The 123,153-nt window shown below is 40.7% G+C and overlaps 3 protein-coding genes across 5 annotated transcripts; 2 read left to right on the top strand and 1 right to left on the bottom strand.

The window, feature by feature from the left end:
• Positions 1-15,495: 15,495 nt before the first annotated feature.
• Positions 15,496-103,821, top strand: RAI14 (retinoic acid induced 14). Of its 3 annotated transcripts, XM_017811322.1 has the most exons (18): positions 15,496-15,604; positions 26,135-26,226; positions 64,040-64,170; positions 84,890-84,978; positions 86,804-86,868; positions 89,178-89,235; positions 89,440-89,510; positions 90,951-91,057; positions 93,247-93,425; positions 94,099-94,127; positions 95,065-95,151; positions 95,795-95,881; positions 96,571-96,628; positions 96,970-97,088; positions 97,593-99,104; positions 99,883-100,032; positions 101,514-101,579; positions 101,831-103,821. In XM_017811322.1, exons 2-18 carry the CDS (start codon positions 26,191-26,193, stop codon positions 101,906-101,908), a joined length of 2,922 nt encoding a protein of 973 aa, XP_017666811.1. In that variant the 5' UTR covers positions 15,496-15,604; positions 26,135-26,190; the 3' UTR covers positions 101,909-103,821. The 3 variants fall into 3 exon arrangements, with proteins under 3 accessions (XP_017666811.1, XP_017666812.1, XP_017666813.1); XM_017811323.1 differs by lacking the exon at positions 95,065-95,151; XM_017811324.1 differs by lacking the exons at positions 15,496-15,604; positions 26,135-26,226; positions 64,040-64,170 and adding an exon at positions 81,135-81,290.
• Positions 103,822-111,616: 7,795 nt separating this feature from the next.
• Positions 111,617-116,542, bottom strand: RAD1 (RAD1 checkpoint DNA exonuclease). Its single transcript, XM_017811336.1, has 5 exons — positions 116,333-116,542; positions 114,683-114,791; positions 113,784-114,042; positions 113,352-113,450; positions 111,617-113,037 (listed from the first exon to the last, which is right to left on the bottom strand). The coding sequence occupies exons 1-5, from the start codon at positions 116,525-116,527 to the stop codon at positions 112,854-112,856; spliced, it is 846 nt and encodes a 281-aa protein (XP_017666825.1). The 5' UTR covers positions 116,528-116,542; the 3' UTR covers positions 111,617-112,853.
• An 81-nt stretch (positions 116,543-116,623) lies between these two features.
• BRIX1 (BRX1, biogenesis of ribosomes) lies at positions 116,624-121,269 on the top strand. Its single transcript, XM_017811337.1, has 10 exons — positions 116,624-116,791; positions 117,502-117,613; positions 117,999-118,042; positions 118,661-118,731; positions 119,107-119,156; positions 119,252-119,325; positions 119,424-119,474; positions 119,772-119,873; positions 120,418-120,546; positions 120,867-121,269. Exons 1-10 carry the CDS (start codon positions 116,651-116,653, stop codon positions 121,134-121,136), a joined length of 1,044 nt encoding a protein of 347 aa, XP_017666826.1. The 5' UTR covers positions 116,624-116,650; the 3' UTR covers positions 121,137-121,269.
• Positions 121,270-123,153: the final 1,884 nt, after the last annotated feature.

The following is a 123,153-nucleotide window of genomic DNA, read 5'->3' on the forward strand; positions in this document are numbered from 1 at the left end:
CCTTTTTTATGCCACTATCTCCAGTAGAGATGCTGTGTCAAGTGTTTTATTTAATCTTTGAATTATGTTTTCTCCTTTCCATTTGTCAGTTCTGGATGCATATTATCATAGTATCACAGAAAGGTTTGGGTTGGAAGGGACCTTAAAGATCATCTAGTTCCAATCCCACTACCATGGGCAGGGACACCTTTCACTACACCAGTTGTTGAAGACTTGTGAAAAGTCCCTCTCCAACCTGTGTTTATGCTTGGGACTGCCCCCACCCATGTGCAGGACCTTGCACTTGGCCTTGATGAACTTCAGGAGGTTTGTACAGTCCTGCCTCTGAAGCCTGTCCAGGTCCCTCTGGATGGCATCCCTTCCCTCCAGTGGGTTGACCGCACCACACACCTTGGTGTCATCAGCAAACCCGCTGAGGGTGCTCCTGATCCCACTGTCCATGTCACCAACAAAGATGCTAAAGACTGCTGGCCCCAGTACTGACTCCTGAGGAACCACTTGTCACTGGTCTCCACGTGGATGTCAAACCATTGATTGCAACACTTGGAGCATGCTCCTCCAGCCAATTCCTTATCCACTGTGTGGTCTGTCCATGAAATCCATGTCTCTCCAGTTTAGAGGCAAGGATATTGCCTGGGACAGTGTCAAATGCTTTGCCCAGATCCAGGCAGATGATATCAGTCGTTCTTCCCTCATCCACCAACACTGTAACACTGTTGTAGAAGGCCACCAGAATTGCCAGGAACATTTTGCTCTCAGTGAAGCCATATTGGCTGTCACCAATCACCTTCTTATTTCCCACGTGCCTTAACATAGTTTGCAGAAGAATCTGCTCCATGATCTTGCTAGGCACTGAGGTGAGACAGGCCTGTAGTTCCCCAGTTCTTCCTTATTTCCCTTTTTAAGAAAATGGGAGTTATCCTTCCCCTTTTCCAGTCAGTGGGAATTTCACAGGATTTCCATGATTTCTCAGATATGATGGTTAATGACTTAGTTCATCTGCCGGTTCCCTCAGGACCTGCAGGTGCATCTCATCAGGCCCCATGGACTTGAGCACCTTCAGGTTCCTTAGATATTCTTGAACCTGATCTTCTACAGCAGGTCATTCTTCATTCTCCTAGTCCATGGATTTGCCTTCTGTGATTCAGGCATTGGGGCTGGAGCACTTGCTGGTGAAGACTGAGGCAAAAAAGTCGAGTACCTCAGCCTTCTCTATATCCCAGGTAACCAGGTCTCCTGTTTTCTAGCGGAGAGGGTCCACATTTTCCCTAGTCTTCCTTTCATCACTGATGTACCTGTAGAAGCTTTTCTTTTTGCACTTGACAACCCTGGCCAGATTTAATTCCTTCAGGGCTTTAGTTTCACTAGCCCAATCTCTGGCTGCTTGGACAATATCTGTGTATTCCTGCCAGGCTAGGTGAGTTTTCATTTAAACGTCAGATTGATTATGCTCTGTACCTAAACCAAATATACCCACAGCTCAAAAATACACACACAGCTCAATTTTCAGGGCAGAATTACAGATCTTTCTTGCTTTTCCTTGGTAGCAAGGCCAGCATAAAGAGTCCTCACTCTGTTGGGACGTGAGCTCATGGCTTCCCCAGCTGACCTGACAGAATTGTTTGGGAGGCCATGTTGTACATATTTTTGCAGCATTTAGGGGAATTATCTAGGTAAAATCTTCCCTGATTTTTGAAATCAGAACACTTTTCCAGTCCAACATGGAAATTTTAGTGGAGTATGACCTTTGTGCTTTTATAGTTGATCCAGATCAGGGTTATTGTTAGCTTAAGAGTTTCCAAACATACTCTCCCAACCTCTTCTCCTCCTCCGAGGCTAGTAACAGTCTGCAAAACCTTGTAACAGACACAGAGGGATCTTTGACTTGACACTGTGTGAGAGAATTTGCTGATGCAGCCCCTAGCTAGTAGCATACCCATTCTGCTTATCTATCCAGGATGAAAACTATAGGAAATCCCAGTCTAGACCTAAGTTCCTAAGGAACTTATTTTGGTTGACAGAAAAAGAAACTACATTTGAGTGACATCTTTAGAACAATAAGAGAGATTCTCCAGTGTTGTCTGTTGTTACTATCACACTTCTATTATTGCTTTTCAAAACATTTATAGAACATTTGGACCTAATCACAGTTATCAAGCATTCCTCTCTCCCATATTGTTACTCCTCAGAGTCAGAGGAGGCTGGGATGGACTGATGGAGGCAGATCTCAGCCTATTGGAAAGGACCAGAAGTTGTTCCTCACAGAACTAAGTTAATCAGAGCACCTGAACTATAATGATTTTTATCAGCAACCAGGTATGTAAGTTCCTATTCGAAAATGTTCTTTAGAAACATTAGAGTTTATAAAGAGAAAACAAGGCCATGATGATCAGATAGACATTTTTGTTAAAAAGCTTATTTGTGATTTTCCATATGAATCCTGTTCAAAGGTAAAAGACAAATCAGGAAAAGAATATTGCTGTATCTTTATTCTCCTACAGTTGCAACGCTATAACTTCTAGAGCTGTTTGCAAACAAACAAAAAAACAAAGGATAAAAAATCTGCAGAAAAAAAAAAAAGATGGATAGATTTTTATGGTTACAAGTGACCACTGTGAACATTCAATCTCATCACAGGTGTAGCCTGTATCACAGAATTTCTCTCAGTTAATCTTTTATCCAGTCCAGTAACGTGCAAGATCTAATGTTCATCTCTTGGAAAGACATCCATCCGCCTTGAAGATTTCTTTCTGGATTTGTGCCAAATGCCAGGGGACAGCAACCACTTTCCTCTAATGCCTCATAGTGTCAGTTTCAGATATTAAAGTAATTTACACATACTCAGAGATCCCCTTTCATTGGCAAAGCCATGTAAATAAGGTTTTATATGAATGCAACTGAGTTCCAAATGCATAAATAACTGAAAATGCAAGTATGCATGAGGTCAGCTATTACTTGATGAGCTAGTGGAGAAGCCCAGTAGCAGACTGTGTTCTGTTCCATCATTAAAGTTGTGACTACTCTGGCCTGATAGATACTGGGAATTTATCATCAGCTGTAGTATCTTGTTCACCTTCCTTTGACCTTCAAGACTTAATCAAGTGCTCTTTGTGAGGTAATTAATGGGGGAAGCAAGGAGATCTGGGCACAAGGAAGGTATTATGCTCTGGGAAGGTAGTACATTTTGAGCAGTGATAGCCTGGATGATTACTCAGAATAATTGATAAACATAAGCTTTCTTTTTTTTCCAGTTGTCTGCTCTGCAATGTAATGATTCTCATTGTAGAGGTACTCAGGCTTGGGTATAAATCTAGATATATTAATTAAAACATAATCTTTAAAAAGATCAGTTCATGATCAGCAGCCTTAGAAAAACTGAACCTCATCATGAAGGCTGCCCTCTCTGCCACAGCACCTGGTGAAGAGAATGGATGGAAGGAGAGACAATGGGGGAGGAGTGTTAAAACAAGAGTGGGAGAAACAGAGCTAAACAGAGGGGAGCAAAGCACACAGGGAAAAGAAAACACAGATCATGGAAGAGGGCAAAGGGATGACGGGGAGGTGTAAAGGAAAAAATCTAGACAAAGAGAGAGCAACGTGCTGGAGACTGCAAGACAAAAGGTGTGGGGGAGGGTGAAGAGAGAGGAGGAACTAGAGGAACCTACTTCATCAGTTATTGTCATTACTAATGGAAATGTTTTAAAAAACCTGGTGGATGCAGGGTCCTCTCAAAAACATACACATGTAGCCTGGGAGGGTTTTGAATTTACTTAGATGAATGGTTATGAAACCCAAATTGTTCTCTGATCAGTGAAGACAACTGTCAGCATAAAGGATGTTTAATGGCTGGTCTTCAGACTACTAAGGATTTCCTGCACACCTGATTTATAGCCCCGAGGAAATAGACTTAGAAAGAATCTTATACACTGAATTTCCAGTTTAATAGAGATGATCCATATATCCAACAGAAGCATTTAATATTCTTCATATATTTTTTGTTATGGATTTTATATCATCTCAGAGCAATAAAATCATAGGATATGTTCCTACTGATTAAAATTTAAATTAAATATAAATTGGTCTTATTGATTAGCTATCAATAGTCTCAACCTGCCACTACCTGGAGATATGATGAGAAGCACACACTCTCTTCTGCCCATCTTCAGAGCACTTTCATATTAGGGAAAGAAAAAGCTTAGAATTATGCATTTTTATTAAATAAAAAGATTGAAGAATCTAACTGTGTGTTGTAATGCTTTCAAATAGACATAATGCACACACCACTATAGGTTTTAGATCATTTTCTGACATTTATGCATCCCATTCTTATATCTATAATCTGTTCTGTTTTAGTAGAACTGTTTCCGTGAGAAGAAGTTATCTAAGCAAATGGAAATTCCAGGATTGGTTCTTAACTGCTTTTAGTACCATTATTAGTTCTGGCCATCTGTGTTTTTTCTTTTTAATTCTGTAAATGAAAGCTTGCCTTTGAGAATTTCAAAGACCAGAAAGTAGCAATGACCCTCTTCTGCAGTTCCAGACTGAATACTCTAACAATTATTAGATGATGGGATATGCACTAAAAAGAATTCTTATTGACAGTGCAATTCATAAGGATAGTTTCCTTTCACTAACAAGTATTATAACATTTCTGTGCAAAGATGTGGCTGGATTAGCTGTGTGCTTAGCCAGTTTTGAGCTGGTCTTTTGTGATGCAACCTAACCCAAAGAGCAAGTACATCATCAGATAAGTAGCTCTGTGTTAATGGTACATCATGATTTTGGATTATTAGGGTTTCCACTTAATTTATTTTGTTTTGAAGATCATAGATTCCAAGTTGGTAAGTAAGGAGAATTAAAAACCCGCAACCAATGAAAAGGAGCATTCAAATCTTCCATCTATACTGGTATGGCTGGAATGCTAGTGAAGGATATAGCCATGAACTTGGGATTCAGTGTTTACTCAGCTTTTGTTAACATTCCAATAATTAGTTTTAATAATGATATAATACCTAAAGATCCAGTCTCTATATGGTTTAATGTTACTGGGAGTTGTAACCTTGTAAACAGAAGCAGGTCTGGCTCTCTAAACAAAAACCTATCAAATATTAGCTGAGGGAAATAATGAAGCACATGGATAGGTTCTTATGTACACCAAGGCAAGAAAACAGTGAAAATATAATTGGATCCAACTTTAAAGGAACTTTAAATGTAACATCCAAAATAATCCATGTAAATGAGAAGATAATCTATTGTATTAGATTAAATTGGCACAAAATTAAGATATTTGTAAATTTTTGTGATTTTTTTCACAAAGTTCTTGATTAAAAAAATATTCTCAGGAAATAAAAGTGTTGATGTTAAATGCAATCCCACATACAGCATGAAGCCCATAAAGCAGAACTCTATGTTCATCTTCTTACCCTGAGACTGATCATCACAAATGAACAAAAAACATAAGGGAAGAGACTGTTCTTTAACCATCCTAGAGAGGAAGAAATGGGAGGAAAAGAACCAAAACCCAAACCAAATCAAAACCACAAAAAATCCCAAACCAAACCAAGAGCATAAATAGTGATAAATTGCATCATTTTTCAAACTGATTTCAGGTATTAATTGCCACATAATTAAGGATTTTTTAAAACAAATTATCCTCTTAGTTCAGTTACTCCTTTTACAAGGAACATCACATTCTAGAGTAACGTGCAGGACTAGTGAAGCACAAAACCTTTCCTGATGGACAAATGCTTCTTTGGATACCAATTGTATAAGGCAATACCTGCTACTTTGTAGATTGAATTCTGCTAGATACTGATGGTAATCTCACTCCATCATGAACTGAACTGAGACTTAAAGGCCGACTGGTGTGATATGTATTCAATTTAATTTAATAGAGCTTTCATACATGGATACATATCTTGCAATCCTATCTCCTCACAAGCAGAGAGAGGATTTGGACAGGTATTTGCTGTAGTGTAGCAAGATAAAGGACTGTCCTGGTTCTGGTTTCTAAACTGAATTAAAGTAATCATATTTAGAATAAGCCAGGAAGCTTGCACTGTGTCTACATCAACATTTTGATTCGGCGTGGCTAGAGGGTTAATCTCCCATCATGTTGGTTTAACTTGCAGAGCAACTTTGGTGCATATGATTTAGATTCAGAAGAAGATCCATCTCGGAGGCCTGTTAAACACGCTCCACCTCCTTGGAGGGTGTGCCTAGAGGGGTGGAGTATAGGGATCTAAATCAACGATTTGCACTTTGGCTGTGATTTGCACTTTGGCTGTGCTGGGGAGATTTTGTTCAGAGAACAAGGCCAAAAGTTGTCCGAAGGAAAAATTCCCAAGCAGGGTAGTGTAAACATGAGGGCCTAAACTCCAAATGGTTTGCTAAAGCAGGCACAGTCCATAATGGTTCTCACTTAGAAGATGTATCTCACTGAGCTCTGCTATTCACTGGTATTAGATTCATTCATCATCGAGGGGAAAAAAGGCCTTATTTGACGTATTCTGAAGGATGGCATGTGGGACAGTCAGGTTCCTGAAACTGAGAGCAGTGTCTTGGAAAGGTATGATGCTGAGAAAGTGAGTTGAAGTTCAAAAGCTGCATGAAAGCTCTGTCAGAAATAAAAGCGAAAATGAAATTCAAAGGCGAGACTGCCATTCCCAAGGGAATTTCTCATTCCATGAATTACATTTATCAAGACTTTCAGGGCAAATGGATCTACTTACTTTCTTCAGAAAACAGAGTAATTCAAACCATTGTCTCACAGCACTGACTGCGTTGAAGGATGAAGCTGGTGTCAGGGACTGTGTTCTTCACCAATCAGCACCTCATTGCTATCAGCTACCATCTCATTGCAACCTTTGAAGAATACATTATCCAGATATAATAATGGTGAATGCAATTACAATTTCATTCTGCACACAACTTCATATACAAACTGGACTTAAACATGCAGAGGGGCAAAGCAAAACACGTGCAGGCTTCTGGAATAAATAACAAGGCTGAATTTAAGAGTAATTTAATGAGGTTGTGACGTTTCGAGCTGAATTGAAACTTGTTGGATATTTAATGAGACAAAGAAAGGTTTATAAAACTTATTCCAAAAGTCAGAATAGCGGAGGCTAAGACTTCTGCCCAGCAAGAATCAAATTCTGGATAGAAATCAGATATGGGCCCAACTAATGACAGAAAATAGAAGTATATTCAAACACGGAGATTTTAGCATCTTCATTTAAAATACTTGCAATTAATAACTTTAATATACCATTTAGCAACCTGGTTCAAGTATGGTTCCCTCAGCTCCATAGAGAGAATTATGTTGTGGGGTTTGGAAGGAAAAATCTGCCTCATTTGATAAAAGCGGAAGGTGACCTACCTTTTTTTTTTAATAAAATGACAGAAAATTATAATTTACAAACCATTCTGTAAGCTTTCATATGCACAAACGTTCTCATGACTCTTCCTATTTTTGAATTTTCTAAACAAAATCCTCTTAGTTCTGCATATGGTTGCAGAAACAAATGCTGAGAAAAGGCAATAAAAATTATTTTAAGGTACTTGGTATTTACTTCATTCCAACAATCACCAACTATCTAATGTTCATAGAAAAAAAGTTTGCTCTATCCATCTGTCTCCACTCTTCAGCATCCAATTGCAGCTATAATTTTGTTATTTGACTACTTAAAATGGAATTGACAACATCCTTACAGCTAACATGTATACACTGTTCATTTACAGAGATTGTATTTTAAAATTGCAGAGCAAAATAAAATGGCAAGCAAGTACCCAAGCAAACAATTCTATCTTAATTACTTTTTGTGCTTTATTATTACATTTTATGGTAAATCATTCCATTCCTTCCAGTAATAATTTAAAACTGAGGCTATAGTTTCTTGGCTTTTATTTTTAAATCTATTAAAAAGTTGATTAATAAACTGTATCCATATCTCCTACTAGTCACATTGTTATTCAAAGCAACAGAAGCAAGGCAGATGACTAGAAGCAAATGTTCTTTTTTTGTGTTTAATAATTTTTATTAAACCTGAAGGCTAAAGGAAATGAAAGCAGCACCAGACTGTCATCTGGGCTCTCGCTGTCACAACCTGCAAGAACAGACTTCAGTGCCCAGGGCAAAAGCTAACAGGTTCCAGAGTCAGGCTCCATATTTCCTTAGAGGTCAGTACCACCAGACCTGTTTCTAAGACCAGATCTTTTGCATAAGCTGGCACTCTCGCAAATAAAAAAATACTTTATTCTCATTTCTTAGGCAGCAGTTCAAACTCAATAAAAAGTTCTTTCTTCATAAAGAACTGGTCTGAGCAAACTGAAATCTGTGCCTCCTGTTTATTGGAAGACAACATAAGATACTCGAAGATGTTGTGGATCCCAATTAGGTGTTGAATTTAAGAGTATTAACTTCCAGGAACTCTGCATACCCTCAGTTATAACAGCCCATTGTTTCAAGGTAATTGTTGCTGGATTTGGGCATATCTAGGCACCTCTCAGCACAAATATCATCTTGAATCTAGCAGGTCTAACCTGGTGTCAGATCAGTAAAGCTACCACACGGTGTTTACACTGATGTGCACAAGGAACCTAATGATTCCTAGAAAATAAAGGCTCATGGTATGTTTGGTGTAATTGGAAAGCAGCAGATGGGTTTGTGGTGAGAGCATGTTGGGATTTGTGCTGTATGTGTTTCTCTGAGTGGGAGAGAAGGGTAAGATTTGGCTGAGACTCAGTCACAGACACATGACTCCCCAGCTGGTCATGAAGGATGGATGAGTGTGTGGGAAGGAGAAGGGGGGAATCACTCTGCTGGTAACCTCTAACTTTTGACACAACTCTCACACAGGATGGTGTGATCCTATGGGTCATTCCAGGGCAGGAAAATTATTTCTTCCCTCAAGGCCAGAAGAACCCTGCTAAACAGATGGATTGAAGCTATTTTGGTGGTAGGCAGTGAAGTGCCTGAGACTGAATTTTCAAGCAAAAGAGCAAGAGCACAGTGTAAAACTGCGAGAATAGAGGACATTTAAGCAATGTATTGTACAGATGCATGATATTTCATGTGAAAAAAGCTCTACTGGACAGAAGAAATCACTCTGATGACATCAATTCAAGAAGGTATGAGTGATTTCTATTGAGACGACTGAATTTATACTCTGGATAATGTGGCTTTGGCTTTTTTTAGCTTTAATAGTGCCAAACCCAGACCTCATCAATTCATGAAACTCTGCCGTTGGATCCATATTTGTAAACTTCTAAGTACAATCGTACTCCTCTGTGATGTTTTGGTTTGTCAAATCTGTAAGAAGTGGTACAGCATATCAAAGATTTACTCTCACTCCTCTGTTTGCTACATATTTGGTGGTAATTAGGTGCTTCATTTGTAGAAGTCCTTATGCAAAGCCTCTCTGCTGGAGCAGGATTACCTAAGATTTATATCTGTCCTTGTGCAAAGTGCAGAAATCTCCAATGTCTCCACACTAAATTGCAGTCTTAAACTTGGATCCCATCCCACTTTCCAACCCTTTGATATTTTTTCTTGTGATCCAGGATAAATGCTGTAGCCATCTCTGAGAAATAAAAAAAAAATGTCTGACACTCTTTTACACCAACCTCAGCAGAGGCAGGGGACTTCACATGCAAATATGAATTAGACCCAAAGTTCAATTAACTTGATACAGTGAAAAGAAACCTTGGATTTTGTTTTCTCTTTTTCTTCTTAAACAAGTTTTGACTTATACACACAAAAGTAAGATCTTAAAGCCACAAAATAAACGAAGACTCATAGAAATAAAAATACGGTCTGAAAGTTTCTGCATCAGAGGAAGCATTTGAAAAAATAAAACTATTGATTGACAAAGTGAGGTTTGGTTCCTCTGGGGATGTAAGGAAACTTCTTTTCCAAAACCTGAAAGAGTGTCAACAGAGATAGAATGTGTATGGGATTTTGCACCTAAGTACATTAAGAAATCCTGTAAGGATCAAAGACAAAAAAATAAGCAGTTTGAAATGCCATTTGCAAGGTGCCTGGTTTCTCTGTACTGCAAATAGTCATATAAAATATGCAGGAATGTGTTTTTCTCAGGTTTGAATGGGAAGAGGAAATTGATTTACAAATTCTGAATGGAATAGAATCTTTGGAGCACGACAAAGCAACTCACTGCACTCCTATGTGGAGTGTACATGACACGGAGCTGCCTCTTCCTGTGGGAACTGCTTTGACTTTTGTGCAATTACAACATAATCAAGGTGATCACCAGTGTAATTAAATACTAGGGATTTTGGTCTTTAATGATGCTCAGATTAGTATAATCTTCTTGGTTGTTCTTGGGCAACTGGCCTTTCAGGATTTTCAGTGGTGTGCCTTCAAAGAGCCCTTTATATTTGTGGAAGGGTGTAGTCAGCCCTCCACAAGGTATGTTCTCCCTGGTCTGTGGTAGTCTGGTGGCTTCACATAGATGTTCCCATCAGGCTTTTGGGAAATCTCAGGCTTGCAGGGAAGCCTCTAGGTTGCCCAGAGTCTGGGAAGCAGGGGATTTTTTCATAAGTGATCTAGGTTCCCATCTGTATTTGTGTGGCAAATCAGAGAGAAAAATCTTCCTCTTGCTTGTAGAAGAATGGAGAAAACTTGAGCAAGCCCAAATGCACAGGATTTCCATGGCCCCGTGCAAAGGAGAAGGAAGCACTCTTGGCAGAAAAGACAAAGCAGAGGATGCTACACATAAACAGTATTCATGGTATTGAACCTGAAATACGCCCTGTTGATTCTGGGATGGGCTTTTAACAAAGCTTTGTCCTTGACCTCCAAAGGTCTTGTTGCCTGTTTGGACAATTGTCGTTCTACTCAATGAGCTTTTCTATAAGAAGAAATTAAACACTTTTCCCTTTTTAAATTATTCACATAGATGCTCTGACATTTCAAGCTCAATCTGCTTGTGTAAGGAGTGTGTAATCCTCTTTTTTTTGTTTCCATGGACTTGTGCTTTTAAAGTAATTTCAGAATTAAATATGATATGGAGTAATTCTTCGGCTCTGTGGGAAAGTGCATTAGATCATCAAGCCCACTTCCACGCTGAGTTTGTCCCTACAGAGAAGATATAAAAGATAAACTTATTTTACACTGAATGATAGTGAAAAGGCCAAGAAACTATTTTTCTCCTAGTTAAACCTGCAAAAAGCACTTTCATATCAAAGGCACTAACATGCAAGCACGGATTTCCATAATAATGTGAGAAAAAGAAAGGAAAAAGTAAGACAATTTTTACTCTTTGTACTTAAGAAGGATTGCATTAATCCCTTTTGTATATTTCAGCAGCTACAAACTGAAATGAAAACTATATCCAGAGGCAGATAATGTCCTTCTCACAGGCAGAGAAGAGTAAGCTACATTTTTGGAGGATTGTTCTTTTTCCTAACTGGAACATCTATTCAGTCCCAGCCAGGTAAGGCTGCTGTTTAAGGCCAGTTCCCCAGCTGATCTCTGTGGCAAAACACTGAAGGACTTAGCAACAGAGACACAGACAGCCCGGCCTCCTCCTTTGGCTCCTGATTTCTGCTCCTTTTTTGGAGAGGAATATTCAGATTTGCAGGGCAGTCCAGCCTCATGGTTCCACTTGTGGCCATGGCAAAGCAGGGTCCTCCTTTGCAGGAAGAATCACAAAGGCAAAACAACTTGAATTTCTCTGGAGCTCTCCTAGAAATGTCACCTGGGACCCTGAAGAGGTCAAATTATAAACTAGCACTCCATGCAGAAAGGTGCAAGAAGCAGAGTGCAGATGTAAAAACCATGAGAAAGAAGGAAGGTTGGTGGAGGCAGAGGAAATACCCATCTTTCAAATGAATTGAAATAATCTAGATAATTCCCTGCAAGTACTACTGGATTTTTGCTTAACTCTTTGAAAGTTCAGTTCAAAGTAAAAGAAGTTCCTAGGTAGGCTTTCCTCTCTCAGAAGATTCTGTCTCAGTTAAGAGCTCAGTCTGAGCAGCTCCAGTTGTGAGTTTCTTAAATTTCTAGTGTTTCCCCTGTGTTGACCCTCTCAGGCCCATTGTAGTTGCCATATCGAGAGCACAGAAACAGTAAAGGCAAAAAATTCTCAACCAAGTTTTCTGAAACATACCATATTGTGAAGAGGCATCAAGCACCTCCTTTCTGTGCTAACAAGTTATTAAAAAAAGAAAGTGCTCTGGTGGGAGCAGATAAAAATGACACTTTTTAACTCTCCTGCTTGTTACCACAGAGATTCCTGCATTTAAGGGGGACATCTGTTACAAAGGATGAAAAAAATATTTTGCTGTAAGCAAAGAACAGTCTGGGAAAAAACTATGTCTCAAAATCTAAACCCAAACTTTATTTAAATTGTACCTCACCAAAAAATAACAGCCAGTATTAGTAAAACAAATTAGATTCCAATTGAAAATAATTAGATCAGAACAAGTCCAACAAGGGAAGTAAAAAATGCAGCATTTACAGCTGATAGAACAGGTTTAAGCTGCTTGAAGGAAGCAGGGAAATGATCAGCCAGCTTGGGAATATGATTTCCTTTGCAAATAATTTCTAGGCTGAGATGTGACCAGTGCTTTGTGTTCTGCCAAAGGCAGTAGCCAGAGGCAGCAGAAAAAATTTTAACAACTAGCCAGGAGCAGAATAAAAAAAAATTAACAAGTAAGCTAATTAGCAGATGCTATCAAGACAGAGTGAGAAGATGTGATTAAAGACATCTTTAAGCCACTTCCAGGCCTCTCCCTTCTGGAGTAGTGGTGAGGAATGCATGGGTGGTTTCATTATGTCCTCACCATGGGCAGCCAACTCCCAGTCAAAACTGACTTCAAACCCTCACATTTTCCAGGAGTCTGAGCAGATGAGGATGTTCTTTTCCTCTCCCATCCTCGCCTCATGCCTGCTCTACAAAGGAACAGAGAGGCTTGTGAAGGCTGTGACACAGCCGACATGCTAATACTTAGATTTTGAGAGAAGCTGCTTGTGTAGTATGTACTTTACCTTCTGTCTCTTGCAGATTACATTCTCTTTGTCTTGCTAACAATTTCTGTTAGCTTATGCTGAGCATTCAATGAAACTCTCAGAAAATTGCGTATGTCCCATAGTAGAAGCACAGGTGGAAAAACATGACTATATCAGAGTCCTACAGCACACTGAGGGCAAAATTTGAAATAGAGCTGAGCTCACCCAGCTCCCAGCCTTGTCCTCTGACTGCAGAGGCTTCAGCCCCAAAATTACATAGGCGTGTTTTGAATGAGAGGCAACGCCTGACCCTTGGAGGGAAACCCAAAAGGGGGCTCAGAAAGAAAAGTTTAAGGAACAGTATTCCATGCAAGGAGACTTAACCTAGAGGGCAGTCAGATTCTGTCAGACAGATCAGTTTGGTTTAATGCATTTAAGCTTGCTGTCACAACAAAGCCCAAAGCCTTTATCCTAGTCCACAGTTTATAAGATGATGAACAATCCTTCTCTGGGAACCAGTAAATATGGTATTTCCCAGTTCTCAAGAACTGAGCATTTTATAATACTGTAGACAGAAGGTAGTATCTATTATTCATGTGTCATTTTATATGTGAGCATCCCATGCAAACATATCCAAACTCCTTCTTTATTACGTGCTGGCATTGAAAATGGAAATAAAAATGCTACCTGGTCAAACTATTCAAATGCAAGAAATAGTGACTAACTAACATTTTCATGTTAGAAACACATGATCATGCAGAATTTTGCTGCTGTTGGTACAAGTACTTAGGAGACTTTCTAACCATACTGTACACATATATTAGGCTTTTAAAAATAACAGTAATTAAAAATAATTCAATAATAAATGTGACGTTTTGTAGCTGATGAGCTAGCATTGCAGGGAAATGTTTTTTCCTGTTTTTTCTATTTCATGTGAATTAAATTCTCATTGTTAACTATATTAGATTAACATTTTGGGGTGTGTCTTTTTTATTAGAAAAAAGAGAGGAAACAGTGCTGGCACAATGATGGCTATCCTCGGAGGTAAAACACATGCAGAACAAACTGACCAAGGTAAGAACTGCAGATTAGCAGAGGAAAGTGTGCTTCTGGTGATAATCAAGTGTATTTGTTTAATAACAATACTTGCCACTATTACAATAAAGATCTGAAGTTTTGAAGTGCTCATTTCCTCCCTGTACTGTTTGCCACTTTAGAAGGTGTGGATACTGTCGAGAACAAAGAAGATAAGAGTGATCACAGAGATTGAAGGAGAACTTCTCAGGCAGGGAACCCAGTTGCGGTGAGTGGGACCAGTAGATGAGCAGGACACCATGGGAAGCAGCTCTGGGAGGACATGATAGGCAGCAGCACTGGTAGGACTTTTGTGGTGAGATTACAGGCAGAGGCTCACCAACTCACTTAACAGGTTAATTTGTTGACACATTGCCCAAGGTGTTGCATAGGTGATCTTTTTGGTGAGATATCAAGGTGGTTTTCCATCAGCTTGCCAGAATACTCAAGAAAGGGCACTCTGGAGATTCAGCTTTAAGAAGAAGGGTTTGACCTACACAGAAAAGAGACTTCTGAAGCACATCCAGTGAATCAGAACCTTGGTACACCTATAAAACCCACTCGTGATTCTCTGACCTCTAGCTACTATGTAACCAAGCACTACAATAGTCATAGAGCACTTTCTTTCTTCTGAAGCAATTCTTCCTACCTAGGAGTCTGAAAAAGAGGAATTTGATGCACAGAGAAGCTTTAGAGAGAACCAAAGTTCAGGACTTCCTGCATGTGCTGAGGCACTTGTGCTTCTTGAAGAATTTGACGCACATTTGCCTCCCACCCCCAGCTTTCTCCTGGGGAGACCTGAAGGCATCCAGAAGTGGCAGCAACTTGTCACCCACCTTCAGCCTGGACAAGAGAAGACTGAGGGAAAACCACATCACAGTCTACAACTTCCTCATGAGGAGGGGCAGGCACTGATCCCTTTTTTCTGGTGACCAGTGACAGGACTTCAGGGTATGGTGGGAGGCTGAGTCTGAGGGAGGTTTAGGTTGGATATCAGGAAAAGGTTCTTCACTCAGAGGGTAGTTGGGCACTGGAAAAGACTCCCCAGCACCAAGCATGATAGAGTCCAAGAAGCACTTGGACAGTGCTCTCAGGCACATGGTGTGATTCCTGGGGTTGTTCCATGCAGGGCCTGGAGCAGGACTTTGATGATTCCCGTGGGGTCCCTTCCAGCCCGGGATACTCCGTGATTCCACACACACCCTTCCCACACATACCCCCGCTCCAGCCCTGAGCCAGCAGGGTGGTCTCCCTGAAGCGACCCCCACAAGCCCCCCCAGAGGACCCTTTCCCCTCAGCAGCCCCTCCTCCGGGCAGGGGCACAGAGATAGACCTGCGCCCCTTCTCCGCCCCCCTCCCCGCGGGGGGCCGGAGCCCCCGCGGTCACGTGGCCGCGCGGTGATGTTCCGCCCCCTCCCATCCCGCCCCATCCCGCCCCATCCCGCCCCCGAGTGTCCCGGGGCGCCGCCGCTCCGCCCTTCGGCAGCGCCCGGATCGCTCCGTGCGCGGCTCCCGGGACACTCGCGCGGGCGTAGCGGAACGTGGCTGCTCCATGAGGTGAGAGCGCGGCTCGGCGGGAGGCGGCGGCGGGAAGAGGAGGAGGAGGAGGAGGAGGAGGGTCCGTGCGCGCTCGGCAGCGGCGGGCGCTGTGAATGGGGCTTTGTGTGCGGCGCCCACCTGCTCCCGCCTCCGCCGCCCGGCGCGGGGGCTCCGCGGCCGCGGGGCGCTTCCCCGCGAGGAGCCCGAGCGGGGGAACCCCCCGCAGGGTGCAACAGGAGGGAACTTCTCCCTTCTCCCTGCCGGAGAGCCCCGTTTGGCCGGTGCGGGGGGAGCGGAGAGCAGCGCGGGGACGCAGCCCGTGAGTCACCGGCGCTTGGCTATTTCTTTTTATTTACTTCGTGGTTTTATGTTTTGTCTGTTTTTTTTTCCTTTCCTCTCAAGATGCGTGGCCGGCAGTGACAACTGCCCTCGGGGCTGAGCGGTGGCACCGCCGGTCCCCCGCCCTGCACCCCTGCCCGCCTCTCGGGGGTCTCCGCGGGTCCCTGAGCCCCGGGCGGAGCCGCCCCCGCCGCCCAGGGACGGGGGTCGCCGGTCCCTGACAGCCGGGTCCGGCCGAGCCCCGGCAGTGCCGCTCCCGGGGCGCCCTGATAGGATTAAATACGCTCCTGGAGGGACTCTCAAATTGTTCGGTCCGGTCGGAAAGGGTGTCTCGGTGCTCTCCCCGGGGGCTTGGGGGGAGCCCGGGGAAGGGCTCCCCGCACCCCTCTGCCACCCCCGGCTCCTCGCACCCCACGGGCACACGGAGGGGCTGCGCCTTCCCCTGGCAGCGCGGGCTTAAAGGATCCAGATTTTTCTGTAGCTGCTAAAAAAAATTTAGGTGGTCTGCTTAAGGAATCGTATCGAGTTTAACCAGGAACCTGTGCTTCTAACTTCCCACAAGGCACGGGAAAGATTTTTCTCTAGCACAGCGTTTGGCAGCACGAGCCATCTACAGTCTGCTGTCGCCACTTGTGACATTCTTGACTTTATCCGTATGAAGAGAGTCATTAAATTCTGCCTTAACAACGTTTCAGGATCTCTGAAAAATTTTCCCGTTTGTTTCTATAGTGAATATAAATGTGCTTATTACAGAACTGATACAAAACACTTCCACTCTAGTGCTACTTTGGTAGAAATTGTAGTCTCTTCTTTCCTTTTTCTCCCTTCTCCTTTACTCCAGCGTGTTGAAGATTAGTGTGCCTTATCTAAAAAAAAAAATCAAACACTAAAAACTACATATACACCATTTTAGAAAGGTCTTGTGATGTCTGGGATTAACTAGGTGTAACTGAATTTAGTAAATATCTGTCAATGACCTGCTTGGCTCTTGTCTTGGGCCACTCATGCAAAGCTGTCAGTGAGATTTTATTTACTGATAGAAGAATCCCATAACAGCCGTATGAACCAGAGTGAAAGAGCATGTGAGTAGGACGACACTTGGTATGATCTCAGGGTTCTCGAGTTGGAGCCAAGCTCAGTGCCAAGAAGTCACTATGCAGTAGCAGACATCCATCCTTCCAGTCTCTAAAAATATTGGCCCTCTGCTATTCTCTTCCCTCTTCCATGAGTGTGTCCGCTAGCAAAGCAATAAAATGCTGCCTCCTCCCCTCTGCTTCCATGAACCAAGAGACAGATAGATAACATCAAGTGGAGAGAAGACTAGGCAGGAGGCTGCTCATCTCATGAAGCGATGTAAGCATTTCACAAGAGGGTACACTGACTTGCCTCATCTCCTTCTCTCTTTGTTTGTGCACTTTTCTGCTGAGGACTTTGTGTCTTTTTTTGAGGGAGAAGCTGTGATTGGAGAAACATAAAAGCTAGTTCTTGTGTAAGATGTTGGTACTTTCTAAATCCTGCAACAATACCCTAATCACATTCCTTTTGGGAGCTGATTGTGGGCTAGTTCTTTTTGCACAGGGGTAATGCTTGGAATAACTACAGAGAAAAAACCAAGGAAAACTAGAACAAATAAATTCAGAGCTTTGGTGTCTTACTTAATGGCAGACATAGTAGACTACTGAAAATTCCAAGGTGGAAGCATAGCAATCTGTATCATTTTCTGGGGTTATAGATTTGAGTGGTTGGCTCTCATGCTGGGTATATACTTCTTGCATGTCTGAGAAGCCTGTTCACTTGCCAGCATTTTTTGGAGTTGCTTTCTAGGTGCATGTGAATGTGTGCAGGTGAAAGCTCTGCATTTGAGGTAGCTTGAGCCTTGTTTTCAGAATTGTCAATCCTAGCTGTCATTTGGAGTCTCATTTGGAGAGTCATCTAATCATGCACTTTCAGGATACAGAGGAAGTAGTGCAAATAGCTGCAATTCAGGTAATATATTAGAACAGAGCTTGTCACAGTCAAACTCTCAGAGACATAAGGAAGTTTGGCAAATTGTGGGAGCAACTAAAGCTCCCCTCTGGCACTTAGGACTAGCCACCAGCCCAGGTACTTGCCAAGGACTGCTGGAGTGGAAGGACACAGCAGTGAAAGAAAGCATCCTTCCCTTTTGTTGAGGTCCAGGACAGGATGGCTGGTAATGCCTGGAAGGTGATGGTGGTAGTCAGTGTGCTGAACTTGAGGTGATCACCTCTGAAGGAGAGACTCGTGGTTAGTGTATCTTCCTGGGAAGTTTTAGGTCTTGACTCAAGTCTTTCCTCTGCAGGCAGATCTTGCATTTAAGATGAATGCTGTAATAACTTGTATATATTTTCTGAAGCTGTCATAGCCATCCCTTGGTTTTGTGCCTGGAAGCCATTGCTAGTACTCAAAATATTGTAAACCAAGATGTGGTTTTTTTGGTCAGTTGGTTTTTCTATATATAGGGGAAGTGGGTAAAGTGGAGGAAGAGCCAAGTTTGTTCAGTCATTGCAATAGAAAAAATAATTAGTATGCTGGTCTGCTTGTGACTCTGTAACTTTGGTAGTTGAGGATGTTCCATTTCTTTACTCATAATTGCTGAGAGGCAGGGAACTACAGCTGGTTATTGCAGATGTCTGACTTCCCAAAGGCGCTTTGGAGCACCCTGAAATATCTCTGTGGAGTTTTGACACTCAAGTGCTTCCTGAGGACCTTTTTTACAGTGACTTACCTGAATAACTCAAAAGGAGATCTGAAGATTCATAAGTCTGTGAAGGCTAGGAGAAGTATCTTAAACACTACATCTTCCCCAATATTTGTGCAGCACCTAGTGCAGCTGCTATTAAATATGTTTCTAGAACCTGAAGAAAATGAGACAGACATCACTTGATTATCACTAATATCACGGAATAGCTGGGGTTGGAAGAGACCTCTGGAGATCATCTAGTCCAGCCACCCTGCTAAAGCAGGGTCAGCTAGAGCAGGTTGCACAGGATCATGACCAGACAGATTTTTAATATCTCCAGAAAAGGAGATTCCAAAGCCTCTTTGGGCAGCCAGTGCTCCGTCACCTTCAAAGTAAAGTAGTAAAGAAGGTCTTCCTCATATTCAGATGGAACTTCCTGTGTTTCATTATGTGCTTGTTGCCCCTTGTCCTTCACTGGATACCTCTGAAAAGAGTCTGGCCCCCTCTTCTTGACATCCATCCTTAAGGTATTTATAAGCATTGATAAGATCCTCTCTCAGTTGTCTCTTCTCAGGCTAAACAAGCTGAACTCTCTCAGCCTCTCCTCTGAGAAGAGGTGCTCCAGCCCCTTACGTATCTGTAGCCTTCTGTTGGACCCTCTCCAGTAGTTCCTTGTCTTTTTTGCACTAGGAAGCCGAGAGTTGGACACAGCACTCCAGATATGGCCTGAGCAGAGGAGGCGGATAATTTCCTTCAGTGTGCTGGCCACACTGTTCCTAATGCACCCCAGGATACCACCGGACTTCTTGTCCACAAGGACACACTGCTGGCTCATTGTTAACCTGTCTGCCAGGACTCCCAGGTCCTTCTCAGCCAAGCTGCTTTTCAGCAGGCAAACCCTTAACCTGTACTGGTCCATGAAGTTATTCCTCATAAGCTGCAGGAATTCTAGTTCTACACTTGCCTCTGTAGAACTTCACGAGGTTCCTCTCTGCCCCACTCTCTAGCCTGGACAGATCTTGTTGAATAGCAGCAGAGGTACCATTCCACAGATACTATCTACCAAGATGCCAGTGTTCATCTTGCTGATGTCCTGCTAGTTCATAGCATTGATAGTCTTCCAGAACAGAAAATATTTGAATTTCTAGTGCTTTTTATTGAAGGATGGAAACACATGCAGCTCTCCATTTTAAAGAAGTGTAAAAAAAAAAAATACTCCGTTTTCATCAGCTAAAATATCTTCCCTGCCCAAGAACTTGATAGCTGAATAGGGGAGCTGTGTTATCAACACAGTCCCTGAAGGTATTTCTGGACTACTTTCAGTAGAATACTCTTCCAAGGCACTTATGGGAGTGGGGCTTGTCAAGTGTCTTATTTAAATTGCTTTGATGTTCCTGTCTTTCTATCTCCAACCCTAATAGATGACTGCTCTGCCTTAGGCTATTTCAGAATATTAATCTATAAAGTCATAGATATGTCTCTCCATAGAATTAACACTGCAACTGTACAGTTTGTTGTGCTTGTAGATTCTGAAGAACATGAAGTTGGATGGTTTATAACAGAATATTAGGAAAGGAGTAAGTATAAACAAGTGCTAGCTGCTGTTACCTATGTGGGTTTCTCGTTGAAGAACTGACATTTCACTAGTGTGATTTTGCAGTGATTTTTCTTTTTTCTAGTTGTAGCTGGATGCTTCATTTTGAGTCTCTTCCTGTTGAAGTAAGCATTGAACATGGAAAAGTCTTCAGGACTGCAGCCTGTCTTATGTGTGACCAAACTAAAGGAGATGTCTCAAAATTGAGGGGCGTGCAAGAGGGGGCCTTTTTGTTTTAGAGACAGGGAAATTGAAAGCAGAGAAAGACAGTGGTATGTTCCAGTTCATGCAAGTCTTGTCTCTTTTGCTGTGCTCTTCATTGAGCTGGGTGTGTGTTGACAGACATTTCCAGACAAAAGAACTGGAGTGAGAACAGAGCAAAGTTGTATGTAATGAGTGAATGACAAATTTGCCTGGACTTCGTTTGAGCTAGAATTTTGCCCAAAGTCTTGTCTAATATGCCAAGTAAACAGATCAGGGCAGTGTCACATTTTGATTTTTCTCAAACCTTCTCCTGTAATTCGCTGTGTCTAAGGCCTTCTTGTTGCAAGCTTTCTTCTCGCTGTCAAGAAATGCATTTGAATACACTGTTTAACAAACTGCACATACCCCCCACATCCACAGTCTTCCTTGTTGTCTGGGTTTGTGTTGGCTGTATGAAATCCACAGAGGCTGATACTGCTTCAGCTGAATCCATTAAAATCCATTAAAATGAAATTTAACATTTGAAAATTCTGAATATCAAAAGGAAGTGTAAGGGTAGAGTTGCTGCAAAGCCTTCTGCAGGGAGGAGCAATAGCCGTAGATTTGTTAGTGTTGCAATATCTATGGAGCTCTAACTTTTGGGCTCAAATGCTTAAATTTGTACAGTTCAGCACATCCTTGCCAGTGATTTGTGAGCAGATAGTGGGATTGTACTAAGTTACCCAAGGCCCTTGCTATCTCTGATGTCTGATTCTATTTAGAGTGGGATTAACTGTATATAAATCACTCCCACTCTTGTGTAGTGTTTGGGCTTCTCAGTGCATTTTTCAGTGTGTTTTCATTAGTAAGTAATAGTGGATTAACCAAGCCAAGAATTATTTGTCTTTATAGGTGACATTGAGTTTAAAAAATTCTGTTCTATTTGACTATTCCTATGGTAGGGTGGGTTACTCAAGATGGAAAAACCGAGCTGTGCTGATAAAGAGTGGGGAAATGTTCCTGTTGCTTTTGGTCACATCATACATGCTTTTCTAATTTGGCCTGAGAAGTGGAAGAATATGCTCAGCTGGATGGAAATAGGAAGGTAGTCAGAGGTGAAGTGTTCAGTGGTTATTTTTTTAGGACAGTGGGGTTGCTGCCTTCCTGTGGAAATCGAAGAGGCTGGGCAATGGCTAATGCCTCCAGGCAGTACTGTGGCTTTGGTAGTGCTAAGAGCTTAGGTTGGAGGATGTTCATAGCATTGAATGGTAGGTCAGGGGAGCTCAGGCACGTGAAGCATTTGCAAAGTGGGGTAGTGAAGGTGAGCAGCAGAAGGGATACATCAGTGTTGATGCCTCTGGCTGCACTGCAGTGCTGGCTGCTGCTAGGCTTGTGTTTCCGGGTGGAGCAGGGCTTGTGATTTACAAAGTGATCATCCAGAGAATAATGATGATGCTGTTCTTTGGGGGAAGACGCTTCTGGGGCCCTTTATTTTTCCCTGTGACTAGGTGTATTCACACAAGTGAATCCTGTCAAGCATCAACAGGACTCTTTTGCATTCCAAACCCTTTTTTCATTTCCCCTTCCCCCCATGTATGTTGCCAGATCTGACGTGGAGTCTGTAAATATTGTCTGTAACCTCTCATGGTTAAAAAAGTTTTTTGAAGTATTTTTGGGAGGGGAAGGGGAAATTAGTCGACAACATGAGTTGCACTTTGCTCTGGAATTGCTTTGTGTGAGAAGGAGGATTCTCAGGGTGTTCTGAAAGAGATGCAAGATTTTTGACACCTAAATTAATTGAATTCAACACTTATCAATCAGTAAAGAGTGACTCTCATTAGCATGACTCTCATTAATGGGATTTATATATGGTTGTACTGTAAACTTGTAGTTTTACTTAGTGAAACTATGGCTTTTCACTGTTGCATCACTGGATCTTTGGCTGTTCAAGGAGTTAATTGTAACATTGTTTGAAAGGCCTTACTCTGATTTTAATGCAATTTCATGAAAGGGAAAAAATATCAGTATTATTGGTTACTGTGGTTTCCACAAATCTCGCTGTAAATCAGTGGGGAAGATTATCCTAATCTGTTTCCTACGTTTAAACCTAAAGATTGTATTGTGTATTAAAATACAGTCACAGTGAAATTATTGGGGCCAAAGATTACCACCACTTCAATGTCTCTTGTTTGAACTAGATAGGTTTACCACCAACCTAAAGATGTTATTGTGGCTTGTATTCCTCAAGGCCATTTCTTAGCATTAAGCTAAAGGCAGATGAGATGGAGGACTAGATATTTAATTTTGGATCTAATGGTTAAAAGCACATGATCGGCATTAGCTGTTGAGTATCCCTGGAGTTAAGCACTTTTCTGCTACTAACTTGCTGCAGCTATAAAAGGGCAGCTCTCGGTATTTATTACCACATTTGTTCTGAAAGCAGAGAAATGCCACTATTAGTAGAGAATGCTTCTTGTTAGTACCTGTGATTCATTGCAGAAATACTGTTTTGAAGTGTCTTCATGCTCCCTAGTGAATTTCTAGTAGTCACTTCCTATCAAGAGTATTAATGGCGCTTCCTTTTATCCCCCCTCTGGCAAATGAACAGTTGTCATAAAGCTCTGCTGAATCAGGATGCTGACCTCTTTTTGCATAAATTCCAATAATTACACCCTGTGAGAGGTGACTTCCTCCTTTAAACAGTGCCAAGAAAAGATAGCCCTCTCCGTGCATTTCTGTCTCTACAGTTGAAGGATTATGGGCATTATAATGCTTAAACTGTAATATTAATATTTGTGCTTACTTTTTCTTATGGGATAAGCGCAGATGTGACACATACTAAGCTTGGGAATGCTGGTTTTGTGTGCTTGTTCATGCTTTTTTAATTATGCTGAGGATTTGAGTTTCACATTCAATGTATAAAATGCATTTAGGCAAAAGGTGAAGTATCCTGTGGGAAAAACAAGTTGTATTCTGATAGAAACACTTCTTCCTTCCTCAAAGGGGGAAAACTAACATCTTGGGAGTGCTTGCAGATCTTGTTAGTTAGACTCTATTACCGGTTCCTCAGAGAAGAGAGCCCAGCTTTGCAGCTGTTCTGTGTGTATTCCTACAAGGAGTTGTCATCTCTCCCCTAGCCTTGTAGTTGGGTATTTTGTTCTCCTTGGGAGTGATAACAAATTTTGTCATCCATAGGAGACAAAAATGGTGAGGGAGTAGGAAGGAGAAAATCTACAGCAGACAATTCTTTGGCAATCTGTATGTGAGGAAAGATTTCTTGTTTTCAATTGCCCACGCATAGGATTTCTTTATATTTTATTAACTGGTCTGACTAAACAATTCACTTATTTTAGTCAAATATATTTCAGTTTTAAAATAAAAAGTCCTGTTAAATTTTGGATTTCATGGGATATTACATAATGTTTCACATCTTTAAAGTTCCTTTATATTGTCAGGGGTTTTTGTTTTTCGCAAAAGTTTTAAAAACAGCTTGGGGTTTTGTCCTACGTTTTCTCTCTGTTTTTCTTTTTTTTTTTCATGTTGTATGTAAAGAAATCCAGATAAGTAATGGTATTTGTCTTGTCTGTACCCTGGCATTTCTGGTCTTTGCAGTTTTCATCATCCTTAGTGTTACTAGAGGATGATTTAGGAGATTATTAGTCTCTTGCTGAGGTTCAGGCTCCTTTCCAGTGCAGGTTGTGACAGCTGTTGTGCAATTTAAACACTTCCTCCAAAGTTTGAGTAGGTGTAGCAGAAATAAAGCAATATGCTTCTCTGAAGGCAACATGAAATAATTCCTTCTTTTTGATTGTTGCAATTTTTTTTGTTACAAACCAAAAGATTATTACTGTTTTACAAATACACCACTCAGCCCAAAAAGGAGCTAAGAAATTGTCAGTTAAGTCACGGAGTGAAAAGTTGCAAAATCTATTTTCCTTTTTTCCTTTTGCATAATAAAGAATTAAACAAAATGCCACGAGCCCATTCTCCTTGTGATTAAATGCGAGAACTTTGGATGAAACCCCTCTTCATATGCCTGGAATCAGTCAGGAATCTGACATGACTTCAAAATGACTGCTTAATTAGACTTACAGTAATTTAATTAGATTTAATGATATTTAACAACTTACAGAATTACCCCATCCACATTACCTATTGTTACCTGTTGGAGGGGTGTGGCCTGTGGGAAATGTGTTTGTGTGTACGTACTATATGGGATTTTTTGTTTGTTTGGGGTTTTTTTGAAGAAAGGTGCTTGAGTTTGTCCTAACTGGTTATCAGATAAATATGGGGTTGAACTAAATGACGTGTTTACTTAGTACTAATTGCTATTCCTGACTGGTACTTAGCTTTGTATTTTGTAGAAGCATTCATATATATTCTACTAAGAGTATACTGCATAGTTGGAATTTTAAAACTCGTAGTAGAGTGATGATGATTACATAGCAGCTTGCCTCACAATAATGAGATGTACTTTTATGAAACAATTGAGTCTCACTTTGCTTATCAAACTGTAATCAACTCTTTCTGAAGAGTAACGTGAAACATAGTGACCCTGCGTGACCTATTTGAATTTATGCTCCAGTCCTCATTTCAGTTATTTATTTATCTGACTAGATTTGTAAAACTTCTTCTACTTTCCTTCTAGGGTGGAGGGAGGAAGTTTATACAGCTGAACATCCTTTACTTTAAACTGTTCTTTCAGAAAGAATTTGTATAGCAGCTAGAACTTGCAGATGAAAGTTACTAATTATTTTCAGTAAGCATACTGTAAGACAAGAAATGTGGAACATTTTTACATGGGTGGATTTGCCAATCCAGATGTACGTTGCTCCTTCATTAAGTTTTTCTGCTGTTCTGTAGGAAAAAGCACATTGCCATGCTGCTTTAGCATGCTCTTCACTGTTAGGTTTGTCCTGGGTTGGCAATATGTGGTGTAATTGAAGATTTCTGTAGAAAACTTTGCTCTAGACGCTGGCACCCCATTCCTCTGTGAGAGTTTGCAGCTTGTCTGTTGCACTAGTTTTATATGTTTGTTCAACTGCTGGTTTTCTCTGCATGAAAGGGAGGAAGGGGGAAACACGACTGTGATAGTGCACTGCCAAGTTATAAGCAGCTATGACTCTAAGAATACAGATAAAAATTCTTATGAGGAAGAATCTAAAACAATTCTTCCAGGAGTAACCTCTCTCTTGCTCAGATGATTCTATCTGCTATGTTGTGTTGAGCTATCCTAGTGTGTGTCATGCATGGTTTAAGTATAATTTTGAATTTGGTCAGTGGTTAGGCTTGTGCATACAATAGTGGCGGTACTTCCGTTACCCAGTGCAGACCCATGGCGAAAGGATAGTGAAGTTTTAATGAGTGACTTTACTTTTGCCACTTCACAAATGGCTACCCTGGTGATAAGGTTAAAATAAGCACTGGGCAGAGAAGTCTGCTTGTACATGAACATGTTGGTGATCTAATTATGTAGAGACGTAGCTAGTATAATGTGATACATACTTGAGCTTTTGGTAAAGGTTTGTTCTGTTCTTCAGTGGTCAGACTTAGGCTTGCTTTTAAGTCTGGAGAAACAGAACGTTTCCTTAGCTAGCTGTTAATCTTTCTTAGAGCTTGAGGGCTAAATCCTCAAAGGGTGATATAGGTATGCAAATTCAATTCAGACTTGGCTGCCAGTGAACTGAATGGTATCGAGTTGGAATCTTATTTTTCTTTCTTTTTTGTTTAGATATTGAAGAAGGATAAAAAGCTCCTCAAAGGTTTGGAAGGTTGAATGTGATCAGCATGAAGAGCTTAAAAGCAAAGTTCAGGAAGAGTGACGTAAGTATTTCTGCTCAGTTTGACTGCTGGTTTCCATGCTGGAAGTAAGTTCTTCACTCCTACCTTGATAAGCTTGTAGGTTAATGAATTACAGAGAAGAAAATCTTTTTCCAAGCACAAAGGCAACACCTGAGTACAGTATGGAGTAGGCTGTTTCTATTTGTAGGGCCCTTCCCTATTGTGTTAATTAACAGTATTTCACTACCCTGGTCCCCATAACTGAATCATACATATGTATGTAGGGTCTGCAGAACTTCAGTTATGTTGTGCTGGTGCCCAGACTGAAACTTTGTTCCAGGTTTAGGATTAAGCCTAGTAAGGACTTTACTACCCAATCATACTTCTGTCTAAGCATAATACTGCTCTTATCAGTGTGGTGTTTGAGCACTTAACGAAATGTCTCAGACTGTGGCAGGGTTTCTTTGTCAGCAAGAATACAGGAACCCACTCAGCAATTAGGGCAGCTGTGATTTATCAGCTCTAGTGTGATAGGAGGGGTGGATATGAGGCTGGAGCAGTGAGGAAGACAGACATAAATATGGAGGTCCTCAGGACCATTTTCCAAATGGCATTAGGAGAGACATTAGGCTGTACATCATGTTTAGCCTCTTGCTAGTAGTAGTAGTATCAGTGGAGATTTCTACTTGTATGGTAAGCATACTTCCCCTGGAGCTGTGGAACTGCTGTATCCAGTCCTGTTCTTGTCCTTCTGTTTCTACGCCTACTCATTCTAGGTTTTTGTGCTGCTAGTAAGCAGTCAGTGAAATAGGTGACTTTGTGCTTAATTGACTTTCCAGATATTGCGTGGAATTTGTAACAAAACTCCATGATCTGTGAAGAATGTAACATTTCATTATTCACCTAAATTTTTGTTCTGCTCTGAGAGATGTGTTTCTTGTCATGGCCAGATTTGCATGGGGTCCTGAAGCAGCCATGTAGGATAAAGATGCTGAAGACGCTTAGGTTCGAAAATAGAGCTTCTTAAGAAGTTTTCATGTTCAGGAATAAAATTACACAGTGCACTCAGTGCATGCTTTGATGTAAAGATGGTCTCATGGCACGCCGTCAGAGTGGTGTGTCTTTAGCCAGCCTGTAATGCCCATCAGTAACAGTGAAGAAGGTAGAGTTACTGTTGCAGTGTACCCTGCAGATGTGCTGGTTACTGTTTAGAGTCTTTTGAGCTACAGATTAGCATTTGTTGTAACTGCTGAATTGGTTTCCTAGCAGCAGCGCTGCTGGATGCTCTACTACTACAGTTTAGAAAGAGGTGTTTCTTGAAAGACCACCTCTATAAACAAGCTAAATATGTCAACCACCCTTTGTTTTCTAGAATATCTAGAGTATTCTAGAAATATTCTGGTTTTGGATGCAGGGCAAAACACTTTTAGCTACTTAAGCAGTGTTTGGCTTTTGCTAGTCACCAGAGTGAATCAACCAGTGGCACAGTGTCCTGTGCCACTTCACAACAAATAAAAATAATATCACAAATCTCTGGTATCTCATCTAACTGAACATGCCTTTCAGTTCAGAACTGCTATAGTTTTGTGGTCAGACATTGTTGCTCCTGTTGTAACAAGTGGCAGCAATTGCTATTTTGAGTTCACCTACACCAGTAAAACTTTTAATAGGCATCTGCTTGGGTAATAGGAACAGTCCATTGGCTAATATATGATCGCACTTGGAGGTTAGGTGTGCCCATTTGTTAGGATGACTTCATTCACACTTTTATGCTAGTTAGCTGGGCTGCTTCTCTAGTGCAAAGGCTAAGTGACATGCATGATGAAACCAGATCTTGCTGTAGCTAGTCCAGCCACTATTATAAATCGCACTGGTTCACTTATTCCTTACTTATCTATCTTTGGTAATGTGTGTGCGCCTCTCCCCAAAATCAAGCAGCATCTGAAAGTAATTGCTGGTTTGATACTGCTGCTGTCTACTGGCTGGAGACAAAGCTGACCACAAAGGATTTTTCAGATACCTAAAATTTAGATATACTGCTCTAAGAGCACAACAGTCTAAATCTGTGACAATCTGGTTTCCTCTGTTTTGAAGCCAAACCTTAAGGGCATAATTCAAAACAACCAACAGGAGCTGTTCTATATTTTGTGCAAGATAAGCAAGGAAAATTATCCTTCTCTTCACTTTCTAGAAGCTGCCCTTAGCTATAATTTTTGAGGAGAAAACAGAGGTCTTTTTAATTGGAATTCGTTGTATTTGTATCTCAATTTATAAGATATGGTAACCACTCTTGGACTGGAGATAAGGGTAAAATCAGCAGGGATCAGATGGACTATTTTTCTCATTCCTTTCTAGAAGAATTCTTTATTGTATAATTTTTTAGAACTGAAAGTGTCTTGGGGTAAGGAACAGTACCCTTCTCTGTAAGCTCACTGTTAGCATAAAAGAAATAAGGAGTGGGAGGAGTAGGAAATAAGTCTTCAAGATGTGTATGAGAAACAGGAATTACACACACACTTCTCCAGCAGTGAGGTTGAATGAAGACCACGAAGGAAATTTCACTGATATATTAAAGCTCTCTAGGCTTCTCTGGAGTGGCTGAATTCAAAGTGAGCATAACTGCTGATATTCAAGCATATGTCTTGGTGTCCAGGCATTGCTTTGGTGTGTAGTGATACCAGTCTTGCAGCTTGTGAAAAAGACTTTCCTGCTGCCTCTTTTTTCATATCTGCTCTTCTCATTTTGAGGGTATTTGACCCTGTAGTGAGCCAGTTCAGGGAAAAAGTGATGAAAAATTACTTTGTAGGGTGAATATCAAATGGATAACTCTCTGCTCTATCTTACTGTAGGGTCAACCCTGAGAAGAATGGTGAAAGTAGGGGGGAACAGCAGGACATCCCTTTCTGCAGTTGTTGCTCGGCTTAGCACTTGAGATTATTGGCCCAAAAAGCATAACAGTGGACATGCCAGCAAAGGGGTTGCAGGAACACACAAGGGAATAAGGCTTCTAATTCAGATATTTAGCAAAATTGATATAGTCCACAGCTGAGAGGTGAGAGTATCATTCTTAAATAGAAGAGTGACTCTTCACTTCATGCTTTTACTCTATCTCTATATCTTAACTGATTTACTGTGTGTGAAGCCAGCTCCATTAACTGGAGAATCTTTTGTCCTTGACACACTTAATGGCTGTGGAATCTTTCCTGGGGGTGACTGTTGCCATGTGAACATGTGTATTTGGAGAGAAGGAATGAGATTTATCGCTCTGTCACAAATGACTATTGTCAAAGTGATATGTAGTCACAGGAGGATGCTTGTAGACTAGGAATCTGTGAAGAGGATGCCTAGGTGGGAGCAAAGCAGTGGACTGGAAGCTAAGCAGTGATGTGCAGACTTGAAGAATGTGTAGACAACAGAAATTGCACTCATGTCTTCACAAAGCAACAAGTCTCTTCTGCCCGAAAAGCTGTATTTTCTCCACTCTCCCCAATCTCTTTTTTCTCATTATCAGACTCAAAACCTACCACCTTCTAAACATCTGAAAGCTGATCACCTAAAAGGATGACCACTTTAATTGTTGCAAGCAACTATTACATGTAACACTTGAAAAAGTTGGTATAGTAATACCAGGAACTATCACTTGAAAGCTGAAATTGTAGTTTATTCACACAATGCAGAATGAATGTCTTTACCCAGTAAGACATAAGTTCTTCACTGTTTCTGCTTGGAAAAGCAGATTTTGAAATAATCCAATTAAAACAAAAACAGAGCTGCTGATGTCTTATTAGGCCCCTTATTAATATTTGATATTGGAGTGTGTTCTGAAGTGACTAGTCAGTTTGTGGCCTGCCTTCAAAAACATCTAAAATCTTAAACAGGCAGATGATGGCAAAGTGGATTTTCAAATGTGCGAAGATTAAGCTTGCCTAAACATGTTTTGCCTGCTTCTTAAATATTACAAGATGCTCATCAACATTTTTAGGCACCTACACACATTTAAATATCTAGCTCTATGACACTAAGATGAGGTAGGAACGTAAGTGATCTGTTTAGGTAGATTGGATTTTAACTGGTTTTTGTTACTCTAGAAAAGGCATATTATGTGAGGGCTGTGATGGTTTGGATTGTTTTCACTCTCATAAATTTGTAAGTGAAAACTGAAAAATTTTAGAACCATTTTCTGGAGTACCAAAGATGATCTGAAAAACACATATTGCAATTTGTCAGTGGACCGATTTTCTTCTAATTACTACAATTGTTGACTGGACAAGAAGAAGATTAGAACTGGGATTTTTTTCCAAATATCTTCAATACTGAATAATTAAAACAGCAGACTGTCTTTTAAAATGGAAAGTTGACTGTGCAGTTCAGCAGAAAATGTAGCTGTTGTCAGAGGCAGAGCCAAGATAGGCTGGGATTTCCCAATACTAATTGCCAGCTCTAACTTCTGGTATTTCTGGAAATGCTTATTTGTTGTACTATCATGCGGGGGTTGAGAAATTTGCAGTTCTAATTAAAATGTCTTCTTTTTGGATTTTGGTGTAGTCATTGTTCCATACAGCTCGAAATGATGAGATAGCTAGATATGTTGTAGTGTAAAATCTCAGTCTTAATCTAGACACTGTGCTAATTAAGGCTTGGTACCTCTTTTTAATGCCAAATGTTCTAAGCAGTTGGCATCCATTTAACAGTTTTTAAAGTACAAAAGGCTATGTGAGGGTCTGGAATGGAAAGATTGTTGGGATACATTATATTGAAATCTCTGTGTTCTCATGTGCTCTGACTGAATGTGTGGGAGAACAAAACTTGGGTGGGGCAACTTGAAAAGTAATAATGCGTGATCTCCTTTAAACAGCTCTTAATTTGTTTTATCCACTGAAAACTACAATTAACCAAAAAAGGAGCATGGGAATGAAAATTGCAGTATCCACTCTGTGTGCATGTACTACTTACTTTCAGGGTAATTGTGACAAGAAACTCACGTACAAAGTTCACTCTGGCAAAAAAAAGTGAAATGACAATGTTGTCTGACCACTGTACACAATTATGTAGAAAATGAACTTTTGAAACTTGCTTTTCAGTGTCCTGCTTTTATTGGGTGTTGGATTAAATTAGCCTGACACACATCATCATGACTGTAGCTTCAACTCATTTATTTTGTTCAGTAGTAATCTTTGATTCCACTATTCAGCGTGTAGGGGAAGACTTGATCTCCAGAGTTTGTAGATTGTCCTCAAGCACCTCTTCTTGAGAATGGAAAATTTAACCTTCTCTTCCTCTTGAAACAAGCGATGTGGCTCCTGATTCTCCCTCTCTCTCAGGAGTCAAAGATTCTACCTTCCACCCCATTTTCTGCTCCTGAGCTATTTAGCTTCATGTCTCCAGTTCTGGACAGCATAAGGTTGTGCTCTAGTCACCTTGCTCTCTCAGCCAAAGCTTAAATGCTTTATGCAGGAAAGAAATTACACATGTTCTGAGTGTATTAGAGTAAGACCTGCTGCCAGTTCTGGTCAGTCCAACGTGAACCTCCTGCCATCAAGTAGTGTATTTTCTTTATTATTGACAATAGGAATGTACTTGGAGCACTCCTAAAATTACCTTATTCAGGTGAACTGTAATTCTGGTGTGCCTGAACCCTCTGTGAAGGGGGGCCAATGTCAGCCCATAAGTTATGTAGCATCTCTTTTAGTGGTGGAAAGAAAATGTAATGGAGAAAGCAAGCAAAGACTGACTGATAAGGGTATGGGAAAACAGAAGGGAAGGAAAAAGGTCTGAAAGGGGGGAGAAAGGAGGGACAGTTGAAGCTGTAGGGTCAGAGTTACTATTTTGGTAACTGTTCTGTGAGAAGAAGCAACTGGGTTCTTGTGGATTGCCTGCTGATCATCTGTCTCTGGATGGGAAAGTACAAAGACTGAGGCTGATATTTGAGGTAGATATTCTATAAACAACCTGCAGCATCTCCAAATTGTTGAGACAGGAAGGAAAGGGAATTGGTAAATGAGAACTGTGCTGTGCGGTTTGGAATTGCAATAGGCGAACCTGGGTTGGAGTTAGCTTACTTTGAATAAACACATGGTTATTTCCCTAAACAGGATTATGAAATGGGAGGGAGTAGGAAGAAGAAAGGCAAATTGACATATGCAAACTGGAAAAAAACTAGTATTTTAAAATATATTGGTAACAAGAAAGGGATCTTTGTTGTGTAGAGACATTTCTTTTGTGTCCTTTTAAAAAGTTCAAAGGCCTGAGTTTGGAATAGTTGGAAAAAAGAAATTGTAGTTTTTTCATTTGTTTGTTTATCTTTAATAAGATGTAAATGTAAAGTAAAATAAATTTTAAAATTATAAATGAGCAGTCTGTGTGTTCTTACTGTGGTACACTATATCCTCTCTTCCTTTTTGGCACTACTCGTGCCTAATCTGATTTGTCCAGCTGTTGAAGTTGTCAGCTAAAACTCACGTGAGGGAGAGGATTTAAGGAATGGTCCAGTCTTTGTGTTTGAAGGTTGTTGTCTTGTTTTTTGTTGTTAGTAAAGAATATCTCCTTTAATATGATCTAAGTAATATAACACCCATATGTTTTATTTTAGCAGAGATTTGAGCCTTTTTATCCTATGCTTATATTTTGGGAGTCTAAGAATGATGTAAGTAGACAACAAAAGCTAAGGAGTTAATCAGGCTAAAAGTGATGTATTATTTGTCTTATTCCAGCAATATTTTCTAGTCCTGTTCTTCAAGAAGCTGTTCTGATTGTTTCAAGCCCTTTTTTGCTTCCTTGCACATTGTCACACTTGTGTCTCATTGAAGTGTTCTGAATATGTCTCATGCATGTTCTGAATGTCTGTGAAGCTTAAGTGTAGATGAGAGTCAGGATGTCAGTGGCTATTCTTTCCAGGAAATGGGAAGCGTGGACTTGTGTTGTTATTCTGACATGTGAAAAGCTATTTAATGAGCTATTTTTTCTACTTCTAGACCTAAACAATCTAGACATAGCTGCAGCCTTAAGCTTTTAAAAATACTGCTAACACTGTGCTGGCAAAAGCCATCATGGTTGAATATCTTTTAACTACAGCTTTGAGATATCTTATTTCTTAGACTCACAGCTTCTGTCCATATTTATTGGTACCACAGGTATTATCTCTTCCTGTATTTAGGTTGTTATGTGGACTCCATACTTTACATTGATGTATTTTGAGGTAGAAAACTTCTTAAATGTTGTTCTTGTTTCACCTGACACTAGTGCTACTTTATACTGTTTGGATTTCGAGAGGTGACTAGCAAAGCATAATCTGAAACTCAAGCTAAATTTACTCCTCTACAGCTGTCTGAGAAGTCTCATTCCCCAGCTATGCTGCATGTGTGTATCTCAGATGAAATACACAGCTAGTTGTCCACAACACTTGCACTGACTTGATTACGATGATAGAAGCAAAGGTGTTTTAATAACTTTGCAAATGATGTGGTTACCAATGCATATGTATGTGTCTGACATACCTGTGTGGCTTGGTTCATGGGTGCATACCTGTTTTCTTTCATCTTTGTTTCTTTGCTGTGTATGATCCTCTTATGAATCTTGTAAACTTGGGAAACCTGTCTGCTTATCCAGAGCCTGAAACAGTGCCCTTTGAAGTCAGAAGAAAGAGTTCAGTCTGCTTGGCTGAGCATTGAATCAAGAGTGAAACCCAAAATTCTGGGTCCATGGATGCCTATGGTGGGGTTCCAGTGAGGCACGGATTTCCCCTGAATCTAGCATAGAAATACACATGGCTTTTGAGAATGCTCAGATTGGTGGCTTGTCCAACAGTGCCTTCTTTTTGGTGTTTAAAGTAGCTTGAGTTTTTGTTGTATTCCCCCTTGCTTTTTTTGTTTGTTTGTTTGTTTCGCAGGTCATTGCTTATGATATGATGTGATTCTCTTCAACAGGATTAATGGCAGCCCCTCAGTGACCTTGCCCTTCAGGTCTGTATTTCAGACGTATAATCCATAGGTATATAGGAAGTTTAACTCAGAGGCACTACTTGAGATGTAGATGAGCTCTGGAATCTTCCAGGAAGGAAGGAACAGCATGAGGGTACAGAGTGTTAGTTGATGTATTGTTTGTGAGCAATTTTGCTGCACACCCCAGCTGCAGACAGATTGCTGCATTTCGAAACAGAGGGAGCTTCATCATGCACAAGCACTTTATTAATCATTAAGAAAAGCCATAGCGTGCTGTCAGATTCATGTCTTCAGTTGTTTTCCTCTATTGCTTCTTGTCAACAGGCACAAAATGCGTAAAGACTTTGTGTATTAATGAAATCAGATTTGAAACTATGAGTCTCTATACAACCCTTTTAATGGTGTATGAGGGGATTTGGTTGAAGGCAGTACTTTGTGAATACAGGTGTAGAAGCTGTTTTATCTGTAAATGTGTACTTGCCTTGGAGACTGATTCTTAAAGGCCTTAGGTCAGAATCATAGAATGGTTTGGGTTGGAAAGGACATTTAAATGTCATCTAGTCCAACCCCCTCCTGTGACTGGGGACATCTACAATTAAATCAGGTAGCTCCAAACCTGGTCCAACTTGACCTTGGATGTTTCTAAGGATGAGGCAATCTACAGCCACTCTGGGCAACCTGCTCCAGTGTTTTACCCCCCTCATTGTAAAACATTTCTTCCTTTACATCTGGTTTCAGTCTACCTTCTTTTAGTTTCAAACCATTATCCCTTGTCCTATTGCAGCAGGCCCTGCTAAAAAGTCCCTCTCCATCTTTCTTTACAAGCACCCTTTAAGTATCAAAAGGCTGCAATAAGATCTCCTGACGCCTTCTCTTCTCTGGGCTGAGCAACCCCAACTCTCTCAGCCTGTCCTCAGAGGAGAGGTGCTCCAGCCCTTTGGTATCTGATGGGTCTATGTCTTTCCTATGCTGAGGACCCCAGAGCTAATTGCTCCAGGTAGGGTCTCGTGAGAGCAGAACAGAGGGGCAGAATCCCCTCCCTCACCTGCTGCCCACCCTGCTTTGGGTGCAGCCCAGAACACATTTGGCTTTCTGGGCTGTGAATGCACATGGCCAGGTCATGCCCAACTTTTCATCCACTGGTACCCCCAAGTCCTTCTCCACAGGCCTGCTCTCAACCCCTTCATCCCCCAGCCTGTGTTGATGCCCTGGCCCATGAGCAGAACCTTGCACCTGGTCTTGTTGAACCTCATGATGTTCCCATGGGCCCACTCTTTGAGCTTGTCCAGGTCCCTCTGGATGGCATCCTGTCCTTCAGATGTGTCAAATGCACTACTCAGCTTGGTGTCGTCTGCAAACTCGCTGAGGGTGCACTTGCTCTCACTGTCTGTGTCCCATATGAAAACATTAAGCAGTACTGGTCCCAATACAGACCTCTGATCGCTGACCTCCATCTCTGATGAGGTTAATTTACTGATTGCTGACCTCCTCATCGCTGATCTCCATCTGGACATGGAGCTGTTGACAGATACCTTCTGGATGCAGCCAACCAGCCAATTCCTTGTCCACCAAACAGTCTATCAAATCCATGTCTTCAATCTAGAGGGAAGAATATTGAGGGAGGCCATATGTTGACCACATTATTTCTATGTGCTTATAAGGGGAAGAAGCAGGACAATTTTCTTTAATTCCTTTAGCTGTGGCTAAGGGAACCTGAACAGCTTATTTTGTGCTTATGCCTTATGTTGTCGATGGAGGAGGACTGCAAATTCAAGCTGTCTTGGAGTGTATTGCTGGCACAGTAATGGCATACATAAGGGTGGGATTTTTCTGGATTACTTTTTGACCACCCAATTGTGTTCCTGTCCCACTTGGTACAGACAGCCTGTTGCTGTCTAATTTTGCTGGATTTGTCTCACAACTGTCTCCTGTCGTGTTAGAGCGTGATAAGTACAACAGGCAGCAGGTGTGTGTCCGTCCCTGTGGCTCTCTTGCAATAGGTGTTGCAAACAGGGCTCTGTGTGTGAAGCACTGTACAGCAAGAAGCTGCCCTAGGCTTCATTTTGGGCAGCAGTTTTTTTATCCAGTAGTGAATACCACTTCTTAATGCATGTGTTGTTTGCTTGTAAACTCAAGAGTTGCTCAGTGTGTTTTGGTTTTGTTGTTCTTAGTGTAGGATCCTTGTGTGCAAGCCAGGTCTCGCTTCAGCTGGATTGCTGTGCTGGTTATTTAGCGTGTTGTGCTCTTGAGAGGAAGGTTGTGTTATCCATGTGTTTGTGAGGAACATTAGCACAGATTAGTGTCACAGCTAAAAAGTCTTGAAACTTTCCTGTGGTGGTGCACTGCAGCTATCTCCGTTTACTCAGATGATGGTAAGATGCATGAGGTCAGATGTAGGCTGTTGGGTTTTTATGTTTGTGAGTAATTTTGCTTTTCTGAGAGGGTCATTTGAGAGAAAAAGTAATTCATATTAATTGATATTGCTTGCTAAACTCTGATATAGTGAATGGGACGGGGCAAACATAAGCGGGGTGTGGGGAAAATGGCTACAGGTAAGTTTCTTCTGCTGAAGGCTGACCATTGGTTTCTGTTATATTGCCTAGGATTTTGGAATAATGTATGATATGTTTTTCACATTTTTCAGTGTGGATACTTGGTCAGTCATTACACATTAGGTGATAAATGCTACAGGTTTTTTATTATTTTCTTCTTTTAATTTAGGCTAGCTGGAGAAAGATGGGACCCTCCTCTGGCCATAGAAGCTTGTGTTGAAACTCATTCACTGTATCTTTGCACAGTTTTGGGCAAATGAGCAACTCTGGCTGCTGTTTCACCTTGTAAAATACATAGTATCTACTTCATTTAGCTTTGCAGTGTTGAAGGGAAGGCACCAGGTCCGATATGAGAGTTTCTGATACAAAATAGAAGAACATTAAACGAGTGTTCTTCAGACACCAGGAAGGTGAGTTTAGTAAATTAACTTGTAGGTGAAATGTGCTTGGCATTTTTTCTTCTGCTAACGTAAGAATGTAATTGTTATGCCATTGTGTATTTTTCCCAATCCATGCAAGTGAGTTTCCATGCCTGGAATTTAGATTTATAATCTGCTTCCCCTCCCTCCCAGCACCAGTGTATCATGATACTTTTAGATGGAGGTCAAGTCACTTTATAATTTATTCTTGAAATGCTAAGTTGCCTCTTTGCTGTGGTGGTGGCTCTGGTTGTGTCTGTCTATAAGCTAACAGGAAAAAAGTCTGCTATCTAGAAATTATACCTAAATATTACTTAATGACAGATTTCTTCCTTCTCTTTGGCAGCAGCAATTCTTGCACTCATTCTCCCCTCCTGTCTCCCGGGTAACTCCCATGGGTTTAATAACTCTGGTTGGGACAAAAATTTAATTTTCTTAAATTTATGTTTCTGTTTTTAACACTAATAGGTTTTTTGTTGTTTGAGTCCCGTCCCCCCCCCCGCCCTACTGGTCTCTAAATTACCTCTGTAGTGCTTAGTATCTTCAGTTTTATGAATGTAGGATTGCTTTGGCTCTGTACATACAGCAAACACAATTAGAAAATTACATTCTTTGACATCAGAAAAACAAATTAAGCATTTTCAAGTAGCTCATACATAGTACATGCACTGAAGGCGGCTGAAAACAAACTTAGTACAATCTGATTTAGAGGGAGGAGAACAGCTACTGTTAATCTTGCCATTGGAATTGACTTAAGCTCCTAGTTGAGAGCTTAAACTCCCAGTATGAGAACTGCCAACATACTGCAGTAAAGGAAGGAATGGTTAGAAGATTGGAAGAAGGACTCAGTCCTTCATCTTTCAACAGCAGCCTTGTGCAGGGTCTTGTTAGCCCACTTTCAATCATTAAAAATAAGGGAGAGGTGTGTAAAAAATATTTAAATGAGGTAGTTGGTATGGATAGGAAAGTGATTCTGCAGTACTCAGATACTGTGGAAATATGAGGACTGTGTAAATTCTCTTAGAGACAAGCAGCTTTTACCATGCCCAGACTAACTTCTTTCTCAGCTCTGCATGGCTTGAGACTCCTCAGACTGTTCTGACCTTGGTGTGTCTGCTGGCTGTTGTTGTAAACTTTCGTCTCTTGAGTTTCCCCCTGTTTAAAATCTCTGGGTAGTTTGTGGAAGTGCTGCTGTTGCACACTGCTGGAAATCTGACCTTTGCAGGGCACTGGAGTTTGTCCCAAATGTGTGTAACAGGACTGCATGAGGGTTGCATGGACACTTCCATCAGTAAGAGTTAGAGGGGTGATTTTTAAATATGGATCAATTAATGGCCCTGAAATTGGTCTCCTTTAATGATCTTTCCTGAAAAGTTGAGACCTGTGTTTGTGGTGACAAGGTGCTCAGAACTTTGTAGGACCACATCTTTTACATTTAAGTAGTTCAGTTGTAGGATTACTCCCAGTTTTTCTCAATGTATGACCATGCTCTGACCTAGAACATGTCTCCTCCTCTTGTTTTCAGTGCGTGGGGGGATTCTGGATGAATTGTCAGTTTTCACACACAGCTGAAATGCATCTTCTTTTCAAGTATGTTTTGAATAATCCATAGTGATTAAGCAAAACAAGTAGGAAAGAATGTGATCTTGCTATATGCCATTGTAATGACCCCCTCTTTGAAATAAATCAGTTGTTTGTCAGAAGACTCATGTCTGCATAAGCACACGACATTGCTGCAGACAGGAAGTGCCCTAGTCTGTTGACCTCGTCTCCCAGGGAAAATCAAAGTTCTCATTAAATTAAGAAAAAACAACAAAAAAGCCCCCAACTTGTCTTAGTGGAAGACAAAGGCAATAATATGTATAACTTCTTTTTTTGTTGTTGTTTATGAATGTGCAATTTGATACTTAAATTGCTTTTAAAACCTTTGTAATGCAGCTGAAAAGAGTGAGGTCAGATGTATTTTCTTAGGGTTATATTACACTGCACAAGGGTGAACAGGAAATGGTTTAAAGGAATGCCAAGAAGCCCCTATTCCCTAACCAATTGCCTTGTCTTCTTTTTAACCAGCTTTATTTCACATTGCATGCTTCAGCTGCTATAAGCATTTCTGGGTTAAGAATAGGGGAAAGTTTCAGTGTGTTTTTAAGTTACATCATCCAAGCTCCTTTGCTTGCAATTTAATGAAGAAAACTGTCTGGATTTTAAATACAACTGTATACAGACCAAGTGTAGTGAAACAGATCTTGCTGTATGCATTTCTCATCTGTTAGAAGAGGTATGCTACCTTATTAACACTAGAAATGATGGTAGATTAATGTGAGAAGAATATTCATCAAAATTTCCAATAATTAACACTGTTTTGCAGGAATTTATGCAACACATTCCCCATTTATTGACTTTATTTCGTGAATTCTAATTTGTCTGTTTGGAGATAGATTTTTTTTTTTTCTTTGAAAGCAGCCTTTTTTTTGGTCTTCAAGTCTAAGTCTAGAAGCGTTGCCAAATCTGTGCTCTTAAAAACTATTAAAATCAAATAATCAAAGAAAAAAGAAACTGAAACCCGAAACTCAAACTCAGATTTAAGTCCTTCTGTACCATACACTCCCTGAAATGTTTAAGACTGTTTATATCTCTTTGGTCGCTTTGCTTATCACCTGGAATATCCAGTTAAGTAACATGAAGGAACATCTTGTAGAAAAGAAAATTTGGAAGTAGGTGTTTCAAAGAGCTGCAGGGGAAATAGCTTGTTTTCTGGAGATGCAGTGATCTGTACACAGCATGATTCTTGGGCTTCCTGCTATTCATAGGTGAGGTAAGTCCCTTCCTCTATGGGGAAGGTTCTTTGCTACGGCAAGTCACCTCTTTCTGAGGCTTTGATCAGATGTGATGAATGCTCTCCTAACACCTAGCTTTTAATCTAAAAGCTCATAAATTTTTTCATACCTGATCTGGCTGATTCTAGGGGTGTATTTGGTGGTTGTACCTATTGGCTGGTTAGAAGGGCAAATCTTGCAAATATTAGCAATGTTTGCCAGAGCGCTGCTAAACTGAACATGCAATGCTAAACCAGAAATGTACTAAATTCCTTCACAGAGTGTGTGTGATGTGAATTTTTTATAGTCTTGTCTCTTCATGACTCATTTTAAACACATACACATAAGCATAAGTTCCAAAAGTAACCTACTGCTTATCTTAAAATATCCTTAAATAGTCACACTAGGCATTATCCTGTGCTGTCGCAAACTTGGATATCAACTCAAGATGTCTAAAGTATGACAAAACTAGATAAGCTGACCAGTAGTGTTGGTACACATTCAGGAGTTTAAACTTACAAATGTCCGGCTCCTGTCTCACTCAGAAGATGAGGTTGTAACTTCTTCTGAAGCTTCTGAACACAGTGATTCGGCTTTCCAGAATTCAGCAGCTTTGCTTGCCACCTAGCATAGGTGATCTCTAGTAACAGTGTTTACAGAAGTCTGAAATATTTGCACAACAGTAATTATTAAAGAGGACTAGGAGCTCTGGTTATGAAATCCATCACCTATAACAATAATTAACAACGAGTGGTTGTGTAGAAGGCATGTAGTATGCTAAGAATCTACAGTTGCAGCTGAGTGCCTGCTACATGGCATCAAAACCTTGGTGGTTGTATACTGTAACTCTTTAGACATGGGGGCAGGACCTAATAATGAAATTAGAGAGTCTTCTTCAGCCTTTCTGACATTTGTAACTCTAGACTTAATTGGTTTTCTGTGCAATTAATCCTTATCAAATGCGTGATTTGTTGCAGCTTTAGGTTTTAAGGGAAGACTCAATTATAGAACTACTGGTATTACACCCCTCCCTTCCCCTGCATTTTTGGTCAGTTTTCCGGGTTTTTCCTGTGTTGTTTTGGTAGGAGAAGACGTTAACAGAGAAGACAGCCTACCATCTTGTCTTCTGCTTCAGGACTACTCTGGCAAAATCAGCTTGAGACCTTTACTGGATCTTCAACACTGCTTTCCCCCCTGCAGAGGTGGGGAGGTCACTTCAGTCTCCCTTTGTGGGAAAAGGGTTAGGACATTTGAGATGGCCTGCCACTTCTGAGCCCTGGAGAAAAGTTCTTGGTTGGAAGCAAAACAAACAAAAAAACTGAAGGAAATGTGTCTACTGACATGAAGTCTGAGCTTTCTTTGAAACAGAAAAATAGGAGCTTGCACTGACATGAATCATCATCATCCATGTTCTGTTCCTTGTTTTCTCTTCAGCTGATAGTGGGTGGAGTTCAAAAGTATTTCAAGCTAAACTAACTTCAGAAGACACTAACTTGGGAGTGAGTTAGCATCAGCCTGGGCCTCTATTGTCCTACTGCAGCTTTGAGAATCTTTTTGGCACGTCTTCATGTGGCTTTTTCACGCTGCCCTTGAGGCATTGTGCTTACCAATAGATCTTAGTTGTTGTTGCTGCTATAATGAAAAGCATCACGGCTAAGCCGTGCCTCCTTCTCTCTTTCAATATCCCTTTGCTGTTCCCTGCAAGCTTATTGTGTGTCTGTCTGTACCGCAGAAAGCTTGTGCTGGGCCAGGATCTTGCTATACTTAGTGCTGTTATTTTTATCTCCTCGTCTTACCCTTGCAGTTTGAGGGGTTCTTCTCTTATAAAGTTTCATTCTAAAATGAAAGCCACATTCCTCTCCTATAAAGTACCAAATGCAGATTATCTTACCTAAAAGAGACGCCGTGCTTGTTTGTGGAGCAGCGGGTAAACATAATTTGTGCTATGCAGATTTACCGAACATTAATAAATTCCAATCACCCAAGCTGATGAAAGACACACATTATCTGTTTCTGGCAAGAATTATATTGCATCTAATTAGGCCCAACTTTAGAACATTGCATTTCATGAGCAAAGTTAATTACAATGTTCTTAGCCTTTGTTACAAGAAAGCCTAGTGGTGGGGAAAATCAGCAGTTGACGTTAATTTGTGTTCTCTTACTTAATGCTTAACTGTCTCAGTCTTTTAGTATGTAAGCTTGCCAGTCCTGCCATGCACTGCAATTTCTGGGGACAACGTAATTTCAGCTGATGAGAATGACAGGGAGAGAATATTATTTCTAGTCATGGAAAGCAGTGTAGTGTTCATGCAGTTCTCCCTCCTCAGTGGCTCAAGAGAGTGTATTTTTAAGGGAGTTAATCAACTGGTTTGGCTTTTTTTTTTGTGTATGAGGCAATAGGGTAGAGTTGCTGTCTTGATGTTGAAAGTATTAAATACATTCTCTTTGTGATCTCCCTTACCTTCCTACTCAATCCCCCAACTTAAACCTCCTTTCCTAGCAAAAAAGTCTACCTGATTTATGTTGTAAATATGACTACATACCCTGCAAAAGTTGTAAGAAAGTTAAGTGACCTTTTTAGAAAACATCATAAGAGCATTTGCAATGTTTCTTGAGATTGGGCAGAATCAGTCTTAGATTTCTTAGATTTCACAAGGTCCTTTATGAGAAGCAGAACTAGCAAAGCCTAGCCTCCCTGCTTTGTTTTGCACTCCTCCATCACAGTACCTGTGGTTCTCACATTCTGGCCTTCAGTGTCTGCCTTTTCTGCTTTTTCTCTGGCATATGTGTAGAGACAATTCTCTCCCATGTCCCCTATGTGCCTGCCAGGCATCAGACAGTGTCTGCTGGGGCTCTTCCAAATTGCTTAAGGAGTAGTGCAGGTAGCTGTTTGGCATTTGACAGATCAAACGAAACAGCCAAAGCTCACACTGCAGTCTTTGGTAGAAGCACTGTATTATTCTTGTCAACATAATCACAGGTTTTCGTGAAACTTGCATGAGCTTATTTGTCTTGGAGACTGCTTCCTAGCTTTCAGTAATCTTGGAGCAGGCGTACTGGTATAGAATGATCGCATAAACCTCCTGGAGGGTTGGAGGGAGAGAAGGGACTGACACCAAATTAAATTTTATTTCTAAAGAAATAATTCTGGAACGAGAACGGGATCCTCTAAGTTGTATGGCTGAGTTTGCTAAAGCTGCCTTTATCAAGGGCTGAAGGTTTCTCTTGGTCGCAAAGTAGTGCTAACAGAAAGCTACCAGCTGGGACCAGTTTTTAAAGCTGACAATTTATGTTCGAGAATAGAGATGTGGTTTCTGCCTATGCTAAATAAACTTGTTAGGAGATCCAATTCCACTCTGTAAAATAGATGCAATTATAAAAGTAGTGTCACATTGAACTTGTTTAATAAAGCTACTTAACATGGCTGTTCTGAGACTGTCTTTGTTTCTGCAGGCATCTGGCTACACTTGCAATTTGAGAATAATCAAGGGTAGATTTTTTTTTTTCTCTGGTGCTTTGTGCAACAGGACTTTCAGCCATGATTGAAATGTTAGGGTAAATTGAACTCTGACACACATCTGCCTGCACTGTTTCTAGTAAAATAAGTAGACTCCATCCTTTTGCTATATTGAATTTTTTTTTTCTTTCTACCGGATGTCTTGAATGTTATGTGGATCGGCACAACCTCTGGTCAAACAATGGTCGTACTCTGTCACTGTCATTGTGTGAGAACTTTAATGATACAACTTGCATCCTATTTCTTGCTATTCTACACTGTGGATGCAGACAAGAAATGAAAGAGAATAGGACATTTTGTCATTATCATAATCATGCTTTGTTGTATGGTGTAAATTTTCCAGCTTCACTCTGAAGAGATGGAGGTTATTGACTCTTGCACGTCTAAAGATGCATGTGCAGGAATGCTGTCTGTCTAGTGGCTACTCTGTCCAGGTTGCTGCCTCCTTCAACCTGTCAGGGCAGCAGAAGTTTTGCCTAAAAACTGGCAGTGATTAGATAGTTTATATGCAAAACATGTATCTTCTGTAGGGGAGATATGTATATCATTCTTACTGGTTTTCTCAGGAGCCTTTCCCACGAGCCTGTTACCTGGACAAGGTGCTGTAATCTAGTGAACGTTCAAGATGTATTACACTAAGAGCAAATCTGTCTGACAGATTCTTGCATCTCAGGCAAATACAAGTCAGGGATGGACAAATTCTGCAACACAAATTCTGTGGAATAGCTTGGGAGATGCTCTGTCTGTGAGAATGAACTCTTCACGGTCTTGTTTGCCATCCCTTGGCTTCCCATATATCTTCTGGGAAGACCAGTAAGCAAGATGCTTCACTGTAGGGAATTGACGTTGATATTGTACAGATGTAGTGGCTTCCATAATCTTTTTCTCTTAAGCTCACACATGAATCTGAGTGCAAAAAAAAGGACTGTTTAGAGTAGGTGAACTAAAACAGTTGCGGGATTTGAGTTTTGAGACAAAGAGATTTTGCCCTCTTCTCTGGAGAGGTGTTGGAACTTGTAGCAAAATGCATCAAACCACAGTCTGCGTAGCTTTGAGGAATATAATACATCGTAGTGATACCATCTCATTTGAGTTGTACTGTTTCTACTCGTGGTGTTTCAATAGTGCAGTTGTTTGCTGAGCCTGGGATGCTCTCTGGAATGATACAGACCAAGGGATTGCCCATTGAGTCATCTGTGGCAGAGCAAAGACTGCAGTAGGAAAGTATGTTCTAAAAGCAAATCTTGCATTCAGTCATAAAAACAGGACTTTGTAATGCTGCCCTTTGTAAAACCCAAGCAATCAGTGACCTCTTCATTAGGACACTTAAATGCCTGACACTACAAAGACCTTACTACACAGACTTCTTTTTCCTTCACTGCTTGCAAGCTGAGTTGCGTTTGCAAGAAAAAGCTCTGGTTCCCATTTTCATCTGAAATATGAACTCTGCTTTACATTCCTGACCTGTAACAGAGCTATTCCAAAAACATGCTTTTTCTCCTTCAAAACAGCATGTGTTGAATTATAATGGCCCATCCTGCAATGCAGACATTTTAATTTTCAACAGGCATGAACGTCTGCAAGGAGGTGAAAGTTCGGGGTGAGGGGGGAAGGCTAACTCAGAAAATATGAACAGAAATATGTTCCATTCCCAACCCCCTGTTCTTTAGAGCATTCTCTCCAAAAGAAATTAAAACCAGAAAGAATTTTAGAATTATTTTTATCTTGAGAAGAACTTGATGCCTGTTTGAGATTTTGGAATGTAAGTTATGAGTAAAAAAGCAGTCTTGTGTTTGTGTACAACTTCACAGTATTTAGATGGTGGGGGGAAAATACACCTTTGAGGTCGAAAAATAGAACTATAATTATGTAAAATATGCAAAGGTAACTGACTGTCTTGCTAGCCTTGTCATTTTGGCCTAGAGGAAGGGGAGCCCTTCTGCAACCAGTGTTTCCCATTGAAAACACTGAAATTCTTCATGCCTTGTAGAGCATGTTGTCTGCAAGTTGTGTGCATGTTGTTGAGCTGTTTAATTTTGGCTCCTGATGTATCTGTTGCTCACTACTCACCTGGCTTCGTTCCAAGCAGAAGATGAGCTGTTTGCCTAATGGGAGATGGAAGTTCTTGCTGTTGCGGTGCAGTCGCAGCTCTCGGTAGCTCAGGGACTGAGCAGCATAGGAGGCGGCTGCAGTGGCAATAAGGGTATGAATTTTGCTGTTCTTCTGATAAAATGGGGAGTCTGAGAGGGAAGTTGGGTGCAAGTAGCTAAAGAGCTTAAATTGTGGTGATGGCTTGGCTGTCACAGAGTGCTGGGAATGTCTGCTCGACACCCCCCCCCCCAGACGAATGTCAACTCAGTTTTTTGTAAAAGCATATCCACCTTGACATACATGTTACTGGAATAATGCTATGTGTCATTGGAGCAGTAGAGATGTCACGTATCACTTGTACATCCTTAGGCAGTCTTATGAAGCAGGAGGGTGTTACATGTGCTAACATAATAGGGAACACATCTCTGTTGAAAGGATCTAGAAGTCCTGTTTGACAACACTGTATACAGAATTAAACTGAGGCAGTGGAACCACCTGTTTTCCTAGAGCCTGATTTATGCAAGAATTCACTTCTGACAATTTGGTGATAAACATTCCTTTGCTTTAAAAAAAAGTGCAATTACTGCATGTGTTTTGATTTATGAAAAGGTGAGCTGCACAGATGCAGTAAGAAAAAGCAGAAACTTAAATTTGGATTCATGTGTCTGTTCAGAAGAAATGCTGAAATAGGAAGAAATTGTAAAATCATTGCAATGAATTCTAAGTAAATGATGTTTTCCTTGTCTGGGCCAGCCTGTAGCTTTTGTTGACCATGTTATTCTGGCTTATTGATAATCCCTGAGATGTACACAGATCCATGTGCCTTAATAATGGGTGACATTTGTGTTCAGTCTCCCTGTGGCAGTTTTAAAATATATACATGAAAGTGTGTGCCTTTTTCTTTTTAACTGTGTGGTTATAAATTTTCCTTTTCTCTTACCTATGCTCATAGAGTGACTGTGAAGTGAATGCTTTGCAAAGAGTTAATCCTTTTGCCTTTTTGAAGACTGCCTGCAGCTGACCCAGCTGTGTGGAAAATAGGTAAATACAGAACATACAGCTAAGTCTAGCTGACTGTGGAAAAGGTCACTGTGATAACATGCTTCATTTTCCCACCTAAACAGTTAAGGAAACTGGAATGCTTAACCATGCAAATCAGATACAATTGTACTATTTGAATGGATTCTTTGCCCTTTTTTTTTCAGCTGTTGGTGCAAGAAATACCCTTTTGTGCTGTCTTCAGAAACAGAACAAATGTATTCTTGAATACTATGCATCATTGTAGTTGTGTTCAACTCCTGTTTTCATAGCTCTTTCCAGTTCTTATGTGATTGTGTGTATTGCAGGACTCTGTGGTTTATTTCCCAGACACAAATGATTTTAGGCTCAGTTTAGAAGGGGCGATTTCCAGATGAATCTGCTGTTCTGTTATTTTAAAAGTAAACATGATTGTTTATTCCAGCACGTGTCCCTAAATACCGACTCTCTGTCCTAGAGATTGTATTAAACCAATGAAATAATTGGTATATTTTCTACATTTGGTGGGGAGAAAGCCTACTTTGGTGAATCAATTTGGTATGATATGTTATGTTATATGTTTTGGTATGACTTCTTATCTGCAGAGTCCCTAACAAAAGCAAACAAATGAAAAAAAAGTAGGTGTACAGAAGCCTTCTATCACACCACATAATACTCGCATATATAGTAGGATCTGAGCACAGTTATTTTCTCCTTTGTGTTGAAATTCTAGCTATGCTGGGAAGGTAGTTTAAGTATGATCTGATTTGATGGTTCTTTTCTTTTATGTCCTTGTGATCTGCTCAAGCACATAGAAATTGACTGACAGTATGCAAGAGAGAGAAAAGTTTTGGTAAAATACATCTTGTGAGTTCTGCCAGAGCTGTCTAGGAGTGGTCTCCAAGGTAACCAGGCTTTTCCTGACATAACTCAATAGCTCTGTCTAAAATAAGTGCTGGTAGTGTCTGCCATGGTGCAGTAGCAAGAAACATCGGATTTTATTGGGCGCAGGTAATTAGCTCTGTGTTTACGGTCCAGTGTTTTCTGTAGAGATCATCCATGAGACAGGCTCTACCATCTCTCTGAAAGGGTTCAAAGTTCAGTCCCAAACTGCCAAGGTTGGAAGAGACCATGTGTTGAAACATGGTTAACTTCTTGGGTTGAGAATAAATCTTTTCCATGCTTGTCTCCCCAGTGATTACTCCTGCAGCCAACAAAAAACCAATATTGACTTGCTTTGGTGGGAGGTACATATTCAGATAGTGGAATACATAATGAAGCCAGGAGTTTTACAGGCTAAATATCTACTTTTTAGACATAATCATTTTTGATGGTTTAAAAGTAACAGAAACGTTGCACTACAGCACCTAATTTTTCTACTTGTACTTATGTGCAAGGATTATTTTTATTGCCTTTTTATTGTGTGTCCCAGTCTCATGCAAACAGCATATATGTCATAAACAACATGGTATGTTATTTTGGACTTTACATTGAAATTCTATTGTTTTGGTTTGCAAAAAGTGACATCTCTTAAAATAGTGGTGGCATGACTGCCTACAGTGCTTACGGTAACTCAGAGCATGTATAGTGTGTCAGGATGTATGGACTCTGTTGATAAAGCTCAATTAGACTGGCTGTCATCCACTTTCCACTTCAACTTTCCTGTTTGACATTAAATGTTTGGAAAACTTTTTGCATAGGCATAGAAATAAAAGAATGACGCATGCTAAAATAAAACAAAGCTAAGGAAGTGGCTAGCTACCCATGAAGCTCAGTATTACTCTAAAACTTCTAATTTATTTCCAAATAGTGTAATATTCTCAAAATGTTTCTCATTTGCCAAAATGTTTGCTGCCTTCATTAAAAAACAAAGCAAAATAAAACAAAACAAAAAAAAAAAGACACCCCACTGAAATAAAACAAAATCCCAAAGCAAAACTGAATTGGAGTGGTGGAATTCTCCTTCCTCTCATTTATACCTGATGTTGATTATTTCTTTTAATTTCCAATGTGAAAAGCTAGTGCATAAAAGCTCTTTTTAATATGCCATGGAGACTTCAGGTGACCTTCCAGCAATCATGAAGCCTTGCCCAGGGTTTGATGTCTTGTGCAGTCAAGAGCATTTGCCTAAAAGAAAGTGGCATTGGAGATGGCCAGCCTACAGTGAGCATAACAGCCCAGTTTTACAAGGGGGAGCATAATAAAACCAGTTCAGTGGCTGGGCAGGCATTCAGCAAGCAGCCTGAGGCAAGGAGTTGTGTCAGGGACTGACTACAAAGCCTTGGACAGCTGCAGCACAGAGGTTTAATTTACAGTGACGTTGCAGAGCCCGTGCCAAAACTTTCCTCATTCCTAAGGAAACACTTTCCAGCGCATAATCGTTCAGCTTTGTAGAGTTCTTTAGAGATGCTGGAGAGCATTTTGAGCTTTTTTTTCTCGAACAGATAGCAATGTTCTGTGGTGAGATTATGGAGGAATTGTCTGTTCACACTTCACTGTAATTTCCGTAGTCACTACAGTAATATTACTCCCAGATTTTGCTTATAGCAATATCTTCACTGTAACCTTTTCTGGAAAAGTAATATGAGGTTGATTTCACTTTCTTAGTTTGCATCTTCCCATTTAAACAAAATACTAGGCCAAAATCTTTAAAATTTGATTTCTCAGAAGTAATTGCAGGGCTGTTGTGAAATACCGTGTGAAGCTTTCCAAACAGAAGTCCTTGATTTTCTTTTTTTCCCTTGGTGCAGTGAAGATTTTTAGAAGAATAAAACAAAACTGAAATGTGGTAATTGATAATTCAACAGTTAAAAAAATATTCTTTTACTAGCATGAGGGCCAAGTTCTTGAAAGCTTCCTTTTCAAATCCATATTTAGCTACATAAACAAGATATTTAGTTTTCAAAATGGCTGGTTCAACAAATAGTTCAATATTTCTGTAGTGGGATGTGCATGGCATAAAATATACTTAATATAAGAGATGATAGTCCTCTGAAGTTGCATCCTTTTATAGTAAAGATGAGTCCTCAGCTGCTGCCAGAATGACTGTTATATCCGTCCTTATGTTTTTATTCAAACCTTAAATTAAAGTGTGGCTGTAGGCTGTCCTTGGTTTAGACTTTATCCCTTGACTCAAGTTACCATTAAAAGCCCTTGCCAGAAGATTACAGAAATTGGTGGCTGGGGCATGAGAAGACCATACAATCGAAAGTATTCCAGCTTTCTGCCTGAGTGGTTAAGGCAGTGTAGCCAAATCTTGTGGCTTCAAACCATTTTTGTTCTACCATCATCTAAAAAATGTTGGGCTGGTGATACAGAGCTGACCTATTGAATTCAAGATTACTGCCTCGCTTTTCTCCATTGTCTTTGGATACTGGAGAAACAGTGGAGAGAATGGTTTGGACCTGTAGTATACAGGTTGCTTGAGAACAGGGGTTCCATTCTTAGGACTGTGCTTGTTGGTGAGGTAGAGTTGAGCAGTAACAGTTGTGGTTTTTTTTTAAACCACCTACAATAAAAAGTGAAGGTGTTTTATAGAACTGTTAGACATTACGTGCTTAATTAAGGCATCTGTGCATACCTTCTTAAATGGCACCCTGAATGTAATAAGGACCAGAGTGATAACAATGTGTGGAATGGTTGCAATTAATTCCAAGAGATTATGTGAAATAATTGAATAACTGGGGTATTGGTGGCTTCTTTTGCACGTATTTGGGTAATTAAGGAATTGGAGAGTACTTTATCTGTTACAGTTGATGATTCCAATTTCCTTCTTAGCAGTTTTTCTATTCATTCAACCTTTACAATTTTTGCTACTTAGTGATTTATGTCTTAATTGATATGTATTCTTTTCTCTTTCTCAGATTTTTTTAAAATGTAAGCTTCTTTTAATTTCCAAATAGTCCTCTAAACTCTTTTTTTTGAGAAGTTTCATGTTAATAAGTGTGAAGTAGTAGTAAACCACAGGTTGCTTTCAAAGTTTATAAAGGCAAACTTCTTTAAAGCTGTGTTGCTGCAGAAAGGTGTAACACTTTGTTCATTTTACCTTTTTAGCTGAGCAGTGTTTGTAATTATAATGGTTGATGCATTAATATAGATTTTAAGAGCAATACAGATTTCTTTTCCAAGAGAAGGCTTAGGAATATTTATCTTGGAGTCTTCTAGAAAACCCTGCTTATTTGTGTAATACCTTTTTAAAATAGCTAGCCAGATGGATCCAGGGAATGCTCATGCATGTCACATATGTCTAACGCCTCTCCTTCTCCTGGGACCAAACTAAATTACATCATATTTTATGATTACGAGACAGAATTTTGGTGGAACTTGGCCATATGGTTGAGTCATCTGTTCTCTTCAGTTTTGGAAGGATTATACTAGCATCTTCAAAAGACTGTTAAATTTATTGGCTTTTTTAACCCATAAAATTTGGAACCCTTCTGCTGCCTCTGGCAATGAAAACTATCCCATTTTCAGCTTATTATTTATATAATCCTTTGCAAATATTAACTGAATCTGTTAAAGATGCTGTTACAGGATGCAAAGAAAAAGATGCTTGTATGTTATTCTGGGTTTCCTATCTCATGAGATGGAAGGGAACCCTTAAAATGTGTGACATGGATTCCTAGAAGAAACCAAAAAATCCCAACAAACACATGCTCTTTGCATTTTTGTCATGACTCACAAAGCTCTTAGGTGTTATCTCTTCTCCCTTGAAGACTTAAAATCTGTTACAAATCCTTGCTCTCCCTCTGCTACTCCACCCTTTCACATGAATTATTGAAAAGTATGTTTTGAAAAATACGAGAATTACTTCGCCACTTGCGACTGGCCATTCGCTCTTGGGAACAAGTCTGAATTCATCAGTTACTCATTCATAGCTGCTGCGTTAAATGCACTCCACAGAATCCAGCGTAGCCTTTGTGTGCAGTCTCAATCTTTGAAATGTATTTAGAGTAAACTGATTGTGATGGGGAGCATGGCTAGGGATATTGGTCAGGTCACTCTTACCTGTAAGCATCAAGGGGGAAACATTTTCTAAGATTTGTATTACTACTAGGCATTTCTCTCTCATGTCAGCCCTTCCATGACCTGTGACAAAGACGCTATGGCTGTAGCAGGGATGTGTTTGATGATGGGAAAGGGACTGATAGCACAGCCAGCTTATGCTGGAAATATAAGCTTATGCTTATATTTCCTGAGGCTGTGTGCTCTGTCTCCAAAGAGACTCTGGGCACTGTACTGCCCTTCAGGATTTTATGCTCTGTGTGTCTTTTCGTTATAGATTTTTAATTTGCAGTGGCTTTGTATTGGGAAGGTGAAAATCTCTAGGTTGTTGAGCTGCTGAGCTCCATTATTATACAAAATGGATGTGGTTTCTTGTGAAGAAACCAAAATACAAGCTAGGCAACCTCAAGTAGGGGTTCTTGGTGTAGCAGCAACAGTATTCCTTACAGAGGGAGAATCAAGACTACAAAAGACAAACCAACGACAGCTCTTGTCTTGATAATAGAAGAGTAATTTGATGATTGTGACCTGAAAGCATAGTCCACCCTAGAACTAATTAATAAGAGCCAAGTGAATCTTTAATTAAAACAAAAAAGCAAATGTCTGTTTGTGCCTCTTGCCACCTTCTGTGAATTACCCTAGCACATCTGGTGAGGGGTAGGGTATCCAAATTAGCAAAAAGCACTGTAGTGAGAGGACTGAGCACTCTAGTAAATCACACATTATTGATGAGAATATTCAGATGAGAACAGGAAGGTTATTGATGTGCAGATTGGTCCATTAATGCTGAGCTGGGATGGTTGTGCCAGGCAGCTGATAGCTCAGTTGCTGATCATCAGGCAAGAGTTAAAACCCCCAGCATTGACTTAGGGCAGCCAAAAATGAGCTTCCATGGGCTGCCTGGAGGAAGGCGTGCTAGCTGTGGCTCTGATCAGATGAAAGGGAAGGCCACCTATGCCTGCTGAACAGAAAATCTGTGCATATCATTATTCATCCCTTAGAGAAGTGGAACTCCTTCAGGTGAGGCCTAAGGGAAGGAACTAGGGTGAGTGCCTGCTTGCTCTTTCTCTCCTTCTGCTTAAGGCCTGCCATGTGTGGGCGCTTGATGTTCTGCATACAGAGAGTCTGATGCATAAAAGAACTTGTCTGATTCTCGGTGCATGTGATGCGGAGGATAAACAACGTGGGAAGATGCGGTGGTGTGAAATCTCACATGCTCTTTGCTGGTGGCTGAAGTGGATTGTATTTTCACGATAAACAATTGCTTGCTTTTCCCTATGACTCTTGAATTTATCCTTCATTACAATCATGGAAGTAAAAGCAGCTAAGTCTAACTTGCTGCTTTATTATTTGATTTTGGAGACTGACAAATATTAGATCTAGAGGTCAATCCACAGCACAAATTTCTGTCAGTGGCCTCATGAAGATCAGACAGATAGTGAAACTTTTTTGCCTTCTTTTGTAGTCATGAAGTACTTTTGGAGATTGAGTTGAGTCCTTGAAGACTCCAACCAAAATAATTTCTTGGAATAGGGATTTGTCTCTATGTATGCACTCTGTTTTGTTTGGCTTTGTCATGGGTTTCAGAATAGAAGGCTATAATCCTGTAACAGTGGTTATGTCCTTTACAAGAATGACAAATTCTACTATAAATAGACTGTTTTTCTACTCTGAATAGTTTTGAGATATTAATACATATTTTATTATGAATTTGGAGATTGTATTGCATCCTACAATGGCATTTTAGTAGGTATAAAAATATTATGAAGTGTTTTTAAGAACAACACAGATCTTTTCTGGCACTTGGGAAGTATATTAAGATGATGGAGTTCAGTCAAGTAATCTACTTAGTTTTGCTAGTAGAGAAAAAAAAGAAACAGCTTTCATCGTGAGCTGAAATAACATGTAGGCATTTATAATACAAAAATAAGGTGCCATGGTGGCTTGTACCTTATGAGCACATCTTACAGCAATAGTAATACTGATCAATTGATGTAATTCTGGACTGTGTGCAATTCTGCTTGGTGTTGAATTATTTTGTTCTTGTCTGCAGCCTTTGTGTCTGTATTCCCTTTTGCAGAATAATGGGGAGGAAAAACAGATAGCAGCTCTAAACCTGATGAAAACCAGTTTACTGTGCAGAAGCAGCAAGATAAGCAATGTTTTGAGAGATTTAGCCATAGACAGGAGGAAGGACAGAGCCATGGGTCTAACCTACCAGTACTAGCAGGTGAGGTAATGTTGCAGTTGAGTGGGTTCCAACATGATGGATGTCCACCTGGCCATCTGGAGTCCAGAAGATTCATTGAGTGCCCATATTCTCTCACTAAATTTACTAGTCAAAAGAAGCTGGCAGATGCCACTAAAAATCTATGCAAATGTAGTCAGCTCAGATGCTCACACCAAGTCACAGAATCATAGAATATGGTGAGTTGGAAGGGACCCATCAGGATCATCGAGTCCAAGTCCTGGTTCTGTGCAGGACACCCCAACAATCCCACCATGTGCCTGAGGGTGTTATCCAAATGCTTCTTGAACCCAGACAGGCTTGGTGCTGTGACCACTTCCCTGGGGAGCCTGTTCTAGTGCTCAATCACCGTTTGGATGAAAGATCTTTTCTTGATATCCAACCAAAACCTCCGACTCAGCTTCATGCCATTTCCTCGAGTCCTGTCACTGATCACTAGCGAAGAGATCAGTGTCTGCCCCTCTGCTTCCCCTCATGAGGAACTGGAGACTTTGCTTGCATAGTTGGCATTGCCCCTGCATCTTACAGCCTGCTTACTACTTCCATACTTAACAGATATAAGGTCATGCCAGATTATCCAGCCAATTTCACTTTAAAGCTCATGATTTTCTCTTTTTCCCAACTGACTGTGAGGCAGTTGTGCAGCAGAAACATCAAAAACTTGAAAGGCTTTATGTGAGTTGCTATTTGACCTTGGTATCTAAATTTGACCTAATTAAAATCTATTGATTAAATAGTTCTTCAGTCTTAAAAATTCATTAGAAGCAGTCTTTTCCATGAGTGTCCTGCTGATAATCAGTTTCTTGTTTATATATATTTTTATGTGTAAGGAAAACCTGAGGACCCTCGGTGGTACTTGGATAATCATTTGAGAAGTTTGTGTTTTGACACCACACCGATTTTTTTGAAGGGAAAAGCTTCCATATGTCCAGCAGTAAACAGTAGATTATTAGATGTATTTTAGTTTTATTAACAACTACTGAGTAACTTCAAGATGAGAACAGTCATCTGAGTTCACTGTAGCTCAAATCTTAAGAACTTTGAGAAAAGGCAGAACAATGGGAGATAGTCACTTCAAACAGGATTGATATAACTGTTTTAATTTTAAAAAATCCCTTGTGTTTTTTCCTGTGTTAAGATAAACATTGTTTCATTTATACAAATATACACAGTTAATTCTTGGCTTTACCTTCTTCTGTCTTACTGAAAGTGATCGGTTATGTATGATGTGGTGACTGCTATATCCTTTGCTATCTGAAAATAAAGATAAATCTCCAGTTGCTGTATTGCTGATGTGTGAGATTATAAACAATGGACAGTAGCTGGACTTATTGCCAGTGCTCTGGCTGTATGTTACTAATGATTTAGACATACTTTTTCTTGTTTTGTTCTAATGCCTTGCATGTTGTGAGCTTTTTGCTTGCCACTTTTCCTTTATACCCACTGGAATGAAATTGGTTATGTTAAAACATCAGTAATTGCTTAAAAGACATTACTTTGTAATTTAATTACTGATGTACCTAGATGTAATGTTAGCAGGAAGTGCCACTGTTCCTCAAATGCAAAGATTGATTTATCTTGTTAAAAGGCTTAAAAGTAGTCTCTGAAGTTAAAAAAACCATTCTAGCCTTTACTATGAGGTAAAATGAGCATCATGTGTAAGCCGTGTGCCTCCCAACCCACACAAAACTGCACCATATGCCTCTAAACACACTAGATGTGGGCCAACTGTATTCCTTGGTCTAGGTGGACCATGTCACGCTCTCTTGGCCTCCCTTGCTGACTTTTGGTCTCAGGCTCTTCACCTACTTTTACAGAATTGAAGTCTTACAGATGAGTTGCAAAGAGGCTGCTTACATATGTGTTAACTGTGCATATACCCTGTGCTGACCTTATGGCTCCTCTTCATTCAAAGCCTGACTGAAACTGTGAAACCAAACACAGATTTAAAAAAAAAAACCAAACAACAAAAACAAATAAACAAAACCCCCCAAAACACTCAAAAAACCAAACCAAACCAAAAAACCCACCCACACATACAAAAAACCAAAATAAAACAAAAAACCACGCCCCTCCAACCAAACAATCCCCCCCCAAATCAAACAAAAAGCAAACAAAACCACCTACAAACCCCAGCTCACTCACAAGAAACACAAATATTTCAGCAAAACAGCAAACTCTTAAATGCATTTCTTTCCATTTTCATTTCCCTCTTGAGAGTTCTTGGAGCGCAGCTCACAACCTGCTGCAAATTCCAGTCATCATTTAAGCAAAGTCCACACTAACTTTTTTCTACAACTCTCTTCCTCCCCCATGCCCCCCACTCTCCAGACTTGCAGTCTCAGATGACCATTTTAGTCAGGTCATCTTTCCCCTTCTCTTGGTGAAAGACCCTTTCATTTCACAGCTTGCCGTCCCCTTCTGCCAGAAAAGTTTCCGGGCAGCCTCGCTGGCTGATAGAAATGCCCTGCTGAGTGACTTGCTGTTCAGATGCATTATTCTGGGGTTCAGCATGAAAAAATGGTTTGCTTGGATAATAATCACTTCTTTATCTACAGAAGCTACTCAGTGAATGGGCAATTATCAAGGTTTACTGACAATCTGCCGTTAAGTCTTTTGTTATCATTCCTTGTTCATTCACTCCAACTGCTTCCTGCCTTCCCCGTGGTGCTTTTTGTCTCCTATTCAAATGGAATTTATGGTCTGACACAAATACAGTTTCCAATGTCAGACAGACCTCATGCACTTTGCATGGCCAGTTGCCCCAACTAGGCACCATAGCTCAAGAAGCAAGAGGAGGGCAGTGGATTAACACTTCTGTTTGTAGAGTGTGCACAGGTTCCTTGGCGTTGCTGCTGCTGTTTCCACCTTTAAAGAACTGTGTGTGTGATCTGGTGAGCCGTGAATGTATTGTCTTATGTGTAAATATAATTAGTATTATTAGCCGTCAGTCACCCAAGATAGGGAACATGGATGGCTAAGTGAAGCTGAAAAAGACTGTTTCTGTTGCAGCAATTAATGACATTTAGATAATATCACTATGAATTACTTTCAAAGCTATTGTCACACTTTGCTTTTTTGACAACTTAATTAGAGGTCAAGACCTTACTTGTGGTGAAGTTAATGAACGTGACATCTTTTGGCATGGCCTACGGGGTGTTGCCTCAGTCGAGTGTGGTGCAACAGAGGTCAGGTGGCAGTGCCACTGTGCTATATGTGCACCGTGGGCAGACTTAAAAAGCTATAGCAAGGAGCTGGAGCCACAGCAATTGAAAGCAGCCTGGGAGGCAACTGCTTCTGGCGTCTACTAAGCTCTGAATGTCCTGGGAGATGCTCCTACCAACTGGAATAAGCTGTTGCTGACAAAGTCAACAACATCCTGTCCCTCTCTAAGGGAGGTTTACACTCTAGCTACCGGCAAACACAATCTACAAATTGCAGATGGGAGGGCAGGGAAAAGTGTAGGCTATTTACCTACGTACCACTGACTCCTAGGTTAGTGTTTTCAGATAAGCCATTCTTTTTAGAAAAACCATCATCTGTTGTTTTAACTTCAAGGGATGTTTTGTTTAGTGAATGCATTCAGCACAATGGGATTGTCCTTGTTTTTAAGATTCTCCTGGGAAGTCCAGCACATGTGGACTTTTGTGGATGACCTTGTGATGCAGTGGTGTTCAGTGTCTTTGCCATGCAATTGTTTGTGACGCCAGTCTTTAAGTATTCCTTTCCTTTTCAGACAGTGAGTTGCTGAGTTTGAAATTATCAGGAATTTCAATTTGCTACTCAGCTTCCCTGCAGTTCTGATTTCAGTGGAGATAACATAACTCTGTCTCCAGTAGGTTTGCAACAATACAAGGTCACTTAAATCATCTCCTGTAGGCTGCATGCCAAAGATAAAGAAACAAAGTTGTTGCCAGTTGTTAATATATGCTCAGGTATTTGCTCATGGAAAACGCTGTGCAAGTGCTAAATAGAGCTACCACCTCTTGTTACACGTTATTTTTTGCATGACATATGCTGGTAATCTCAGGCAATTGGGTCTTAATATCCCGATGTGGTGGTGATGGAAAAAGAACAGGTTCCATTTTCAAACATATTTTTTAATTCCTGAGCTTTTCTTCTGGAAAGGAAAAAGCGTCACTTTGTGACAGAAAAAACTATGTGTAATACAGGTAATGCAAGCTTTAATTGTATTAAAAAATGGGCTTTAATAGGAAGGTTTCTCTTTGGACTCAAACCTGTCAACATGCTATGTGTGATCCAAATGAGGAAGGACTTTTACTGGACGCTTTCAGCCCCAGGATAACTATTAGCATCTTGCAATCATAGAATTATCTCTAGCTTTGCAGAGGAAATGAACTGTGCATAGAGAAAGCTTTGAGGAGACACACGGTCGACAATTGCCGGTACAATTGCTGTTGGTAACTGCTGCCGAAGTGTGTGTCTGATGGAGCTACGGTTTTGAGAGGTCAGTCTGTCCTGGCGTGATCACCGAAGGTGTTGTAAGCACTCTGTTGCCGTGAGCATAGGGCTCTTTTTAATCACTAATTATGATCTGATGGTGTAGATCAAGTCAATCAGCCTCACTTCACTAACACTGACCACAGCGCCCTGTGCAGGAGTGGCTTTCCATCTTAAGCATGGCTGGCTCTTCCCTGCCAACTTTTTTCTCGTGTTCCTAAGTGTTTAAATATGAAAAACACACTGAACTGTTACCAGAGAGATGCTTCTGAGTGAGGCCATACAGCACAGTTTTCTATTTGAAAAATGAAAATCAAGACCAAGAAGCATTCTTGAAAGGGATGTTAAGTGCCACCTGATGTTTGGATTTTAGCCTACCATCCTTTCAGCTGTCGCTGTGTTGTATGTTAGGATTTATTAGGAGTGATGGATTATCTAAAACCCTGCACATTAATAGGAAAATATTGACTATTTTTAGGCATGACTGAAAAATGCCTGTTTTATCCAAAAACTTGCACTTCTTGATCTTTGATCGGTTTTACTTTTTCTCTGCATATGTAATGCCCATTGTTGCTGCCTATACTGAACAATATACACATGTTTAAAAAACCCCAAACAAACAACAAATTAACCCTTCCTCCTCCCCCCAACCTGAAGAAGTACTGAATGGAGCACTGGTTCTGGTCTGTGAAGCTGAAATATGTGTTTCATCAGTTGAGTTTTGCATGTGTTCACAAGCCATTGTTATTGAAAAATGTTAATTGTTTGAAGGAAGGCTGTTGATAACTCTTTGGCACATGGCCTACAGAAGTAGGTGTGTGTGGGGGGGTGGGTGTGGAGGCAAAGAAAAGTCACATGTGCAGTGTTTTCCAGGATCAGAATCTTCCAGATTTGTTACATGTGTGTGTTTATCTTTACACTGAGATGCTCAGGTTTGTGGTTTTTTTACTTACATGATACATGTATATCACCATGTGTCATACCAAATACTCGGTTGATTAACTTGCTATTTGCAGCTCCTAAACAAAACAAGGAAACCCAAACAAAACAAAAACCAAACTAAATTCAAAGAATCCCCAGTTTTATTGCCGATGAAAAGTAGTACTTGCTTAGCTTCTGGAGCCTGATGGCTTTGTTGCTCTTGTGCTATATTAAACATTTTACTGAAGATCATACTGCTACTCTGTGTTAATCTTAATTTTGAAGTGCTCTATGAAGGTTTGCTGAGAAGGTTACATGTGAAGGCGTCTCTGACATTAAAGAAAACACTCTTTTATTACCCTTTATTACTTGAAAGAGTGGTAGTAACAGAACTGAAACTTCCCAAGGGCTGTTTGGTGGTCAGTGCCATGCTACTTGGGTGAGATCTAAAATCAAGGGGAGTGAGGAGCCTTGTGATAGAGGGGGCAGGATGGGGCACACAGCTGAAGAAGGGGACTTACAGAAATATTTGGGCAGCTTGGAAAAGAGGAATGGGATGGTTTGTGGGGCTGCAGTGGAGGAAGCTTGATGCAGTAGGTTTATGAAGTTAAGGTCCCCACCTTAACTGGCTACCCTGTACTCTTGGCAGAAGAGAGCATCTCCCATGTGTGTGTTCTCCAGGAGAAACAAATACTGTGCTGCATAATAGATGTCAGTTAAAGGTGGCTTTTACACTGAACAATAAACCATAACTGATTGTACCCATGTTTTGCATCATCCCAGCAGAAGTTACCTCCCAAGTTTTTGGTGTATACTTGATGATGTGTGGCTTGTGGGGTCAAGACCAGGCTAATATTACGAGAGATTCAGAAAATGTGTGTAATGCAACAGTCACTCCCTCTGTTCAGAAATATGTGTTTTCTGACCTGCTCTGGCAGCAATGCCTGTGCAATTTTTGATTACATGAGACTGTAGGAGCCCTGCTGACTTAAATACCTCTTACTTTCTTGCCAGATCCTGGGTGCAGTGTCTTTCTGGGTGTCATATGTATTCTCTTGCCTTCTAGATTTTTCTTCCCCTAAAGAACATGGATGGTAGGGCTACAATTCTCTTTTGAAATGGGTGTTTTTGAGAATCTGTTTTACATGCCATTTATTTTAATAGCTGTACCTTTAACTTTTGGAATGCATTGTACAATGCTGGTATTTTGAGCACAGCGGGGAATTAAAAAACAGTTTGATCCTATCAGAGGAATACTTGAACAATAGTTTAGATGCCTGCATACTTTTCTCCTATGTGGACAGATTTATCCCTAATTTCATTTTGAAAATAAAATGGGGTCTGTAAGTGGTTTTATATAACTTGTATAAAAATGACGTTTTTTCTATGATAATAACAGGTGTTTGATGCCCTAGAATGGAATTTTTATTGCTTTAATGAAAAGATGCATAACTTTATAGAGTAATAGAACGTGGTGGCTTTTAAGCATCTTATGTAGAACACAGCTCTTTTAGTAATAAATAAGCATAACTGCTGCACAACGATGAAAAGGAACTGCGTGTAACCTTTTGTTTTCCAGGAGCAAAACAAAGTTGCAGGTACAGTAGTGTTAAAGATGTTAAACATGCAATTGCAAGAACTAATGTAAGCGAATTTGGGTATGTGACAGTCTCTAAAATTATTCATTCCTTTAACAGCTCTGAGTCACAGTGCTTAGAAGAAGAGACATTAATTAGATATAGAACTGAAAACAGGGATCTAAAATGACTTCCAAATACAGATCTTCTAGCCTAACCATCAGCCTCTACCACTTTCCTCCAAGCAGGAAAAAGAATTCATTATCTATCTTTGTGTGAAAAACAGAGATGTACACTGGTAGCCTTTCCTTGACACTGAGTGAATCTGATAGTACTGAGTGTTTTCAGTGTCCCTTTGAGAGACTGCATTAATTAATGGCTTGTCCAAGTTCGGTTCTGTTTTAATTCTTAAGTATGAGGGAATCTTTTTATCTGTACAGATAGGTACATGCAGCTTTTTAAATGAGGCATCATTAAGTCCTCCTTTAATTGTGTTTATGTGAGTGTTTAATTTTTGTTACCAAAAAGATATGGTTGAAAACTACAGTAAAGATGAATTAAAACCTATGTACTTGTATACATATACTTTATATATATGTCATAAAATGTTTTAGTGTGAACATGAACATGGCATAGTTCTGCAACATCAGAACCACTTTCAGAACACTCCAGGCTTCCCCATTCAGTATTTGTGTGTCTCCTAGCTTCAGCTTCCATACTACTGAGGGGTAATTTGGGACCCAGCTGTGTTGGTTTCTCTTGGATCTGGGATGTTAATGATAGTGTAATTATAGATAGATATAGTTACCACAGCAGCTTCTCAAAGGGGAAATTGACACTTTGTCTCAGATATTTGTTAAACTTGGGAGCCGGTATTAGTGTGCTTACTTGCTTATACCAGAATACTGGATATTGGATTATATGTCAATAATGTTTCAATTTAATATCTGAGTAGTGAAGGAATATTCATGGAACTGCTTCCTGAAGATGTGACCATTTTTGCACTAAAAAGCTGAACATTCTTCTGAAAGCTGTTCTGCCAAGGATTTTCAGCAGGCCTTTATCTTAACATTTTCCTGTAGTTTATTCTTATTCATGTTTCAGAAGTAAACTAGTTATTTCAAGTCAGGAAAATATCTTAAATTAGGTGTTGTGTTTCTTCTTCAAAGTATGGTTTAGTATTGGATTATGTGTGCGTGGTGTGTGTGTAGGTTATCATGCTACCTGCCATCTCTGTCTGTATTTTCCAAGATATAAAACACACATACACAGAAAAAGTAAAAAAAAATTAAAAAGTGTAGGAGTTAGGTGCTACCAATGCTCTGCAGTCATCTTGGTGATTTGTGGGTAAGGGTGATTCATCAAATAGCCTATATTTAAATGTCTTATTTGACTGAATAATAAAGCCCAGAAACAGGACAAACTCCAAAGCAAAAGGCATAATATACTGTCAAATAAACAGTGTTAACTTTAAAGGATTTTATTTACAAGTAAGCTACATTTTTTTAACATCTGGTTTTAATAATGGGCTCCCTTTAAAACATGACATTCCCTAAATGCAGAATATGCCATGAGTTTCATTTTAGGTGGAGCCTGCTGTTTGGCTGGCCACTCACTGCCATGGAGTCTAAATATTGCTCAGGGAAACAATTTTTTTCTGCTGATGTAATTAGTGCTCTAGAGTCTACAGAAGTTTATTGCACTGCTATAAGAATAAAGACTATAACCTGCTTGATGTGCATTTACCCACCAGTCATACCACTGCCAAAACAGACTGCAATTGCTTTGTCTGCATGCCTCTTCCTTTGACAGAACTGCCATTCATACTCATGGTTCCAGGTGGTGTTCTTTCAACTCCTGTCTGCTCTCCTCATCAGTCTGCATTCTCCCTAATGTTTGGATTTTGTCCTTTTAGTTTGTTTGTTTGTTTTGGTTTGGGGTTTTTTAATTTGTTTTTTAAATTACTTGTAACCTGGAACACTTTCCTTCTGTTCTGGTTTTTCAAGGTGTTCACAGCCTGTGGAATTAGTTCATATAAGTGTGTACATCATACAGTTTTCCTCATAAGCCCAGACAGAGAGACATCATTTTATTTATCTAGAGCCAAAAAAGTCTGTATAGAGCATAAGGACAAAGTGTTGTGGGGGGGGTTGTTTGGTTTTTATTAAGTTGAATATTTCTCAAGGTGCGTATTAATATGAATTTAGTAATTCCAAAAGTTGTGTAGAAATCAAATGCTCATGAACAGCAATCATACTGGAGATGAGCTGACTGGTGTCAAAGAGAAAGCCATAGTCTGTTGAAGATGACTCTCCTGAGGGTAGCAGGGTGCTAACGCTAATTCAAACACAGGTTTTTGGCTGCACCAGATTGCTTCTCCTGAAGACTGAACACTCATGTCTTTTAGTTTACAGACTAAAAGGCACGAATGCAACTTTCAACTGCTTTTTCCAGAGCTTGTTTTGCTGTGATCGCATGGAATACGGAAAGTTAACAGTCCTCTGTTTTCTGACGATCTTTCTAGATCCAACTTGAGCATCTGGTAGAGAAAACAGGCCACATTCTGAGGGTTCGGAGGAGGAGAGAGAATCATCACTTTAGGAAGTAGTGTCCTATTCCCGATTCAGACGCTGAGAAGAGTCAAAAAGACTTAGAGGATTAAGTTTGGAAAGATCTGAAAGTAGGATGGTTGTCCTTTCTTTCAGCAGCATTAGTGATGTGCTGTCTACCAGAGTAGCTCATTTGTTTGGTTGTTTTAAGGAAAAACATAGGGGATAAGAGCTCAGTAAAGCTAGTTACGGTCTGGAAAGGGCAGTCTCTTGACTTGTTGTCCTCTACAAAGTGTGAGCTGAGAAATGCCTTGAATACGGAAAGTTCTGGCTGGAAAGGGTGAGGTCTGGATAAGATGAGGCATCTCTTTGCTTATCCACATGTTATATGTCAAGAAGGTCTGATGGGGCCTGAAATAGAAACAAGGACTAGAAAAAATGAAGGAGAACTTTTAAAAATACAGTAAGAAAATACAGAAAGTTTACCTGCACTACTCATCTAGAGAGTTTCCAAATTAGAGTTCATCTTCAGTCATTGCTCAGGCCCTGGTTTGAGCCATTAAGTCCTCGGGAACCTGTGCTGCACAGCTTGCAGATTGGTTTGTAGGGCTTTCTTTGTACCATTTCTTTGATTTGGGCTATTTTAAGCTTTCCACGGTGATAAATGTGATCCAGGATCATCCAGGAGAGCCTGTACACAGTGCTGGTACTGATAATATTTCTCCCTTCTTTTTCTTTAACTCCAGACCAACGAGTGGAATAAGAATGATGATCGGCTGCTGCAGGCAGTGGAGAATGGCGATCCTGAGAAAGTGGCTTCATTGCTGGGTAAAAAGGGAGCCAGTGCCACCAAACAAGATAGCGAGGGCAAAACTGCGTAAGTCCAACTTAAACTTGTGATATTATGTGTTAGGGGGAAAACTGTTTTCCCCCTGCAGTTATAAAGTGGTGAAACCCCAGGGTGGTGACCCTGGAAGTATTGAAGTTTTAGCCAGTGAGCGCTTCTGCGAAATATAAACATACCACAAGCAAACGGAAGAGAAGGTGAGTTGTGGTTTGGTTGTAGAAGTGGTAGCCATGTTCTAAGGCCACGAGGAAGGGGCTTGGAGCCCCTTGGGGCCTCTGGGGCCCCCCCCAACCCCGGCTGGGGGCTGCAGAGACTTGGAACAGTGTAAGACTGGACTAAGTGTCTGTGGCTGAGCCAGGGGATGTTTCTTCACTGTGAGCAGCAGCAGCAGCAGCGGCAGAACAACGCTGACCGGAGCGGTGGCAGAGAGCCAGAAGAGATAAGAAAGCAGTAGAGGCGGCTTGCAGCCAGGCAAGAAGACACAGAGATGTCTAATGAAGAGAGAGAGAGAGAGAGAGAGCAGGACTGAGCTCTACACAGAGTTTTGGGGGTAAGAACTGAACCAGACCCCCCAAAACTCCTTTGAGACCCCTCTTAAATTGGGGTGGTGGACTCCTACTGGATGGAAGTCCTAAAATGCAACATGGAGCACCGGAGAGAGAGGAGCTAAAAAGCTCTGAGAGGAATGCAGAGGGGGTGACCTTAGCTCCCCCCTCACCACTGCTGCCAAGCTGGCAGCCTGAGGCAGAGCACAGGAGCTCTGCAAAGGGGCTTGAGTCCCCTGAAGATAAGGACCGTCGCGAAGACCCCTGAGCTTCGTGATATGACGTGGTGATAGCGCCCTTGTCCTGGGAAATGCAGCCCACGGAAGACCCCTTGCTTGGAGACGACAGGGCTGAGGGGGCTTGGATACCCCCCTCGTGAGTGCTGGCAAAAATCCAGCTATCAGCTGCTGCATGAGAAGAGGATAGATGACGGCTGCCCTAGAGAAACGGCTGCTCTCTGAGACTGGAAAGGATCTTTCCTTCTTCCCTCCTGGACTTTTTATTTGGAGGGGAGAAGAGATCTGATCCATTGTAAATACTTATGGTAGAGATAGTTGTGATTGTGTGTATAATGTATTATAATATTTATTTGTACAGTCATTGTAATATATTCCCTTTCCCCACTTTAAGTCTCATGTGGTTGTCTGGAAAAAACACATCTTATACTAGGTTGAGATGTGGGAAGGGGCTTTGACTAGAGAATTAGATTTTTGAAGCTCCCAAACCATGACATATAAGCAAAAAGGGAGGGGAAAACCCCAGCTCTAGATGCATATGCCACTTCCATGAATTAAAAACTAGACACTATCCTGAAAAGGAAGGTTTCTTTTTCTTCTGATGCACATTCTGGAAAGCTCCTTTCTTTATGTGTAATTCTGCATTTAAAATGCCATTTCAAAAGCATAAACCCACTGAGGTAACTTGAAGGTTAACAATCTGCTGGGTAGATCGGGACCATTTTAGGACAGGGTGTTTCAGAATTCCATGGTGCACTACAGATTTTATACTTTGCACACTCCAAAAGGTATTCATCTTTGAGGCTATTTTTTTCCATGGACATTATTTTAATAAGACAGAAATTAAGATAAATTTTCATTTTAATGGGTTAGTTTGAACTGAAACTATGGTGACAGAGTTTTAAAATCCTGCAGATGTGGATGATTCGTTTAACTGTTGCTTGTTTTGATTGAAGTGTGGTAATGGAAGTTTTGTGTAAACAAGATTCCTTTTGCACTGTCAATATATTTCATATATAGAATTTTCATCTTCTGTTCTTCTTCTTGTTCTGCTGTGAACATCCTGAATTGTGGAACATAAAAGATTCCACTAAGAAAATTATAGCGAAGAGAATGCTATTCTTACACTTTCTTTCTTATGGCATAGAAATATGACTAAATGGATAAATAAGAAAAATAGATACCCATGACAGAACCAAAGCCTAAATAAAATTCTGGATAGATGTGGACAAAGGAAAACAGTTTCCAGTCTTGGGAAGGGCAGCACAAGGCAGTTTATACCATATAATAAGTTCTAATGGGTTACATTTATTGAGTCATATTCTGCTTCTTTCTTGGTCTGTTTCAATTTCCTACATCTGTTCTATTTCTGCTCTGCATCTGAGGGAAGTGAATGATGAAGTGACTCATAATGACCTGCAACTTTTTACTCCAGAAGTACAAGTCCTCGTTTGCGTCAAGAGGGCTTTCTCCTCCATACTTTAGTAGGTTTTTAGTTTTTAAAAGTTACATACATATGTTTTTCTTTTGACCATTGAATTTTCTGAATTACAGCTTTATTTAGCATTTCATGTTTTACAGTCAACGTAACTTTAGAGCTAGATCCTTAAGCTGCACTATATCCAGTGTATCCAGTGTAACACCTAGCTTGCAAGTTTCATGTATAGTATGATACTATGAACTTTTCTAGGGAACCACCCAAGACTGAATTTAGCAGTATCTCTCAACTTTTAAAAAATAGGATTGTTGTAGCTATGCATCTGGTGCAGTGATTTTCAGCTTTATACAGATAGACTACCAAATTCCCATTATTTACAACTACTAAGTCAGTAACCATATATTTATATTAATTACTAATAATGCAGTTGCAAGTACTTGTTTTAATTGCTTGGAACAGATGTGAGTTAGTGCTATAAAGATCTCTGCTTGTTCTGTATGTTCATTTAATTATCATTTACTTTTTATATTATTTCTGTATAGTGGTTTAAAAGACAGCTTGAGAGAGAACAAAGAAAAATAGCATTTCTGTGATGCAGAAATACAGCATGCCAACTCTCATTGTGTTTCCAATGCTTTTGGAAATTTAGCAGACCTGCTCAAGTTATTTCTGTCTAGTTTTGAAAGATAGAGACTGACAGGTGTAGAAACAATGACACTGATCTGGAGAGACACAGCTACCAAAGGTGACCCAGAAATGTTCTCCAGTATGGCTTGTTAATAATGGGCTGTGTCTTGTTTGTGAAAGACTACTCCAGAGTCTTTCTTTAGTGTGTAGAAAAAGATGAAGCCATAATTTCTGTATAGACTCATTTCTCCTATCTTTGCAGCGTGATGCCAGGGCTGCTTGTTTCCTGGAGCCTAACACAGCAGTTTTGCCTGGTCCTAGAAGCTCTGCTTAGGGGCATAGACCCTTCTGCTGCACAGGACTGAGGTCTGTTGGTGTCCTGCAGAAGCACAGTGCTAGTGTGTCAGCTACCTCAACTATAACATCAGCGACTTATGCTGGGAAATTGCTATCTGGAGAGGTTTTATTGGGAGAGCTGGCCACCTCTGGGCTCAGATTTCATAGAATCATAGAGTTTGGATTGGAAGGAACCTTAAAGATCATCTAGTTCCAACTACCCTGCCCTGGGCAGGGACACCTTCCACTAGACCACGTTGTTCAAAGCCCCATCCAGCCTGGCCTTGAACACTTCAGGACTATTCTAGGCAACCTGTTTCAGTGTTTCACCACACTCACGGTACAGAATTTCTCCCTCCTACCATATCTAAATCTACCGTTCTTCAGTTTGAAGCCATTCCCCTCGTCCTATCTTTACGTGCCCCTCTAAAATGTCTCTCTTCAGCTTTCTTGTAGATTTCCTCTTAGTAGTGGAAGGTGCTATAAGGTCTCCCCAGAGCCTTCTGCCATGAGCCTTGCGCATGGAAAATAAGGTGATGATTGGTGAAGACAACATGGCTTCACTACAGGCAAATAATACCTGACAAATTTGTTGTCCTTCAATGGTGGAGTTACAGCAGTGGTACATGAGGGAAGAGCAACAGATATCATCCGCCTGGACTTGTGTGAAGCATCTGACACTGTCCTGCACAACATCCTTGTGTCCTACCTGGAGAGTCATGGTTTTGTTGGATGGACCACTTGGCAGATAAGGAATAGACTGGATGGTTGTGCTGAAAGGATTGTGGTCTAAGTGGAGACCAGTGACCCGTGCTGTCCTCAGCGGTCAGTGTTGGGGCCAGCACTGTTTAACGTCTTTGTTGGTAACGTAGACAGTGGGATTAAGGGCACTCTGAAAGTTTGCAGATGACACCAAATTGTGTGATGTGGTCAACACACTGGAGGGAAGGGATGCCACCCAGAGGGACCTGGACAGGCTTCAGAGGTGGTCTGTACAAACCTCATGAGGTTCAACAGGGTGAAGTGCCAGGTCCTTCCCATGGGTTAAGAGAAGGAATAAAAATTCAGCCTGGGCAGAGAATGGACCAAGCCTAGCGCTGAGGAAAAGAACTGGCAGTGTTTGTGGACAAAAAACTCAACATGAGCCAGGAATGTGTGCTTGTAGCCCAGAAATCCAGTTGTGTACTGGGCTGCATCCAGAGCAGTGTGGCCAGCAAGGCGAGTGACATGATTCTGCCCCTCTACTCTGCTCTTGTGAGACCCCACTTGGAGCACTGCATCCAGCTCTGGGGTCACCAGCACAGGAAAGGTGTTGACCTGTTGGAAAGATCCAGAGAAGGACATTAAGTTGATCACAGGGCTGGAGCACCTCTCATATAAGAAAAGGCAGAGAAATCTGGGGCTGTTCAACCTGGAGTAGAGAAGGCTCTAGTGAGACCTTATAGCACCTTCCAGTACCTAAAGGGGGCTTAAAAGAAAGCTGGACAGGGACTTTTCAGAAAGGCGTGTTGTGGTACGACAATGGGGAATGGTCTTAAGCTGAAGGAGGGTATGTTTAGATTAGATATTAGGAAGAAATTCTTTATCGTGAAGGTGGTAAGGCACTGGAGTGCATTGCTCAGAGAGCTTGTGAACTCCTCATCCCTGGAAGTGTTTGGGCCAGGTTGGATCGGGCTCTGAGTAACCTGGTCTAGTGGAATTTTCCCTGCCCATGTCAGGGAGGTTGGAATTAATATGATCTTAAAGGTTCCTTCCAAGCCAAACCATTTTCTAATTCTATGATTCTTTTCTCCAGGCTGAACAACCCCTACTCTCTCAGTCTGTCTTCACAGGAGAGGTGCTCCAGCCCCCTGATCATCTTCATGGCCTCCTCTGGACTTGCTCCAGCAGGTCCATGTCCTTCTTATGTTGAGGACCCCAGAGCTGGATGCAGCACTGCAGGTGTCATGAGGGCAGAGCAGAGGGGCAGAATCACCTCCTGTGACCTGCTGGCCACATAATTCTTTTGATACAGAGCAGGACACGTTTGGCTTTCTGAGGTGTGAGTGCACGCAGGTCATGTCCAGCCTCTCATCCACCAGCACTGCCAAGTCCTTCTCCTCAGGGGCTGCTCTCAGTCCATTCTCTGCCCAGCTGGTGTTTGTGCTTGGATTTGCCCAGACCCAGGTGCAGGACCATCACTTGGCCTTGTTGAACCTCATGAGGTTCATGTGATTTCACTTGGTACATTTTAGAAAGGGTTCTGCAGCGCCATGTGGGAAGGGAGCTCTTTGGATGAGAGGTCTATTGATCCCTGTGAGTATACATTGGTGCATTTGTTTACATAATTAGGATGAAGCTGACTAACCAGAAGAACATGATGGATTCAATTATATAACTGTGTGTAATGTGATTAAAGACTTTGGAATGTGCTTAAAAGCAAAAAGGAGAAACAATTATACATTACAATACAGGTTTGTTAGCTCCATCATTGTCTGTTCCCTTAAGGTGTGACATGTTTCTTCTAAGATATTTTCTTTTCATTCTCTTTAATAACCCTGCAAAAAAATTTTCAATATCACCCAGATTTTTATTTGAGATATAGTAATATAGTACATTATTTTAAGCAGAAGGCAGAGAGGATAATTTTTGATGCTTAAAGAGGCATTTCTAAGTTTTTGTTGTGTAATCAAATGGCTTCTTATTATAAAATGCTTGAATTGAGAGGAACAGACACCAGAACCCCTTTTTTTCTCTATTTGTCTTGTTGAGTACTGTATGTATCATCCCACCGAGTCCTGCTATGATGAGCTCTGGCTCAGTTTTTGACATTACCACCTAAATTTCACTTGTCCTCTTTTGCCCCTATCCTTTAGGACCTTTAGTTAGTGAATTGTCCACATGCAATAAAATGGAGATGCTTAAATTAATGACGTCTAGGTACCAGTAAATGTCTTAGAGGTAATATTTACAAACTTTCAATAGGAGGTTTAACTCCTCAGCAGTATCTCTTAAAAAAAAAGGTATTAAAAAAACCTTGTCAAAGTAATGAAATGGGGGGGTTTAAGACTTGCTTGACTTTCCACACTACCACCCTGCCTCTGACTCAGTCCTTTCTATAAACAATAAATCAATTTTAAGGCCATGGAGCAAATCCACCTTTGGCATAAGTTGACACAGTCCCATTGTTGCTCCCACTTACACAGCATAGACTATTGCCAAGCGCAGTTGTAATAGAACCTATCTGGAAATCTGACTCTGTCATTGTAGTCTTATTTTGCCAGATAGGTTTTTTTTATTTGTTCAGCTTCCTTAAACAACAAAACAGGGCTTTCCAGTTTGGAATTTGATCATTTAAGTCCCACTTAAACTGACAAAAAAGGGTTTTTAAAGAGATTCCTTTCAGGAGTGAATAGGATTCATTCATGTGCTGCACTTTCCATAAGATCAAGTGTTCAAATGGGCTATTATTTTAAGAAGCTACTGCCGTTATTGAAGCGAGGTGGGAGAGTAAGGGTGGAGGAATGATTTTGGAAAGGATTTACTTTGGAAAGTATAAATGGTTGCACTTCCTTGTCCTAAAGTTATTTTGTCAGTGTGCCAGTCCATCACTGCCATGTTTGCATGTTTCTGCAAGGTACTGAACTAGAATTAAATGCTTTTGGCTATTAAGTGAAACAATAGATCTCTGTACATTTTTTTGAACTGCAACTGAATCAGCTGTTATTGAACAAAATGAGTCTGACAATAGCACAAAAAAGCTTTAGAAACCTCCATAGATTTGTTCTTTAAGGACTCTTTCACAAAACTATTACCAATAACAGTTAATGATATATTTTTGTTTGAAAGAGAATGTTCATCCCTTGGGGGCTGAACAAGAAATAAATTTTGGAGCATATTCCAACTGCAAATACTTTATATTTATTATGCACATAATATTCATTTTTGTTTTCTTCCTTTCGGATCTTAATGTATAAGGAGGTGGGATGAGTGGCATGCAGAACATCACTTTTCAAAAAGTAAATCAGGTTTTAATTACCTTTGAGAGAAAATGTTTCCTTGTATGTAATAATGTTTTATCTTAAGGTATTGGAAGATTACATAGAATCATAGAATGTGCTGAGTTAGAAGGAACCCAGAAAGATCATCAAAGTTCAACTCCTGACCCATCACAGGACAACCCCAAGAATCACCCCGTGTGCCTGAGAGTGTTATCCAAACACTTCATGAACTCTGTCAGGCTTGGTGCTCTGACCACTTCCCTGGGGAGCCTGTTCCTGTGCCCAGCCACCCTCTGGGTGAAGAACCTTTTCCTGATGTCCAACCTAAGCCTCCCCTGACACAGCTTCAGGCCATTCCTTTGGGTCTTGTCAGTGGTCACCACAGAGAAGAGATCAATGTCTTCCCCTCCTCTTCCCCCCATGAGGATGCTGAAGACTGTGGTAAGATCTCCCTTCAGTCTCTCTCCTCCAGGCTTAACAGACCAAGTGCCCTCAGTCGCTCCTCATACGGCTTCCCCTCAAGGCTCTTCACCATCCTTATTGTCCTCCTTTGGATGCTCTCTAAGAGCTTTATATCTTTCTTATATTGTGGTGCCCAAACTGCACACAGGACTCAAGGTGAGGCCGCCCCAGAGCAGAGCAGAGCGCGACAATCCCCTCCCTCAACTGGCTGGTGATGCTTTGCCTGATTCCCCCTGATTCCTCCAGGACATGGTTGGCCCTCCTGGCTGCCAGGGCACTGCTGACTCATATTCAACTTGTCATCAGCCAGGACCCTCAGGTCCCTTTCCATCTCACTGCTTTCCAGCATCTCATTCCCCAGTCTGTACATACCTCTGGGATTGCCCCATCCCAGGTCTTACACTTGTCCTTGTTAAACTTCACATAGTTGGTGATTGCCCAGCCCTTTAATTTGTCCAGGTCTCTCTGCATGTTCTCTCTGCCTTTGGGGAATCAACAGCTCCTGCCAATTATCTGCAAACTTACTTAGTATCCCTTCAAGTCTTGCATCCAAGTCATTTAGGAAGATGCTGAAGAGCACTGGGCCTACAATGGAGCCCTGTGGAACCCCACTAGTGACAGGTCACCCGTCTGATGTCACCCCATTCACTGTAATTCTTTGCACCCAACCCACAAGCCGATGAATAGACATGATGTATTCATCCATCTGTGATGGACATTTTGTCCAGAAGGATATTGTGAGATACAGTATCAAAAGCTTTACTGAAATCCAAAAACGGTAAATCAACTGTCTTCACTTGATCAGCTAGGGCAGTTACATTGTCACAAAAGGAAATGAGGTTTGAAAAGCAGAACTTTTCCCTCATGAAGCCGTGCTGGCTGTGAGCAATGAATGCATTATCTTTCAGGTGTTTTTCAATACCTCCCAGAATAATCTTCTCTGTAACTTTACTAGGCACTCAAGTGAGACTGACAAGCCTGTAGTTTCAGGGTCATGCTTTTTGTCCTTCTTGAAAATTGGGACAGTGTTAGCCAACTTCCAGTCACTGGGACTTCTCCAGGTTCCCATGACCGTTCAAAAATCATCAAGAGAGGTTTTGCAATGACATAGCTGCTCTTTGGATATTCTCATCTGAATCCCATCAGGCCTCATAGATTTGTAGGGACCCAGCTGGAGCAGCAGATCCCACACAAGTTCAGGGTCAACTGAGAGTTTATCATTCTTACAGCCGCAGTCCTCCAGCTCAGGGCACTGGAACTCCCTTAGCCGGTGAATCTTCAGTGTTGAAGACAGAGGCAAAGAAAGCACTAAACACCTCTGCCTTGTTTGTGAAGTGACCATCCTCATCCTGTAATGGGCTCATGTTATTTCTGCACTACCTTTTGCCCTTAATGTATTTAAAATAACTCTTTCTATTGTCCCCATGGTTCTATCCAGCTTCAGCTCCAACTGAGCTTTGGCCACATGAATTTTCTTCTTACAGTGGCAAGCAGCATCTCTGTATTGCTCCCACGCCATCTGACCTTACTTCCACTAGGCATACTCCTTCCTTTTTTGACTTAGCTCCAAAGGAAGATCCCTGCTCAGCCAAGCTGACCTTCTGCCTCATCTGCTTGACTTTGGACATTTTGGAGTTGCTGCTCCTGTGCCCTTAGGAGGTGGCGCTTAAAAAGTGACGAACACTGTTGAACCCCAACACTTTCAAGAGTGTTTTCCCAGGGAACTTTATGCACTAGTTCCCTGAGCAGTCTGAAGTCTGCTCTCCTGATGTTCAGAGTTGAAGTTTTGCTGGCACTTATTCTCCTGTCAACAGACATTTTAATTTCAATTGTTTCATGGTTGCTGGGGCCAAGACAGCCACCAATCACCCCTTCACTTAGGACACCCTCTCTGTTAACAAGCAACAAATCACCCTTTAATAGTTCTATATGGCCAGTAAGTCCAATGGAGAGCGAAGCCTGACAGTAGACTGTTGTGGCTGAATGAAGTCACACTACCACTGAGTGCTGCTCTACTGGACGTTCTGGAACTTTGGTATGAACTGGAGTCCAGAGCAGCAATGTCACCACTGACATTGCCAATGTGCTTTTCTCTGCTCCTTTAGCAGCAGAGTGCAGGCAACAGTTTGCATTCACCTGGAGGTGCATCCAACTAGGGGTCCTCAGTCTAACACCATGCTCTAGAAGATGGTTTTTTTGTACCAACTCTCTATCACCTCTTAAAAGTGTTTAAACACTTAAGTCAGGAAAGCATATTAGCATACTGTCTTTTGAAAATCCTACCAGGATAGGAACTGCAAAAAAGGTCTACTGCCTGAGTATTGCCTGAGGATTGTCACATGTCCAGGAATGGAGTTCATTGGTGTTCCAGAGACCTGATTTTATCTCTGAGAAAAAAATATTTTTTAATATACTTTTATCACAGTGTTTAATTTATCATGGTCCAGATGGTCACAATAATGTCTAGGTTTCAGAATATGGACAAAGTAAGGAAGACCACAGGGATCTCAACCTGTGTTTTATCTCTAGCCAACAGATGGCTGAAATCTGGTTCTTATTCCAAAATTTCTTGTAAAGTTTATTTCCATGGGAGATTTGTTTGTAGGAGTGTTTTTTTCTCCATATCTTTCCTGAAGTTCTTTTAAGGTTCAAATCATGATTGGTTTTTCTTTTTGTCCCCCCCTCGCCCTGCAGCATTGTTATGAATATAATTTAAAATGTCGATATTAAGTTTCCTGAAAAATTGCTTTCCACTTTAGACAAACACTTAGAAATTCTAATGATACCATAGGCCATGGTTGGACAAAGTTGTCTGCTGCCAGGATGCTAAATTGGGCTAATTAAATTTCTGTTACACTCAGTATGAGCTAATTGTTAATGGTTAATGTATAGTGAGAGGAAATGTTCTTATATCTGTAACAGAGGAGCAATACTTAACTTTGATTTTATAATTTGGCAATACATGAAAAAATCCACACTGCGTACAATCGCTGTATTGACAATCATGCAGGCTTTTAAATGAGATCCACAGAGTGGAATTTGTGACAGTGTTTTGTTCCTGGCTCTTGACTGAGACTGATTTCTGATGGTTTTGAGCATGTGACCCCTCACTTAGACTTGGAGACTTCATTATTTGCTTTTTAGCTCTTACCTGTACTTTTGAGGACTTGAAATCAACATCATTCAGGCTCTATAATACGCATTTTGGAAGCAACTTTTATAAGACATTTTAGCATTTTTATACCTTTGTGTTACTAAAAAAGAAAAAGAGAAGAGGCCATCTTTTAAAGAGATAGAAATTAATGGTCTTCAGTTGGATTTCCTCTTCTGAAGGGCCCCTGTACACGTGTTTGGATAGCCTGTGAGCCTCCTGCTCAGGTAGGATTGGCCAAACCTGTAATGCAGCATCAGGCAGCTGCTGGAATTCTCTGCAAAGCAGCTCCCTTCGCAGAGTTGCCAAATACCCAGATTTTACCAGACTTGGCCAGCTTTCAACAACAACCTTGTCTGTTGCTTGGATCAGAGCATAGCCTGGATGGTTGGAAGTTTTTGTAAGCCTGGGTCAAAACAGCTGCATTTTGGCTCATGCAGAGGCAGAACACAGCACCCCAATTCCCATGGGGAACATGGGGCTGCTCCTTGCACTCGTCCTGTCTGAGCTGGCAGGAGAGCCACGAGGGAAGCATTCTTCTCGTGAGTTGGGCCAGAATCAGGCTCTTTAAGGCTGGAGGGGACAGGGTTAAGGCTGCAGTTGTTTTTCAGATTTATATCTACATAATGGGCTGCAGTTGTTATACATGTTTTTCAAATACTTATGCAACCAAATGAGCTCTATGTGTAGATTTTAATTATGCCCACTGGCTGCTACTGGCTTAGAAATGTACTCTAATCTAGGAGGGGAAAGGCAGCCAAAACAGAGCAATGTGCAAATGTGGAATTTATTTAATTTATTTTTTTTAACTTCACACTGAGGTCTCAGGCAACAGACTATGCTGGTGGCTGCTTATTTAGTGGGCTTATATGTCACTCTGTGTTTTCTGCTACGTGCTTTACAGGTGCATTGTGTGTTAGGAAAATACTAAAGGAAAACTCTGAAGTTACCTTTTTCTGCACACATCTGTGTTCCAGTCCCTACTCCTCTTCAGAAATGTGGAATCTTAAAAGTTTAGTAGTATAGTTATTCTGAAATACAAAATAAAATATATGGCCATAATAATTTAAAAAGTTTAAAAAAACCGCAAATATTAAGAGGTCTTACTAAGCAGTGGTCTTGGAAGAATGTGTTACTAGTAGATTAATTACTATAAGTACATATTATTTGCAATTCTCCCGTGAAGTAAGAGAAGTTCACTTTTTACAGTTTAATAAAAAATAAATAAACCAAATAGTTCTGTCGCTTCAATTTTGAAGAGATGTGGAGAATTGTAAGTGTAAAAGGCACAGAAACATCAAGCACAGCATATAACCCTGAGCTATCCTTTGTCAACGTCCCTCATGTTCCATAAGGATATCCACATTCTTTTCTTGGAGCACTACATGCAGTTCTTAAGCCTTGCTGGATTTTCATGCAACAAAAATATTTTTTTAGATTAACTTTTACTCAATTGCTCTCATGCTTTCCAGCCTTTTCCTGGCCCCTTGTTATGCCAACACGGTTTGAGATTTCCTTGCTTTAATATTCATGACTTTTCATGTACTAAGGTGATTATTAGCATTTGCTTGCCTCAGGCAGCAATAGTGAGTGAGTTGTGTTGGAGGATGAAGGTCAGGGGAGACACTAGTCATTACTCTCATTGTTGGGCTTAATTTTAGCTTTGAACTCTATCTGGCTTAGCAAGACAGCACAGCAGATGACTGGCTGGTTTTACCTAACTCGGAAAAGAAGTTATGTTGATCTGGGCACATCCAGGGTATCCTCAGGGATTTCACCCTGTGCTAAGAAGATATTGTGCTAGAAGGCATCCATATATTGACACGATAACTGTGCATCTGTTTGGACTTTATAAGTGGGATGTGGTCTTAAAGAAGCTATCAGAAGGAATCTTCCCTAGTCTTCTCTCTACCTTCCTCACCCCTCTGTACTTGGCTTTGGAGGCTCAGGCCACACTGCGCAGATTTCTAGGCTCTTTAAGCATTTGAGGCTTCACTGTTGTACTTTGTTCATTTTTCTACCCTACAAGTCCAAAACTAAAAAAACTGGCAAAACTTCAGACTTTCTGTCAACACCTAGGAGTGCCCTGGAGATTGACCTTGCAGAATCTCTGTTGCAATTTGCTGACATCAGTTAGTGGGGGACTTTAAAAATGGACACCGTGCAAGAAACTTCATATGATAAATCTAAATTGTGAGCGCTTATGTTTACAATTAATGGTACATGGAAGAAAAGTCTATACATTTCAGACTTGAAGTGGGAGTTTGTGTTAATGCAGTAATAGAGTTTGCCAAAGAAAACTGTATATGAAAATGGAACTGCTGGAGCACAACCTGAGAACGAAAAATATAAAACTGCTGGGGATCCCAGAAATCTCTCTGAAGAGCAGCTGGGTGGATATTTTTGCTGAGTTTGAAGGCTAAAGTCAGGAGTTTGTAGCTTGCCAGCTCCTGTGTTGCATGATGCAATGGCTTCTTTTCTAATAAGAAAACAGCCATTAAACAGGCTTGCCTTTTATTAATGTCCTATACCTCGAGGTGTGTATGATTGAAACAAGACTTTTCATGCTATGATGAAAAGCTGGAAACTTTATATGAAAACTGCATTTGTTTTGGTTTTGGTGGTGGGGGTTTTGTTTGTGTTTTTGGTTGGTTGGGTTTTTTTTGGTTTGGTCTAGTTTTTGGGGGTTTTTTTAAAGCTGTTCCAGAATACAAGCTAACACAGAAGTGGCATGCAGGGTTTTTACCAGAGGGTTCTGTGTGTTTTGGGGAAGGGCAAATGCCATCTCATGTTAAAATAGAAGAACACAGTCTGTGTGCAGCACTTCACTTTGCAGTGGAGGGTGCTAAAGGGGAGAGTGGGGAAAAAAAATCCTCTCACAGCTGCTAGTAAGTCCATGCTTGCCAATGTCAACTTCTTAAAATCTTAACCTGCCTGCACTCTAGAAGTTGTTTCTAGCAACTCATTGATTGAATGTCTTAAAACTCCGAATACTTAATTTTCCCAGTTTGTACTGGTACCAGCTCTGACTTAAACACAAAATGTATTTCCTGTAACTGTTTTTCCTAAGCTGATTTTTGCACTCTTCTGGCTGCATGTATGTGATTGACAGGATAATGACATGGACTGCCAGCATTATTGAAAAGCCACATTTGTGACATTTACTCTTAGGAGGAGATGAAATGGGTGCAGTGTGAAGCTATAATTTTTATTTAAAAAAAAATCAAAAAACTAAATAACTAGTAAGTATTGATGGCAATTACCTGCAGATGTCTGATTTTCTTTTAAGGCAGTCTGATCTGCCAAACATCTCATCTGTATGGCTCCTCCATATTTAAATGACTGGCTGTTCATAAGACATTTATTATTTCAAATGAGTGACTGTATCTTATAATGCAGTCAGGAAAAGACAAAAATTCTTTCACTTTCATAGCAAAACATTCATAGTTTAATCTCAGTTTTTCAGTTTAAGGTGAAATTCTACATGCTGTTCCTTCCTTTTCACTGAGAGGAGTCATGCATCTGTGCAGTGTGATGGAACAGTAAAGGCAGCTTTGGTTTTCAGCAGGTTTTGCTCCCTGTATCAGCTCATCAACATCACAGTTGCCTACCCACGTGTGCTGATGCAAGGAAGAAGCAGAACCAGGCGTGTCCTATCCATAGAAACATGTCCTTGCTGAAACAGCAAGTTACTAGTTTGCTGAGAGCCCTCTCTGGTTTGGGAGGGGAAGGCAGAAAACACCTCCAGTTTCAGGACCACTCTGGGACTTTCCCAGTCTTTTAATATGAAGATGATAATTTTTCTATTAATTAAATTCAGGATGTGTCAAAAAGGGCTTACTTTCAAAACTGTTTTTATGCTGATAAAATCTCAGGCCCTTCACGGGTAAGTAAACTGTATTCTACAGTGACTGATCATGGTGCTACACGTGAGAGGAGACCACACTGGACTTCCTTCTGCACGACAGCATTTCTTCATGCACAGAATGTGCTGCTCTAGTGGTAACTCATGGCCCTTTCTCCTCCTCCAAGTCAGATCCTTGGGAATTTTAGCATTTTTGCCACTCAGCCTGTGGTAGAAACCAATCAAAAGCCAGATATCATGTACTGAATATTTTTCTTCTGTCGTTATCAAAGTGGGAATTGAGGCTTTGAGGGATAATAGGCATGGTAAGCAAGGTGCTGCTTCTAAAATGTATAAAAGCTCAAGTCAGTGCAGAAAGCCAGGTTATCAGTAAGTCTCTTTCTGGCTGAGATAGATGGTGAATTGATTGCCTGTCTGATCTGGTAGCAGCGAAGCTTGAGTATCTTCCATTTCTATATGGTTTTTTAAATTAGCATTACAAAAACTCCAAGCAGCTCTGTATCTTTATTTTATCAACCTTGTTTATTTGTGTGAAGGTATTGGTCAGTTGGGAAACTATAAATCATCAGACTGTTGGCAGGGAAGTTAAACTTTTTAAAAGTCAGCAAAGGGTTGACATCCATTAGAAAATGAAGAAGAATGATCTGTCTTGGGGAGGGATGTTTTTACTCAAAATAAACCTTGACAATGCGTGTATGTGAGTTCACAGTGTATTTCAAACATTCTTGCACTTAAAATATTTTCAGAGCACTCAGATTAAAATGAGAGAGAACAATAGTATTATATGCTTGCATAGAAGTTTGACTGTGTTCCAAGTTTGTCATAATAGGAAATAGCAAATACAATATTCACTTAGCATCCATAATTCAACCAAATTCTTTATTTGCTTTGGATTTTGGTAAGTAATGTGTCAGGCTACTTTCAGGCCCTGGAGAAAATCTGTGTTACAGAGAATGATAATTTTGCCTAGAAAAAAAATTCTGGAGCGTGACCTTGCCAAACAGAGCTTGAACCCTCTGATTGTGTGTAATTTTTCTGCTTTTTTCTCCCCTGTTTTTCTTTTCACAGATGAAAATTTCCTTATTGGAAGGTTACTGTCTTAAATTGAGACTGGATATTTATTTTTTTCTTATTTTATGACATTCCACTCTACTTTTGTGACACTTTCCCTAGATATGTGGACCACCCGGTTGTTTTAAGCCAGCTGTCAAAATAATATTCAGTAAGAGGACTGTGCTCAGTTTTGCAGGAAGTAGCTGTGCAAGTGGTTAAGGAGAACCTGGATATAGCAGACCCATGTCTTGTTGCTACCTTAGCAAGTGTAGTCAGTTCCAGTTTTACAAGTCTAACCCCTAAATGTGGATTATTTCTGTTCTTCTACCTGTGGTGTAATGATTTGTAAAGAAATGTTTTATGTGAGCTAAGTAGTAAAATTTAGGGTGCTTTTCTGAGTTAAATTGGCATTTAAATAATTGCTGGAAACACTCATTCTCAGTCTTCTGGGGAAGACTGGCTCTATCTGAACTATTATGCTTTGTCTGTCAGATGCTGGTTAAAGAAGTCTTTATTCCCTTGCTAACTTGTCTTTGCAACCAAAATGTGGAAAAGGTTCTTTGCCCTGAAGAAGGGACAGCTTTGTTTAGGACAGTTGTAAGTGCTTCACCAGCTGACATCTCCTATCTGTAAGAAATCTGCTGTTTAAAACTAGTTCAGGGATGTCATACACAGCTGTCTCCTCTGTTCAGTCATAAAAAGCATCTGTCAGTGTGAGTTTTTTCTTTGAGTAACATTTCAGGTCAAGAAATTTGAGGTCCTGATAAGACTTTGAGGTGATAGTCTTGTAGCTGCTCTCCAGTTGACTTTGAACTCGATGAAGTTTTGCTGTGAGTTCGCTCTTACTCTCAAGGTCTGTTTACTCCAGCTAGGCTTTGCATTCCTCCCAAAGAACATAATTTTCTACTTTGCCTTGTTAGTGACTGAGTAATTATGAGACCTCTATGTTCCCAGTTGGAAAAATCAGTGTCAACCAGCTGATCTTTATAATCTGATGCAGAGGTGGGTCTTGAATGCTGACTTGCTTAATTTCTGTATCCAGTGGCTGGTGTATACAGTGAGAAAATCAGTGCTCCTCTGCTGCACTGAAAAGTCTGGATACAATAATAAAAGATCATCCTGCCCCTCAGGAAGAATAAAAATGTTTTACAGCAATAAAAGAAATCTATCTCAAATCACTTCAGGCTGGGGTATCAAGATGTGGCTCTAAGTCATAATACCAGGCTTATCTATTGTGAAGGGAAAATGAACTATGTCATAATGGGATTTTAAGCTGAACGAGAGTCCAACCCTCAGTGTGGCCCTTCGTCCAAATCAGGCCTTACATGTTTGTTTTTGTTTGCCTAAGTCATTGCACAACCAGGAAATGGGAGGAAAAGTTGTTTGCTTTCATATCAAGGGAAGTTTATTCATGGAAGATGCAACTAAAATGGACCACTGCTTAAGGCATCCAGATGGTGAGAACTCCAGCGTTTGGAAACCTGCAGCTTTTGCCTCAAATATTTTTAGGAAATTATGTGGCTTGCAAAGAATTATTCGGTACTGAAATGAATGTCTACAGGCTTCTTTGTTTCAAGAGCCTCCCTTGCTACACAGGAGTCCTCAGTATCTACTACTCACTTGTTTGGGTTTGCAGATTTTTTTGTTTGTTTTGTTCTAGGTGGGTTGTTTTTTGTTTGTTTGGGGTTTTGGGCTTTTTAAGTTAAAAAGAAAAAAGCAGAATTAACTTTAAAATCAGAATTACTCCTTCAGGGGAAGTTTTTGCCCAACACTGTAAATACTCGGACTTAAATATGACTGTAATAGGTTCATCCAGTCTGGAGTCATTGTCCTCTCTCTCTCTCTCTCTCTCTCTCTCTGTTGCACAGGGCTAATTTCCTGGTAAAGGTTCTAAGCAACCATACCCCCCATTCCCCTCCCAATTGCTTTTTGATTATTAAGAAAAAATGTCTCACTACAGGTTTATATGACAGCAGAGGTAGAAGGATGAAGGGAGGAGACACAGCAAGCACTTGTGAGGGAGCTGTAGCAGCCCAATGCTCTGTGGCTTTGGCCACTGTAAAAATACTTGAGAGTTAAACCTTATCATCCTCACTTTTCACGGGACTTTCCAGTTAGCTTCTGTATTTTTCCTTTCATTAGATCTTTACATCTGTCATCTGTGTTCTCTCACCTTCAAAACCACCTGTTCTGCTTAGAGATGATGTTTCTTTCATCCTATTAGTTTGGGAGAAACAATATTTTTAATCAGGCCTTTTTTCCTCTAAAATATTTTTGGCAATGTGAAACGAATCATCTGCTTTGTGTGATGACTTGTTGGGAACTGCCATGGGAATTATTTTCATTGGTAGGATTAATGCATTCATAGGAGTGTGACCTGAAAAGAGTTAATTTTTCTTCTCTCTGATACTTTTTTGCAGTCTGATTTTACCTAAATAAAACTTCTTTAGCACTTGCATATTCATGTTGCATTTGGCACCATCCTACACAGTCTGTCTGTAAAACCTCAGTGCCCCAGATTTAGCCAAGTTATTATTATTCAGGTATTTATTATTGCTATGAATATTGTCAAGTGTAAGTTAGCCAAGTGCGTGCTTCACAGCCTTCCTAATATATAAGTGCATTTGGTTGTATTTTGTATCTACACAAATGTATCTGAATTTGGTATTTGCTGGTATGTTGTGCTGGCTAAATTAGAGGTGTTGGAATTTGTCAGACTCCTGTTGTGTCCCTGTCCCAGCAATTTTCCCAGAGCCTGAGAAACCACTTCTAAAGAAGAATGTTTACACAACTTTGCCTTGGTCACTGAGTACACGAAGTTTATATTTTGAATGACCAGAGAACAGACAGCAGCAGTGCTTCTTGCACTCTTGGAAGTGTTAACTCTTCAGTTTGTTTATGGCAGTAGCAAGCATGAGAAGAGCACACAGAATATTTTTATATTTGCAGGGAATAGTTCAAAGCTTAAGCGCTGCCTGTCTACCATTTGCAATTGGTAGCAGCCAGTGTGGAAGGACTCCTTGTAGGAGGTGACATGGTTGTTGTCCTTGACAGACGACTGTTTCAGGAGCTCTCCTGTTTTCATTAATTCTCTATTCTTTGCCAGCTCTTGTCTTCAGGTCTTTTTCTCTGCTGAGTTTTCAAGAAGGCTGCAAAGAAGTCTATGGCTCAGAGAAACACTGTTGCAGTTCACATGCTATGTGCCTGAAATATTCTTTTCATTCCTGCCTGCTATTCCAAGTTTCCCTGGTTAGCAGGCTGAACTTCCAATGTTAGTTTTAGCACTTAGAGGAAGCAGTTGTTCAAAATGTAAACTCTTAAATACAGTAGTTGGTGTGGCTCCATGATTTATGATGTTCTCTTTAGATTCCAGGGGAATGTTGTTAAAAATTTAATGTCTTCTTTAAAAGAGATTAGAAACCATCCCGAGAATACTGGCTCTTTCAGTCTGGGGCATGTTGATGAAGGTCCTAACTTATTGCACACAATAGCAATTGGAAGTGTTCTGTCTTGGATTTGTTTTTTACCTTACTTCCACTGAAAAACTGTGTATATCAGGCTGATATTGGTGGGACCCACGTGGTAGCAGTATGTCTGCTGGTACTGTGCCCATATCTTATGACTTGACAATGTCGGCATGCCATGCCTCAGGAGGATATAAACAACTGTGTTTTCAGAAGCTTTTCCTTCATTTTTGCAAAAATGAAGTCAGCAGCACCTCTATAGGCCTGCTTCTGTGAATCTTAAGGTGCCCAACATGAGAATATCAAACACGAACCTTCAGCTGAAAAAAGGCTCTCAAATTCAGTGTAATTTCTTCAATTTGTTCTGTAATTATGTCTTGGGTAATTGATGCTGTAGAGTGTATCCTGCCACAGTGTGGTTGGTAACCTCTGCAATTTTCCACTGTTTAAACAAGCAGGTGCTTGAGGTGAACAGCAAAACCAAAAGTGGAAAAAATAGATCTCTGGTATAGTCTCACAAATAATCAGTAGCTTTGATTTTTCCTAGTGATATAGTAAGGTGTTTCCCCCTGCCTTGTACATGAAGGGAAAATGAGCTCTTTGAAGGGCAGTGCAGAAGCACAACTTGATTTAGTTTAATTAAGGAATCATAGAGCCAATTTTTAGAGGAACTAAATTTTGTTCACTGAAAGGGGAAAATCAGCATGGACTAAAATGACTAGAGCAAAGTCAGTTATTTTGAATGTTTTCTTTATTAATTCCCCAAGCCCAGGCATTCTTTGGGGATATATTACACCACTAGGGATGTTAGTTTGCAAATTGCATGGAACTAGATGCACATAAGGTATATGGTATAGGTTAATGACACAGCAGCCTGTGTAAAATAATAGAAACATTGAGTTGTTCAGGTTAGAAGAGACCTCTAAGGTCATCATGTCCAGCCATTACCCAGCACCACAAGTCCACCACTAAACTGTGTCCCCTCTCAAGTGTCACATCTACACATCTCTTAAATACATCCAGAGCCTTCCATAGATGGTGGCACCACCACTTCCCTCGTCAGCCTCTTCTGATGCTTGACAAGCCTTTTGATCAAGAAATTTTTCCTAATTTCTGATCTAAACCTCCCCTGACACACCTTGAGGCCGTTTCCTCTTGTCCTGTCACCAGTTGCCTGGGAGAAGAGACTGGACCCTCCTTTCAGGGAATTGTAGAGAGCAATAATGTCTCCCCTGAGCCTCCCTTTCTCCAGACTAAACACCCACAGCTCCCTCAGCTGCTCCTCATGGGACTTGTTCTTTAAATCCTTTATCCAGCTTCATTGCCCTTTGCTCGACATGCTCCAGCACATCAACATCTTTCTTGTGGTGAGGGTCCTCAAGAGGAACACATTGTTTGAGGTGTGGTATGAAAGTATGGCTACAAATACTTTTGTTGCACCATCTCACTTTCAGAACTATTATCTTCTTGGGAGGCAGTGGAGGGATGCCAAAAGGTATAAGGACAGGGAGGAGAGAACTTGCCAGTATGTGGTTTGTGAGTGAAAGGAGATCTTAATAAAATAAAAGTGACATGTAAATGCTCTCTTCCAGTTTTCACCTGGCAGCCACGAAAGGGCATGCAGAGTGCCTCAGGATCATGGTGACACATGGTGCAGATGTGACAGCCCAGGATGGTGCAGGTATGCCTCTCTGAACCTATACAAGTAGCTTAATACACTTAAGTTACTTATGTAGTTCTTGATGTGCAGAGTGAAACTGCAGATTTGACAACATTGCTTTTCCCCACACACTCTATAGGAAAAGCAGTTGTTACACTTGCAGGTTTAGACATACTTGCTTTCCTGCACAGAGAATTCAGATTCTGAGGTCCTAAAAAGTATAAAATCCTTAAAAACTTTTGTCCTAATACTATAGATTTCAGCATTTGCAGTGGACTCCAGATGTAAAATAGTTGCTCAATTTTTAAAAAATTTTTGGTTTTAAGTTAAAAAAAAATCATCTTCCCCAACTCTTTTTATTGTTGTAGGTTACATCAAGACCGTCAGAGTTGCTTTTATGTTTATCCAAGCTATTAACCCCATTAACTTTACAGGAGTTGCAGTAAGACATTTCCTCGGGATTATGACATAGTGAAAACAGCTGATACAGGCCAAAACAGAGCTGAGAGCTGTTAAGTACGCTGTTTCAGTTCTCAGAAGTCCTATGCCTTAATTACTAACCCCCTAGGAGAATGATGGGAGCTGAATTTGAAACTGGCGAACTCTTCCTAATAGATTTCAGTTGACACGTGTGGAATCTGTGGCCAGCATTTTCCCTGTCTAGCTGAGCACCTGGATAAGCCATCAGCTTTCTGTCTCTCCAGTAATGATCTGTAAGTGTTGGGTTCATGGGTTCTGTTTTGGCCACTGACTGCAGCCTGAGGGAATTTCTGTCATACATGTGAATGATTTGCCCCTGTAAGGAAGTGTCTGTGATACTGGAAGAAGCATTCATATTTTACCCAATGATAACAGAATATATGTACCTGATGCAGACTGTTATTCAGGATTCGTACTTCATCTTGCCTCAGGATTTATTAGTTGTTTGGATAGTAAGAGGTTGCCTGCCTACTTTCACCTGAGAGTATCAACCCAGAGTTCATTAGGGAAATCCTTGTCTGTAAAAGTCACCTTATTTGCAATGAGAGTTTACTGTCACAAGTGGCTTTGTCTTTATTGAGTACTAAATCTTGCCTCCTTCTTTTCTTAGTTTCATGGATAATTTGTTCTTTTGATGTCTTAGCCTGTTTAATTTTTCAGATGGTCTGTAAGATGAAGCTGGAGGAGAGACTGCAGTCTTTCATCATAAATCTGTAGTCAGTACATCATTGTATTGCATAGCTAAATATGAGCTCATGGGTGCTAAAAAAGTTAACTGCAATGCGAACTGATGTAGACCTGTGTTTGATATGTGCTCGTAGCTGCTGTATAAAATAACTGAATAGGGAATCTGTGAGACACAAACTAAAGTAAGCCTATGTTTGAGTCTTCTTCTACATGCACTTCATGGATTATACAAATTTATTGTCATGGTAGCTGGTGAATTTGGCATGTTTTACTCTTGGTGCTGGGTTATTTTTCATTGCCACATGGCAGAAATCATGAAGACACTGACAGACATCTTTGTGCAGTGAGGCTGAGTAATACAGGAAAATTGTTTTCTAAGACACAAGGCATAACAATCTTAGACTTACTTCTGCCAAGATATAGTCTGACACATTGTTTGTGTTACTCCTTTATCTGAAGCAAGACATTAAGATTATTCTGTTACCTGCCTGAACAACAGTCTATTGTAAAGACATTCCACTTGATGTAGGTTTTTATTTTATTTTCTCTACCCTTACTTTTTATTTGTCATGACAGGAACAAGATGGATAATTCAGGATCTTGCCTTTGACATGGAAGAGCTTATTCCTCTGCTTTGGCATGATTGAATAATTAATTTGCTTTCCTTTTATTCTTTTAGGACACAGTGCTTTACATCTTGCAGCAAAGAACAGCCACCCTGATTGCATCAAGAGGTTACTTCAGGTAAAGTAAAAGTTAAGTTAATTTTAATTTTTGAAATTTTCATTTGGGTCCACTAGACATTGACACATTTCCTGCTAATAATCTGCACCACACTGCTATACTGTTGTCCTATCTCCTTGACATCAAGAGAGGCAAATCAAGAATTTTAACATAAGGAGTTTAAAGACTCTTCAGGCACTGTGAACAGATGATAGAAAACAATGTGGTATCTTCCCTGAGTGGTCTACAGACAGAGTTTTCCATGTGCAGCTGATCTAACATAGCTGGGTTGGGTTTCAAGCAGGTTGCAGCTTCAGTCCAATTCCTGGGTTTTGTCTTTGTGGTTGGATGACTTGGAATTAGGTAGATTTGAGAGTTACAGGGGAAAAGGGTTTTTTGCTTCTGGGGGGATTCTGATATTGTTCCACTGGAATGCTTTCTCTCTGTTCACCATAGAAACATTTGTCAAGTTTAAGTCAAAGAGAAAAGAAACCAAAGTAGTTTAGATCCTAAAATATGTAAATAATCAAATCCTCCATTAAATGAGGTAAAGAACAGTAAGGGATTAGAAAGGGAGTTGAGAGAATGGGGAAAAAAATCAGAAAAAGAAAATTGAAGATGAATAGAAGATTCTCATAGTGTTGAAGCTGAAGATGTGCATTAGTAAGCAAAGACATTGTCCATCTCAGCTCTCATTTCAGTAATACTGGTAAGTTTTCATGACAGTGATCAGAGGAATGGAACAGGTTTTTTCTAAGTTTGGAGTTATCTGTAAGTCTCAGATGAAATAGTGAATACAGACTGAGACTACAGATGAAATAATAAATAACAACCCAATGGTACAGAAAGAGAATGGATCTCATATCCCAACCTCTAAACTGTTCTTGCCTGGTTACCTCAGGGCTCTCCAACTGTCCTGCGACTGGTCCCTGGCAATGTTTCTGGCAACACTGATCCCCACCTCAGTATGTTGCAAGCTGACTTCCCTTACTCGTCCACACCTGGGAAGGGTTGTCATTAGCCACCGAGGCTCATTTCATCGCCGGTTTCTACTGCTGCAGATGCCAACCCATTTACAGCATAAACAGCACCATCAGGCCGTCACTGGTGGTATCGCAGGCAGCAATTAATGTGTGTTTAATACTAAGTATCTGCTGCCCTTTCACGTGCTTGCTACAACCACAGAGTGCTTTTGTTGATATTTTGTTGTTGATATTTTTCTGGTTTTGTTACAATATGGAGATTTCAAAATATGTTCACAAGTGCAAGCCCACTGGTAATATTTTCCAATACTTCCTGCTCTTAGGATTGCCTTCTTACTTCTGGGGACCAAAGTGTACATGTGAGGAATGTCTAACTAGTGTTGAACTAAAACAGGCTAAATAATTATTTTACACAGGTAGAATCTCAACATTTTTGTTACAGAATGCGGTAATCTATATGATTTTTCTAGAGAATCATAGATGTGTTGGAGGCAATGCTACATTTAAAAGTAAAAAGTTATAGTGTTTGATTTTCAGAAACCCATAATTTCAGGGTCCTGTCTTCTTCTGTCTAAAGAAAGGTGTTTGAGCTGTTGAAGGGTTTACAGAAGAAGTCCTGTGAGGAGCAGCTGTGGGGCTGTTTAGCCTGGGGGAAAGGAGGCTCAGGGGAGACCCTATTGTGACTGGTCAAGAGGAAACGTCCTCAAGTTTGGATAGGGGAGGTTTAGGTTGGATATTAGGAAGAAATCCTTTACTCAGAGGGTAGCGAGGCACTGTAACAGGTTGCTTAAAGAAGCTGTGGATGCCCCATCCCTGAACACCCCTGTTCAAGGCCAGGCTGGATGGGGCTCTGAGCAGCCTGATTTGGTGGAAGGTATACCTGCCCGTGACAGGGGGTTGGAACTAGATGATCTTTAAGGTGTCTTCCAACGCAAACCATTCTGTGATTCTATGATTCAATGAAATAAAAAAAAATGCAAGACTAATTGCCTTAGGATGTGGCTGCTTTATCTCTTACTCTGATGTTAAAAAAAAAAAAAAAGATTTCTTGAGATAAAGGAATTTCTTTTCTTTTTTATTTTCTGATTTAAATTATTCAGAAACTTTAACAATTTTAGGGCATAGGTCTCTGATCATGAGGATTTCCTACATCTTCAGTATAAGCTGGTACCAAGAAAGGAAAGACTAGATTGCTAGAGATGGAAGCTGTACCTTCCTTCAGTATTCTTTCCTGAAGCAGCACATAAACTTTTTCTCAAAGCACTCTGTTAGCATCAAAGATATGTTTTATGTTCTTTGTCTTTCTCTAATTGCCTTTTTTTCCCTTCTCCTTATTGAACTGTGCAGAGTAAATGTCCAGCAGACAGCACTGACAATTCTGGGAAAACAGCTTTGCATTATGCAGGTAACTTCTTTGGCGAAAGCTTGCACTATCTATTTTGTTGTGCTTGATATTCCTAGCTCTACAATTTTGTTGTACCCTGCTCTAATGCTGCAGTGTTGCAAGTGGAAGCACGGAGCACAATTTTTGAAAATGGGGTGGGTTTGATGGACTTTCATGCTTGTTTGTTTTTTTTTTTTTTAATTTTATTTTATTTGGGTTTTTTAGCTGCAAGTGGATGTCTTCAGGCAGTTCAGCTCCTGTGTGAACACAAATGTCCCATTAATGTCAAAGATGTGGTACGTACCTCTTCTGTTGTGTACTTCAGATGCTTCAGAGCTTTTGCCACCCTCCACCCCATGCACTTACCACCCTCCATCTCAGTGCAGCAGTTCAAAGCAATACTGTGCCTATATTTCTTCCTGGACTTCTCTGTTGGAGGAAGTTCCCTTTGCAGCTTGCCATAGCAGAGGTGTGAAAGCACTTCCCAATCTGATACTGTAGTAGCAGGATTTGCTGATCGTTAAATTGTGACATTGGCAGAAGTAGCTAGAAAAAATTCTTATGTGTTCAAAACATAATTTAAAAGTATTCCCTTGATTCCAGTAGGCTTGGAAAAAGGTCCAATGTGTGGGCAAGTGCTGCAAAATTCTCACAAAGCCCAACCAGAGTATGATAAGCCTGAGGGGGAAAAATATATTTGATATAGACTAAAGGCTCAGGGATGCTACATTCACTATTATGAAGTGTCTACAACCAACTAGGTCTGGTTTTGAGGGTGATGCAGCTGCCTTATAGAAAACTCTCAAATGATAGAAGGAGGTGACCTAACGGAAGTAAAGCACAGGCCAGATGGGAAAGCATAAAAATACTTATTTGTTTATTTTTTACTTTGATCCACCCCCTTCTTACCTGGTCTTTCTAATGAAAACAAATATGTCACAGAGGTCAGAGCTAATATTTCAGCAAATGCATTTTAAAGGCAGAAAAGGTTTGTTCCGTCTATAGAAGGGAAGGCTGTAGGAGTATCTTAAAAATGTCTTAGGCTACATCATGGTTGGTCATAGGAAAGAGGGAGTCAGACCAACCTCAGAGATGCATGACAAAATGATGATAAGAAGTGGTCAGAGTTTGGGGAGTGAACCTAACTGGGAAATCCCAGTTAGCTACTAAGAGAAAAATAATCTCACCTTGAAGATGGTCAAACACTGGAACTGGTACCCAGAGATGTAATGTTGTCTCTACCTTTGGAGATGCTTAAAACTTGACTAGACAAATCTCTGAGCAATGTACTGTAACTTGAAGTTTGCCTAGCTTTGTGTTGAAAAAAAAGTGGGAGAAACCCCAGATGACATCTAAGGGGGTCTTCCAAACATATTATTCTATGATTTTATGAAACATTGTATTTTTGCCTTGTACTTAGGTAAAAGTATCATTTTTGCTGTGGACCTACTGAAAGATACTGGGTAGTTTCAAAATCACTATCTTTTAGCACTGAGCAAACAGCAAAGGAAGTATAAAAGGAAAAAGCAGCCCTACTCCTTATGTTTTGCATCATCCCTAGTAATCAAGAAGGAATTAAAGTAAACTCAGCTACATTTGTGGTGTATAAGAAAAATGTACTTATAGCACCTCATTTATGCTACATAGAGACAAAATTCATCTCTGTGGTCAAATCTCAGAGTCTTATTTGTAAGTGGATGGAATACTGTTCATAGTTTCTTTAAATGCATTTCTAGGATGGGAACATACCTCTGCTGCTTGCAGTACAAAATGGACACACAGAAGTCTGCAAATACCTTCTGGATCATGGAGCAGACATCAACACCAGAGATAAAAATGGAAGGTACAGCAGGTTAACATGTTAATTCTTCCCCAAGGCTGACTGTCAAATGAAGCTTTCTCGTCAAATTCTTCCTAAAATAGTTGATTTTAGGTGAAATAATGCTTTCTGTACTGGACATCCTCATTATTTGGAAGGCTTGCAAAATTCTGCCTAAATAGAAAGATGAAACAGAAGCTATGCAACTATAAAACTAATGCGCCTGTAAGATTTCCCTTGGGCCACCAGAGTAGTATATCCCATTTTTAAATAATTCCTGCACAAAACTGATTGATAGCACTTACCCACACATCACTTTCTAAGTGTCCCAATTTGAAGTGCTGCTTTCTTCTAAGGATGAGTTAGTAACTATTACTTGGGAGCAAAGTCTTTGGAGGGTTCTTTCTTCTACCATAATGCAGTCACAACAGCAAGAGAAAAGTACAGTAAAGCTTTATAGTGGAGATGCTGTTTTAGGAGGTGCCAATTAGAGATTTTTTGCATTAATAGATAGTGCATGTATCAGAAAACTGTTCTTAAAAAGCAACATCCTTGTAGTGAAAAATGCTCTTGTTTTAATGATACTGACAAAGATCAAGAGTCTTTGAAAATTATGGACTGTTTTATAAACAGTTTGTTAAACTGTGAAGGTAAGGAAGGATACTGAGAAGACTTGGCACTTACACTTCATAGCAATGTTGATTATTATATGTGATACAATGCTGATATTGTTCTCTGGCAGCACCTGTGAGGATAAGACTGGGCCCTAACTTGTTTTTTATCAGTCCAAAGTTCATTAGTGCACTCTTTTATTCAGTTGTCTAAAGAAAACTGCCTGCTTGTCTTTGTTAGTTTGCATGGCCTCCTCAGTGCTTTGAACCTGAGCTGCTGCACACTCTGGGACCTCCGCCTTCTCCTCACTTTCTTACTATATAATCAGCAGACAGTGTTAAGACTTTCTTCATTAATTGGACGAAGGAGTTTCTATCATAGATAGGATTCACATTTTTATATTTTCTTTTTTAAGAAAGTACTGTGTGTAGAAGCAAGAGAATGATATAATATGAAATATACTGTTTACTTCTTGCTTTCATTGTGGTGAGGGGAGTGACTACTCCTGCATCTCATGTTCACAAAAGTGGTTAAGATTTTACTGAAACAGGAGAAGCCTTACTGGGAAAAGAAGGGGATAACCTTTGAAAATGTCATCTCCAGATTTCTATCTTATCCAGACTCAGTGAATTATTTTGTAATCTAAAACCTTCCCTGTGACTCTGGAGGTGTTACCCACATTGCCACTCAGCACTACCTTTTAACACAGCGCTGCAGCAGCCATCACCTCTCCAGGGCTCACTCATTACAAGGAGTATGTTCAATTCATCAGTGAAATGTTTGTCTAAATATTTAGCAAATATTATCACTAGTAACTTTTCAACTTCAAATCTGCACTGAGGAATGTGTTTGGCAGTAAACTTGGCCAACCTATTAGGCACATTTTCATGTTGAGAAAGGAGAATTATGCCCAAGCAGGAAGGCAGTATTAGAGCATGCTTGAAAAGTGAGGGGTTTTGTGTGTTTTTAATTATTCTGTACATTTCTTATGACCTCTTCAAGTAAATGAGAAAAGCAGACACAAAATGTTAGGAAAAGACTCCTTCTGCATGCTACCCTTACTCTAGGATCTGGCATTGTGTAGCTACCCCATGTTGGAAAGGGAATGGTTTGTGCTCTAATGGACTTATTTCTTCTTTTCTTTTTTCTTTTTTCCTTTTTTTTAAGATGACAGTAGTACCAGGGTTTCAGGTCAAACCCGTCTCTTGGACTCACTGAAGGTCTTTGAGGTTTTTTTGGTTTTTTTTGTTGAAATCTCTTTGTCTCTTTTGTTTAAAAAGCAGCATGTGAAGGATAGCAGCAATGAAATAAAGGCTTTCCTGTTGTACCACCACTGTAATTGTAGTGTAGCAGTGAGGTTTGTTAGTCTGACTTTATCCTGCAGCCATTTCTATCTATGACTCTCCTCCTGATCTCAGGAAGCCATTTTTAGAAATGACCTGTCTTTGCAGCTGGAGAGTATGTATGAGGAAGAGGAGGGACGTTATTGCACAATAACCATCACACTTCTTTTCCTGAAAAAATGAGCTGCTTAAAGAGTATGTTCTTGACACTTGTTCTCTGTGTTTTGGTTTTGTGTTTTGTTTTTTTTTTTTGTTCAGAACTGCTTTGATGATGGCTTGTGAAGTTGGTAACCTTAACATGGTGGACGCTTTCCTTAGGAGGGGTGCAGATGTCAGTTTAGTAGATGTCTTTGGACAGAACGCCCTCCATTACGCCAAGCTCTCTGAGAATACAGGGATCCAGAACCTCCTATCATCAAAGTTATCTCAGGATGTGGGTATGTAAGAGAGGCTGAGTGCAGTTTGTCCCTTCTTGAATGGGCTATGTAGATGTTTAGCACTCAACAAATTTACTTCAAACTGTAATCTGAAATGTTGCAAAAGCCATTTTCAAGATCGTCTGGCTGAGACTTCTCAAAAGCTCTTTGCCATAGATGGTAATATTTAACATGGGATAAAGCCCTGAGGGCAAAAAGAGGTGTTTTGGAGAAAGAAAAGGTAAGTTGATGTAGCAGCATTGTGAAGTTTTGAATACATTGAATACAATTTGGAATAGATTCTTTTTTATTAGGTGGGAGAGTCAGTGGAACATACAATTTCTTAGCAGAGGGGTTGAAGAAGGAACTAAAGCAGGCAGAAGATTTTATGGTCAAAATAAGATGGATTTCTGAAGTAGGAAGCTTAATGTGGAAGAATGGTGTGAGACTATAATAGAATAAGAATTGTCGTGATTCTTCAGATTTTATCTCAGTATAAAACCCAAACAGTAGCAGAGAGAGGGTGTGATTCAAATGGCATTTGGAAATTATGTTTTTCAGCTTTCAGACAGGAATTCAAAAATCAGGCTGTTTATCTGTGATATGGGAAGTAGAGCTGAGAGGTGGGCTAAGAATGGCAAATAACTTTTCCTTTGTTAACGGTTATTTATTCCACCTCTTTTCTGCTTCACAGATACAAAATCACCGACAAAAGCGAAGCAGGTATTTGTCCTTTTGGTTTTGAAAATACTCAGAACTATCTAGACCTGTACCATAAGAACTAGTAACTGACAGGACTGGAAGCAATAGTGAATGTCACTGTGAGATGTGTTGCCATGACTACTGTGTAAAAGGTTTTTGTTGCTTAGTTAAGAAATGTGTTTCAGAAACATTGCTTTTAGACTTGGCTTCTCTCCGTATAAGCAGCCAGCACCCTTAGTGAGACAAGGAAGGGAGTGCGAGTGTGTATGTGCATGTGTGCTTTTCTCATGTATAAGGCAGGAGCTTGGCTTTTGGACTCCCTATCTCTTCCAACTGTGGAGGAGGTGGTCTAGAAAAACACCCTATCTCTAAAAGATGTAATTGAAAGTTATCTCTGGTTACTGGAGACCCCGTCCTGTGAGAATCCCAGCAGATTTAGGCAGTTATACTGGTTTCTTAAATTTTGTGTTTAATATCATATCTTGGAGTGCACCTAAACCTTGTAGACCTGCTGGTGGCTGGAAAGTAGATGAGGGCACAGTGCATTGGTTCATTCCTTCTCTGAGTGGAGAGGTAGGTTTTTCAGGGAGCTCAGGCAGAAGCCAGTGCAGAGGAAAGATGGAAGAAGCCATGAAGAAGGGCATGACTGGGCTATGTATGAGTGGAATTATTTAAGATCACTGGTGCTAAACCTGTTGTCAGCTTCTGCTTTTTCACTAAATCTTGTTTGTTTTCACTGAAGCATGGGTTACAAGGGAGCAGATTCTTATTGTCAGGCATGTTTCATATCTTTATGTTAGTAGAGATACGGTCTTTACATAGGAAAAAAAGGCACTGCATGAGCTGCTAAGGTTGATATTAATGTGGGATTTTATTTTATTTTTTTTATAAAACAACTTGCTCGGACTTTACTAACCAAACTAACAAACCTACATTTTCTGGCTGGTGAAACTTTCAGCATGATCAAGGCTCTAAATTAAGTTCAGAAAGAAGTGGAACTCCAAAAAAACGCAAAGCCCCACCTCCTCCTATCAGTCCTATTCAGGTAAAGAAAAGACCCAATTTTGAGATACTTTTAGGGGGTATAAGGCATTTTGAACATTATGTGAATTATGTGGGCTGGATTTGCTCTGTCACTATTATTTTATATGCCTTACAATGAGTGCTTTTCCTTACGTTAGGATGACACCATGAAAGCACATGTTGGTTAGGTTAACTAAGGAAAATTGCTTGAAATACAGCATGGCCTAAGATAAAATGTGCAAATGTTAGTGTACAAGTTCTTTTTCAAACTCAAGTTGAAGTTGTCCTGGTTTTGCTGATTTCAATAAATAAATAATTCTGTATATTTTGATTATACATATATATATGTACACATTATTATGTTAATATATGCATATAGAAGTAAAAAACTGCATTTTGATACTATAGAAATCTATTTAACAGCTGGGTTTAATCTTAAAGTGGAATGTTACCTGTGTAATAACTACAATCCTTATGTAATACTGGCTCAGAAGAGCCCTAAATAATTAGGCCTGCTCTTCGAAAAGAATCTAGAATTGTGACTTATGTTAGTGCAGGGAAAAGTACTCTTTAATGCATGTGTGTGTGTGTGTATATGGGCAGATGTTAGGTAGTTATATGTGCGTGTACATATACATACCTATTTGTATAAAAATCTTTTACAGCTTAATGATTTGTCCTCTCCACACTCATCAACTTCAACTCCCATGACTGGAAAAGGGCAGGCTTTCTTTGCTGATCAAGTGTGCAAGGTATCAGTGCTCTGTTCTTATGAGCTTAGGGAAGGAATGTATTTTCTGTTTTGCTTAATGTTCTATTTTGCTGACTGCAGAGTCTTCTGCGACCTAATTAGCTGACTTTTAGGAACAGAAAGAAGTCCAAATCTATTTACATGTAATTTATAAAGCAATTGTAGATTACTCTAAAGTTTAACAAATATGTATATAGAAATGGTCATAGATTAGTTAGTGTTTAGGAATATGGTTATGAAAGTAAGTATTAATGCTACAAGAGTTCATTTTCTAATACCAGCAAAGGGCATGGAATTGAGCAGTGCAAAAAGAGACCCTTTTACCAAAAGACATCAGGGAAACAATTGAGTGTGTTCTACCTGATCTTTACCTTATGGCATTGAAGATTTTTTTTCTTAAATACATGTCAATATATTGCTATTATTTATCACAGGGGCTGCAGTCTTTCAAATTATCTACAAGATAGTTGCCGTTATTTCCTTAGTATTTAATGAGAATTGGGCAATGGAACCTGAATGGCTTTAACAGACTTTAAAGATGCTACAATTAAACGAGACCTCAGAAATAAAAGAAATCCGCTTTGACAGGCTTTATCCAGCAGGATCTATACTGTCTGTAGTTCTTTTTTGTGAGCTGTCCAACTTTACAACTGCATTCTGTGAAAACATTTTCTTTTGATGTCTTGGCAGGAAGAATTCAGCTCCTTGCATAGAGATAATAAGGACAGACTGAGTGACAGCACAACAGGTATACAGTTAATCCTTACTTTCATCTTTGGTTAGGCATTTTAGGTGGCATGAAATACTGAAAACTGGTCAGAAATCCTCTGTGCCTTTCTGCTTAGAACATGAGACACACCAAGTATTGAGAGTAATGTTTTGTAATTTCACTAGCAGCTTCCCACTAAAACCTCCTGCTTCTATTGAGTGAACTTAACACTTTTTGGGGGAGTTTATAGGAACAGTTTGTTCACTGCATTTAGTGGTCATGGGAACAAACTGTTTAACTTTAAATGTTAAAATAAAGCGTAAAATAAAGCATTTCAGCTTTTCGAAAGCTTTTGAATCTCTTTTTTTTTTTCTCTGAAGGTGGTGATAGCTTATTGGATGTGAGTTCTGAAGCTGACCAACAAGATCTACTGCTGTTGATGCAAGCAAAAATTGCTTCTTTGACATTGCACAATAAGGAGCTGCAGGACAAATTACAGGTGGCATATTTTTGTGCTGTTCTGGTGTTCTCTTAATCTGCTAGCAGAACAAAGAGCTTCTTACTGTTTTAAAGAGTTGTACTCTGAAGATAATTTAACGAGCTTGTTCGTAAGATCATGGAAACACTCTGTCCCAAAGGATTAAATCAGTGTTTTATCTTCTCACTTTTTCCATAAATTACTGAGTAACTTTGTTATGATAGCCACATTCTAAAAGATGTTAGCAGTTGGGTTAGCAGAATTTTAATTTGCATAGCTTTGATTATTAGCTTATGGAGATCAGCCCAGACTTTCAGACGACCTTGGCACTTACTGTCCTCTCTCACTGCAGATGACTAAGTGGTAGCAGCTGGGCTTTGAATTTTTCTAAAACTTTCTTCCATGGTTCTTTAATCATCTGTCTCTGTAGGATGTAGCAATATTTCCTTGATTACTCTATTCTAAAAAAAATATAATCTTGTCCATGTATTTATTGTGCAATTGTTCGTGTTTCTTTTTGGACAGGAAAGAACACCTAAAGAAGGGGATTCAGCTGTAGAATCTTATTCAACCCAAACAGAGTTTGAGCAAACAGTAGATAGACAAAATGAGTTCTTGGCTCAGGAGCTGAAGCCCACATTAAATGCCACGAAGACCCAAGAAAAATTGACAAGCCCCAGAGAAGTAAAAATGAAGTACCTCCAGGAAGACCTAAAGGATGTGCAGAGGAAATTAGAGAATTCTGAAGCCAAAAGAAGGCACCTGGAATCTCAGACCCAGTCTAGAATTCCAGAAACAGATCGTTTAAATAGCCCAGACATTTCAGAAAATGGTTCTGATCTTAACCTCAAGTTCCAAGAAACTCCGAACAGGTATGAGGAAGCTGGGAAAGACGCCTTGAATGCACAAAGGCAAAAGAAGCTGAGTCTTGTTTCCTCTGAAAGTGAAGAAACCAGTTCTGATCTGAGTATGTTGAAAGTTACATATGCAGAAGTGGAAACACTTAAGCAAGAATTGAAGAAAGCATTGGAGGAAAGCGAAAGACAAAAAGAAAAAGTGAGAGAACTACAGAAAAAGTTTGAAGACAGAGAGCAGAATGTGGCAAGCAAATTGTCTGTGGAAGAGTGTGAGGAAATGAAGAATTCATATTGTTCAGTTATTGATAACATTAATCAAGAGAAAGCATTGCTGATTGAGAGGTACAAAGAAGGGCAAGAGGAAATTAAAAGGCTACAGGACAAGCTGACAAATCAGACACAGCTGGAATCTAGTCCTGAAGCTGGAGAAATGAAAGATGTGATGCACAGAATGGTAGATGACCTCAACAGACAACTTAGTGAATTGTCTCAGTTGTACAAAGAAGCACAAACAGAGCTTGAAGACTTTAGGAAGAAAAAAACTCTAGATGATATAACTTTGAACTACATTCCTAGAGAAGAACATGAGAAACTGATGGAGGTAACAAATTCTTTGAAATACAAAGCAGAAAATGAGTTATCAGAAATGAAATCCCAGTACACAAAAGTCTTAGATGAAGCAGAAGAACTAAAGCAACTGTTAGACACTCAGAAACAAAACTCTGTGCCAATTACTGAACACCGCCAGGTGATTAGTGCACTCAGAAATACAATAAAGGAAATGGAGGAAGAAATACATGAGCTCAAAAAACAGCTTAACAACAAGGAAGGTGAATTAAGAAACTTAGAGAAGGAGTTACTGGAAGAAAAAGCTGCAATTAATGAAGCTATGGTACCCAAGGCTACATATGAAAAGCTCCAGTCATCACTAGAGGGTGAAGTCAGTGTTTTGTCATCCAAACTGAAGGATGTAATGCGAGAGAAGGAAAATGTGTCCTTAGATGCTCTGAAACTGAGAAATGAAATTTTGCACTTGAAAGAAGCAAAAGAAGGTATGCATACTCTGCTTGAAGCAAAGGAACGGGAGGTGACTGATCTTCAGCAAAAGTACCACCAAGTTCAAGAAGCCCTTCTTGAAATGAAAAACTCATCAAAACTAGAAGAAGATAAAGATAAAAAGGTCAGCGACTCACTACAGTGCAGGAGTAGTATGAGTTCAGGCTGCAAAACACGTTGAGTGGTGCACAAGTGATCTCATAAATGATGTTGGTTCAAGTGTAACTTCTGAGTGTGTTTGCCCATCCAAAAATTCAGGGTTTAAAGTCGAAAGAAGTTTTCGGTATCTTTAACTTTGCAGTTTATTTCCCTTTCCTGTGGAGATACACATAATCTTTCAATTTACCTCTTTAAAATTCTGCTTGGGTTGGGTTCACACTATTTAGGCAACTGAGGTCAAAAAAGTAGGATTTACAGCAGGAAGAGATTCCAGAGGAGACAAGATCAGGAAGGAGCAAAAATTCACTGTTGTGATATTACTGTATCATCTCAACCATAGCATGATTTGACTAAGTTTCCTCTGCAGCGACCATTTCTATCACTACAAATTCTTTTATAAAAAGCTATGCCTCTTGCTAGCTGTGAATAGGTGGCCTGTGTTTGTTATATTTGTGTCTTGCGTTCAGCAGCAGAATTTGTAAAGGTGGTAAATGCAGTCCTTCTTTGTAAATATTGCTGTTTTTCAGAACAAGGAGTCCATTTTGAATAGACTGGACTAGGATGGGAGATAGAGAAGCATTGTAACCCTTTGTTTACATGATGTCTCTATTTGTCCATTGAGTTATTTACAGTTTGTTTTTCCCCATTCTTAAATTTAAGTCACAAATAACTCATAGATGAGACTCACAGGAACACAGTATGCCTTGCATCTTCTGATGAAAACCTGGTTTTTGCCTCCCTAGATCAATGAAATGTCCAAGGAAATTAGCAAATTAAAAGAAGCACTGAACAGCCTTTCTCAGCTTTCCTACTCCACCAGTGCCCCCAAAAGACAAAGCCAGCAGCTGGAGGTGTTACAACAGCAAGTGAAGCAGTTGCAAAACCAACTGACTGTGAGTGTGATACTTTATAAACCTAACATTAGTCCCAGCTCTCCAAAGATACAGGCGCTATTCTTCGCTCTGCTTATTTAAAATGCAATACGGTCAATAAGTACACGGGAGGGTATTTTCATCCAGAAATTCAGTAATTTCTCTGTTTCACTGAAACATCTAGGAATCTGCAAGTCACAAATTTCTCTTCAGAAAAAGCCTAACTAAAGCAAGCTATTTTCCCATATATTTTTCTCAGGCCAATACAGAAACAAAATTCTTATAGTGGAATCTAATGACCAAACCTGTTGCCGAGACCCTGTTTTGTGGAAAAGTATGACCAATGTGCAGGGGATTTGTGCATTTTTCCAAGAACATTCATCAGCTGAAGTAGTTTTGTTTTATTAAGCTTTCTGGAAGACATACTCACTGAAAGCATGAGGTTTCAAATCAAGCAAATCCATCTGTTTATGGAGAGCACAGTTAATTCTCTGAAATTCTGAACTGCTTACAGAGGGGTTTTTTAATTATATTTTTTTGTGCATGAAAGGTCCAATCCTCTAAGCTGGGTTGAGTCTTAACTGATATTTCTGAGAGCTTGCCTGCCCAAAGGAGCACTTTAATTCACTTTTGAGGATGAAAAGAAAGTAATGCCCATCAGAGGCCCTTGTAGAGAGCTGTGGAGTGACTCTGGAAGGAGAATTCCCAGACTGACATGCTAAATGGCTTAACTGGTGTCTCCTTCCTACCTTCCCCAGCAGAAAGAAAGAAGAGTCAGAAAAATACTCTTGCAGCAGGGAGAAACAGTAGGCAGACAGTTACACACTGCATCCTGTTCAGACTCAGAATGCAGTTTCTTATTCCAGTCCTCCATGTCTGAAAGGATCCTTCATTTCCTGCTGCTTAAGGACCAGCGAAGTAGAGTGAGGTCCAAAGGTATGCAGCATATTAGGAAAGTGGGTAGTATTTAAAACAGGACAGAATCACTTTCCCTCTTGTAGGTTAGCTTTCCTAGCAGCTTCATGTTTATTTGGAAAGATGGCTTCTGGGTTGTGGCAGTCTGTGATCATTAAAAGGGAGCCTGGCTTTCATTGACTGAGGGGTTTGTGGGTTAAGACCTCTGACAGATGGGTCATTGTCTTTAGGGAAGAGTTTGGTTGCAGCTGAGAATTGATTGATCAGAATATTGTAGTCTTTCCTCAATTCTGGTTGCTGATAAACTTGGAAGTACAGTATGTGTTCATTCCATGCCTTTGCAGCTCAGCACTTCTTACAACTGATGTTACCTCACGAGCTTTTTTATTGGGAGGGGTAGAATTACAGCATTTTCATGGACATGCTTCCGAGCAAATTTGGGCTTTTTAGTGGCACAGCAGTGTCGGAGCTGGTTTTCAGTGCATTGTATAAGACTGGTTTGTAATTTCCCCTGTGTAAATCTAGTTGAGGAGTCCTGAATTAATAGTTCTGAATGCTCTATGCCTTTCTGCTTAACTGTTTTCTAGGAAACAAAAAAACAACATCAGGAAATTGTCTCGGTTTACAGGATGCATCTTCTCTATGCTGTGCAGGTATGGTTGGATGTTGTCAGTCACACAGTCTTGGTATTTTAATTAAAGATGCTTCTTCTGCAGATCTAGTAAGAACTTTGTGTGGTTTATCTAAGACATCCCTCCCAAAAGGTATGACAGTTCAAGCACAAACTAAGCTCCATTTGGGAAATTGAATTCATGTAGCTCTCTACTCTTTAAGAATATTGACAAATATTTTTGAGGTACAGTAATTAGATCAATCATCTTTTCTTCTTTCTCCCCTTGTCTAGGGTCAAATGGATGAAGATGTCCAGAAAGTGCTTAAACAAATTTTATCAATGTGTAAAAGCCAATCACAGAAAAAGTAAACAACGAAAAAGCCAAGAAAAACTCCCTATTTTTATTAATCCTGTTATGGTTGTTTATCTAGATTTGCCTTAACGTAAGATTTAAAATTGGCAATTTGCTGCTTTTGTGTTATTGTGCTGTTTGTGAGGGGGATATAATTGTCCGTCTGTACCACTTCCATGTGCATTTCTATGTGCAGTAACTAAACACATGCCTGCTTTTCATATCCAAAATGCAAGTATGTTCTTCAGACTTTTTACTTAGGCCACTCCATATTGTGTTTACCCTATAAGTACTTTCCAGCTTCCTCCAATAGAAGCAGGTTAACCTGGAGGAAAGCACTCGTGTTGCCTGGGTAAAGGTGAAATTCTCTGTGAGGTCTTCTGTACTGATTATAAGCTGCATCTTGTTACTGGGGATGTTTGATGCTGTAGCGCTCAGATTCCTGACATTTTGCCATATGCAGTCTTTGGCAGAGCAGAAGCAAGCCTTGCAGCAGTGAGCAGGAGTAGATATTTATTCTAAGCCAGAACGTCAAACAGCTACACTTCTTAGTGTAATATTATTTAAGATTAACAAACTATGAGGTAGCTGTCCCAATCCACCCAATGCACTGAGTACATACCATACTTCACAGTTTCCGTAACTACCTGGTAGTGCAATGAAACTATTTCAAAGCATTAGTTTATTGAAGTTCTGTACAAACAGAACTGTCTGTATAAACAACCCTTTATGATAGGTTTAGCTGTCTATGCAAGTGTTGGCCATGAAGCTCAGGAACAAAACCAGAACATGTACTTTAGACAAGGGATTCTAGTGAACACAGGATGTTTACAGTGAATGTCAATGCCTCATACTTCCTAACCTCACTTTTGTAAAGATCTTCTCTTCAGTATATTTTTATTGGCCCTCTAATGAATTTTTTTGTAACTAAACCATTTTTTCTACATAATATTTGCATTAAGCTTATTAACAAATATTTTTAGGTAATTGTGTTTTAGAGAGTTTATACCCCCAAGTATTCAGTAATAGTGAAGCATAGTGAAGTGTTTTCAGTTTGTAAGGGATTTGTACGGAATAATAGGCCTGTCTGTCAGTGTGGTCCACAGCAATGAAGTCTAAAATGCAATTCAGACTGCTGTTTCGAAAAAATTTAGAAACTATAGATAGAGAACAGCAGAAGGTGTCAAAAAAAATCTATATGCTGTTTCTAGAGGCTAGAAGCATCAGTAAAGCCTTTATCAGCACTTCTAAATTTAAAATCAAATAAAAATGTCTGATGTGGGATAGAATGAAACTATGGAAAAATGTTTCTAAGCACACACTGCACTTGAGGGTACAACCATTTTAACTAGCTTGCAGCTTCAATATGGTATTGTTTTTTTTATTCTATGGGGATATGTCTCTTAATGGAGAAACCTTTCAGAGCTATATAATCTATGAAATTTATATACAGTCATAATATGACAAGAGTCGGCAGTGCCTCAGGCTGGCTGGACTCATAGTGCACTTATATCAGATAATTCCTAACTCTGGCAAAACTAGATGGATTTTAAAAGCAAGAAGAAAAATGACACCTTTGCATCAGTTAGACCTTGGTGTTACTTTTCTTGAGTGGTTTAACTAATGCCAGCTAATTTTGAACAGTATTTTGTAGTTAGACAGCTTTGAAAACGCTCCAAAGAAATGTGAAAAGAATTTTGCTGCATCACTTCAAAAAGAACAAGATTTTAAGCATGCTAATGCTGAAAGTATAAAACTTGATGAACCATATTGTAGGTTGCCTGATGGATTTAATCTTCTACTTGGGTTTGGTTTGTATATTTATTACAATTATCTTTGTGGAATATTGGAAATTATATACTACAGCATAACAAGTTTCTTTATATGTAATTTACAAGACATTTCCTTATGCAGCAAATAAACTATTTCCAATTTTTTTTCACTTGTGTCTTCATTTACTTTTTGTATTGAGGGAGATCTCACTACACTGTTCTAACGTAGTACAAATGTGTTAAATATCTCATGCTTAGATACATGTCAGATGGACTGGACTTTCCCCCTGAAATTGCAACTTCATTATAAACTATCTTGATCTGTAAGGTAGAATAGGACCCAGTCAAAACCCCACATAATCAGTTCTGTAGATGATGCCTTCTAACTGATGGGTAAGTTCAGAGCCATTTCTCATGTGGACATCCCGTTAGAGGTAATGCCACTGCATGCATTCCAGCTAAGTTTAAAACTACCTTAGAGCAGTAGCACAGATTGGTGATGTCCCACAGTTTTTCAAAACTGTGGTTCTCTATCACTTAGCACTTGACACACAGAACTACAGTGAAAGTATTTATATATATGTGTATATGCATATGGATATATGGATATGTGTACTTTTTAAACGTAGTTATACAGCCCCATTGCCTTTTATCATCTCCTTGGTTTTGTTGGAGAAACTGGCTTTTCAGTAACTTATTTGCTAAAATATCTTCCTGTCTGAGGGTGGAAGACACAAACAGCAGGAATTACAACTTTTGTGATTACGTCCTGGGATTCAAGTAGCTTTTTAGCCTCTTGAGGCCGATTTCTGTAAGCTACTCAGCACTGAGTTTTTTTGGAAGAAGGACAAACTGGCATCCAAAACATGGGCTGGTGGGGTACATCGTGTCTGCCTATGCTGGTACTCTAAAACCTCCACACTTATTTTTGGCCTCCTGTATGGTCAGTCATGACAGCATGAGTCTTCTCCTGGACATCATTTTTATAGCCAGTTCCTGCCCTCCTCCCCCCTAAATGTATGGGCACTGGGGATGAACACTGCCCTTGTCAAACACACGCTGCAGTTTGCACACAATGGTGATGATTTGGTCAGACACCTTAAGCATACTGGCTCTTCTCACCCATCCTATACCCTGTCGCAGTAGATAATAATGACAAATGATGATAGCAGCCTTCAGATGAAATTTGGGAGGAAACATCATCTTAGATCTGCATTAAGATCACCTTTTTTTTTTTTTAACCTTTTTTTCCCCTCTTTCTTGCTGGATAAACTAAGGACAAGTTCCTGTACACATATGTTGCCCTGGTTATTTGGCACCTGGCTGTCACAGGCCCCCTCCTTTGCCAACCCAGATGGATATGGGAAGATGATGGAGGAGATTTCAGCAGCCATCAGGCAAGAACCTCTTGCAGTGTGCCCTGTCTCCTCGATGGACAGATCTTTTGGCTTCAGCAGCACATAGTGGCACAGAGCCAACACCTGAGCACAGGGGTGGTTGATCCTCTTAGATGAGTTTGGCTCCCTGGGCATGCTGCACACCAGATGCCCTGCTGGAGCCCCATGGATAGAGGCACAAGTATGAAGATAATATTCCCCTATGCTGGCTGAGCAGGGGGCTCAGTGATGGCAGAATGGCCTGCTAGTTTCCTTCCTACCTCTCCTCAAGTCAACTAAACAGTGATGTGCTATATGTCAGCACAGGACAGCAGGAGCCAAGGGAAGACCACGCTGCTGTGTGCTGCAGCAAACCATGCAGTGGCCCAGGAGAAGCAGCCAAGAAAGGGCTGGTGGAGAAGCTGGCAAGAAACCCCTTGGCAGATGCCACAGCACTACATGGAGCTGTTAAAGCCCACTTCATGTTTCATGAGTTTTCCTAAGAGTGGCTGGCTGGAGGAAGGAGGTGGTATGTGATTTCACTGCTGAGTGTTTAAGTGCTATATAAATTACTGCTGCTGCACATCTGTTGTGTTTAGACCATAAATCTGCTCCCTGAGGGGCTTTTGCAGTGTGGAGTACCAACCTAGAGTGTGCAGGAGGGAGGAGGGTAAGCAAAGAGGCTGGAGTACCATGTGGGACATGGCAGGAAAGCTGTTTCGAGGCACTGGAACAGGGTTGTTCAGGTGCTTTTTGCCTGTCTGACCTGTCCCCAGGGAGGGTCTTGCTTGGGGCAGCCCCACCAGAGCATCCTGTGGCTTTCTTCATACTGATGCCAGCCTTCATCTGAGCAAAAAGCAGGCACAAAAGGCTGAGGCAAGTCTGCCCTTAAACATGGCAGAGAACCATATGCTGCAGGGAAGAATCACTGACTCAAGCAGCGCAGAGCAAGTCCTGGAGGAGGAGCAGCCTCCCGTAGCTTTGGTCAGGGCCTCAGACTGCTGCTGTGGGACATCTCGGAATCCAGGCCACAGAGCAGCTTTGCATGTTGAATAAATGAGTGGAAAAGGTCTGGAGATTTCAGGGTAGCATAGTCAGATGTGATGCACGTGTTCTGCAGGCACAAGCATAACACAGCAAATTTTTTCGAAGAAATAGGAATGGGTGCAAGACTTTTAGGTCACTGTGGTTTTGGTCTGCCACAGAATTTAATGTCAAGCTACAGTTCAAGAGTTCGAGTACCTTAAAAACCTTTATCTTTAGCACTGCTGTCTGGTTCTGCAGACATGGGTCACTGGGGGTACTCTTGGGTGCTCACTAATTCTCAGCAAAGCATTTCATAGAAGTGAAGTTTCAAATGCTTTTCTTCACCTCTGCCTCCTCCTCTATTTGGATCCTTCATGATCCTTTTGAGCATAAGTAATGGAGATACTCAGTACAGACTAGAAGTATACTTTATTTTGGTTTGTCCTGCTTTCTTCTCAGGGCGGTAACAAATTAATTCTCTTCAACAGTCATTTCCATAAACTCTCTATCTTAGAATTACAGTGGTGAATTGCAGCTGAATCAAATTAAAATCTGTGATTTAATAAGTTTTTACTAATTTGAGGAAGCCTTAGTTAGAATTTTTGTAGCCACAGACTAGATCTACAAGGTTAGCCTGTTACTGGAGACAAAGCCATGGCTTTGCTTGACATCTACAAGTGTTGAGGTCCCCAGGCTATGGCAGTGAGTGACAGAAACCCCTCTAAGATGAAATGACGGCCTCTGTTGTGTTGGACCCAGTGGTGGGATCTTTGTAGTGTGTCACTAACATATGGCTCCTCTCATGGTCAGTTTTTGCCTTTGCACAACGAGCAAAGGTTTGTTCTTTTAGTCTTGCAGATGCCAGTCCCCAGTCCCACTGGTGGCTTCAGGAGGGTCGGTTTTGTGGTACAACATGTAGTTCCTGAGGTATTTTTATGGCAACCCTGAGATTAGCTCAGTTGGTTAGAGCCTGGTGCTAATAATACCAAGGACTGTGGGTTCAATCCCTGGAAGGGGCCATTCACTGAAGAGTTGGACTTGAAGATCCCGGGTCCCTTCTAGCTCAAAATATTCTTTGATTCTGCGAATCTGAACACATTTGTGGCTGTTTACAAACCTTTGGCTGCCCTGACTGGGTCTTATTGATGAGTTTAACACAATCACCATTTTTTCAGTCTATTATTTTTAAAAGCCTGCTTGCATGCTGATCTGTCCAGATTCACAGTGTTGGCCCTCCTTGTACATTTTCCAACAGCCTGAAATGCTCAGACAGTTGGTAATGGGGCCTCCTACCAGCAGCTGGAGATTGGAAACAGCCACATCTCAGTGACATCATCTCCTGCAAGGAGTTCAGGGCTGAAGCCCGTCTCCTTCGTCCCAGCGGGTGGCGGTCTGCTCCTGCCTGCCTGGGTGTGCTAGTGTTAACCCTGCCCAGGGCAGATGCTGCAGATGGTATCCTGCACCCAGTGACCCTCAGGAAACAGGCATCAAAACACCAATATACCTGTATGAGAAGCTGTTGTTCCACTGTGGTCACCCTTCTTGGGATTAGCCAAAATCATCCCTAGTGATGGCTAGGCTCAGGCCACGGGACTCTTGTTGCATTCCCTGTCATAAAGTAGCAACAGTCCCACACCCACTGCACATTCAGAAGCTCTGTCCAAAAATGTTTGGACATTTGCTAAAGCAAAAATGCATTTGCTTCTCTTTAAACACTTTGCTGTCCGCCAGGAGATGTCCCCCTAAAGAAAAGTCTGGGGAGCAAGGGGGATTAAGCTGCATTTTCCAGGCTAAAAGGAAAAAAACCTCAAAACATTCCTGAGAGATTAACCTGGCATTCCTTCCCCTCCAAGCCTCCCTCACAGCTAGAAAACTGTGGGGAGTGACAACTACAAGCACAAAGGTCTTCACTGTCCCATTCCTAGAAACAGCTCCTCTAGATTCTTGCTATTCAAACTGCAGCTCTCAAAAGAACAGCACTGCATTCAGCAGCTGGTGAGGCCACAGCTGGGTGTGAGCACAGCTGGACAGACATTGCAGAGCCAGGTGCAGACATGCCTGTACAGGTGTCCCAAAGCTGGGTGCCTTCTGGAAGGTCACAGTGGTGAGGGTGGCTGTGCTCCCTGGCAGTGCTCCTCCTTGCCTTGTCCCGTCCCGCAGCACGTGTGCGGAGGGTTTGGGAGCAGGCGGTGGGAGTGAGACTGGCCCGGAGTCCTGTGCTGCCTGAGGGCGGCTGTCTGCTATCCACAGCGTTTCTAAAATTCCTGCCTTTGCTGCCACATGAAGAAATCATCACCATCTGGTGGCCCGGACTAGCGAGGGACAGCAGTTTCCTCTGCAGATGCTTTGGCTGATGTGTCTCTGGCACCACGTTGCCTTGCAAATATCTGTATAATTAAAGCCTCTGGCACTATGTTGCCTTGCAAATATCTGCATAATTAAAGCCGTATGGGATCGCCCGGTCTGGGTTACAGCAGGGAAGAGGAGCTCTGTGCAGCCTGTGCCTCTCCAGGAGCGTTTCTGGGAGCCTTGGTCAGCTCCGGAGAGTGACTGCTCTCAAGGGACACCCGCCCCAGTCCTGTATGCAAGTAGCAGCCTGGGACTGCTCCCCAGCTCCTCTGGAACCTGTCTCATACCCTTATTTATTTTATGAGGAGAGTGAAGATCTCCAACAAGTTTGTTGTCAAGCTCAAGCTGGTGCCCCCAAGGAGGGACCTCAAAGGACCTCTGGGCTTTTATACCCTTTGGTCGTTCCTCCCAAGTTGGCTCCTGCCCCCACTCTCTGTGTTCATCCACCTGGACGGTGTCACCCATCACCACTCTTCATCTCCCACCCAGAGCTCAATCTGTATCTCAAACTACAGCTTGCAAAGAGAGCTACCTGGACCAGATGTATTCCTAAGCATTAGCAAACAGGCATTAATGTTCATTGGCTACAAGTTACATAGTTCTCTTATTAATTACTATTCTATCTTCTATCGACTGATCATTCTCTCAGTTCTTACGCTGGACATCACTCAGAGCTTGTTAGCTGCTGTCTGTTTCAGGGAGTTAATCTCCTTTCTTGTTGATTAGGCTTAAAAGTATACAAACTGCAACCTCTCTGCAGTTACTGCATGACTGGGTGGAGCAGCTTCTTGCCTTCCTTAGTGCTGCAAACCCATTGCTACAGTCCTCTAGCATTTATGGGGGAAGATCCACACATATGTACAGATGGACCCGTTACCTAAGGCCTCCAGCTTTCTGTTCACTTGCTCTTTTTTGGTCAACCCCAGCGTCCCATCTGAGCTGGAAGGGTGGGAGGCTGCTTAATTCTCCATGAAATTTTTAATCCACACCCAGACACACACACCACCACCCCTACACCCCAACCCACTACCCCACCTCAAATACTGATGCAATGGGATTGAAATTTCCATCATCTCTCTGCCCAGATTTTCAACAGTTTAACAAAAGGGGAGCTTCTCCTGGGCAGCTCTTTCTAGACTTCCTTTGGATGCAGTTCTCCAAGATACTTGCATAGATTGACATTCACAGCTGTGGTGGATATTCAAGCCCACTTCTCACTCCTGTGAGTTTGTTAACTCCACAAAGAGATCAGAGCTGTGTGGGCACCTGATTACATTTCCCTCCAACACCCACGCCCTTGAAGAGCCCCCCCAATTAATTAGCAATGCTGATGCACTGTCCTGTTCCTCGTTAGAGCCCAGCTAAAGACAGAAGCAGAGTAGAAAGAGGCTGAATACATTGTTGTCACTTTCATTTATACCTAAGCGGTCCTGGCCCCCCTCAAAGACAGATTCACATCAAAATGAGCTGCTGTCTGAACAGGAAGGCATCAAGTGTCTATTCTGTAATAGCTCCATTTTAAAAATAATTCTGTATTTGTTTAGTGTTCTATCAGCAAAAGTACTGTTTAGTGCTGCTATAATTACTTACACAGTTTCTACATATTTATTTTGGTAAGACTCACTTGCTGCATTCTTAGGGGTTTACAAGCTGCTACAAAATGAACTTAAAAACAGATATCTAGAGGAAACAGCATGTGGTTTATTTCAGCTTTTCCTGCTGCTCCATTAACCAACTAAAGACCCGTCTAGTCAAGTATATAAGAATATTATTTCCTTATAAATCCATCAATAAATATTAAACAACTGATTCTTTCCCACAACTAACTTTGAAAAAGAGGTATAGAACTCAATATATTTTGAGGAATTTCGTGCTCAACAGTCTTTACAGACTCAAATGGCTGTAGAAAGCCAAGGAGACACAAGAACTCAGTGTGCTGGGAGGCAGGAGATAACATTAGCACTGGCATTGTTTGTGTTTTGTTGCATAAAGACTGTCAGGACCAGGAGCCAAAGGCATTATTTTGAATTCTGGTATCTTTGCAGTCTGGGTGGACCCAAGGCTTTGTAGCTGTGTTCCGGTAGGATCAAAGAAATGCCTTCTTGAAGACCTGAGGTCAGTTCTTACTCTAAAAAGCATGAATCAAAATAATTTGCTTTATGGCTCCTTGATCTGGGATGCCCACAGCCCCAGTGCTGCCCCATTGGAGCTGCCCAGCAGCTCCTACCACAGCTAAATTGAACCTGGGTAGGAGATGCTGGTTACAGTTCCCACCCCAGGAACTGTGATATTATTAAACGAAAAAACATGAAATAAACATTTCCTCTGCTGCAGGTTTCCTGTAGGGGAAGAGACTTGTCAAACAGCAGACAGAAAAAGTACTAAAGTAACCCGAGTTCTGGATCTCATGCAAAGTGTGGCAGGAACTTAAATCTAATGGCACAGTGGAGGTCTGCAGAATGTAAGTAACTTTCAAAGTCAAAAGGATGTGTTCCTGTGTTTGAGGGTAGAGATGTAAAAGAATCCATTGCAGATGGATCCTAATTCCACTTGTTGCCATACAGCACTGAGGCTGTAGCTCAGAATTCCCATGTTTTTGTTCCCCTAGAACCATATCCATGAAAGCACTAGGTGTACAGGCATCTCCCTACCTACATGAGTCTAGGACCAGACTCAGCCCACTTGGGGTACAGACATTAAGTCCTGCACAAACCATGCATGTCTGTAATACCTAACATTTATGAAATGCAGCAGTTACTTTCTGGTATTTTGTGGTGTTCTAACTTCTTAGAACTTTGCTTCCATGATCACTGTTGGTAGGTTATATAAGAAATCATTAAAAGTACTATTTTAAGAATAACATAGTACATCTGTAGGCAATCATATAAAAATACAAATTTTAAGCCACGGCAACGTCTTTGAACACAATACAAGGAACTTGGACACTCTGAAATAAATCACACTAAGGAAGTGGTGTGTTCTGCTTCATTTTTATCCTGTCACCCAGAGATTATGTAAATCAGTCTTAACACTCGGTAGTCAAGGATAACATTAATAATTCCCAATGAGAGCATACCTTTTCTTTCACTGAAGAAATGGAAACAGTAAGCCAAAAGGAAGTTCACCTACACTGAATACTTTAGTTTGGAAAAAAAACCAAAACAACAAAACCAAAATAAGAGTAACTTAGAATATTATTAGGTATCTTTATCAGCCCTGTAGTTCAAAAATTTGTAATTGTTTTTCAAATGTAAAATTTATTGCAATAAACGGACGATTTGCATGGAAGGCAACAAAACTGAGCTGCTAACAATGTGCACTCTGAAAGTATACTCTTGATGACATAAGGAAGATGTGAAAAACGGGAAACAGAAGTATTTTAAACTTAAAATAATCCCAAAGGCCTTGGATTCTGTTGGATTGTGGAGCAATCCACCTGGTAAGGATTCTGTTGGATTGTGGAGCAATCCACCTGGTAACACACTGTTACTGTTTCCCATAACTGCAAAGCAGGACCTCATCTGACAAACAACAAAACTTGACCACAGTCTAAGGCTATAGAAACTCCACTTTACGAGTGCTTCCTGTTGCTGAAAAAGGCTACTGAGAAGATAAACAAATTTCATAAATCATTTTAAATATGAAACTTTTCTCTCTTCTTATGGTTTTTAACAGCACTAGTAGAGAGTAGCAGGGTAGGAACAGGGTCATGTACATACAGAAACATTTCAGCAGCAGCATTCTTGCAGATGTGTAATAAATTACTGATCCAATAAACAATGATGTAGCCAGAACAGTTGTGAGTAATGAGTAAGTAAATCCTGGCTTCTGTATCAATTTACCAATTCAACACCAGTACTGCAGACAAAATGGTAAATTGGTATTGATGAAATTCCAAGGAATTGAGTTATATTAAGAATTAATCAAGATGAGGAGAAGCCTAGTGGCTTCACTGACAAAACATGTCAGCATTTGCCAGAAAGAAACCACCTGCTGCTATTAAGAAATCACTTTGAAAATGTTATCCTCTTTCAAGACAAATTTGGTTTTAAGTCACTGAAAGTTAACTGGCTAATATACAGCTAGTATTCAGATTTTCCCTTGTGTAACTGCTTACTACAAGCCAAAGACAAAAAACAAAACAGAAACAAAAATTCTTGGAGAACATTGTAAAAAGCAGCAAACACTACTTTAACATCTGTGCTGCAACCAGTGTCTACAGGAGATCAACTCCACTTTTTGCTTTTTTGGAGTCAGTTTTTTTGAGTCAAGCTAAGAAATGGAAGGGAAGAAAATTAAAGTCCTCAGATTTCTTATTCCAGAGTTAAAAAAAAGGACAATATTAAGTCTATCAATCTTTACAGCCTTCATTTAATTATTAAAAAAAATATCATATTTTATATAATACAAAAATATATTACAGATGCCAGCACATACATCTACAGTTCTGCTTCAGTAATATTCTCATCAGGGCAACAATAGTATTCCACAAAACAGATCTGTCCATCTTCATTCCTGATCATATACTGAAGTGAAAGAAATCCTTGAGCATCTGTTCGAATGGACACTTTACAAGATAAAGCCAGTGCCTTTGTAGATGGTTTAAGCAAAGAAATCTTGTACCTACAGGAAAAGAAAAAGCAATCTGAAAAAATACATTGTGCAAAGAGGAGCTGAAACATTACTCTCAAACAATGCCACAGAATAAATAAAAAACAATTAGCAACATACCTATTTGGTCTTTACTTGGTAACAACATCAGACTGATATTGTTAACACTTAGCTTTTGATTACAGACACAGATTTTTATCAGATAGGAAATATTTTCCCCCCCATACTAGTGAAATAAATGTTACAGTAATGCAAGAACAGTTTTTAAACTTCTCATCAAGAATGCATGACCTGGCACAGAGGGCATGGATGACAGACTTCCTAACCTGTTTGTCTGAGTCTGGTTACAGTGGAATGCTTCCATCAAATCAGAGTCCCTAGGATAGTCCAGATGTGCACTTCCAGCATTTCCAAAAGTGGATAACCTGGAAGACAAAAAGCACCATCTCGAAATACCTGCTCACAGCTCTCTAAAAACTTATCAGAATGAGTCACTGTGCATATTCCAATGGCTCTCTCACAAAACATAGCTGTCTGTTTCCGCTTAATTAAAAATGCTAACCTGTCCAAACCAGTGTCACATTTACCAGGTTGAGAACTGTTTACTATGTTAATTAGATTACATACTATGATTTGCTATATTCATTAAAATTCTTCCTGAAATGAAGCAGTACCCTTCTCTCCACCCTGAGAACTTCCAGTTCTCACCAACGGAGGCCAAGCATAAACATTTGAGTTGAAAGCAGAGTTTCCAGTACCTGAAGTAGGGTTTATCTGGAGACATGGTAATCTGCAGAACTTCACTGGTCATATCCAGTTCAGCAAATGCTTCTCGTAGCCCCTCTGACTGCAGGATGATTTTATTAACCACCTTTGTACTGCAGAAATCAAAATCTAACAAATCCTCAGGTTCTTGAGTGTTAATTTTGCACACTGTCACTACTCCCCCTTCTTCCAAGAACAGCATCAGGGGATAACCATAACCACGATAACACATCCTAAGGGCCGTTGATGTTCCTGAAAAAGAGAATGAAATATACATTCTGCAGAGAGCAAACCTAGTACACTTGATCACTTTAGAAAATTCACATGCTACTGGCACAAGAGGCACAGATCAATTTGATTCAGTGTGTTTGGTCCAGCCTCCAATACATACATTACATTACTTAGTGCAGCCTCCTAGACGCAGTCTGAAGTGTTATGCAGCAAAACGAAATGATTTGTGTGTAGACAGTTCAAATCCAAACCATTTAATCTACCAAGCAGGTTAATGTTACCTATATATGCTACAATTAGTTCAGAGGAATTGGAAAATCCTCCATGGTCCTGAGGCTCTGTGGCTCACATCATGCTGTTCTACTACTGTTGTAATTTGTGCAACCCAAACTGAAGTTAATGCAGCTTAGCTTGCATTGCAGTCACACCCTTCTTTTGCAACACAATCACCCCCTGAACATCTGGTTTCCCAAAATCACTTGATTCAGGTCTTTAGGTCATTCACAACCAAAACGGCAGAGAAATGTGGAGTCCAATATACAGCTGCAACAGTAGAACTGCCCAAGGAGCTGCCATGGTATCACTCCACTCCACCGGAGTACACAGTGCATCTTGCAGCACCCACACAGCCTTGCAAGTATTCACAGGAAACATACCACACCTGGCAAAGAGCTGGTTCCAAAAATGGTTAGGCAGTCAAGAAGAACAGACAAATTGATCCGGAACATCACTGATTCCTCCTGAACAGCAAATTCCTGAAAAATTTCTGCCTGTAAGTTAAAGAGATGAAAAATGGGATGTCTCTGTAATTATTTTACAGTTTGCACTTATTTCCTTAAATTCAGAGCTTTCACTTTCAGAAATCAGCATTACTCAAAGTGATTTCTAGATGCAACACAGTATCGATTATAGTAAAAGGGGTCTTCATCCCCAAAACTAGCAAAATACAATCAGGTCACAGTCAAAACAAGGTAGCATAGCATAAGCATGAAAACCTAAACACTTGACTTTTATGTTTTAAAAACGAGCCACAAACGTTAAAGCCTAAAGCTGCCTACTTCTGGAGCTGGAAACATTCATGGAACTGTACAATGCGTTACCCTTCTCCAGAAACAATACTTACTTTTCTTCGCTCAAAGCATGAACATTTCAAATAATAAAAGAATGTAAGAACAGAATTGAACACTGAGTTCACCACACTGAAATATGTGCTGAATCCTGCCTTTGACTAGCCTGATGGGGGTAAACTGCTCTACACATTCCCATTTGCCACTGGCACTCACTGCTTTGTAGCACCTGCAGAAACAGAAATATCTCAGAAACAAAGCCGGGTGACGTGAGCTGGTTTTGGGAAAGCAGTACGTATTTTATTTGCCATCCAGCGGGCAAACCCCATCCTGTGGCACACTGAGAACAGCACAACCATCTCAGCCCAGCTGGTAACTTCAGACAAGTACCTGTGAATCTCTGCTCTCTTTCATAGCTGACATAAATCCCACCTTTTGGCTTTGGGATGAGACATAATAAAACCACTTAAAGATGGATAATCTGAGAACTTGCTCACGCATCCAAGCACAGCATGGCCAGAAGAAGCCACAGGCCTGGCAGGTGCCAACACATTAAAAAAGAGTGCCAGCCTAGCACGCTGGTAGGTGTGCAGGAACAGGAACACACCAGGCACAAGGGTTGGCCTTTCGGCAGCACAGACACCACACGGCAGCCTCACTGTGACCAAAGTCTCCCCTTCTCTGCGGGTATACACAGAATCACAGGGTTCTTAGGGTTGGAAGGGATCGCTGGATCTCAGCGACCTCGGTCAAGGCATGGTCACCTACTGCAGGTGATACAGGAACACATCCAGGGGGGTGTTGAATACCTCCAAAGAGGGAGACTCCACGATCCCCCTGTGCAACTGTTCCAGTGCCCCGCCACCCTCAATGTAAAGAAGTTCTTCCCCATGTTGAGGTGGAACTTCTTGTGTTTTAGTTTATGGCCATTGCTCCTTGTCCTGTCGCTGGGCACCACTGGAAAGAGTCTGTCACCACCCTCCTGGCACCTGCTTTTGAGATATTTATATGCACTAATGAAATCCCTTCTCAGTTTTCTCTTCCCTAAGCAGGCCCAGCTCCCGCAGTCTCTCCTCATAAGAGAGATGCTCCAGACCCTTAATTATCTTTGTGGGCTCCGCTGGACTCTCTCCAGTGGTTCCTTGTCCTTCTTGTGCTGAGGAGCCCAGAACCGGACACATGCGGTAACCGGGAGCTTTCTAAGGTCTCCCAGAGCGGTGCCCTCCGCCTCGCCGATGTCCCACCTGGATGAAGGCGTTGGCCTGGATGCACTTGGCATCCTCCACGGTCACGCGCAGCCCGCTGGCCGTGGCGAAGCACGTGGCGTGGTCCTGGAAGTGCACGGCCCGCAGGAGGCTGGAGAGGTGCCGCGCGTTGTCCAGGCTGGCGGACAGCACGTAGGGCTCGCCGCTGGCAGGCGGCGGCGCCGAGAACGACATGTCTGGATGCCGGGAGAGGAGGGACGGGAGCGGGGCGGGACGGAAGGGGCGGCGCAGGAAGCGGGAGCGGAGGAAGTGGCGAGCGCAGGAAGGGCGGGAGCGGCGTGCGCGGCGTGGGGCGAGATGGCGGCGGGGAAGAGGAAGCGTGAGGCGCTCCCGCCGGGAAAGGGGAAGCGCGCCAGGACCGGCCCCAGCGCGGCAGAGGCAGAGGCGGCCCCGGCCGGAGCCCCGCAGGAATACAGCATCCCGCCGCCCGTGTCCCAGGTACCGCCGGGAGAGCGCGCCTCCTCCCGAGGAGTTCGGCCTCCCCGGGGTGCCGGCGCTCGGGCTGCCTGCGGGAACACCGCTGCTTAGCTTAGTCATAATCTTTTATAATGCCAGCGCGAGTAGGAGTAAGGCGGTGGTGTGGTGTGTCTGTGAGGGTACGCGAAGGGCGTTGTTCTGGTCGGTGTAAATAAGATGGGTTACCGTGATCTCAGAAGTGTTTGGAAGAGTTGGGTAATTCTGTTGTACACAAAAGGTATATGGAAACGGTGCCTGTTCCATTTAGGAATCATCCTGAGGAGCGTTCAGTAATTGCGTTATAGGTTCCTTACAAGAAAAACAAAGAGTAGCACGTGTAGGGCAGAGATTTCGTCGGATGCTCGTGGGTAGGAAAGGCGGAATTGTGCTCTGGGGCTGTACCTGAGCTCGTTTTGCAGGGAAGGAGAGGTGCTTTTTGTGAATAAGTGGCTTCTTAATGCTGTGGTGCGAGGGAAAGGCTTTATCTGGGAGCACACTGGAGCAGGATGGAGGACAGTTCCTCCTGTAAAAGCAAGGCCCCTGCATTCTCTAGGGAAGCCACTGCTCTTGCTGGGTGGACAGATAATAACAAATGTGGGTTTTGTACTTACCGTCCGAACATTTATTTTTGCTGTGTTGTAGTATTATTAAGGCTAGAAACTTCCCAGGTAACTTTTATGTCTTTTTCTTAGGGTAAATGGAAGAATAAGGAGCGAGTGCTGATATTCTCCTCTCGTGGAATTAATTTCAGAACAAGGCACCTAATGCAAGACTTAAGAACATTGATGCCTCACTCTAAAGCAGGTAGGGTTAAGCATCATTCCTAGGTTATATTTTCAGAATACTTTTAAACCAAGAACTTCTAGCAACCTGTTCTTTTTTTTTTTGAATATGGTACATAAGTGTTTTAATGAAACTTGTATCTTAAGCAAACACCAAACCCCTTTTGAGCCAACAAATACAGGACCTGTCATATCCTAATATTTCCTGGGAAATTAATCTTGTGGCATCAGTCCTGCAAGTGCACAGTTTTGCTGCTATGCTTGTTTATTCCATAACAGGACTGAAACCACTTGATGGTTAATCTTTCATTTATAAACTAGTAAAATTCTTGAAAAAGGACTGACTGTTAAAAGAATGTCTTTTGTTAAATTGTCTTTCCAGCCTCATAAATGTTCTTATCTTCCAGATACTAAAATGGACCGTAAAGACCAGTTATTTGTAATTAATGAGGTAACCAAGGATCTTTTTAGTGCTTATTTTCTTTTTTAAATTTTCTATGAAAATCCAATGTGCAAGGGAAAAGGGCAGCCAAGTTCAGAGGATCTCATACTAGTTATAGGAGTTGTATAACTTCATAGGTGAAAACTACTGATATTTGAAAACACTTGTGTTAAAACAGGAAGTTGAATTTTGATTAATGAAACCAAAATTAAACTTCTAATTAAATGTAGATTTTCATCATGAAGAAATAAAACCTTCTATGTAGGTGAGAGGTGTAGCATAGTTCATACTTGAAGAATGCAGGACGCAAATATGCAGCCAGCTCAAACAGTGTAGTAGGACAGTGGTAGTCCTGAACCTAGGACGTAATGTTACAGCTGCTGCTCTCAAGTTTATGCCTGGAGAGCTTATCAGGTTGTTTGTAGCTTTAATGAAGTTATTTTTCTTTTTAATAATTATGTGAGGTTTGTCAGCAAAACAAGTGCTTCAGCTAAAGTTTTGGGATCATTAGGTGGAATTTATTAAGTCAAAACCTTTGCTTTTGAACATTCATAGTGACGAATGTGGAAAGTTTTCGGTAATATCTTCAAAATGTTTGTAAACAGCTAATTTGAACATCTTGTTTAGGTGTGTGAAATGAAAAACTGCAATAAGTGCATCTTTTTTGAAGCGAAAAAGAAACAGGATCTCTATATGTGGTAAGGAAATGTTATGTTTTGTTACATTTCTATATATAGCTGCAGATGCTTCAGTTTTAGCTTAAGTTTCTTACTGTAATAGTGAAGATGCATGAAATAGCGTTGCTTAGTTAAATCTGTTCTAATATTGCACTTCTGTGGATAGTGCAAGTTTACAATGCATGACCAGCTTTTGTAGACCGTTTACAGAAGTATGTTATAAAATTATTTAGAAAGCAGGTATTTATGAGTATGTTAAAGGAACTCGATAATGTTATGAAAGCAACCAAAATTACTTCAATACAGGAGTGAGGGTGTACTGTGGAAATCCAGCATACCTTCTGGCTGCTGTTAATGTTTTTCTTTTCTGTCTTCCCCACCCCCTGTCCTCCGCAGGCTTTCAAACACACCACAGGGACCGTCAGCTAAATTCTTAGTGCAGAATGGTAAGCTGGTTGACATTATTGTGTTTGTACTCTTGCTTCTTCGTACAGTTTTCTGTAAGTACTAAAATGATATACCTTTTTAAAAATCACTGTAGTTCACACACTGGCTGAATTGAAGATGACAGGAAATTGCCTAAGGGGCTCACGGCCCCTCTTATCTTTTGATCCAGTAAGTATAGTTTTCATTTCATTGGCTTTGCTTTTGTTCTCTTTGCATGACTATTGCATTTAGATTTGTGTGTAAAATTCAATTTTTATTTTTTGTAGATATTTGACAAGGAGCCACACTATGCCCTGCTAAAAGAATTGTTTATTCAGGTCAGTCTGTAGTTCTGCTGTCCAGTGTTTCTTCTTCATTGGAAATGTTTTTTGGCAACATACTTAAAAATCTCGAGTGTTTTTTCAAGTAGCAGTTTTACACTTCTAAACTTTCAAAAAGTCCTCAAGATATTTGGGTCATATTCTTAATGTGACTTGAATACTTGTTCTTAAGTTTTGAATTTTGAAGTGTAACCTGGGATTGGGATCTTAGTAAATTAAAACGAATTTAAACTGAGCCATTTATGCTTGACCTCTTAAACTGTAGATACTCAGAAATGCTTCCTCTTATTACAGATATTTAGCACACCACAGTATCACCCCAAAAGCCAACCTTTTGTCGATCATGTTTTCACCTTCACCATTACAGATGAGAGGATCTGGTTTCGGAATTACCAGGTTAGTGGTCTCGCTTAGCTCTTCAGAAGGAGCTCTGTGGAGTAATTTCATATCAAATCTATTAATTAAAATAAAGTGAGAAGAATCATTATTATTATTATTTGGATATGCCAGTCTCTAGTGCTTCCAGATTCAGTCCTGAAATGACTTACCTTTTCCTGTATCTCTGGAGAGATCTGGTTCAATCAACCTGCATTCAGTGAGTTGTGGTTCTGTGATGGATGTCTTGGTAATGGGAAGTACTACCCTACAAAGCCTACACTTTGCACTGTAACCTTACTTGCTGCTTTGACCCAAAGTGAGCTGGAGCTTACTTTCTAAAGGAAGAATTCACAAATACCTAGTACTCTCTAAAAGCTGACTCGAACCTAAAAGACCTGCTTTATGTACAGAACTGGGTTTATACAAGTCTAGCTTATCAGCTTCAGGGGCACCATATCTCAGATTTAAATTCAGTTGTGCGTTATCATGTGTAAGGTGCCAACAAGGTCATATACTGCCATTTGATCCATGAGAATTTAAGAAAGTCTTCTTTTTATTGCAGATAATAGAAGAAGATGCATCTCTAGTAGAAATTGGGCCTCGTTTTGTCCTGAACCTCATAAAAATCTTCCAAGGTAGCTTTGGAGGACCAACTCTGTATGAAAATCCTCATTACCAGTCCCCAAATATGGTAAGCAGTTCTTTGTTTTCTCTTTCATTCAGCAACTTATTTGAAAACCAATCTTGCAGTCTGTCTCTGCAGGAGTATCACACATGCCCTTCTCCAAGACCCTTCATAGAAAAGAGCCCCAACTGATAATAATTCGAGAACAGAGTAATTTTTTAATTTGTAATCCTGTGAGCATGGAATGAATGCAGAAGTGATGTCACTGAAAAGATGGCATTACACTGAGGATTTTGACCACTAAGCAGAGAAATTACCACGTTTATTTAATACTGGGTTTCTTCCTATTGCTTATTTGAAACATGTTCAAATTTAAATTCTTATAGCATCGACGGCTGATAAGATTGTCAGTGGCAGCTAAGTTTAGAGAGAAACAGCATGTGAAAGAAGTGCAAAAGGAGAAGAAAAAAGCGAGTAAGGTCCTTGTTAAAGAAGATCCTACCGAAGTGGTCTTTGAAACTCCAGCTGAAGAAAAGCCAGTGGAAATACAGCTTGTGAAACCAGAGTCAAAGCCAATTGTTAAAGATAAAAAGAAACTACGCAAAATTCAGAGGAAGAAACAAAAAAAGCTATTTAGAACTGAAGCATCAGCATAAATGTTGCAAGGGTGGAAACTAGCTATATTGACATAATATTGTAAATAATTGTTTCTACAGGCAAAACTATTTGGAGTTCAGTTTTAAGTAAACAAAATATCCATTTCTTTATTAGGATTGCGTGTGTGTTCTTTTTTTGTCTTCTGGGATTCTGGGTTTTGAAAAATATCATGACATCCCATCCAACCCAGCCTTAAACGCTTCCATGGATGGGTTATCCACAACTGTGCTGGGCAACCTGTTTCTGTGCCTCCCCAACCCCACAGTAATTTTTTTTTTTCTCTAATACCTGAAGTCTGATTCCAAGCCACTGTCCTTGACTGATGTTAGCGAGTAGTTACAGATGTCTCTGGGGCTATTTCTTAATTATGTATCTTTAAGCTACTTCACAGTTCCAGACCTCAAGACCTGGTTCTTCCACTGACTAGTTCTGTCTTCCTGTGCACTCCCTCAGCTTCCCTGTGCTTCAGGGTCTTGTTCGTGCTCTGTTTCTGTTTGATTCCTCTGTTTCATTTTTTGCCATCCTAGTGCCGAACAGACACAGGTTCCAAAGAGGAAGCTGACCTGTTAAGTGCTAAATATCCCACCCAGCAGGGCAAGGGAAATTCAGTATGACCTCTGCAACAAATGATCTGCGGGCCATCTGATTGGAAAGAAAGATGTGAATTTCTTCTGCACAGGCATGTGCTCAGTTCATGTGGTCTAATACATGATCACAAATGAGTTGGAAGGGATGCATGAGTATCATTGAGTCCAAGTTAACTGTTCGCAGAACTATGTATCACCAAACCATATGACTACAGTCTTCACCCAGATCCTTCTTAACTCTTGACAGGCTTGGTGACATGACTGCTTCCTTGGGGAGCCTGTTCCAGGAACTGACCACCCTCTGGGTGAACAACTTTTTCCCAGTGTCCAACCTGAACTTTCCCTGATGCAGTACTGTTCCTCTGACGCAGGGTTTAACCGCTGCTTGCTCACTCTCCCCTAGTGGGATGGGGAAGAGAATCAGAAGGATGCGAGGGAAAACTCATGGTTTGAGATAAAGACTAATAGGTAAAGCAAAAGCCATGCATGCAAGCAAAGCAAAACAAGGAATTTATCTACCACTTCCTCTGTGCAGGCAGGTGTTCAGCCATTCCCAGGAGAGCCGGGCCCCATCACATGTAACCGTGACTCAGGAAGACAAATGTCATCATTCTGAATGTCCCCTGCCTTCTCTCTTCCAGCTTTGTATACTGAGCATGGTATGGGATAGCCCTGTGGTCAGCTCGGGTCAGCTGTCCTGGCTGTGTCCCCTCCCAGCTTCTTGTGCACCTCTGGCCTTCTTGCTGGTGAGGTGGGGTGAGGAGCAAAAATGCCTTGACTCTCAGCTCTGCTCAGCAATAATGCAAACATCTCTGTTATTACCAACACTGTTTCCAGCACAGATCCAAAACACAGCTCCATGCCTGCTACTGTGAAGAAAATTAGCTCTATCCCAACCAAAATCCCCATGAAAAAGATGTACATGCAGTGAGGTCCCCCCAAAGCCCTCAAGACCTTTCTCTATCTTGGTTGTCCTCCTCCTGATAAACTCCAGTATGTTTACACCGTTCTTTTATTGAGGTGATTCAAACTGCACGCAATATTCCAGGTGAGGCAGCTGCAGAGCAGAGCAGAAAATCCCCTCCCTTGCCCGGCTGGCCATGCATCAGGCTGGGCTGATGCCCCCTAGGACACGACTGGCCCTCCTGGCTGCCAGGGCACTGCTGACTCATATTCAACTAATCATCTTTGGATCAGACAGTGAGATCAGGACCTCTAGATCTCGCAGTCTGATCCAAAGCTCTCTTCATGCAGTGCCCAGTGTTACACACCTGATCTAGAGAAAAAAGTGGCTTGGGCTAACTCTAAGATCTCTGAAGAGTGCGGGTATCAAAAAGAAAATGTTACCTGACAACCTGAGAATGGGTGCTGTGCTGGCCATGCCCCCAAGCTCCTCAGCACCCACAGGAATCAGATATATCTGTATCAG

The sequence above is a fragment of the Lepidothrix coronata genome, unplaced genomic scaffold (assembly GCF_001604755.1).
Source record: "Lepidothrix coronata isolate B3197 unplaced genomic scaffold, Lepidothrix_coronata-1.0 Scaffold31, whole genome shotgun sequence".
NCBI classification, from domain to species: Eukaryota; Metazoa; Chordata; class Aves; order Passeriformes; family Pipridae; genus Lepidothrix; species Lepidothrix coronata.

Bases quoted from the DNA above. Each gene is read 5' to 3' on its own strand.
- RAI14 (XM_017811322.1), top strand. From the start codon at position 26,191: ATGAAGAGCTTAAAAGCAAAGTTCAGGAAGAGTGAC. The intron at 93,426-94,098 runs GTATGTAAGAGA...TCTGCTTCACAG, and splicing joins AAAGTTATCTCAGGATGTGG to ATACAAAATCACCGACAAAA. The intron at 100,033-101,513 runs GTGAGTGTGATA...ACTGTTTTCTAG, and splicing joins AGTTGCAAAACCAACTGACT to GAAACAAAAAAACAACATCA.
- RAD1 (XM_017811336.1), bottom strand. From the start codon at position 116,527: ATGTCGTTCTCGGCGCCGCCGCCTGCCAGCGGCGAGCCCTACGTGCTG. The intron at 114,043-114,682 runs GTGTGGTATGTT...TCTCTTTTTCAG, and splicing joins TGGAACCAGCTCTTTGCCAG to GAACATCAACGGCCCTTAGG. The intron at 113,038-113,351 runs GTTAGGAAGTCT...CTTTTCCTGTAG, and splicing joins AACCAGACTCAGACAAACAG to GTACAAGATTTCTTTGCTTA.
- BRIX1 (XM_017811337.1), top strand. From the start codon at position 116,651: ATGGCGGCGGGGAAGAGGAAGCGTGAGGCGCTCCCGCCGGGAAAGGGG. The intron at 116,792-117,501 runs GTACCGCCGGGA...TCTTTTTCTTAG, and splicing joins TCCCGCCGCCCGTGTCCCAG to GGTAAATGGAAGAATAAGGA. The intron at 117,614-117,998 runs GTAGGGTTAAGC...CTTATCTTCCAG, and splicing joins GATGCCTCACTCTAAAGCAG to ATACTAAAATGGACCGTAAA.